At 36.5% G+C, this 141,148-nt stretch overlaps 13 protein-coding genes and 1 long non-coding RNA gene across 45 annotated transcripts; 6 read left to right on the top strand and 8 right to left on the bottom strand.

The window, feature by feature from the left end:
- Nucleotides 1–21,389: 21,389 nt before the first annotated feature.
- LOC112276812 (putative glutamate carboxypeptidase LAMP1) lies at nt 21,390–27,765 on the bottom strand. 7 transcript variants are annotated; one of them, XR_012216674.2, is made up of 14 exons: nt 27,118–27,765; nt 26,710–26,825; nt 26,096–26,405; nt 24,831–25,682; nt 24,495–24,562; nt 24,221–24,302; nt 23,930–24,022; nt 23,624–23,776; nt 23,260–23,334; nt 22,833–22,920; nt 22,614–22,697; nt 22,317–22,457; nt 21,948–22,097; nt 21,390–21,755 (listed from the first exon to the last, which is right to left on the bottom strand). XR_012216674.2 is itself a non-coding variant. In XM_024508532.3 (14 exons), exons 2-14 carry the CDS (start codon nt 26,736–26,738, stop codon nt 21,561–21,563), a joined length of 2,283 nt encoding a protein of 760 aa, XP_024364300.1. In that variant the 5' UTR covers nt 26,739–26,825; nt 27,118–27,754; the 3' UTR covers nt 21,390–21,560. The 7 variants fall into 7 exon arrangements, 6 of the variants coding, with proteins under 6 accessions (XP_024364300.1, XP_024364294.1, XP_024364295.1 ...); XM_024508532.3 differs by having other exon boundaries at nt 22,240–22,343; nt 27,118–27,754; XM_024508526.3 differs by having other exon boundaries at nt 22,240–22,457; nt 27,118–27,746.
- Nucleotides 27,766–29,940: 2,175 nt separating this feature from the next.
- Nucleotides 29,941–32,796, bottom strand: LOC141044896 (glycosyltransferase BC10-like). Of its 3 annotated transcripts, none has more exons than XM_090246903.1 (4): nt 32,641–32,796; nt 32,393–32,510; nt 30,937–31,958; nt 29,941–30,690 (listed from the first exon to the last, which is right to left on the bottom strand). In XM_090246903.1, the coding sequence occupies exons 3-4, from the start codon at nt 31,597–31,599 to the stop codon at nt 30,028–30,030; spliced, it is 1,326 nt and encodes a 441-aa protein (XP_090103029.1). In that variant the 5' UTR covers nt 31,600–31,958; nt 32,393–32,510; nt 32,641–32,796; the 3' UTR covers nt 29,941–30,027. The 3 variants fall into 3 exon arrangements, with proteins under 3 accessions (XP_090103029.1, XP_090103028.1, XP_073387136.1); XM_090246902.1 differs by having other exon boundaries at nt 32,393–32,524; nt 32,641–32,795; XM_073531035.2 differs by having other exon boundaries at nt 32,393–32,794.
- A 7,476-nt stretch (nt 32,797–40,272) lies between these two features.
- LOC112276677 (uncharacterized) lies at nt 40,273–50,962 on the top strand. 5 transcript variants are annotated; one of them, XM_073531057.2, is made up of 20 exons: nt 40,273–40,599; nt 40,974–41,129; nt 41,356–41,937; nt 42,739–42,818; nt 43,113–43,163; nt 43,537–44,043; nt 44,198–44,315; nt 44,557–44,714; nt 44,831–44,899; nt 45,099–45,281; nt 45,503–45,554; nt 45,801–46,133; nt 46,527–46,637; nt 46,940–47,131; nt 47,418–47,696; nt 48,027–48,707; nt 48,906–49,414; nt 49,613–49,742; nt 49,913–50,273; nt 50,445–50,962. In XM_073531057.2, exons 3-19 carry the CDS (start codon nt 41,656–41,658, stop codon nt 49,997–49,999), a joined length of 3,822 nt encoding a protein of 1,273 aa, XP_073387158.1. In that variant the 5' UTR covers nt 40,273–40,599; nt 40,974–41,129; nt 41,356–41,655; the 3' UTR covers nt 50,000–50,273; nt 50,445–50,962. The 5 variants fall into 5 exon arrangements, with proteins under 5 accessions (XP_073387158.1, XP_073387160.1, XP_024363983.1 ...); XM_073531059.2 differs by having other exon boundaries at nt 40,277–40,599; nt 40,974–41,028; XM_024508215.3 differs by having other exon boundaries at nt 40,379–40,669.
- A 4,618-nt stretch (nt 50,963–55,580) lies between these two features.
- Nucleotides 55,581–61,750, bottom strand: LOC112276464 (uncharacterized). Of its 5 annotated transcripts, none has more exons than XM_024507828.3 (6): nt 60,357–61,750; nt 59,498–59,618; nt 58,862–59,085; nt 57,497–57,639; nt 57,224–57,373; nt 55,581–55,984 (listed from the first exon to the last, which is right to left on the bottom strand). In XM_024507828.3, the coding sequence occupies exons 1-6, from the start codon at nt 61,090–61,092 to the stop codon at nt 55,838–55,840; spliced, it is 1,521 nt and encodes a 506-aa protein (XP_024363596.1). In that variant the 5' UTR covers nt 61,093–61,750; the 3' UTR covers nt 55,581–55,837. The 5 variants fall into 5 exon arrangements, 3 of the variants coding, with proteins under 3 accessions (XP_024363596.1, XP_024363597.1, XP_090103162.1); XM_024507829.3 differs by having other exon boundaries at nt 57,224–57,331; XR_002968045.3 differs by having other exon boundaries at nt 55,943–55,984; nt 57,224–57,387.
- A 1,253-nt stretch (nt 61,751–63,003) lies between these two features.
- Nucleotides 63,004–65,992, top strand: LOC112276465 (uncharacterized). Of its 9 annotated transcripts, none has more exons than XR_012216616.2 (4): nt 63,004–63,146; nt 63,701–63,815; nt 64,379–64,486; nt 65,396–65,992. XR_012216616.2 is itself a non-coding variant. In XM_073530844.2 (4 exons), the coding sequence occupies exons 1-3, from the start codon at nt 63,217–63,219 to the stop codon at nt 64,403–64,405; spliced, it is 417 nt and encodes a 138-aa protein (XP_073386945.1). In that variant the 3' UTR covers nt 64,406–64,486; nt 65,396–65,992. The 9 variants fall into 9 exon arrangements, 8 of the variants coding, with proteins under 8 accessions (XP_073386945.1, XP_073386944.1, XP_073386941.1 ...); XM_073530844.2 differs by lacking the exon at nt 63,004–63,146 and adding an exon at nt 63,217–63,496 and having other exon boundaries at nt 64,384–64,486; XM_073530843.2 differs by lacking the exon at nt 63,004–63,146 and adding an exon at nt 63,217–63,496.
- A 6,443-nt stretch (nt 65,993–72,435) lies between these two features.
- LOC112276582 (uncharacterized) lies at nt 72,436–76,236 on the top strand. Its single transcript, XM_024507997.3, has one exon. It carries the CDS (start codon nt 74,214–74,216, stop codon nt 75,630–75,632), a length of 1,419 nt encoding a protein of 472 aa, XP_024363765.1. The 5' UTR covers nt 72,436–74,213; the 3' UTR covers nt 75,633–76,236.
- Nucleotides 76,237–77,295: 1,059 nt separating this feature from the next.
- LOC112276584 (phytolongin Phyl1.2) lies at nt 77,296–78,714 on the bottom strand. Its single transcript, XM_073531140.1, has 3 exons — nt 78,142–78,714; nt 77,579–77,799; nt 77,296–77,374 (listed from the first exon to the last, which is right to left on the bottom strand). Exons 1-3 carry the CDS (start codon nt 78,712–78,714, stop codon nt 77,296–77,298), a joined length of 873 nt encoding a protein of 290 aa, XP_073387241.1.
- A 5-nt stretch (nt 78,715–78,719) lies between these two features.
- LOC112276581 (microtubule-associated protein TORTIFOLIA1-like) lies at nt 78,720–86,300 on the bottom strand. The gene is made up of 9 exons (XM_090247248.1): nt 85,087–86,300; nt 84,275–84,510; nt 83,952–84,051; nt 83,664–83,739; nt 82,958–83,506; nt 82,522–82,751; nt 81,472–82,290; nt 79,363–80,806; nt 78,720–79,129 (listed from the first exon to the last, which is right to left on the bottom strand). Exons 1-8 carry the CDS (start codon nt 85,738–85,740, stop codon nt 80,606–80,608), a joined length of 2,865 nt encoding a protein of 954 aa, XP_090103374.1. The 5' UTR covers nt 85,741–86,300; the 3' UTR covers nt 78,720–79,129; nt 79,363–80,605.
- An 8,821-nt stretch (nt 86,301–95,121) lies between these two features.
- LOC112276845 (uncharacterized) lies at nt 95,122–98,039 on the bottom strand. Of its 3 annotated transcripts, XR_016500617.1 has the most exons (5): nt 97,438–97,999; nt 96,708–96,853; nt 96,357–96,475; nt 95,914–96,242; nt 95,122–95,336 (listed from the first exon to the last, which is right to left on the bottom strand). XR_016500617.1 is itself a non-coding variant. In XM_024508601.3 (4 exons), the coding sequence occupies exons 1-4, from the start codon at nt 97,650–97,652 to the stop codon at nt 96,141–96,143; spliced, it is 582 nt and encodes a 193-aa protein (XP_024364369.1). In that variant the 5' UTR covers nt 97,653–98,039; the 3' UTR covers nt 95,757–96,140. The 3 variants fall into 3 exon arrangements, 2 of the variants coding, with proteins under 2 accessions (XP_024364369.1, XP_024364368.1); XM_024508601.3 differs by lacking the exon at nt 95,122–95,336 and having other exon boundaries at nt 95,757–96,242; nt 97,438–98,039; XM_024508600.3 differs by lacking the exon at nt 95,122–95,336 and having other exon boundaries at nt 95,757–96,242; nt 96,357–96,538; nt 97,438–97,879.
- Nucleotides 98,040–98,607: 568 nt separating this feature from the next.
- Nucleotides 98,608–104,071, bottom strand: LOC112276843 (protein ENHANCED DOWNY MILDEW 2). Of its 2 annotated transcripts, none has more exons than XR_012216701.2 (14): nt 103,780–104,071; nt 102,865–103,118; nt 102,494–102,634; nt 102,025–102,121; nt 101,748–101,804; nt 101,205–101,602; nt 100,954–101,050; nt 100,688–100,786; nt 100,345–100,589; nt 100,114–100,170; nt 99,745–99,814; nt 99,495–99,558; nt 99,097–99,172; nt 98,608–98,948 (listed from the first exon to the last, which is right to left on the bottom strand). XR_012216701.2 is itself a non-coding variant. In XM_073531091.2 (14 exons), the coding sequence occupies exons 2-13, from the start codon at nt 103,113–103,115 to the stop codon at nt 99,097–99,099; spliced, it is 1,620 nt and encodes a 539-aa protein (XP_073387192.1). In that variant the 5' UTR covers nt 103,116–103,118; nt 103,780–104,071; the 3' UTR covers nt 98,608–98,948. The 2 variants fall into 2 exon arrangements, 1 of the variants encoding a protein (XP_073387192.1); XM_073531091.2 differs by having other exon boundaries at nt 99,097–99,140.
- A 3,327-nt stretch (nt 104,072–107,398) lies between these two features.
- On the bottom strand, nt 107,399–108,725 carry LOC149986364 (uncharacterized). Its single transcript, XR_016500690.1, has 2 exons — nt 107,944–108,725; nt 107,399–107,820 (listed from the first exon to the last, which is right to left on the bottom strand). It is a non-coding gene; the product is annotated as an uncharacterized LOC149986364 (long non-coding RNA).
- A 77-nt stretch (nt 108,726–108,802) lies between these two features.
- On the top strand, nt 108,803–114,803 carry LOC112276383 (protein NARROW LEAF 1). 5 transcript variants are annotated; one of them, XM_024507659.3, is made up of 8 exons: nt 108,803–109,025; nt 109,174–109,248; nt 109,550–109,706; nt 110,897–111,344; nt 111,936–112,079; nt 112,776–113,016; nt 113,224–113,727; nt 114,022–114,803. In XM_024507659.3, the coding sequence occupies exons 3-8, from the start codon at nt 109,624–109,626 to the stop codon at nt 114,354–114,356; spliced, it is 1,755 nt and encodes a 584-aa protein (XP_024363427.1). In that variant the 5' UTR covers nt 108,803–109,025; nt 109,174–109,248; nt 109,550–109,623; the 3' UTR covers nt 114,357–114,803. The 5 variants fall into 5 exon arrangements, with proteins under 5 accessions (XP_024363427.1, XP_024363428.1, XP_090103277.1 ...); XM_024507660.3 differs by having other exon boundaries at nt 108,806–109,025; nt 109,174–109,706; nt 110,777–111,344; XM_090247151.1 differs by lacking the exon at nt 108,803–109,025 and having other exon boundaries at nt 109,197–109,385; nt 110,777–111,344.
- A 1,699-nt stretch (nt 114,804–116,502) lies between these two features.
- LOC112276384 (uncharacterized) lies at nt 116,503–117,879 on the top strand. Its single transcript, XM_024507661.3, has 2 exons — nt 116,503–117,067; nt 117,445–117,879. Exons 1-2 carry the CDS (start codon nt 116,776–116,778, stop codon nt 117,633–117,635), a joined length of 483 nt encoding a protein of 160 aa, XP_024363429.1. The 5' UTR covers nt 116,503–116,775; the 3' UTR covers nt 117,636–117,879.
- Nucleotides 117,880–137,366: 19,487 nt separating this feature from the next.
- LOC112276298 (uncharacterized) lies at nt 137,367–139,980 on the top strand. The gene is made up of 5 exons (XM_024507437.3): nt 137,367–137,848; nt 138,132–138,504; nt 138,804–138,924; nt 139,121–139,349; nt 139,473–139,980. The coding sequence occupies exons 1-5, from the start codon at nt 137,777–137,779 to the stop codon at nt 139,749–139,751; spliced, it is 1,074 nt and encodes a 357-aa protein (XP_024363205.1). The 5' UTR covers nt 137,367–137,776; the 3' UTR covers nt 139,752–139,980.
- The last annotated feature ends 1,168 nt before the right edge of the window (nt 139,981–141,148 follow it).

Raw genomic sequence — 141,148 nt, 5'->3', positions numbered from 1 at the left:
TCGTCGAATTGATTTAGGTTTATCAGGATGTCCTTGGTGAAACTCCTGTACCTTTTGTGGCGCATTCGCAAGATTTTCAGCTGGCTCCCACGTTCGCTCATTAATGTCATAGCCACACCAATGAACAAGATATTTTAACTTTTCCCACCTTCGCCGTGAATCCAATATCTTTTCAACCTCGTATTCTTCGTGGTTCTCGATTTCAATACTAGGTAGCGAACATTGCACTCTTTCAGGAAAAGATGACTCTCGATAAGGTTCCAACAGAGAAACATGAAAGACTGGATGTACCTTCATAGAGGCCGGTAATTCCAGCCGGTATGCCACTAGATTAATTTGCTTCTGGATGATAAATGGTCCCAATCTTCGATAGTCCAACTTATCACATGGTCGCTTGGTCTTGATATTTCGTCGAAGAAGCCAGGCTTTGTCTCCAACTTTGAAAGTAGGTGCTTGATTCCGAAATCTATCTGCAGACGTCTTATAGGATTCTTGAGCAGATTGTAATTGAAGCTTCAACATAGTTTGAAGCTCTGATAGTTGCTTCGCAAATCCTTCAACTGCTAGATTGTTATTTGTTGACGGACTCAATAAATCAAGCTTCGGATGATATCCATAGTTGGAAAAGAATGGTGTTTGTTGAGTCGACGCATGGAGGGTGTTGTTATATGCAAACTCGACTAGCGGTAGATATGCAGTCCAATCGTCTTGCTGATAGTTGATGCTGCATCGTAAGTACTGCTCCAAGACTTGGTTCACCCGTTCCGTTTGGCCATCAATTTGAGGATGAAAAGCTGAAGAAAGCTTAATATCCACCTTCAATATCCCAAAGAGAGATCTCCAAAACTTTGACACGAACTGGGTACCTCGATTTGATATGATGTCATGTGGTAGTCTATGATATCGATACACATTATCGAGAAAGAGTCTTGCTGTGACTTCACTGGACGATGTCTTCTTACAAGGAACAAAGTATGCCATCTTCGTAAGCTAATCTACCACGACAAAGATGCTGTCAAATGAGTTTGATGATGGCAAGTCCGTGATGAAGTCCATAGAAATTGAAGACCATGGTCGACGTGGAATTGGCAATGGCTGTAGAAGTCCATAAGGGCGATGCCGAGGATTCTTAGATCTTGAACAGATGTCACAAGAGAGGACAAAATCTTTCACATTCTTCTACATCTGGGGCCACCAAAAATCTCGAGAAATAAGCTCCAAGGTCTTGTTGAATCCAAAATGTCCCGCAGTTGGAAAATCATGGCGAGATTGAAGAACTCGGAGTCGTGCTGGTCCTTTTGGAATGTACAATCGCTCTTCAAAGTATAAAAGATCTCCCTCCGCCTTGAACTTGTCGTCATTGGTACGTTGCTTGATATCAATCGCTATTGAATCTTTAATGGTCATAGCACGTACCTGGTTTAGGAAGTCAGTATCAAATGATACAATAGTAGCACAAAGTTGAAATCTCTCTGGCTTCAATAACGTTGTACATTGTTGATCAAACGCTACTTCTCCAGCCTTTGGTGCAAGATACGATCTCCTTGATAAAGCATCGGATAGTCCTTGCTGCCTTCCAGGTCTGTAAGTGATAACAAAATCGAATCTAGATAGCGACATATTCCACCGAGCTTGACGCCGATTTAAAACTCGAGCCGTCATGAAATACTCCAAATTCTTGTGATCCGTATATATGGTTACTGGATGTACAGCTCCTTCAAGAAAGTGATGCCATTCTTCGAAAGAATCCACTATAGCAAGAAGTTCCTTATCGTGGATCTCATAATTGATTTCAGCAGCAGAGAACTTTCGAGAATAGAATGCAACTGGATGGAGCTTCTTATCTTCACTCATTTGTGAAAGCACAGCTCCCAAAGCAAAATCTAAAGCATCAGTTTCTAAATAGAAGGCCTTTGTAAAGTCTGGATGTACCAAAATTGGAGCTGTAGTAAATGCTGTCTTCAAATCTTGAAACGCCTTCTCCGCCAAAGGTCCCCATTCCAACTTATCCTTGCATGTTAATCGAGTGAGAGGAGCAGCAACTTGAGAATAATTCTTGATGAAGATCCGATAGAAGTTAGCAAAACCAAGAAAGCATTGTACGTCTCTAACCGTCTTCGGAACCTCCCAAGACATGATTGCTTCTACTTTCTTGGGGTCCATCTTCAAACCTTCTGTAGTCGCAATGAACCCGAAAAATTCCATCTCCGTCTGGTGAAATGAACACTTTTCTAATTTGGCATATAGTCCTCGCTTGCGTAGTTTCTCCAAGACCAAACGAACCTGCTCCTCATGCTCTCCCTTGTTTTTAGAGAATATTAGAATATCGTCCAAGTAGATGACAACAAAATCGTCGAGGTGTTCTCGAAAGATGTCATTCATCATATGTTGAAAAACCGCTGGAGCATTGGTAAGACCAAAAGGCATGACATTATATTCGAAATGACCATACCTTGTACGGAATGCTGTCTTCCACTCATCTCCTTCCTTGATTCGTACGAGATTATAAGCTCCCCTTAGATCAATTTTTGTAAAGATCTTCGTACGTCCAAGTTGTTCTAAGAGACTAGAAATCAAGGGTAATGGGTAACGATTTTTCTTTGTTACCTTGTTGAGGCCTCGATAGTCCACACACATCCGTAATGATCCATCTTTCTTCTTCACAAATAAGATGGGTGCTCCAGCTGATGATTTTGAATGATGAATGAAATTCTTGGCTAGATTCTCGTCGATGTACTTTCGCAACTCTGCCAACTCCGTTTGCGATAGATTGTAGATTGGGCCAAAAGGTGGTTGTGCTCCTTCTTGCAAGTATATGGCACAATCATATGGTCGGTGTTCCGGTAGTATGTTGGCGTTCTTTTTTTGAAACACGTCTTCAAAATCCTTATATTGCTCCGGTATACTTGCTGTTGAGATCTTCTCCTCGGTAGTTGGAGCCGCATAAATGACAAATGGAGTGCCTTCCTTAGATGATCTTATAAACGCTCTTGCTCCAATGAATAAGGATTTCTTTTTTCGAGGTTTTTTACCAGGTTTTTTCTTGGGTGGTTTTGTGGGAAAAGTCATCTTCCGCAACCTCCAATCTATCAATGGATTATGTTTTTCCAACCAAGAAAGACCAAGAATAATAGGATTTGATGGGGTTCTAATAATATTAAAAATAATATGACTACTATGGTCTTTAAACGTTACTTCTATAGGTTTTGATTCATGGGTGATGCTACCAGACAATAAAGGTCGCCCATCTATGACCTCAACATGAACAGGTTTTGATTTTTGTACTAAAGGGATCTTATGACGCTTTGTAAATTCTTCGTCTAAAAAATAAGCAGATGCTCCTGAGTCTAGTAGTGCTAAGGTTCTCAGTTTTTGAGGGCCGATAAATAGAGGGATTATAAAACAAAGTGCAGGTTGGGCAGAAAGAAAGGAACCTGATTGTTGTTGGGATATTTCATTGTCCAGCCGCACGGTTCCTACTGTGGCTGGGCATCCTTGTTTTCCGCATCAATTTGCATGTCTTCTACCTCTGAATGCGAATTCACACCGCTTGCCGACATAGTTGGAGCATGGCGAATTGTATGTCGTCTTGAGCATTGGTCTTGACAACGTTGGAATAGGTGATTATCGCACTTCACAGCTTGGCTAATGGCTTCATTGAGCGTTCGTGGATCAGGAAGAGTTAACAGCAAATCCTTCACATCATCTCTTAAATCCCAATAGAATTGACTCATCAATGCTTCTTCATCCCAATTGATGTCGCATACTAATTGCCTGAAATCCGAAGGATAGACTGATGTAGAACGCATCCTTTGTCGTAGCGACCGGATCTTTGTTGTAGCCCATCGAACCTTATCGTGTTCACCAAATGCTTCCGCAAATGCTTCCAAAAAGGTTTCGAAGTTGTTTAATATGGATGATCGTTTCTCAAACAAAGGAGCAAACCATGATAGAGCTTGTCCCATAAGTAAGGTTCCAACAAGCCCAACACGTGACTCCTCCGTTGGATATCGTTCGGGCTGTAAAACTGTTATCAACCTGATTTGATTGACGAATCCTCAAAACTTGGAACGTGTTCCATCAAACTTATCTGGAAGGCTAACTCGAGGCTCTTTATGTTGTAGAACTAGTGGTTCTTGTCGAACTTGAGGTAAAGTTATTTCTCCAAGTGCCGAAGTTTGAGGCTGGTGTAGTTTAGATTGTGCTATTTCAAATACTCCATCATTATGAAGCCTTGCCACCACTCCTTCAATCTCTGCAGTTCTTTGTGATAACGTAGCGAGGGCATTCATAATAGCATCTAACTTAGACTCCGAACTTTCTGTCATACTAATGTCTTGACCTCCGGCCATTCTAAAAGAAGGACAAAAATGACCCTATAAGAGGCAATATTGGTTTATAGGAGGGTAATCCACAACCTATAAAATGCCTTAAGAATTTCAAGAAGAGGGGTAATCTACTCTCTCCAAGAAGAATAAGACTCCAATATTATAACACAAGAAGTATCAGTTTAGAGGAGGGTAATCCGCAACCTCTAAAAATGCTAGTATACCTTCAAGAAGAGGGATAATCCACACTCTACTAAGAAAGAACTAGCTCTGATATCTCAAGTTAGTGCAGTCTCGACAAACTGTCATGGACACAAAATACAGACTTGAAAACTAACAAGAAGTTCAAGAAGAAGTGACAGAACTAGATTAAACAGATGAGTACAAGAACAACACCAGAAAGGTGAGCTAGAACTCCAAGAGATGTGTTGTCGAGACTGAAGAACTCTTCAGCCTCGATCCCTATATATACTCCTACTTAGGAAGCTTCTCGAGCTACTTCTATTAACTAGGAAGCTTCTAGAAAGTTCCAGAGGCTTCCTTTCTAGAAGCTTCTAGAAACTTCTCTTCTAGAAGGTTCCAGAGACTTCTTTTCTAGAAGCTTCTAGAAACTTCTCTCTAAAAGGTTCCAGAGGCTTCTCTTCTAGAAGGTTCCAGAGGCTTGTTTTCTAGAAGGTTCTAGAAACTTCTCTCTAGAAAGTTCTAAGGAATATGTCCCTAACAGATAGCCACATAACACCAATTGTAGTAGCTTCAAGAAGTCATACAATGGAAAGCAAAAAAAGCACTCTTCCACAATTGAGTTTATATCTCTTTTGCATTCAGACATGTATAATGCATCTTACACATGCATCTTTTTATAAAAGGTGTGAAAGGTTTTGATTCATTACACTAGATCTTTTACAATCTATACCTCACAACCTTCATTTATAATTGACATTGAAGGATAAAAAAACAACATTGCTATGAACGTTTGGTTGCTACAAGCTAATTATCCATATAATAGCTTTTCTTACACCTTCAGCTTCAAATTCCAAAAGATTAAAGGATTGATAGACCATGCTTCCACAATTTGTTCACATCAACAAAGGCTATAGAATAAGAAACTAAGTAAGAAAGAAAAATGATGCCAAGAAGGAGATTGTTGGCTTGTCATATAAGTAACAAGTAAGCTAATTGTTAAATCAAACTATTCAATATATAGTAGTCACAATCTTGTTTTTATTATAGTTTGCCTCTATAAATTTGATAGTCGCCAACTAGTAGCATTAATAAATTGGCACCAAATTTCATTATATATAAAGGAATAGAAACCATAGAAGAATAATTTTCTTGATGCCAAGAGGGTGTTTATGGATTTGTTGGCTAATATTGAGAAGATTGCCTACATAAGAAGAGATGAATAAAAAAAAAATGAGTAAGTTAGGAAGTAAAAAAAGGACTTGAGAGACTAGTGATTTTGATTGTGTGTATGATTGGTATGACATGAAAAACAAGGTTGTGAGGTTGGCATTAGAACCCACCAATATTGCAAAAAGAATACTATAATTCTTGTCCATCCAAACTTGTATATGTTTCAACATCACTTGATTTCTATCTTATATTTATTTTTTAGATGTAAAATTTATACACCAACCATTATATTTAATTAATGACTCCACTTTGGACCATGATTTGGTAAGCATCGGAAGTGGACTTATTCTTATTTCAATTATTAAGCTTCAAGTTCAACGTTGATAGGACTTGTTGTGCATGCATGGAGAGTAACCTTTAGAATAATGTAAGTACAAGAAATAGTGAGATATAAGTAGGATTTAGTACACAGATATTATTGTTCTAGTTGACAAAGTAGAGATTCAAATTTAGCCTTTTTTCTATATAATATTATTATTTTTATTAAATTTATCTTAAAACACATGCATTACCTTTTAATAAATGTGTAACCTCAACCAAATTCTCCATCTAACTTAGCCAAATAGATACATATGGAGAGTATAATTGATAGCTCACTACCATATGATGTCAAGGACATAAATCTCAAGGAAAGGAAATCCTTAATACACTCTTGTATCATTGAAAGGAACTAGGAAGTTACTCAAAGATGATATAATATTGAACTAAAATAACTATTGCTAAAAATAAAAAAATAAAAAATCTTTGAATAAGACTAAGAACTAAAAAGGCATTAAAAAGAGTGAAAAAAGGCTTCATTTTTGCCTCCATATATACTCTCTAACCAAAAGCTATGTGGCGATATTTTATAGGACCTTTAACATAAGTTGACTTTGTTAGCTATATGTCTTAAGTTGCAAAGTAAGTTATCTATGTATAAGCCACATAATTACCTTGTTCTATAAGCTACCAATAGAAGATTAACTTGTTGGTCAAGTTTCTAACCTACAACACATCTAAAGTCAAAACCATGTCTACGAAGCTTCTAGAAAGCTTTACTAGAAGACTTTATGAAATTAATCTATATTTACCTACTTCTATGTAATCATATAAGTAACTATTGGAATAAATGTATATGTCCATGATATTACCTTTCCTTGTAAGGACAAGTTCCACAAGGAGCGATCATTATCTTTCATGGATCTTGTAATTCTTCATCTTGATTTTCATAGATGTCATCAATTAAAAGCTTCAACTCTCTTTGCTGCATTTTCAAGATTCTTTACTGGCTCCTATGTGCATTCACTAATATCATATCCATACCAATGAATAAGATATTCCAACCTATTTTGGTATCGCCTTGAATCTAAGATTTTTTTCACGTCAAATTCTTGATTATTATCCACTTCTATAGAAGAAGGTGGCATTTGTCTTCTTTTTGAGGTATTCACTATCTTATATGGCTCAAGAAAAAACATGTAAAATATAGGGTGGATCTTTATAGACTTTGATAGATATAATTAATAAACAATAGAATTGACTTATTCACTAATAGGAAAAGGTCAAAGCCTATGATAGTTCAACTTGTCACAAAGATGAGTAGTCTTAATATTGCGACAAAGTAGCAATACCTTGTCACCATCATGGAATTCTAGTTGTTACTTGCAATAGGCATGTACATTATTTTTTTGTCATTTTTGAGCTCCTAATAATTGTTTGTTTATTGATGTATGTTACACTAACAAACAATTTACAAAATCTTCCCCAACAGGATTATCAACTTTTGAAAAGTCAAAAATACCAAGTTGTAGATAATAACCATAGTTGGCAAAGAAAAGTGTTTCTTGAGTAGAAGAATGCACTGAATTATTGTACATAAATTCTACCAATGGTAAAAGAGTTGTCCAATCATCATGATGATAGTTGATAGTACACCTCAAGTATTGCTCCAAAACTTGATTCACCCATTCTGTTTATCCATCAATTTGTATCAAAAAAAAAAAAAAAAAAAAAAAAAAAACTAAACAGAGCTTTATATCTACCTTTAATATCTTGAGGGATTCTCCAAAATCTTGATATAAATTGAGTCCCACTATCTCATATAATATCTTTAAATAATTTATAATAGCAATAGATGTTGTTAAGAAAAAGCTTAGGCATTTCTTCACATGTGATAGATTTTATATATGATACAAAATGTGCCATCTTGGTAAAATAATCTACTACCAAAAATAAAGAAACATATAAATCCAAGACTATAAGATTGGTAATAAAATCTATAGAAATAGAAGACCACGATTGTTTTAAAATAGGTAAAGACTGAAAAAGTCCATTAGGTTTATGGCAAGGAATTTTTGATCTTGAATAAATATCACATGATTGTACAAAGTCTTTGATTGCCTTCTACATTTAATGCCACCAAAAATCTCTCGATATATGGTCTAATATCTTATTGTATCTAAAATATTTGACTACTGAAAAATCATGATGACTTTGAAGAACGTATAATCATGCTCTACCTTTTTGAATATATAATCGTTCTTTGAAATAAAATAGGTTCTTCTTAAAATCAAACTTGAAAATGTCATAAGACTTAAAAGAATTATTCTTGATATTATGGAAAAGAAGATCAAAGGACATACTTGATTGAATTTATTTGACAAAGGTGAAATCAATAGTCAATGTTGATTTCATTGCTCGAAGATCAAAATACTTTGGTTTCAAAAAGATTGTTCTTTCTTGATCAAAAGATATTTCTCCTTCTTTTGGTGTAAGATAAGAGTATCTAAAAAGAAAATCTAATAAATCTTATTATTTTTTAGATCGATATGTCATCATGAAATTAAATCTTAATAAAGATATGCTCCAATACATTGTCAAGGACACAAATAGGAAGAAGATGCATAAACTCATGGAATTTGTATTAAAAAGGAAGTGAAAAAATAAAAGAAAGTATGTATATTCAAAGAAGAACTAAAATGACTATTGCCAAAGACTAGAAAATATAAGACTCTTAAAACTAAACTAAAAGCAAGAAAGGAATTGACAAGAGTAAAGAAGGCCTCACTCTTGCCTCTATATATACTACTTAACTAAGAAATATGTGGTGACATGCTATAGGACTTCTAATATGTGTCCAACTTGTAAGACACATGTCTAATTTGCAAGGCAATTTTCCTAGGTATATGTCATATGTCCAACTTGTACTACAAGTGATCAACATGTCGACACGTGGCCTTTTTGTTGGCCAAGTTTTCAACCTACCAATTACCTATAGATACGTATAAAGATAAAGCAACATCTATAAAGCTTCTAGGAAGCTTTCCACAAGATATTTTCATATTTATCTACTTTGACTTATTTCTACTTATTTTTATTATCTAGATAATTATTAAGATAAATATGTATGTCCATGACATTACCTCCCTTTGTCTTCTAGGAACGAGTTCCATGAGGAGCGGTGATTACATATTGATGAAGTCCAAGATACATCAAATTGTATTTGCCATGTACTCTGATCTTTATTTCCTTTGAAGGTAGTTGATAGGTCCCTTCAACCATCAATAATGTCTCATACTAGGGCAAAAAGACCACCCTGATATTTGATCATTATTGAGGCCTTCATAACTTTGTTCAAACAAAACATTAATAATACCATCAGAAGTGGTTCCTACCTCTAAAAGAATCACTAAACACCAAAAGTCCCTTCCAAAGTTGTAGTATCAAATGCATTGTATCTTTCCATTTATTCGAGAAAGAACATATCATTCTTAATGGTCTTCATCTTCATTTTGCTGTCTCAAAGGTTATGATAGTGACAATGTCTCATCTATTAGCTTAGCAAATAATAGCTCTTGAGTTGAATTTGTTGGTTGTTGGTTCTCCATCTCTTAAGCACTAAAAAATCTAAAGAATCAATAATACAAGATAGAATGAAATCTTCATTGGACTTAGTTTGCTTTATAGCAAAGAATTTCTTGAGTCTTCATCTTAGTTTCAATAGATGTTATTGATGAAACGCTTTAACTTTGGTTGATTTATTTGCTAGATTCTTGCATGGCTCCCACATGCATTCATTAATGTCATATCCACAGTGATGTATCAAATATTTTAACCTATTTTGGCATCGCTTTAAATCTAAGACTTCTTCTACCACAAATTCTTCATTATTGTCCACTTCTATAGGAGGTGGTGGAATTTGTGTCCTTCTTTATATATTCATTGTCTTGTATGGCTCAAGTAAAGACACATGAAATAGAAGATGGATTTTCATAGACTTTGATAGGTATAATCGATAAGCAATTCAATTGATTTATTTACAAATAAAAAATGGTAGAAGCTTACAATAATCCAGCTTATTGCAAGGACAAATAGTTTTAATATTATGACAAAGTAACCATACCTTGTCCTCCATATAGAATTGAGGTTGTTCCTTGGATTGCCAATTAAAGGAGTTTTTAGAATGTCTACATCTACATTGGTTTTTTGTCATTCTTGAAACTCCTTTAATTATGCCTTTATTATTGCATGTAGCTTTGACAATCAATTTGCCACATCTTGAGCTATAGGATTATGAACTTTTAAAAAGTCAAAAGTGTCAAATCATGGATGATAACCGTAATTGGCAAAGAAACGTGTTTGTTGAGTAGAAAAATGTACCAAATTATTGTAAGCAAACTTTGCCAATGGCAAAAGAATTGTCCAATCATCTTATTGATAGTTGATGGTACATCTCAAATATTGCTCTAAAACTTCATTTATCCATTCTATTTATCCATCAATTTGAGGATAGAAAGCTAAAGATAGTTTTATATCCACTTTCAATATCTTGAAAAGAGTTCTTCAAAATCTTGATAAAAATTATATTTCTTTATCTAATATAATATCCCTTGATAATCCATAATAGCGATAGATGTTGTCAAGGAAGAGTTTAGTTGTTCCTTCACTTACGATAGATTTTGTACATAGTATAAAATGTGCCATCTTAGTGAAACGATCTACAATTATGAATATAGAATTATATAAACTTGAAATTGGAAGATCCATGATAAAATCCATAGAGACAAAAGACCATGGTTGTTCTAGTATAGGTAATGGTTGGAAGAATCTATAAGGTTGATGATGAGGAATTTTTGATCTTGAACAAACATCATATGTCTACACAAATTCTTTCACAATTTTCTAAATTTGAGGCCACCAAAAATCTTTAGATATAAGCTCTAAAATCTTATTATATCCAAAATATCTTATTGTAAGGAAATTATGACGAGCTTCAAAAGCACATAATCATGCTTCTCCTTCTAGAATATCTAAGCATCCTTTGAAATAGAGCAGGTCCTCCTTAAATTCAAACTTGGAAGTATCTTGAGACTAAAAAGAATTATTTTTAATATTGTAAACAAGAAGGTCTAAGGACATACTTGCTTGGATATGCTTGAGAAAAGTCAAATCAACAGTTAATGTTGATTTCATTGCTTGGAGATGGAATTATTTTGGCTTCAATAAAATTATCTTTTATTGATTAAAAGTTGCTTTTCTTTCTTTTGGTGTAAGATAAGAACAATCAAAAAGGGCATCACAAAAATCTTGTTGTTTTTCTAGCCGATAAGTGATATTGAACTCAAATCTTCATAAAAACATGCTCGAACAAGCTTGGCGATAATTCAAAATACGTGTTGATATGAAATATTTAAGGCTCTTGTTATCCATAAACATAATGACTAGAATTGAAGCACCTTCTAAATAATGATGCCATTCTTGAAAAGAATCCATAATTCCAAGAAATTCCTTATCATGGATCTCATAATTAATCTCAGCTATTGAAAATTTTCTTGAATAAAAAGCTGTTAGATGAAGTTTATCATTTTCTTCTATTAATGATAAGATTACACCTAAAGCAAAGTTAAATGCATCTGTCTCCATAAAAAATGCTTTGAAGAAGTTGATGCGATGCAAGATTGGTATAGAAGTAAAAGCTTTCTTCTAAGCTTCAAATGATACTTCTACTTCTTTACTCTATTCAAGCTTGTTTTTACAAGTTAAGTATGTAAGTGGTACTACAACTTGAGAAAAGTTCTTAATGAAGATCCGATAGTAATTGGCAAATCCCAAAAAGCATTGTACATCTTTTATTGTTTTTGAAATCTTCCAATCCATGCTTGTATGAACTTTTTTAGAATCCATTTTTAGACCATTGTTTGAAATGATGTATCCTAAGAAGTCAACTTGAGTAGTGTGGAATACACACTTTTCCATCTTGGCATACAATTCTCCATCTCTAAGATTCTGTAATACACAACAAACATGAATTTCATATTCTTTTGTATTTTTAGAGTAGATTAAAATATCATTTAAGTAACAAATAATAAAATCATTTAAAAACTCATGAAAAACATCATTCATAAGATATTGAAAAGCAGTTGGTGCATTTGTGAGTCCAAAAGGCATGACATTCTATTCAAAGTGATCATATCTTGTTCAAAATGAAGTCTTTTATTCATCTCTTTTTTTTTAATGTAGAGTAGATTCTACGCTCCTCATAGATCTATTTTTGTATAGATCTTAGCTTGATTTAATTGATCAAGAAGTCCAGATATCAAAGGTAGAGGATATCTATTCTAGATGATAATCTTGTTGAGTCCTCGATAATCCACATACATTTGTAATGATCCATCTTTTTTCTTTACAAATAGAATAGGAGCTCATGTAAGAGATTTTGAATGGTATATGAAATTCTTGGCTAAGTTCTCATCAATGTATTTTTTGAGCTCAACCAACTCATTTTGTGATAAACTATAGATTGGACCAAACAGCGACTGAGTTCCTTCTTTAAGATCAATTGAACAATCACATGGATATGCTGCGAGAAAATATCTACATTCTTCTTCTCAAAAATATCTTGAAAATCTTAATATTGAGTTGGAATTTCACTTGAAATCTTTCCACTATTTAAAATGGATGTGGCATAAATATCAAAAGATGATCTTGCTTTTGCAGCATGTAAAAAAGCTTTTATATCTATAAATACAGGTTTGACTATACTAGATTCATGGCTTTCTACTGGATTAGAAAAATTCTTAGTAATATTTGAAGAAAATTCAAGTTTATAAGAAATCTAATCTATTATAAGATTATACTTTTCTAGCCATGTTAAACCTTAAATGACTAAATTAGAAGGAGATTTAATTATATTAAAAATTACATAATTATTATGACTATTTATTACTACATCTATAGGAAGTGTTTTATGAGTAACATCTCCAGAAGATAACGGACGACTCTCTATGACTTCTATATGTACGGATTTAGTTTTTTGTATTAACTGTATATTATGACTTTTAACAAAACTTCATATAAAAAACAAGCTAAGGCTCTTAAATCTATTAAGGCAGAGGTTTTGTGATTATTAGATCCTAAATGTACATCTATTATATAAAAAAGAGAAGGTTTTGAGGAGACAACATGACCTTCATTAGAAATTGTACAAGATTCCAACTGCACGATCTCTATGGTAGCTAGACAAATTTGTTTTTTGACATGTTTTCATCTTTGACAATAGTACTCCTCATTTTGTAATTGCATTATTTTTATGGACAATATTGAGTAATGTACTTAGCTTCTCCACAATATGAACATAGTCCTTCTCGAAGACAATAAGTCTTTTCTTATTTGATAAGAGGTTTAAAACGTACTGCATCAATTTGCATGTCTTCTACCTACAAATGTTTAAATTGAAAAATTATTGGTATTATCATTGAATTGTAATAACATGGATCCTCTTGTGTGATTCTCAAATCAAAACTCAAAAAGCTAATTATCATATTTTATAGCAAAGTCAATTTTTTGACTTAATATCTGAGGATCAAGTAAATTGAAAATCAATTTCTTTTACTTCATATTGTAATTCATAGAGAAATTGGCTAATGAGTGTTGTATCATTTCACTTGATATTTTTTGCTAATTGTCAAAATTGTGAAATATATAATATTAATGATTGATTTTCTTGTCGCAAGATACAAATCTTGTTGGTTGCAACATAGATTGCATCATATTCTTCATAAATTGATTGAAACTCCACTAAGAATGCTTCCAAATTATCAAATATTAGATCATATTTTTCAAGAAATGATGAAAACCATGATAAAGTAGAATCTGAAAGTAGTATTCCAATAAAACTGACTTGTGATCCTTAAGTTGGATAACTTTGGGATTGCAATTCAATCACCAGTTGTACTTAATTAATGAATCCTCAAAACTTAAATCTTATGCCATCAAACTTCTCAAGCAATCTAATTTTTGATTCCTTAAAATTTGAACAATGTTTCATTGTAAGAACAGTAGTATGGCTTAGTGTGGATGTTGAAGCAACTCCAATCATCTCTATATCTTCATTGCATGATAATCTTGTTGTTTCTTGTGGTGGTAGAGTGAATTGATGCATTACAAGCATTAAGTCTCTCATTTTTTCTTACATTTGAGCCATTGCAATCTTTATTTCAGGAAGCTTTGCTATACTAGCACAATAAAAAAAAAGATGTCTATTCTTACATAATACAATATTCAAGAATCAAGAAAAAAAAATTCTAGAAATATTATCGATTTAAAAGAGGATAATCCGCAACTGCTAATATACTTATGTCTAATCAAAAGAAAGAGATAATCCATTCTTAATCAAGAGATGATAAAGCTTTGATATTGTATGTGCACTCTTGTCAATCTATCAAGGATAAAAATTGGAAGAAGATGCATAAACTCGTGGAATTTGTATAAAAAAAAAAGTGACAAAATAGAAGAAAGTATGTATATTCAAAGAAGAACTAGAATGACTATTACCAAAGACTAGAAAATATAAGACTCTTGAAACTAAACTAAAAGCAAGAAAGGAATTGACAAGAGTAAAGAAGGCCTCACTCTTGCCTCTATATATACTACTTAACTAAGAAATATGTGGCCACATGCTATAAGACTTCTAATATGCATCCAACTTTTAGGACACATGTCTAATTTGCAAGGCAATTTTCTTAGGTGTATGCTATATGTCCAACTTGTACTACAAGTGGTCAACATATCGACATGTGGCCTCCTTATTGGCAAAGTTTTCAACCTACCAATTACCTATAGATACGTATAAAGATAAAGCAACATCTATAAAGCTTCTAGGAAGCTTTCCACAAGATATTCTCATATTTATCTACTTTGACTTACTTCTACCTATTTTTATTATGTAGATAATTATTAAGATAAATATGTATGTCTGTGACATAGGCTTGGCAGTAATTCAAAACATATGTCGATATAAAATACTCGAGGTTCTTATGATCTCTTTATATTGTAAGTGGACTTAAAGTGCCTCCTAAATAATGATCCTATTTTTTAAATAAATCCACAATTATAAAAAGTTCTTTGTCATGGATTTCATAATTAATCTCGATTGCTAAAAAAAATTTAGAATAGAAAGCTATTGGATGGAGTTTGTTATTTGTTTCTATATGTGACAATACTACACTTAAAGCAAAGTCTAATACATTTGTTTCTATAAAAAATATCTTAAAAAAATCGATCCAATATAAAGTTGGTGTACAAGTAAATTCCTTCTTCAAAGCAACAAATGATGCTTCAACTTCTTTATTCCACTTAAGTTTGCCTTTACAAGTCAAATATGTAAGTGGAGCTGCAACTTGAAAAAATTTCTTGATAAAGATTCAGTAATAATTAGAAAAGTCCAAAAAGCATTGCATGTCTCTTATTGTTCTTGAAATCTTTCAATCTATGATAGTTTGGACCTTCTTTGAATCTATCATAAGGCCTTTATAGGAAATGATATATCCCAAAAAGTCAACTTGAGTAGTGTGGAATATATACTTTTCCATCTTCACATTTAATCCTACATCTTATAGTTTTTGTAATACATGATGAACATGAACCTCATGATCTTTTGTGTTCTTAGAATAGATTAAAATTTTGTTCAAATAACAGACAATAAAATCATCAAGAAACTTACAAAAGACATCATTCATTAGATATTAAAAAGCAGTTGGTGTATTCATGAGTCCAAAAGGCATGACATTATATTTAAAATATCCATATTTTATTTGAAAAAGAGTCTTCCATTCATCTTCTTCTTTCATGTAGACTAAGTTATATGCTCATCGTAGATCCTTTTTTTATATAAATATTTATTTGATTTAATTGATCAAGAAGTATTGAAATCAAAGGTAAAGACCTATTTTTGATGGTGATCTTGTTAAGTCTTCAATAGTCTACATACATCTACAAAGATCTATCTTTTTTCTTTACAAATAAGATAGGAGCTCTGATTGGAGATTTACAATAGCTTATAAAGTTCTTAACCAAGTTCTCATCAATATACTCTTTGAGTACAATCAATTCATTTTGTGATAGGCTATAGATTGATCTAAATGATGATTGAATTTTTTCTTAAAGATCAATAGAACAATCATAAGCATGATATTGTGGAAGAATATCTATATTTTTTATTTCAAAAATGTTTTGGAAATCATGATATTGGCTAGGAGTACCACTTAATATCTTTTCACCATTAGCAATAGACATGGCATATATAGTAAAAGATGGCCCTTCATTTGTGACATGCATGAAAGCTCTCGCACCTATCAATAATGGTTTGGATGTATTAAACTTTTAGACTTCTACTTGCTTAGTAGGACCTTGAGCTAAACTATGAAAAAAAATGAAGATTGCAAGTAATCTAATCTATCTTAGGATTATATCTTTCTAACAATGATAATCCTAAAATAATTAGATTAAAAAGAAATTTAATCATATTATATATTATTAAATTATTATAACCACTGATTGCTACTTCTACAAGAATAGTTTTATATGTAATATCTTCAAAAGACAATGAATGTCCATCTATTAATTCTACTTGCACAAATTTGATTTTTTTAATTAAAAATATATCTTATTTTTTGACAAATTCTTCATCTATAAAAACATGCTGAGGCTCTTGAAATTAATAAGGCTAAGACTTTGTGATTTTTTGGTCCTAAATAGATTTCTATTGTAAAATAAAGTAAGGGATCTAAGGAGAGAATATGACCTTTGCTAGATGTTGCATATGATTCCAGCCTCACGGTCCCTATTATAACTAGAGCAACTCGTTTTTTGACACATTGTCTTCTTTGGCAATCATACTTCTCATTTTATAATTGCATTATTTTTTTGGATAATATTGAGTAGTGTGCCTAGCTTCTCTACAATATGAGTAAAGTCCATCTTAACAACGTCAAGTTTTTTTTTACTCTATGAGGAGTTTAAAATATACCATATCAATTTTTATTAGTTTTGGCCATCATAACTAAGTTTCAAAAAACTTAGGAGTTGCCATCATTACTTGATTTTTTTCTCTTCAATCAAGTCTTTGTTCTTGATGTCTTTCAAATAATCTATTGTTGCATGCAATGGCTTGAGCAATAAATTTTTCTAAAGATTTTCCGTTTAGTATTGACAATAACAAATCTTTGACGTTGTCGTTCAACCTATACCAAAATTGATTGATAAAGGCTTTATCATTACAATCCATATCACAAGCAAGGTTTTGGAATTTAGCAACATATATAGTAGCTGACCATGATCTTTATTGTAAAGATAAGAGCTTGATCTTTGCTACTCTTTTTCAATCACTTTCTCCAAATATGGCCATAAATACTTCTAGAAATTAATTCAAATCATAAAGAAGTTATGAATCTTTTTCTACCAAAGTTACAAACCAAGAAAGAGTACTTCCAAATAAAATTGTGCCTAAAAATCCAATTTAGATAAATCCATCAGGATATTCGAAGGGATATAACCTTAAATAGAGCTTAACTTCTTGCAAAAATCCTCAAAATTTCGATCTTGTTCCATCAAACTTCTTGGGCATACTAATCTTGATTATTGTCATACTTATAGAAACAAAACTTCCTGGATTTGGTTGTGAAGTTGATCTACTTGCTTCCTTCAACTGTACAACTTCTTGATATAGATTTTAAACTTCTTTCATAGGCATAGAAATTATACCTCCGTGATTCACATTGGAAATACGTAAAATTTCTACTCTTACAATATTGATAAGCTTGTAAAGATCTGCAATAGTTGTAAATCTATTCTCACTACTATTGAGAGTAGTATCAATAAACTTTTCTTCCATAGATAATTCAAAAAAATTCAAAAAGTTTATTTGGAGTAAAGTAATCTCCAACATCTAATATCAAATAAAAATTTACATGAAGAGGGATAATCCACTCTCTTTTAAGGAAAAAATCAATAATAGAAAATAAAATTCTTTCTTTAAAAATAACTAGCCCGTAACCTTCAAAATACAATAATACAAGTGAGATAATCCACTTACTTCTAAAACAAGATAAAAATAATAATTTAGCACTCTTGTCAAATTGTCAAGGATATGAATCTTAAAAAAAGAAAATCCTTAATACATTCTTATATCATTGAAAAGAACTAAAAAGTCACTCAAAGATGATATAATATTGAACTAAAATAGCTATTGTCAAAAATAAGAAGACTAGAAAGTCTTTAAACAAGACTAAGGACTAAAAAGGCACTGATAAGAGTGAAGAAGGCTTTGTTCTTGCTTCCATATATACTCTCTAATTAAGAGCTATGTGGCAATATTCTATAAGACCTCCAATATGTGTTGACTTTGCTAGCCACATATCTTAAGTTAGAAAGTAAGTTATCTATGTATGTGCCACATACTTAGCTTATTCCACAAGCTACTATACAAAGTTAATTTGTTGGCTAAGTTTCTAACTTACAAATACATCTAAAATCAAAACGTCATCTATAAAGATTTTAGGAAGCTTTGCAAAAAGACTTTATGAAATTAATCTATATTTACCTAATTCTACTCAATCATATAAGTAACTATTGGAATAAATGTATATGTCTATGACACATGCATAGAAAAGACAAGGAACAAGGATCAAGAGCATGACAAAGAGATTGGAATAGAGAATTAAGGACCTATCTATTTTGATGATGGGTGGATCAAAATAACAATTAGTGGGATCAATTTAATATTTTTCTAATTATATTTATATGTTGAATATTATATATATTTTAATCTTTAAATAATCTTTTATATAATGATATAAATAATTTATCAATAATACCTTGTGAACTAATTTAATATAGCACAAAGAATAAAATCTATTATATATATATATATATATATATATATATATATATAGAAGTCAATTTATTAAAAAAAATTGATACCTAAACTATTTTTATTTATAATAATAAAAAAATTTATTCAATCTAATTTTGAATATAAAATATTGATTTTAAATATATAAATTTTTAGATTTTAATAAAAAATAGGATTAATATTTTTATATATATATATATATATATATTTCAAAATTAATTTTTTTATATATCATGTGTCAAATATAAAAACATAATAATCTTTTAGTTATTATCTAATATTTTAAATTTAAATTTAAATTAATATTAATGAGATATTTTTTATAATTTTATTTAATAATATTATAATATTATTTATCATATAAAGAATTTAAATATTAAGTTTACATTTAAAAATAAAAAATTAGTATCAAGTATATTACAAAAATAATTATGTATTTTTATTTTATTTTTTGATCTGATTGATAGTAGATTTGAATTCTATTAGATACGATTAAAGCTCTATTATTTATGTAATTTTTATATTTAATATTTTCTAATTCATATTTCTAATTAGTTTGATTTTATTTTAGAATATTTGATTTTTTCTAATAGTTTTAAATAATATTAATAAGTCAAACAACACTTCAAAAGTGTATATGTAAATATTGAACTAAAATATAAATAAATAAATAAATAAATAAAAAGAAAAATATAGAACTTAGAAATTATTAACCTCAAAAAATTATTTCTAATTAAAAAATAAAAATAACTTGACTCTTTAAAATTCAAAATTAATAGAAGGGCCTAAATTTTTAGTTTTTATAGCTTTAAAACTAAAAAGTAATGTAATAATATATATACATGAAGTGAATGATTAAAGAACGGTAGCTTATAGTATTTGAAACTATAAATCTATCATATATAATATTGTATAAGTTTTGAAAAAACTTATATATTAACATATTATAAGAATATAAATATACTTTAGAAATTTCTTAATATTTTACAATAGAAGAATAATATAGACTTCAAAAACAAATTAATAAATAATACATAAACCATAATATCTTATTTCTTCTCATATAACTAACTATGAAATGTCTAAAAGTTATGCTATAATATGCCAATGTTAAAGTTTTGTTATAAATAACTTTCACATATTATAACTTGGTGCAATGATTATATTCATTTTTCTTATTTGTTGAGTATTTCTAAGAACATGATAAAGTTTTTAAAATCCAAATATTTTATATTAGCTAAATGTGTTTTTAGAAATAATTATTTATATTAAATAATTATAATATTTTCTTAAATTTTATATATTCTTTTAATGCTATTTATCAATTAATATTATAAAATATTCAAAATTAAATTTTTCTATTGAAAATAGTATGGTATCAAATAATACACATGAGGTATAATTTTTATGTTCAAAAATAAGTTGTAATATTAACAAGTTATAATTCTATATGTTTATTTCAATAAAATCTATATTTAGTAGTAATGCTCTTGTCATCTATAAAAATTATTACTATTTACATTAATACAAATTTCTAATATTGATCTACACATCTTTCTTATAATTAATTTTAATCAAAGCATTTTCAAAATCACATCTTAAACTTTATTTTACCTTCTAATATTTAGTATCTTTTATGCTTTTTTAAGTCTTTTTTATTCATTTTTATATTTGAATTTTGGTGTTTTTAAGTTCAATTGACATTAGATCTAGAGCCAATATTAATTCATGATATAAAGTTGAATTTTAGAGGCACTTTATATTTAAAAGCCCACTTTAAAAGGCCAAAGTTCAAAAGCCTTATTAAGATCCCTTGATTGATAAAAATAAAATAAAAATAAAAATAAAATAAACTCTTGAAAAAGCCTTCACTCATGGATGGATATAATAGAAAGTGAAAAAATCCATAAAATAGATCAAATCATTATTTTGTTACAAGTTTAAGTATATCAACTCATATCTTCATTCAAACAATTATATGAGAAGTTTAAAAAAACTAGATTTTTTTCTTTTTAATTTTATTTAATTTTAAAGATATTACTAGGTAGATATACACCCTTGCATACACATAATAAAAATCTTATTTATACTAAAAAATCTCAAGATAAATTTGTAATAAAAGATTTGTGTATAATGGCTTAGAAAAAAAAACATTTTTTATTATTTATTTATCTTAAAAATTGAACAAAATTTCATATGACATTGCATGTAATTATTTCATTCACTTAAAAAAAACATTAATTTTATTTAAAGAATATTTTAGTAAAAATAATAATTTTTATGAATGATTGTAAGAATATATGGTACAAGAGGGGTGTCTCTATAGTAGTAGTAGAAGAGAGGTGTCTACTTATCAATTCAATTTTTTTCTAATGATTATTTTTAATGTATTTTTAGCATAGCTTCTCAAATTTTCTAACAAACACTTGTTTGAGATGAATACAATAAGTTTTTTAGAAACAAACACCATTCATGCTATGTAGGAAAAAAATAAATTCCACCACATTTTATTTTTTTTACTTATTTAGACTTGTTTTTTGAAATATAAAGCAAACTCAAGAAAGCTTCTTAATTTCAACCAATCAAAACATTTAAAAGTTAAGACCTCCATTGTGCACACTATGCCTAAAAACAGGTTTTGGACACCGTAATCATGTAAGCTTGCCTCGTAGTACAAGTGATGCCCTCCTTGTGACCCGTGCACTGCGATACACTTCATGCTGCACTGCCGCCCATTTCGTTGCGTTCAAAGCACTGTTGCCATTACCTGTGGCCTCGTGAATAGTACCCCAGATAGCTGGGAATGAAAGTGATCCGTAGTTGTCGTTTGGAACAGGTCCATAAACCTAAATTCAAAAAACACGACCTGTAAGATGCAAACTTCACGTGGAAAATCCAATTGGAAACTAATGCTTTAATGGATTTTTTGGGTAGATATCTTATTGCCTACATAAAGAGTTGTGAAATATTTCAATGTAAGTGTTTCAAGCACTCCGTTCAAATTAAAATTAACTTGGGTTCCAAGTAAGAAGTATCACCAGATGTTTGTACCAAGACGCTCCAGGTATTCCGTCACTGTCGAGAAATGCACGCTCTGCCCGAAGCAAACGATCGTTGAGTTCACGTCGGCTGTACAAAAGATCCGAAGACAATTCCGACAGCTTTTCCAGCCCTTCTTGCTCCAAGATCTACAGAGAGTAATATTATAAGTTGAGAACAAAAATGGGTACCAATCGTTACAACTATTCTAATCAAACTTTACAACCTTAATAAATCATTCATCACAGCATACTGTTGGATCTCAAAATTAATGCACAAATGAAACATTACGTTCAGTTCATCTGTCAGTTGATAAGTCGAAAGATGCAGGTCCTTGATAGCCGAGAAAAGAGGGGCAACAGTGATACTTTTAGGAGCCTCCGATGATGATAGCCCTGAATTTATTGCAAGGGCATATGAATAAAGTTCGCTTGCATATTTTTCATACTTCATAGGCAGGACTTTGTCATCCGCAAGCCTCAAGGCTAATAAGCCCCACACACTGGTCACTGTACAATGAAAATAGCAAGCCAGGTTTCAAACCTTAGCTTCGTAAACCCTTCAGTAAAGGTGAATCAATGAGCATAATGTTAGCAGATATTGTATCAAACGAGTTCCTGATAATCTTGTATACATACCAAATGTATTATAGAGAAAGCTCTTACCAGAAACATGACGACGAAACAAAGGATCGCCAAACTTGGCCATCCAATTATAGTTATCAAAGGTACTATGGTACACAGAATAATCTGCACATTTATTCGACACGGATTAAGGACCATAGATACCAAGAAGGTAAGATTACACTGCAACTTGGCACTCATGATCATTCAAAATACATTGAGATATGTCATAAAACTACGATTCAAACTCAGGCTACTAACCGGCACCAAAGGAGATATCCATCGATGGCACGCCTGCATGTTGTAGAAAGGCGGCATAGTCTGATCCCCCCCCACCTAACCTATCAATCTGAACCACACATCTTCTTGTTAGTCTTTAGATTAGGAAGAGGAATCTAACAGCAATATTTCTAAACGCAAGCTATCAGAGCAAACTGCTTTGATTCTGCGCAAGCTCCTAACTATGGAAAGTAACAAAGAAGGAAACTAGAGCAAAAGGGCCCTAAGACAGTAGTAGTGGACATCGGAAGTTCTCAAGCTGGTAGTAAAATCGTAATTTTTTCTTGTTCCGCACAACATACATTTCAACACCACCACAACAACCATATATCAAAATTTACAGAAAGTGAACTAGGAAAACTAAATCATTTCTAGGAAACTAGAACAGGGTCGGTCCAAATTGACGTACAGTAGGCGTTGTTTTATTGCTTGAGGCCACCCATGACGTGTACAAGCTCTGTTTGACGTCATCTGGGTCTGTTACCTGGTAAACCCACACATGATGTGTTGATAAATCTGGGGGAGTTTAGATATTAAACATATTGAGGTATACCATGTTGACATACTGGCTTTCTAGCCAATTTGAACACTGGACTTACTGCCTTTTCGAGTAGCAAGAAAACATACTATAACAAGCCAAGTCATCTAACAACAATGATTATTGAACTCTTGATTGAGTGCTATCCACCAATGCAAGCTATTCGATTCCCCACCCAGAGCTGAGCTCTGCAAACAGACATGTGTTTAAATGATCATAAAACCTTTGAGCGAACCTGCTTGGTAATTTCTATTAGGAGTTCATCAAGTTGCGGAGAGGCTGCTGCATTAAAACCAGGTCCAGCTACTCCGAAGTCAACATTCAAGTATGCTACCGCGCTCGCACCGAGAATATCAATGTTTTGCTCCACCCATTCAGTTGATCCTATCTGTCAACATCTTTTAATCATGGTCAGGACTCGATTCACTTCCAATCTCTCCTTTCATCAACGTTGAATACCAGTTCAAATTAGTAGCAAAACGGCAATTGATTTACATAGACGGGACAGAGCAGTATCCAGTAAGAGTAGGATTATGCAGACCAGGGCATATTCTTCAGCATCCCAGCTGCACAACACAATGCTCCTGTGAGGACGCCAACCTTCCTCCATAAGTTTCCCAATTACTCGAGCCAGCTGCACACATGTTACATTCCTGGTAAACCAAAACTGCTTTGTCCTGGTTTGCAATGCAAGGACTATCAACCTATACCCGTGTATAGGTGTACATTCCAAAGGATGAAATTCAAGCCTCTTTGAATCGAATGTGCAATCGTGACATCTCACGACTAGGTACATCAAAGCTGCGGCAGATTAAAGGATTTGATCCAATACCTCTAAAAGTGCTGCTGTGCCGCTGTTAGGGTCCACAGCTCCAAATGTCCATGCGTCGCGGTGATTACCAAGCAATACCAACCTGGACAAGCAGAAATACCTTCAACATGATTGGAAAACCCTAAAATCACTGCAAAATCTTTGCAGCTTAGCCAGACTCCGTAAAAGCCGATATAAAGGATCAAGGAAAAACCAAGTCAACATTAATAGCCCAGCTCATATATGTGTACTCGAAGTATCATAAGATAGGATGCGAGCTATGCACATTCAGGACCTGTCAGGCTCCTTTGATCCTTTAATCGTGGCAAAAACATTTCGAATGGAAGTAACCGTCTGATTAGCCTGCACGCAACAGCCGTCCCGATGGAACCACCCATATTCAATAACGGCATGCCGATTGCAAAATGCGAAAAGAAGGGTGAAGATTTCAAGCAAAGAAATTGTTCGCATTAAGTGCCATACGTTCGATAGTAGATGCAGAATTTAGGTGAAGAAGAGCGTTAATTGCAAAAAACGTTCTCGTTAGTCTCTTATTAATTGTCCTGTCGTAAAGTCAAAACAGTCGTCAAAACAACCTGTTCGGTGTTAACCCAATACGCGTTTACTTTACCACGTATGAGATGTCAAGTCTCCCAGGGCCCCGTCCCAACTTGTATTCAGATAAGTTAAGCGCTCCTTGCCACTCACTTGGAGCTACCGGACCCTCCAAGGATCTTAAAATTGGAAGAGCATCTTCAGCAGAGATTGGCAACGACGGGATTCGAGGCATCTGAGCGCTAGGGTCATCCACGGATAGTCTTTCAGCATCTGTTTCGCTTGCCCACCCAGGCGTCAAGGGATCACCAATTCCTCTAAATACAGATCCCCGTTGTACACCGCTTGGGGGTAACCATTGCGAATCAGGATAATAGCCCTCAGTGCCGTTATTTCCATAGTCCAAAGGATCAGAGTAAATCACAACTGCAACAGCTCCTGCTTGTGCCGCATTCTCAACAATATCCCCGCGATATATCATACCATATTTCGCAATAACGATCGCCCCTTCAACCTTGACACCGAGCTGGGCTAGTTTTTGAAAATCCTCCAGTGCCCCATAGTTTGCATATATGACCTCAGCTGACGCATTTCCTGACGGAGCATATGCATGGAAGGTTGGGATAATATTTGAATTGTTGCTATATGGATCACCAGCCACAGCTTCCTCGTTCAACAAAAGTTTAATCGGCTCGTGATTCGGCTGTGTAAGTACCACTGATCGATGCAATGGATAGGTCAATAGCACATTGTAGTCCTTGTGATGCGCATTCAGACCATAGGTCTTGAAATTAGACTCTACATAATCAGCTGTCTTGAAATTCTCTGAGGTTCCTGCCACATGAGGCTCCTTCGTGATTTGTTTCAAATGGTTACTGATGCTATTGTTGTCAATAGACTCAACAAAAATTTGTTGCCAATTCTTCTTCTGTAATAAACACATTGCAAATTTCAGAGTAAGCACTCAACAATCCAACTCATCACCTACAAACTTTCAACGATAGTTTCCTCGTACTACAGCTTCTGTTAAATAAATAAATAAAAACGAAATACAGTACTTTCCCCGACGCGCTCACAATTATACTATTTTGGCTAATTTTTAATGGTATATATTTATGATTTACGGAAACAAAAACCCGCGAGAAGTCGCATATTGAAAGAAGATGTTATCCACATGGAAGATTACTTCAATTTTCTGATGACTGATGTTAGTGTGTCATGCCTCTCGGCATGAAAGCACTTCCTGTTCTCATCGCTTACGTATGACGAGCTTGACAACACATCTACCTGCACTTTCACGTATGATCCGCGAAGAACAAAGTCACGTGGTAAAGGTCTTACATGTGAGGAGGCTGGCCAGGAATCCAGGCATGAATGCATAAGCAGAACGATAATCACAGTCATTGCCAGGGTGCCCGCCGAGCAGAAGTTTCCGCTCCAGCAGGATTTGAATGTACCACCCGCGGGGAGCGGTAGACTATTCGGTCGCAGAGGCATCGCCTCTTCTCTGTCATCTACACCTGATCCTGATACTTGAATAATCCGGTACCCTTCACGCCGCAGAAGCGACCCAGGCAGTGTCCGGAGAACCAAGCATTGCATCCACCAGCTGAGCTTCTGCATTGTGGTGACCAATTCAAAGAAACTATCTCTGTGTATCTCAATACGCAAGGATATTCACACGGGGAGAAGCTAATATGAGAAACAAACAAATTGTTCAGAATTATGGAGCCCCTTGAGTATGTACACACTTCTGCGCAGAATGTAATAAGCAGGAAAAATCTGAAGCGGATTGAACACATTCTGAAAAAGAGCATCACAGAGGGGGTATTCTCAAATCCGATTGTCGATAGCATTCAAACCTAGGGATCAGACTTGTCTCTTCTATTGGCACCTTCTACAACGACACACATCACGTAAGGTGAAATTTCAAAACAGTAACGAAGGAATCGAACCTCTTTGGAGTAAAAAGCTTGCAGATCATCCTCTCACAGCGGAATAAGGCGGCACTGAAGTAAGTAAAGACCCCTTGACCGCGAGAAGTCCTTGAATCAAGTATTGAGGAATTGCCCTATCCATGAAAAAGGTTCAAGCTGCTGTCACCTTCCTTGTACGCAATGAAAAAGAGACAACTATTCTGGCAGTTCCGCACTCTACTTTCCGACTACGAACAACTTTGCAAATGAATACGACCGAAGCTGATTTGGGTGACCACCCTGATCGAAGGAAACTACCGACAGCTTCACTAGCACGCAGCTACAGTGGAATTCAACGCCGAATTGCAGTCAACTAGTTAGAACTTCAGAAACCTAAACACCGTCTTAAGAATCCTCTTAAACAACTTCCAGACAAAAGATTCACACCTGCAAAACAGAGTCGAACAGCACTGCCCGCACACCATCCACAACGCGAACAGCTACGACGCCAATACCCGTATCGCTCTCGATGAAATCCGAGAGTGTGAAACAATCCGAAAAATATGGCCTCAGAAATTCCCGACTCCCTTTCCAAGATCACCAAATTAACTTTCGAATAAATTCTCCTGCTTTGACTCCAAGGGTGAAGCACGTGATCCCCCAGCGCATGATTGAATTGCGCTTCTTTTCTCTGTCCACCGGGACCACAGGTTGACGAATCCGCGATTCACACTGGTTTCCATTTTAAATATCCCCCCCTGAATTTAGAGAAAGAGAAACACGCACTGTAAAAATCACCTATCCCGTTCTGTTCTCCCAATCCTCAAGCCCTTCCAAACCCCCGTAAAACTCTCGAAAGTTCAGTAAATTTCTGCGATGGCGGTGACATACCATGCTTTGCTAGCTAATGTAAGGGTCCCACACGCGAACGAGTTGTGAGAAAATGCTAATAAATCCCTGGGCCGCACGAGGGACTGTTCAAAAGGCAAGGATAGGGAGAATCAAGAAGGATGTTGCTCCAGTGCCTTCGGTTCCGGGGCGATGCCTCGAGTTTGAGATTATTAGCACCAAAGCTAACATTCCACGAGGATCATCCAAACCCTCGCGTACAAGACTAAAATCTGGTTGAATTCGACAGAAAAGAGGAAGGAAAAAAAAAAAAAAAAAAAAAAAGAAAAAAAAAAGTCCACAACCTTTAGCTCTAAAACAGTCAATCAATTACAAGAGAATGCGTAAGCAAAAATTGTAGAGCTTAGAGGTTGTTTCCAAATTGCAATTGAATGATCTAATACAAGATTACAAAGAAGTTATTTAGATCGATTCAAAAAAAAAAAAACTTCTGTTTAATTATGGCTCAAGTGCGGAAATGGTAGTGAACACGAGGCGGGCTTTAACGAGTGAACGAAGGCGATGGATGGTCACCGCCGCGGGGCGTAACTCAAGTTTAGTGACGACGTAACTTGACGTGAATGATTGCTTAGATTGTCGAAGCTCATGATTCAGAGTCTACTGTCAGCCGTCACGAGGAAGACATGACCGCTATTTCTTACCTCCGTCGCGAAAAACATCTTCACTGCCCTTGGGTATTGTAGTTAGTAATTTCTTCCGTTGGAACCAGCCATGGCGTGTCAGCCATCCGCAATCTCGAAGGCCGACGGACAGTGGTCATTGGAAGCCGGGTATTGCTGTTGAATTTCTGGATGGAAGGTACTTTCGTTTTTTCGAAGTGAGTTTTTAGGTTGTAGAGTGTTGCAGTCTGGGGTGAAGTGGTATTCATTTTGCTTTGAGGAATGCTGAGGAAATGAGAGACAAGAACCCTCGGAAATTGTGCCAAGCAACCCTGGAGTGGTTTTAAGTCCAGGTTGCTTGTGGTCACTGCCAGATTTTATCAAATGGTATGTGGAGCTTGGATTTCTCGCAGCTGTAGGGGCTTGTATAGAGGTCGGTGATGTAATTGTTTTGAACTCAACACTAGTGCTGGGAATCTGGCTACTTTTATCTGCAACGTTTGTGATTTCACGCTGTAAGTTATTGCATACACATTCGACCAGGAATGCCGACCTGTTTTTGACAGATGATAGAGTTCTTGAGCGTCTAATCTTTCTTCCAACTTTTCACTTGTGTAACTCTACAGTAAAGAACATTTGGCGAGCAGGTAGGTGGTGGCGTGTTGTGGTTGCTTACTTTCCACAGTAATAAACCTCATTTTCAGTGTTCTGTTGCTCGTCATTGGTACACGTCCCTGAAACCTTAGGCGTCTAGTAAGGCTGTCGGCTGCTTTTGAGGTACAATGCAAAGGTAAGTGCAGCTATGTATGTGTAGTCGCGGGCTGTTTTAGGCAAGAAATCAAATATGTCTTGCTATCACGACAGAGAAGCAGCCAGACAAGTTGTCAGAATGCAGAAGAATAGGATCCTTTTCTTTTTTCATTCCAGTAACCTTTCATCTTGTCACTCTCGAACACTCAATTGATTCACTAGAAGTTGCACGCCATGGACACCTGAATTTTGTTTTGTCAGACAAGGTCCGCAATGGCCTTAAGTAACCTAAGGGTGGTAACTTGGTACCGAGAGATTGGTGGTTTTAATCCGAGATGTAAAATCCCTAAACTTGTCTATCTCGGATGTAACGACCAACATTGATGTTTCAAAACTAAATTAATAAATAAATGAACAATGGATAACTAATGTTCAGGTACGTTACTTCATATGGTGCATCCACATTGTGACGAATCCAGTTGTCTGGCGTTCTCATGACAAATATCTTAGAAGTCATTAACTCAGAATGAGAAAGAATTCTTTCAAAAGTAAAAAAAGGATCCATTGGCTGTGCTGCTGCTCAGGCTACAATACGGTTAAATGAACATCACCGAAGTAAGACAAGATAGTTCTAACCAAACTACGGGGAACTCTAGACGTTTCTGCGAATGTTGTGGTTTGTGACTTCGAGGAATACCTTCTTGGTTTCTAAATTATGATTTACAACCTCCACGCATATCACATGATTCTTTATGGTGTGGCGAATGTATCTCAATCTTGTTGGATTCCTGTGCAGAGGCCAATGTGTAGATCTGTGCTGCTTATGTTGACCATTGAAATCACACACACGTTCCCGCCGTGAAGGTATCCAGCTCCAGATACCTGTAGCAAAGCAGGCGATTGGGACAGGAATGTGGGGCTGTAAAATTGTGAGCCTGATGATTCGTTTTCTCACTCAATTGCGGCTCCAACTCTGGAAATTTGACAATTCTCTCATCTGAGCTTACAAATATTTACCATAAAAGTAAATTGCCTCTTCAAGGTTAGACGGGTTCTGAAATTAACCTTAATCATGAGTAACAGTTTCTGGAATTTAGAATCATGGAATACCCATGATGTCATGGGCAAGCTCAAGCAAATTTGGCAAGGCGTTCAGATCAAACTTCCTTGCGAACATGTAACACCTATTTGTCGGTAGGCCATTGTAGCTACAACTATGACCTTCTCTGATCCACTTAATCAGCCCAGCGTTTGTATTAGTTTTGTCCCATTTTGTTGGGTGTGGTCCATGGTGTGGAAACTCAAAATACGTGAGTGTCCTGAAAGCGAGAGTCTCTGATCGCGAGCTAAAGAATAGTGTTGGTAAGTAATGCTCATCTATGTAGCAGACAGGGTGGGGTTGGCAAAAATAATTTACGAACTTGTTGTAGAACATCGTGTCGTTAGGCACCAGAAGTGCTAGATCCCTGTTGATCTGGAACCATTGACTGCCTTTTCGGAAGTTGTCCACCACTACCTCTGGTGCCATCTGCTTGTGTTTCCCTCTGTAAAGCCGAGTTTTGTGCAAAATCGTTGACTCTTGGAATGCCATGATAAAGTTTTGCTGAGATTCCGTGATGTGCCTGTATGAATTTGGAAAGTTTTCTACAGGAATGCATGATTCCGACAAGAGGACGAACCAGCTGTTGGTTTCATCAAGGATTGCATTGAATAGCAGCCGATTCTCTGCTTCTTGCAGCGAAACTTTGCCCCATTCGGCCTCCTAAATTCACACAAGTGATCCTTTCGTAAGTTGTAAATTTATAAACCAGCCACAATTTCATTCACGTCTTTTTCAGAGATGAAATATCATTGTTTGAACCGAAGATTCCAAATGTGCTGACAATCGAAATAAGATGCAGATTACTGACGAAAGCTTTGCAAACACAGGGGCCTTGTTTCAACCAATAATTTATAATGACTCTTATTATACAGGACCATGACGATAATAAATTGTGAGTGTCCAAACCTGGCTGGGGATAAACCGGCCGAAGAAGGGCGATGCAGGGTTGAGTGATGGGACATAGTCTGGATGAGCGTGTAAAAAAATTGAATATTGATTCTCGTGGCCACAGAAATAACGTTCCCACATAGAAGCGAAAGGCATGGGACCCTTGGTAATGAACATGAAAGCAATTTTTGATCCTCTAGACTGGAGAGGGGCCTCGGACGCCTTCTGTCGAAGCTGCTCGTCACTCAGTTGATGCCATGTTACTGACATGTTTTGATAGCACACAGGATCTTTCAATAGTAGCTGTCCAGGTGGGGCAGATGCATTGACATCAATGATGACGGCCTTCTGAATTTGTGCACTGATGTCCATTCCTCCTGCTGCATTAGCATTGCCTGAAACGTCACGCTTTGAGGTCTTTGAGTAAGATGGAATGTCACCAGTAGGTGACACCGAAAGACCTTGGATCCGACTATTCATGTAATTTGGACCGAGACTACTCATGACCACAAAGCAGACTGAACCGACGAAGAGAATACTCGCCAACAATGCATACATGTGGGTCTTCTTAGATGGACAATAATCACTGTGTATCAAGCCCCTCCATAAACGAACCCGCTGCGAATCTCTCTTGCTCGATGAAGTCGACTCCCTGTCTTGAATCATCGCCTCTCCAGGCATTGTGGAGCTTGTGGGTTGCGAAGCACAAGAGATATTGCATTCCTCACCGACATATGAGTGAACAAGTTACTCAGTTGTTGGGTGAATTCCACCACGGTACGCTGTTTAGAGTGATGAAACTCTCATTGGACTGTTGTGATGGGATCCTTGGGACTCGGACTAGATACCATATCCTTTCTTAAGTCTTGTTCCTTCTGCTATGTCTGTGGGAATTCCTTTGAGAACATTTTTTGCTGAGGAAAAAATCGTATCCTGCTGCAGGACTGTTGAAACTGTAAGATTGATGCGGGGGCCTTTCTATGAAGGTTCAAGAGAATCGTTCTTGTATGTTTCATAAATGTCCTCGCCGGGAGGTGTGCCTGCAAATCTTGGTAAGCGAGTCAGCTCCATTTTAATCTAGAATCCAAAACACTAGGTCCCTCCAGAATAATTTATCAATACATGATAGGAACTTAGAATACAAATGCACTGCAAAAAATCTGGAACTCGTCTTCGACACCTTCAATGCTAGAGTCGGGAACAAATTCCTCTACCAGATTTTGCAAACCTCCACAGAATCACAAACATGAAAAAACCCAAATGAGCTGAAGATAAAGTTGTGAGGTCATGCTGCTTTGAGGTACAGGTAAAATTAGATTCTAGTGTAAAAAATTAGGTTGCTATACTTAAGTCCGGTTTTATCATCGACAAGGAACAAACCGTGTTTTGACAAGTTTGAAGTTAAGTCTAATAGGCCAACACGTTCCATTAAACTTCAGTCAAGCAGGTATGAGTTTTTTTCTTTTTTGCTTACAGTCGAGCAGTGATCTCCACCAGCAAATGAAATAGTAAGATCCTCGGTGCCAAAATTAGAGGGGCATTGTGAAGACCATCCAAGTATCCGCCGCTTCCGAAGAGAGTAAGTTTACATCCTGCACATAGATGACTGCTCCGCTGCATGAGTAGATCGATTGTAAATCTAAAGGGGACATTTGAGGACTTCAGGACATTGCCTGTAGAACAGATCCTGTTGGAAATTACAATCAGCTTAACCTATAGTACCTCTATCTACGCAAGATCACTGCAAGAGAATTCGTGTGCTGAGGGGGGATCGTGAAAATAATAGGCAAAAGCAAGCACCAACTGCTTATAGCCAAGCTTCCAGGCTTGAATAAAATCATGAATTTCGACCGTTTCCAGCCTACACATGAGAAAAGTGATGGAAAATCTGGATCTCGACTTATAAGCCGGGCAGTACCAAAAAACGGCAATCTGCATGCCGTGGCGAGACTAGGTGAGCCGTTTTGCAAATCTTCAGCCGGGTTGAAGGCCTATACTCAGGATTAATGGCCAGAAAGTGTTGTATTGATCAGGGTTACCATGTTAAGTTCTTGATGCTGTTCGTGTGCTCACAGCTGTGAAGACTTAGCTTGTTACAAAAGGGTGAGTTGAAGTGTTGGACTTCCAGAATCACATGTTTTTAGCATGTCAAAACTTGCAGATCACATCATTGATGAACACCGTAGCCAGTGTGTTAGGCAACTGTTCAAAGTTATGTAACATGCTGTTCATGAGTTCATGTACTTACAGCTCCGAATCTGTTGTGTGTTTCTAGGTACATGATTAAATTGTACATGATTGATTCTGTTGAGGTTCACTGGAAGTGTGCAGTCCTAGGATAGTGTGCAGGTTCGGCTATTCTGCCGAAGAACGTCTACAACTCATTTAACTTTATTCCTCTGAAACTAATGGATAATCCTTCTGATAATTGCGAGAGATTAGTGTTACGTGATACACACAACGTGGTTGTTAGATACTTACGTAACACCTTTGTTTCACGTAAAGTTGAAGAAAATATAAAACGGTTTATATGTGATGTAGGTCATCGTTTACGTGCATTTTTTAGCTTGCTCTTCAGATGGTCATGTACAATTTAATCATGTACAATTTAATTGATTAAATTGTACATGATACGATTACCTTGCTCTTCAGATGGTCGGAGAAACCTGACATGCAGCTCGGTGACCGGCTGGACGGCTTACAGGGACGATGCACCGGGGATTTAGCACATATTATGGGTTTTTTAGACTTGAGTAATGAGGGCCACTCTAGAAAGCTTCCAAAACTCTAGACCTGCAGAGCAGGTAAAAAGATGGATTCTGCTATGGCGAATGATCTTCACCGCAGTGGGAAGCGAGGGTGTTCTTCATCGGTGAGTAGAACGACGATTCAACCCTGTGCCTCTCATAAATTTCGATGTCTTTACAACACTTGGCACAAGTTTCAACTATTGAAGTTTTAAGATACAAACTGCAATTATGTATAAATACACTTCGAAGATTTGAGACCAGTTGAATCAGAAGGATATCTCAAAAGTTCATCACCTCCCAGTCTTTTACCAGACAACTGGTGATAAGGGTTCGTGTTGTCTGGTTTATCAAACTCACCAAACGATAAGAATTCAAGTCCCAAACAAATGATGCTATGTTCCAAAGTATCGGAGGGTACCAGCCTACTTGCTTTTGTCGAAACAAACTTCCAAGAGAATCCTGGATTCGAGGCTACACCATCCCTTACATCAAGCTATGAGTTATCGATTGTTCACCTTTTAACCCTGTCAGGTACAACCATTTACTTCGAAGCGCAAGACTTGTCCAAGTGGGAAGCAATCCTCGTACAAGTGAGATTCACAATATGCATTCTTTAAATTATTACCAACTACCGAGGCTAGTAAAGAAGACTAGATTTTAGTTTCCTACTTGAAGGTGAAGAGGTCCCGTCGCTGTGTAGAATTGGATCCATTTCACCACAGTCCTCTCGCTACTGTGCAACATTCTCGGAACACGTCAACTTCGATGGAAATGAAAGAGGAGACGACGCTTCACGGTGGGAATCCCTGTCCTTTGGATGTTGCCTTGTGTTATATATTTCAACACAAATAATGCAGGAGAATCGAAATCTTAAAGTCGGATCTAGACATGAATTACAAGATTGCGAATACCCACTCGCTTATCATTGACAAGGAGATCCAGAACTTCCGGAGTCGGCAGACGGCAACTGCAGTATTAATTTTTTTTTACCAGTTAAGAAGGACAAAAGCCTTGGTGACTAATGTGAGAACAGAGTTGCATGTTGCTAAAGGAACCATAACTCTTCCAATGGAAATGTTTAAGCTTTAGGGTTTAGCTGATCAGGATAGTGAAACCCTACCGAAGACACCTTGATAAAACTTCACTCTGCACATGGTTTTTGGGTTTTCACTAAAATTGGAATAATGCACATTTTTTTCCCTTACGGATGTGAATTGGGTAGTACACTAAGTGAAAAAAGACTACTTTGCATGATCCTCCGAGATAGACAACCAAATCAGAAACAATTTAGGGTTAGACATACAAAAATAACCCAGGCTAGATTTATAAACATTTTGTGTGAGATCCATAAGATGAATGCTAGAGCATTAACAGATTGTGATTGCTTCTACTCTATCAAGACAACAATTGATTTGAATCATTAGCTATTTACATGAAAACTCATGGTGTGCAACAATGGGTTTCAATAAAAACATCATTTTTAATAAGCAAAAAGTATGTATCTATAATGCTTACATGAGATAATAGTATGAAATAAAGGTCATTTCTGTATCCTATCTGACCTCATCATCTTTGATACAATCACCATTATCTCATTTTTCTTCAGATTAAGCCCAATGACTTGAAGGTAGCCACTTAATATGGACAACAAAAGATTAAATAATACTCAAAATTAATCCTAGTTAGATTATTTAATTTCTTTTTTTAAAGAATTTAGAAAAAAAATTAAAGATTGAACTAGCCATGAAATTTTACTTGATGGTATTCTGTTCATGGATTATATCATACTAAATAAGATAAATGGTGCCTATATAGAGTCTTAAATATTTACAAATATTAGAAAAGTCCAATATATATATATATATATATATTTTGGTCTTTCATATTGTAATAATCCATGCTATTAATATATTATGTTACTTATGAAACACTTGTAAGATGAATAAATGATATGTAAAATTATTTGTTTTAAATACAGAATTGATGAAAGTATTTAACCTATCATTATAGTTTAAACATCTTAGATTTAAAAAAACTCCTACAATTTTATTGATTTGCAATCTACATAATAAGATATTTTATTAAATTTTATTGCAAGAAATTTGCAATAGAAAGATTACACAAATAAATACACTAAAATCTACCCACAAGAACATCAAACACTATTCACAACAACTAATTTAGCCATAAGAGAATACTAATAAAATAGTCTTAGTTGCATCATAAAAAGATTTGCATAATTTAGTACAAAATAATATTTCTACAAAAACAAATTAATAAATCATATTGGTAGAAGTTTACAATATTATGGCCAAAAAATATTCAAATTTGGATAAACAAAGTTTTATAGCTGAAATAAAACATAGTAACAAACATAAGAAATAATAAGTTAAGTACAAATAAAAAAATGTTTATTATATATATGTATATAAAAACTAACTATCAAATCAAGCACAATATTGCACCATAAGTATAAACAAATAAAATGTGAGTATACTATGGAAAAAAATAAAAGATGGAGAAGATATGAAAAAGTGAAGGTATAGAATATAGAGTCAAAACAAAGATGAAAGCATAAATTGCAAAAAAAAGGAACAAAGTGCCAAAACTTATGATATTTTAAATACGAAAATTTCAATAAAAAGTAAAAAAATACAAAAATATTTTAATTGGTTATACTAATCCAAGTAAATATGAATAACAACAATTGGAACAGGCACAAACAAACTTTGGTAGAGGTATCACCATACAAATTTATAGTCAATTACAGAAGTAAAGTCAATTACAATATAGTAAATTAACAATATATTTTTAATTTTTAAATTTTCACCAAAAAAAAACATAAAAGTATGAAGCAATCAAAAAACACTATTTTTTTAATATTGGAGTTGTAATTAAATAACAAAATAGAATTTTATAAATAACAACATATTTAAACAAAAAATTATTTGGCAGAATAGGTGCTTTCAAAATCTCTAAAATCAAAAATAATAGGAAAAAATAACATTCTTGATTTATGATTTTGGTTAAATTCATTGATACTACACAATTCTAAGTGAATTAAATCTAGTGAATCACTAGGTGGACACCCCCCTCTTATTCTATAAACACTTCTTGTACCAAAAATTAACTAGTTTTGATTTTATATGAGATTTTTTATTTTTATTTGACATTGATGTATAAAAATAGTAATATAATTCTAATCTTATATTTTATTTATTATTCAAAAAATTAATTTTTCAAAGATTTGCAAAAACAAAAGAATTGAAGGTTGAAATAAAATAGAGCTATAGATTATACATGAATAAGGATATTTCAAAACTTAGTATTTATGTAATTAATGTAGCAAAATTTATGATTTAAAATCAATAATATTTACTTTTTGGCATGGAGAATGCTAATACAATAAAAAAAAAATGTCCACTTAACAATTTTCTAAAATTGATGTTCATTCATAATCTTAAGTTTATTCAAAATATATCAAAATATATTGTATGTTTTACACACACACACACACATATATATATATATATATATATATGTGTGTGTGTGTAGTTATCTTCAATTTGTAGTTTGAAAAATAAAAATAAAAATAAACTATCTAATCTTTTAAAAAATAAAGTTTTAATAAATTTATTTATTGATTTTTTTAAACAATTAAAATTTTTGTAAATTTTACCTTAATTAAAGTTCTAAAGAGTATTAAATATAATAAAAAATATATAGAGAGATATATATGTTTTATAATTTTATATGATATAATATATTATATATATAATTTTAAAATAAAAAACAAAAACTATAATTAAAATATATTTATTATATTAGATCTAATTTAAATAGAACAAATTTATGAAAAACAAAACAAACAAGATTCATAGTCAAATTAACAAAAGTAACAATGGCCTTAGTTTTCATTTGAATAATTTACTCATAATGCTAAGAGATCGTTTAAAATTATAGTAATTTCATTACATAATTTATCAAAAAGTTTTGAACTTTTAATTATAAAGTAATTAAGCTTGAAGCCATAGATATAATAAAAAAAACTAGGCTCACGCTACAAGCACACTCCAAGTTACTATATGCACACCTATTATGTTTATACCACACACCCTAGGCTTTTGATTGGCTCATCTAGATCTCTTTTTTCTTGTCTTGGTATGGGTTTCAATTCTCTTCCTTTTTTTCTTTTTTCCAATGTAGGTCTTATTGCCTTTTTTTCTTTTTTTGGTGTAAGTCTTGGTCCCCTTTATTTTCTTCTTTGTCTTGATGTGGGTCTTGGTAGGCATGCCACACTAGAGATGAATATAACATTCTATATGTAAATTTTCTTGAATTTTGAAGTTTGGAGGTTTGGACAATGTTTGTATCTTTTACTTCAACATCTTCAAGGAATTTTTCATTAAGGTGTTGTCTAAACTTTTCAAAAATAGTTTCTATTAATCATTCTTACTTTTACCACTTAACATATCTTTGTTGGTGTCTTCAAGTTTAAAGTCCTCTTATTTTATTCTTTGATAAGTAATTTGAGAATTGAAATTAAGTTGCTACCATTTTCTACAATTGCAATTCTTTTTTGATTTTGTAGAACATGAGATAAGAAAAACTTTTATTTCAAAATTCTTAGAGTTGATGTTAATTTCAAGCTTTTAATTATAGGCATTTGTTTTCGTTTCTTTTTAGGTACAAATTGAATGAAGCATCACAACCTCAATTTACAAAGAGCTCTTGAATGGAAGAAAGGCGAACATGATGAAGAATCTTGGCACATGTGTTGCTTTTGATATTGAAATCTCAAAATGTATCATCTCCAATTTTCTAGTGCCCAAGTGGCTATTATAGCTTTTAGTGGCAAGGATCAAAGAAGAAAGGAAGGGAAGTGGGGACTACTCTTGTCTTGAGGTGAATCAATCAAAAGCCTTAGATGTGTACATAGACATAATGGGTGTGCGTATAACAACTTGGGATGTGCTTATAGCTTAAGCCTAAAAAATAATCACCAAGATTTTAAATATTTTATATGTTGGATTAGATTTTATTTTTTTAAATACGAAATCAAATATGAAATTTTGTATGTAAATGTTTTTAGGTGTAAACAATCTTGATATATCATAATCAATTAAAATTTTCTACATGTAAACAATTGCTTAAATGTTGTTGGATGTAAATAATTCAAATGCATCATTAAATCCAATATCTTATGATTTTTGTGGAATGTATTTTTTCTTAATTTCTATTTATTTGTCAAAAAATAAAAATAAATTTATACACCAAAATAAAATCACCATCTTTTGTATTCTAAATTCATTAAGATAAAAAATATCATAAAAATATATCTATATCTATTACACTTATTACATTAAAAATTCCATAATATGTTTCAAAACATAAACATTCAATCCTTCATCAAAATTCATTAGTGAATTGTATATTTAAAAGCAAAGATAATTAACATCAATATATAGATAAATTGTTACATAAAAGGTTATCAAAAAAAAATTATTAAATTTTTTTGTTTAAAATTTTTAAATTATAATAGTATCATTTCTTAGATCTTGGAGAATCAAATAAGAAAATGTATGAAAATTTCTTTAATTTCTTGTATTTGTATGATGCTTTTAAAAGTTATTATTTTTTTATAAATTTAAACATGTAAGAAGTACAATGGATAAACCAAATAATTATACTATTGAAAAAAATTAAATTTAAATATTACACACACGTTTTCACATAAATCTAGGATATTATTTATTTCACTAATACATAAGTTCATCCTAACTACACTAATTTAGTACCTCATTTATCATTAACCACATTTTTTTTAATTGTGTAAAAATGTAATCATCTTTAATTTTTAGGATTTTATTGGAATGATGTAAATTTATATTAAAATTTCAATTTATATATTTTTAATCTTTCTAGAAACATCAAAAAGTTTGTGAAACTTTATAAATCACTTTGTACATGTTTGTCTAAGAATCATAAAATAATTCAGCAAACTAATTTGTTTTTGGAGCCTACTTAACATTGTTTTACAATTCCTAGAAGTTTTCAATAATTAAAGTCTTTGCACATTTTTTTTAAAACTTATCCTGTGAATATCTGGATAAATAAGTTAAAACACAGTAATTCACTTTCAAAATCTACAAATCTACAAAAGAAAAAGAAAAAGAAAACTTTACAAAGGCTAAATACAAGAAACATATAATCGAATTTACTAAGACATAGTCATAGCAAAACTAAAGTAAATCTGAACTAAAAAAAGAAAAATCTTACGGATTATCCCCCAATTAGTACACTTGAAGTATTCTATTAATAATACCATGCGATCTCTAGAATGGCAGGGAAAGGACGGCAGCATCTCTCTGAAGATACCAACGAATGATACACCCGACGGAGGCGAACGTCGGAACTTCCATATATTCACCCATCCATCCATTTCACCCGTCCAAAGAGGGAACCGGGGGGGCCACGTCGGAAGGGAGAGGAGGGGTCCACGTAGGATGGGGCCATTGTCCACCTGGACTCATTGCTCCCCCTTGCTGCTTACTACAAACTACCACTGCAACTTCTTATTCGTCTTCTTCATCATCTCCTCTTCTTTTTTCCCCTCTTTCTTTCTTCCCTTTCCTTGCCGCCAACATCTCTCTCCCGCACCATCATCACCCACCCCCTCTTTTTCTCGCCTTTGTCTTCTCCTTCTCTCTTCTTCCGGCTCGTAATTAGGGTTTCCCATGTAGGGTTTTCTATTGCGTTTTTGTGCTCTTCTTCTCTTTCTGTTCCGTTGTGTTAGTGCACCTCAAGGGAGGGGAGAGGGGAGGGAAGGTCATCTCCTTGGTTTGGTTCCGTGAGGGAGGAGCGGGGATTTGTGGCAGGGCGCTTGCGGGTGTTAGCGATTTCTCGGCTTGGTTAAATTGCGCTTCCCGAGGCGAGTTGATTGCCTTTTCGATGAAAATTTGGAGTTGCGAGGTTTGGGACGCGTTGGTGATTGCACAGGTGTGAGTGAGAAGGAAAAGTTGGGGAACCAAACGACTTTTCGTGTGCTGGTTTGGTGTGTGTGGGAGGGGGGGGGATTAGGTCTTGGGGTCGGGAGATAGACTGAGAGAGAGAGAGAAAGAGAGAGAGGGAGTGTGAGAGATTTGCGATGTGGTAATGTGGCGCTACGAGGTGATGGTCTCTCTTTGGAAGCGAGAGTGTCGCGGTTGTTGAATGAGAGGGAGTGGCAGATGGAGAGGATTGGAGAACGATGTGACAGAACGGGCTAGGGATGTGTGAGCTGATTTTTTTTAATTGTGTTTTCAGGGCTTTGGGAGGTGAATCTTTAAGAATCGTTGGGGTGGAGCGAGACTTATTTCATGTACGGAATGTATGAAAATGGTCAATGACAAACTGTGACAAAGTCAAAGTGAGGGTTAGCTCACTTTGGTTTGGTTTCCAAGCTGGTCGTTTTTAGTTGAGGTAGATCGTGGAATTCTATACACCGCACGCACAGATAGCTTGAATTTTTGTTGGATTTAATTGTCGATAAATCGAAGATGGAGACATTTACATTGGATTCTTCGTAACTGAAGTATCACCCTTAAATTTGAAGAGATATGGTTTTGCTTGGACACGGTGTGTTAAAAAAAGTTGCGCAGCCCCAAGGTTGGTCATCAGTGATAAGTTAGGGCTGTCGTTGGTGCAGGAAGCATTCGAAACTGAGATCGTTCTACGACGATCTGGCGTCAAATCGCTGTGTTTCGTCTGGCGCCTGTTGCAAATGGAGGGAGATTTCTTGTAACGCGCGTCTCATTGAAGGGTATCCAGCAGCTGCAGAAAGCATCTGAATGTCGAGAGTGGCGGATTCTGGGAGTAATTAGTGATCAAATGTTAATTTCCTGGAAATGCGGACGAGAGGAGCTACAGGTTTGGTGAAAATGATAGGAAAGTAACAGGAGAAGACCTCTACAAGAGGCTTTTTGGGTCTCTTTAGAAACTGGCAGGGATGTCGTTAGCAGAGCAGGAATCCTCGCTGAGGCGCGAGAGGTCAATGAGTGGCCGAGCAAATGTACTCGCAGAAAATGCCTCTGCCTCCTCTAACATTTCTCGGGCACCTAGTCAACGTGATGGTCTGGGTCTGGGTGGTGGAGGCGGGCGTGTGCCTGGGGGCAGCCAGCGACCACGCCAGCAGGTCAAGAAGCATCCTGAGCCTCTTAGGCGGGCTGTAGCAGATTGCCTATCGTCCTCCCACCATGTTTTTCCGACTGAAGCTCTCCGCACTGTGCAGGTATCATTTTGACTGCGACCTTGATGTATATACTACATGAGTTTCACACATGCTTTCAAGGCATGTATTGTGAGATTGGTGCTTACTGAACACAGAAACATTATCCTAGTATGGTACTATAGCCTTGTTGACTAGTTAGTGGTCCGTAATCAGTTTAAGGTTTAATTTTAATGTAATTGTTTGTCTTAAGTTAATCATGTATCAAAGTGCATAAGTTAATTCGGCTTCGGTTGTGGTTTCCTCGTAATTAATGAAGGAATCTTAATTAAAAGAAGGTGGCGATCTTAGACTTACATTATGGTGTACCGGGCGTTGTGAAGCATTCTCATTCAATTTCCTGAACTTGGATACCGGGAGGGTTGATTAATTATTAATTTTCAGACTATTTCTTGTTCGAAAACATGATTAGATGTACGATTGCATAGTTCCGCGAACGAATCCAATCTTTGTCACGTTCTTTTGATGTCTGGCATGCACGCCTTAATCCTCTCTAAAGTTCCTATAGTGAAATTACAATTTAACATAGAATTTCTATAAAACGATGGAGATCCTATTTGTTTCGATTAGTGGTCCATTCACGGTAGGAAGGTTTAGTTTATACCTGTCATTCTAGGTGTGGCGTACATGTCGCGTTGAGCAAATTCGAGTTTTACTCATCCACTCAGTAGGTGATGATTGTAGAGTGATTTTCAAACACAAGATTGTTAAGGATTTTTTTTTTTTTTTTTTTTTTTTTTTTTTTTTTTTTTTTCTTCCACACTATTTCCATCCCTACATTAAGACGATCTTGGGATATGGCAGGACTATCTTGCAAATTCAATGACGGTTGACTCAGCGTACAGCGTGCTCATTGATCATGCTCTTGCTGAGAGAGGTCGCAGGTTTGTTTGACTCTTAATTGTTCCATTCTTATAGATTTTCTGAAAATTGCGTCTCTGTTGCTTATAGATCATGGGTTGCTGCTGAAGGTGCAAAGAAACAAGAAAGTTTTGGCAAATTCTTTAACAGGACTTTAGTATCTCAAGTATTGCGATTGTGGTCCACATCTTCTTTCCTTAGAGAAGTAATTTTTGTGGTTTGGTTTTCACGTGCAAGAGGTTGATACTCTGGTCACTTGACATACTGATTACTTCTCTGTTCTAATTTGCAATCTTTGTTGTGTGTTGTATACACAGCCCACCTGTGATTACCAAATGTGTTTCGCTTCTCAAGAAGTACCTTTTTAGGTGCGCTTGCTATCCAAGCATGATCGTCTATTGTATGCGCTGTTTGAGTGCTTTTTGTGATGATTTCTGTTTATATAAGTTTGGAAGACTTAATAAGCTCATTTTTATCATTCTCATGAGCTCATGATTATTCTGAATCCTATTGACTGCGGGAATAAACCACGCTTTATGATTTCAGAAATATCACTCTCACTCCAGCTCTTCCTTGTCGTGATAATAATGAATGTAACGCACAGGTAGTAGGTGTTGTGAATGTAAATAGCGACATGTTGATGGTGTGGCCGAAATGGTGCGCGAAGAATATTTTCCTCAACGAACATGAATTTTTGGTATGAAATTTGTGTGGGCCTGACAAACTGCCTGATGCTACCAGATATTATCCGCGAGCTTCTACTCTTCGACAGATTGATGCATTTTGTGTGAGTATCATTGCTGAATGCAATGCTTATTCAGAACCTGCCAGTAAGAGATCGTACCCTTGGGTGCAACCTGTCAGTGACATGTCCAACTTCCGCGTTACTGGCATGTCACCAGGTATCACAACCTCCACATTTGCCTCAGCTGCTCTAGTCAAATCACTGAATTTTGTCCGTGCCCTAGTTTTGAAGCACTTGCCAAACCATGGCTATGGTGGGGCTAGTTCTCCTAGCCTTTCTAAACCCCTTACACCGGCAACGATGGGCTCACCACGTCCTGGGAGTTTGAAGCGCGGAATGCTACAGGACCGGGACCGGTCCAAAGTGGCGGTAAACGGTATGGATGGACTCGAGGAAGTTGAGCACGAAGATTTACTTTATGTTGCTGTGGATGTGCTAAAATGGCGGTGGGCAGGCAGTTCAGGCCAGCTTCCATGGGCACCTTCTCCGGTCATGTTGGATAGGTAGTATTGATTTTGAAGTTTTTTTTTTTTTTTTTTTTTTTTTTTTTTTTTTTTTTTTTTTTTTCTGTTGCAAGTTTTACGGCGTTGCATGTTCTGGAAATGTCATACTTCTATGAGTTGAACTTAGTTCTTAGAATGTGCACTTGTATGACAGTGGGGGCATTGCAAGACCTCATGTGGAGCGTTTGCCTCATCTTGGAGAGCAAGGAGCTGCTGCTCTTTTACTCAGAGGGATAGATCGCAAGGACATGGGGTCTGCTAGTAAGAAACAGGTTATGTTCAAACCTGTACTTAGAGAAGCGTTTCGAAGTCTATGTTCCATGAACTATTTTTGCTTTTCTCTGGAGATCCCAGGTTCAATTGAATAATCGCTTGGATAAACAGATAAGGTACACATGTTGTAACGTTTTTAATGTAGAACAGATCTTTGATTGATGTATCTATGCATGTCGGACAAGATCAGTCTAGAAGTTTTTGTTTAGGTCTTTGATTGTCGTCTATCATGTATTGCAGGTTGAAAGAAATAAGATCACAAGTCTTGAAGGAGGTATTCTTACAGAGCAGGTGCTGCGACCATCTTCTCTGACTTCTGTATCAGACCATGGTGCTGCGAGATCTCATCTTCGAGCCATTGCTGCTGCTAAGAGGAAAAATCAACCATCTCCGCGATGGTAAGTGGCACTTCTGTCTAATGCTTGTGTTGAAACTCTTGTTTTTTGAACACTAAAGTAGTTGCTTTTGTTTGTCCAAGGTGTGCGCTTTTCGTTGCTGATGTTGGAATCTTCAGGGATGGAGAAACTGCTGCAGGCACTGCACGTAGGAGAGCACGGCCGTTGTTTCAGTATCGCTACTACAGGTAAGTTCTTTTAGAGCACATCTACTGATTAGGTTGTCAGATTTTGTAGAGCTGCTGCAAATGTTGAGTTTTGCGTAGTAAAGTGCGTCTGTTCAATATTTGCTCGAAAAAGTAGCCACCGTTCTATTTTAGGGAAAGAACTACATTGTGTCTTATTTTTAGTTTCCCTGTTTGGCTTCTTGTTGAAATGTGAGAGCAGTGAGCAGCAACCTTTAAAATTAAGCGAGGCAGAGATGGAAGAAGTTGTATCAGCTGTTTGCGCTGAGGCGATTACAGCTGGCAGCACTGCTTCTACTCCGGCCCATGGCACCCAGGCTGGCAAAGTGGCTGTGGAAGCTGCTGATGTTGCTGCAAGTGTTCTTATCAAGCTTCTTATTGACATGTACGTGTCAGGTTTCAGTATTTGGTTATCAAGTACAGAGTTGTGTGTGATAATTTGAAACAGTTATGGCAAACCTGTGGTAACATTCTTTTGTTATAAGATTTTGCATGCAGCAGAAGAGCTTTTGAAAGTTGGTTCAAGCACGTTTTCGTTATGCTATAATTTCCTGTAATTTATACAATATTTTAGTGTGTGCGAACTTATTTGGATCCTATTTTCAGGTACATGGCCGATTCCCGAGCTGCAGCTCCTCTCACTTTGTCTCTACTACAGGTATTGGCTACGTCCTCTCCTTTTTTTCAAACTGAACCATAGTTAAGTGTCTCAGGTTCAAGGATGTTGTGCTATTTTTATTAACAGCTTAAGAAGTGCTAGAACAGCTTTAGGTAGTGCATGGTGTTGATCTTCTAAAACATTTGCGACATCACCCTAGTGCAAATCTGTTTCTCTACTTTACTTTTTAATATCCATCTTTCCTTCCTGTTTGATTCAAAGTAATTGCATATTTTTACTTGACAGGGAATGCTGAGTTCTCCCCAAGCAGCTGTCAGAGTTCGTGCCTTTGATTTAGCTCTCAACCTCGGCGTTCATGCCCACCTTTTGGAGCCAATGCAAAGTGATGATCAATCTTTTGTTGAAGAACCTAGTCAGCCGTCTGGTTTGACGGGTGGTTCATTTTCATCAGTTTTGTCGGCAGGAGATTTGGCTGTTAATGAGAAAGATAAGATTGCTCAAGAGAATGGAGGGGTCAAAGGAATTGAGAAACCGGAAAAAGGAACGCCTGCAGCAGTTGGAGTCTTTGAAGCGTGGTTGCTGGATATTGTGTGTGAAATGCTCCTCTATCTTGTTCAGGTACGAGCTTTATACCTGTACTCTGTATGCTCTGTTTTTCTAATACGCACACCTCATTCATCACTCAAACACGTGACAAACTGCCTTTTAAATGTGAAAATAATTTAGGTGTTTTTGTTCACGGCAAATACTATTTCATTTAGTGTGGTGGCTCCATTCTTGAGGTGGTACTTTGGAGAGGGTTTGGACTAAGGCATTCTAGTTATGCTTGCTTAGGAGAGTAGACCTGCGATTTTGGTGGATACGCCCATTAGTTTATATGAACATATGAAAGAAACCTGTCTTCAGAAGTGTTCAAAGTATTGTATGGATGAAGTTGTGGATTGCTCAGTAGCTGTAGGTTTCTAAGACCTTTTCACATCTGAGGTGCGGATTTTCCTTCATTCCTGGCAGGCCGAGGAGACAGAGGAGGGAGTGTGGTCTGCTGCATTGAGCTGCTTCTTGTACTTGGTTTGTGATCGTGGACGCATTTGTAGGAAAAGACTTGCTGGACTTGATATTAGGGTATTTCCTCTTGTCCTTAGTGATATCTCCAGAACGTTTTGTGGATTTTTCGTTCGTTTCCCTTTGTTATGTTGTTCGCTTGGAGTGTATTTTTTTGTTGATGTCTCATGTCGAGCAAGAATGAGATGTTTTTGTTCGTGTCTGGCATTAAGGTGCCAGGCTGAATAACGTTTCGAAAGTCAGAATATTACAAGTAGGTGTCTGACATTATGACTAGTTGTTTCAAGTTATTGTAAGACAACGGAAAGTAGATATTGTTTTGTAATGTTTCTATATAGGCATACTAAGAGCCTATGGGACAGGTACTGAGTTCACTATTGGAGGTAAGCTGGATGCACGCCTGGGCTGACGAAGTACACTGCCGTCTCATACGAATGGCATGCAATCTTTTGTATCGCCAGCCTGAGGTAGCAGCAGGAGAAATTCTTAGCAGGCCATCACTTGACCTGGATCAGCTGTATCTCATGGGCGGCGTTGAAGTCATCTGTAATGAGGTATTTCTTTGATCATCAAGTTGCATTAGCATCGGCAGCTTAGCTTCAGTATTCCACTCTGTAAAATTGCACACTTATGAAAGTCTCGTTTAGTGGTCTGCATGGGGATTGAAATTTTGTAGGTTGGACCCTGGTCATTAATCGGTTGAATCCTATACATTGAGCAGGGGTTCATAAATTCTACAGCAGTATTTCCTGACCTCAAGTGGTTGTTGTTTATGCATTTTCTTTCATGATTATGTGCTGCTCATTAACCTAGTGGCTACTTTTGCCTATTTTGGTGCAGTATGCTAGGGCTAGAACTGCGGAATCAAAACAAAATCTGTTCGCCGTACTATTAGACTTTGTCCTTCATGATTTACAGCAAGCAGCAACAATTTGTGAAAAAGAACCACCAAGTATCGAAGAAGTGCAAGCTGTTGTTTCGGCACTGTGCTTAGCAGATGCACCTGAGTCCTTCGCTCTAGCATTTAAGCAGGGTCTACAGGGTGTAGGCGACAACATCGCCAAGTCGATAGGTACCGCTATGTCTCGGGATGTGACTAATGGACGTCTGAATGCCCAGGTACATGTTTTGGATATATCACATTGGTTGCTGCCTTTTGCTTGGCACTATGTTTAGTTACCTTCCTACACTGCACTCAGTTTCTAAGCAATAACCATTCAGTGTGCTTGAATAACTGCAAATTTTAGATAAGAAAGGCCTTCGGTTGATTGTCAAAGCGCTGCTGTATCTCTTGAGATTAGTATGTCTGTTTCGTTCTCAAAATGGCTCTGTTTCATTGGCTCGTGAAAATCAGAGCACGTCTTGTATGTGCAATTATCAAAACGTTTCGAAGATTTGTTCACTTAGTTCTGTTGGGAGCTGACTTTTGTTGTGTTGTTCTTTGAGCAGTTGCTGGATGACATCACGGCATCATTAGATGCGCTTGCTACTGCACATGTGCACCCTGATTCAAGTTTTGAGCATCTGATTAAGGCGACTATGATGAGTGAGGGACTTACCAATGCTGACGCTGGTGGCGGTAGTCCTATTTCCCGGGAAAAAGCTCTTGATTCAGCTGTAGTAACCAAGGCTTGGGCGACACTCAGAACCCTTCTTCACTCACCACATTCTATTTGTCGTTCAAATGGTTATGCATGGCTACTAGAGCTTCTTTGTGCAGAAATGGCTCGTGGAGGTTCCAAACAGTCGAGTAAATTGAACACTCATGCTTTGCAGAGACAGCTGTCTCTGCTGGGAAGTTTAGAACGTGCTACTGAAGCAGGCACTCCTCAAAAGACAAGCGAGACGCCAACTATTTCATCAGCTGCTCGGCTGTTGTGCGGTTTATTGAAAGCAAAGCAGCCTGTGGTACGGCGGGGTTTTGTTCTTATACTTGAAAAGCTCTTGTTACACTGTCAGAGACCAGGATTGGAAATAGAGACTCCAATTTTTGCTGGAGAAGGGGAAACCAAGGATGGTTCTAGAAGTTCAGGAGCTCAAGACCGTGCACTCGCAATGTTGGGACTTATGAATGGTGCTTTGTGGCAAGTTATCTCTGCTAATGATACAAACCGCATCAATATCTTGCAGGTGCACAAATTTTATGCCGGTTCCTTTTCAGTCGCTCTTATACCGACCTTTAATTTGTACTTCGTTGTAGTGCTTAGAATGAATGACTCGTTTGGAGAACACGTTTACTTCTTCGGGGATGTTTTATGTTCTTTGTTGTGAGGAAAGAGTATAGTGAGTTGGATCACCTGTATTGATGTCTTTCATATCTGTACGCAGATGTGCAATATGATGTTTTCTCAGCTGTGTGTGAAATGGCCTCCGGCTGAAGAGACTCCAACATGTAGCAAAGAAACATCCAGTGGGACGCCAGAGACAGTTACCAGACGAGATCATGAAAAGAGTTTAGATATCTCTACACCTGAAAGGACTGCTACAAATGATAATATGATCAACAACAATCTCACCAATGTTAACGGAGATCTTACCAACTCGGCGAACTATGGGCAAGTCAGTTCGATGGCTACAATGTTACTAAATGGACAAGCTGCATCTTCGAAGTCTTTAGTTGCTAACATGCCTACAGCGTTACTCTATTGGCCACTGATGCAGCTTGCAAGTTCCGCCAACGAAGATGTGGCTCTTGGGGTTGCAGTTGGAAGTAGAGGAGGAGGAATTGTAGAGGGTGGAGCATGTGACGTTCGTGCAGCACTTCTGTTGCTTCTTATTGGAAAGTGTAGTACGTATCAAGCCGCCTTGGAAGAGGTTGGTGGTGAAGAGTTTTTCAGGTACCTGAAGAATACATTTCAACTGGGACCTGAACTGCCGTGTATATTAAACATCTTTCGCGTGCTTGCACATGCACAAGAATCATGCAATATTGTCCTCAATGCTGTCTCTCAGTGTCCTTACGATTTTGTTTAGACTCTTCATTGCCCGCCAAGTGTATAAGCTCGTAATCATCACAATTGTACATTTTTTTCCAGGGGGCTTTTGGATGATTCAGATGCGCGTATTGCATATTACACATCTGCATTTTTACTGAAGAGGATGATGAGAGAAGAGCCCGAGGCGTATCAGCACATGCTTCATAACCTAGTCTTTAAGGCTCAACAGGCAAGTAGTTGCATTAAGATTTTTATCCTTGCTTCATAACGTACTCTTAAAAGCTCAGCAGGTAAGTAGTTTTAATACGAATTATATTTGGGTTTCACCGAATAAATGTAATTCTAATTACTTGATTTGATTCAAAACCTAACTACATTTTGGTTTGTTGGCCTGAGCAGAGCAACAACGAAAAACTACTGGAGAACCCTTACCTTCAAATGCATGGTATCCTACAGCTGTCAAGTGAAATGGGGAACACTCTTTGATGATCTGTTTCGAGGATAGCTTGTGCTGTGCTGTGAACATTCGAAGTATGCAAGCTGACCAATACATATGATGAAATCGGCTGTCATATTGTTCGATACTACAGAGTAGTTAGCAGTCAGCGGTTCTGCAAGTACTGGAGGTGATTGCTTTTGCTAGCGTTATGTGAAGATTTTCCATGGAAATGCATTACTGGGATAAGTGATCCCCTTTTCAATCTCGTTGACGGCGTGACTTGATTCACCTGCAATAACACCCCCCCAACTCTACAACCTGGTATGAAAGGTTTGCCAAAGAGGAAACGTTTTTTGTCCGCAATTATAGTAAGAGCTGCTCCTGTGAACTTCTGCGCGAAACAGAAAAAATATCAGTTATGATGGCATCTTGTTTTACTTTTAGGGTTGTAATGTCAAACGTTAAGCTCTCAAATGGTTGTCAATGTGGCAGATTAAGCAGGGAAGAGCAGCCCTATCCTATTGAGATGTAATTTATTATGCATTACTGAATTGAAGACCATCTAGACTTCCTTGGATCTTCCCGTATGGTCCACAAAGCTCCATTTCAGAAGGGCCATATGTGCAATAAAGCGCCAAGTGCTTCGCTGCAAGGAGGCATGGTCTGCAAGCATTGTTTTTGGATCAAACTACTCCAATTTTGAAAGGAATCGGTATAGCTTATTTGGAACTGTCACTTAAAGGTATGTTTTCAGAGTAGCAGTTTTATCTTTTACTTGGGTATATGTATTGATTGTGACTGTAAATTAATCTGGATATCAGGTATAGAGGGTGGTCCTTGATCAGTACCTTACATTGCAAGGAATATTCCTCTTACGTATAAGTAGATGGATTGATCGTCTCTGATTGCTTAAAGAGTAACCGAGGCTGTAAATTATGTGGTATTATGCTTTGAAGGCGGAATAAAAGTCTCGTACGGATCACTGTGCAACGGGCTGTTGATTCTCCTCCTATTTTATGCCGGAACTCGTTTCTCTCAAGGTTTTGATCAAAATAAATTTTTAAGTGCATGAGGGTAGGCAGCAATCTGAAGTTTCGATGACGTGCTTCTACAGCAAATTGGTAGACATTTAATGTGAATTGCTTCTCTGTATATCAAGCTGATACATGTGAACAATATCTCATCTAATTTCTTGGAAATTGGCCTTGTATTTTGTTCAAATAGGTCAGTGAATGAATTTGGGTGCTAGAGGATTATTTGTTAGGTAATATCCTAATTGTACATGTTTGGTGCTCTGGTAGTTTAAAATCCTTAAGTGGTGGATACTTTCTAAGTGCCTGGCCTCTACGCATCTGCCACATACGGAAACAAGGTCTGTTGTGCAGCAAGAATCATGCAATATTATTAGAACAGCCCTAGAAACCATCTGATTTGATATACCCTCGTCATGACAAAATAAATCAATACAACATACGTCGTTTATAGCAACATCCACGAAAATGTTTTGACAAATATAGAATACGTCGTTTTTAGCATTCGAGTAACACATACAACTTAAGGATTTGGCATACGAATTATTTTATGGAAACATCATTTCAAGGAAATATTATCATATTTATATATGTTAATTTTATGGAATTTTAAGTGTTTCTGTTCTTGTAGATAAATATATTTTGATTTGCAGAAAGTATTTTGTTCATGCTTGTGTGTTTGGTCGGATATAAAAGAATACTCATATTTTTTTCTACAATAATTAATCAAAAGGTGAAATTATAGGAGATTTATTGTGGAGGATATAAATTCAAAATATTTGTTGATAGACTACAACCTTATGTGCAACTATAAAAACAAAACTCCTAAATGAGATAATTTATTACATATGAGTATAAAAAACAATTCTTGTTTGACAAAAATAATTTATAAAATTTTGAATGAACTCTAGGTATAAAAAAAGTGTTGACAAGACAAATGATGGTTATAATCTTACTTCTAAGATTGTCATATAGATGCTTTCTGAAAATCACAAGACTTGGTGCCAAGTGTAAAAGTTTTAGGATGCTTTAATAGTGACTTTTTAGATGTGAAAAACTTGTAGAAGAAGTTTAAATAGCCACATGGCAATCCTAAAGATACTAATAGATTTTTTATGCTTTTAATAATGCATCTTAAGATTTACAATAAATTACAACAAGTAATATATTATAAAAAATTGTATAAAGAAATTGGCCAATAGGTTTTGTTATTATTTTTGGATATTTTATTTGTATACTTTATTAGATTTTTAAAATTTTAAAATTTTAATTAATTAATTAATTAATTAATTAATATTTATTGTTGTAGCTTTTGTTTATGTCATTTAAAGCTTGTTAAATTTTAAGAGTATTTTGCATGTTTTATTTGTAGGTTGTATTAATAAACTTGAAAATTAATAGATTTTGTTGAATTTTTTGTATTTTAAATCTATATTTATTATTATTATTATTATTATTATTAATTATGGATTTTTTTGATTTTTTTAAAAATAACTAATAATAAAATACATATATGTAATAAATATTAGACCAATAGGATTGTACTATCTTCTTTATGAAAATTATCATACTAACAATAATGTTAAATTGCTTCATAGAGCATGGAAGGTATAGATAAGCAATTTTACAAAAAGTTCACAAGAATAAAAAAATACTTGGTTGTTGTAGCAATTAATAATTTTTAATACTACTTGTTATAAATGCATGTATGGTTATATTTTAAAAGAAGAATGTAGAAGCAATTTGTTTAAGTAAATTTCTCAAAAACTCAATGCTAGCAAATTATTAGCAAGAATTTAGTAGTTCAAATTCTAACAATGATAGTTTTTATCTTGATTGATAGATACCAGCAAGTGGATGTTAGTTCCTTGATTCTCTAAATAAAAAGTGTAGTATACACACACACACACACACACACATATATATATATATATATATATACATATATCTATGTCAATATTGTATAAACATATAGACTTAATTTAAAGAATTTGGCATTATAAATTGCATAATGCAATATAGTAGTTTTGTCATACATGAAAAAATTTTATATTCAAATCATATCCTAATATCCAACTATATTGGATAGAAATATTACTTAATATTAAAATTTACATAAATTTTTGTTTAGAGATTTTTTTATATTCATATTTTAAAATAAAAATAAAAAATTCTGCATACTTAAATAATCTATCAATTGAAATTTGTGTCTATGATGAATAATAATAACTAGTCAAAGCAGAGATTCACATATTATATCATATTTAATTTTTTATCTAGTCTTGCTTATCAACAATGCCTCTACACTTTAAAATCTCAATTGTTCAATTTTACTAAATGTAATAAATTCATATAATAGATTCTATATCTTTTGCAATATATATATTTTTATGAAACTTAGAATTAGTATGCTTGCAATCATTATTTGTTGAAATCACTATTAAAATTGTAATTAATTAAAAAAATCTAATGATTAACAATCATATATACTTTATGTATTATGATAGTTTTTAAATTTGAATACTATAGTAAATAAAATTGACATTATTTTGAAATTTTAAATAAATAAGATCCATATAGTGACAAATATTCATTTAATTTTTAAAGAATTGAAATATATAAATTTTTATATAATTGAAGAATCATTATAAATTTTGAACAAAGCAAGAGGACATAAGTGCTTCAAATAGGTACATATACATAAAAGTTATTGTTATTATACCTTGTGTTTTATACAATTTATAAATATATTTATAAATATATAGCATAATGAGCTTGGTTGTTCTTTAGAACTCAAATAGAACAATTCAAAGTATTAGAAACTATTTTTTTAGGCTTTCTTTTGTAGAGAAATTAGAGACAATATTTATACAAAACAAGGTATTCACTATATATAATAAATAGTTAGAATCTTTATAAAATCTAATAGCTCTATTACAAAGCATGAAAAAAATATAATCATAATGTATTTAATTAGATTTTAGTAAAATAATTCTAGAATCATTGATATCTAACTAATTAGATTTTTAAAATTAGATAATTTTTAAACTAATATTACTTAGTTGCTAAGATAAAGAATTAAGTATAATCAGTGAATAGAAAATTTAAATTTAAGAGTTTTTTTAGTCTTAATGACGATAATCTATAAGAAAAATATTGTGTCAAGGACATGAATCATAACAAAACTCTAAAGAAGTAATACACTCGTATAACACTCAAAAAGAGAAAATAGATAAGTCAAAGACAAATATAATACATAAATTAGAATGACTATTGCTAAATACAAAGTGACTAGAGATTCTTAAGCTAAGACAAAAACACAAGAAAGGCGTTGCCTATATATATATACTAAGAAACTACATGGCAATGTGGAAAACTTATCTTGCAAGTTAGATATGTGTATTGCAAGTTTTCATCTAACATGTGTCTAACTTGCAGTACACGTGTTTAACTTGCAAAATAAGTTTCCCACATATGTATTACATAACCAACTTGTTGGCCAAGTTTGCAACCTATCAATTACCTACAAACACTTCTAAAGTCAAATCCACATCTATAAAGCTTCCAAAAAGCTTTTCTTTAAGATATTATTCAATTTACTTACTTTTACTTTTAGCTAACTTCTATTATCATTTTAATTACTGATGCCAATATTAATATTTTTAACATATTGTCTCAACAAAATTACAGAGCTTGTGTCAAAGATAAACTTTAAAATAAGCATGCATGTATTTATATAATATCTAATTTTTGGAAAAAAAATTCTTCTTTATTTAGATGCTTGAGGCAATTCTTTTAGTATTTTCAATTGCTTAAATGTATATTATTGTGGTAATTATAATACTATATATTTAAAAAAAATCAAGCATAACATTCTAAAACAAAACACATGGATATTAAATATATTTAAAATGTTATAAATGATAGTTAGGTCTACTTGGAGAAGTTAGACAAAAAAACAAATGTAGGAGATATATTTACAAAACTAATACCAATTAAGAATTTCAAAACACAACTAAACTTGTTTAATATAAATTGTACATGAAAAAAGAATATTTATTGTGGTGTAGTTAAAAAGTGCATAATAGTTAGTTTTATTTAGATAAATAGAATTTTATTTTTCAAGCATTGTTTCCACCATACAATATGTGTTCTATTCTACAAACAATTAGAATATCATGTAGATAGTCTTTAAGAGGTTTAACAGCTCCAATACATAATTTTAGATTGTAATTATATGCATTATTAATCAAATCTTAATAAAAAAGATTTTATTATATAAATATTTTTTTGTTTTTTGAATGTGTTTATTTTTGTAGTTGATTACATAAAATACAGAAATAAAATTTCTGCAAAATGTTAAAGTTGCAAAGATGTTAAATAAATCTATCTAACTAGAAATTGAGCCTAAATTTTTTTTCACTTGTACAAAAATAAATAGATATACATCAATCCAAAGTTTCCTTCAAACACAAGTTTAATATTTCCACTCCTCAGGTTAACAAAAATGACCAGTAACAAAATCTGATTATCTTTGGACAAGCTTAATACCAAATACTTTTTGACTGAGAGTCTCTTTGTTTCAAAATTAAAACTCTTTGGTAGCAAACGTGTTCATTGATACTTTTATTGGAACATACAATTGAATTGGGAAAGAAAACCAAGCACCGATTTTACAGAATTAGGAAGTTGGATCTGTTTCACTTTCGACAGTCATCCTACTTGAGCAGTGTAGACTACACGAAAACAGAAAAAAAACAAAAATAAATAAAAATAAAAATAAAAAATCTAGGTCTATATTTGAAGTTGGTTGACTCTGTAGAAAAAAACAAAACAAAACAAAACAAAAAATTGTCATATATCGCCCGAAAATCCAGCACAAAGTTGTGCGCGTTCGTTTCGCAGCATGGCAATCTCCAGGCGAATGCCTTCGTCACCTTGTCCAGAACCCTCTGCTATCGTCTGCTCCAATGTTGCAATTATGCGCTCTATGCTTTTGATCTGCCCAAGAGCCAACCTTGTTATCAGATCTGACCAGTTCTTCACATGCAAGATAAGTTGTGTCTATAACAATAACAACTCTAGTCACAGCTCTTGTAGTTACTCTGGCACGTAACCGCCCATCATCAACTGGAATCTAGTCTTCTCAAGTCATTCAATCCAACTTAGTGTGGTTGAATCACAGAAGAAGGGATAACGTTTTAAGGTGGGACAAAGAAATTGTAATTACAATATACTACGAACCCTGATCAAAATAGATAAGTCTATCTTTAGGCCTTGGTGATTTTAGTTGAATCCAGAACTATGCGATAAGGGTATAAAACTATCAAAAAAGATAAACGTCCTATGTGTAGAAGAACACATTGTAAGAATTCACTGCATGGCGTTCTTGGCTACAAAAAGCAGAAGAAGAAAAAATAAAAGATACGAAAAATTTGAACTTAAAACCTCAAAGGGTCGTTGCTCACTTGAGGCAGTAGGCACTATTAATTATCTACTACCTGAGATTTGGCTACTCAGGATGACCTCATCAATACATCAATACAGAGAGACTAATGACGTCAAGGAAAAACGGTAACTCTAAATCATAAATGGTAACATGACCACTTAAACTCACGGGTCTTCAATTGCTAATAGTCAGCATATGTGCAACAATCAACTGATCTCCCCATAAAAATCTTCAAGACCAAAGTCATGGCGTTGCAACCATGTGGTTAATATCCATCTGATAATGATTTGAGCATTCAAATATTCCTACATTATCAGTTAGTTATCCTTCCTATCTAATTATTCTGCAAGCAACAGAACTGTTGGACTCATCATGAACCTCAAATACAGCAAGTTCTTCAACTGTATAAGAAGACTGAAACCTAGTCATTACCATGATAGATTGCAAAAAAAAGTTCACACTTCATTTTCACACTAGGCCAGACGTGATCCTATCCTGTATTTTATTACATATTAGGCATTTCAAATTTGACTTTACCTGGTTTATTTTCAGACTTAACTGAGAAATCACTGGGAATTCCATGAAAGCCCCACTACTTAGATAACTACAACCAGGAGAAAACAAAGCGTGTGTTTTAACTGGGAAACTAAGACAAATTTTATGTTTCTATTGGTATACTCGCAACTACCACCACCTAAATTTACTAGCACTTAGTTCTTAAGAGCTGCTACACAGAATAAGCAAGTCACAATATGAAAACTTGAATACTTCATGTTAAAAAGAACTCCAACCTTGCGATGAGGCCATCGACGCATGCCATTACGCCTACATATCTTCTTGAGAACTGTAGGACAAATTCCCAATTCTTTGGCCGCGGCATTGATTGGCAGGTGAAAATGCTGCGCCAAATCTATCATTTTAAGTTTTCCTGTTCTCTCTCTCTGCAATATAAGAACTGTTTATACACAAACATGGCATATATTATTTTTTCAAGATGCAATAAATCCATCAAAATTTTCTGCAATGCATCACTACTTTCATAGAATTCCAGTTCCACAAAGTACCTGTGCTGCAGCATTGCTCTTTTGTGGTTTGACCAGTCCAACTGAGGCATCAGCATTGTCTGAGCTGTCAATACTTCCGCTGCCATGAAACTTGTCCTGCTTGAGTCCAGCTTTACCATATGTACATCCGCTACTCGAATAGGCTAAACACAAACCAATTGATCAGAAACCTGTATATTGTTCAAATCAATAGCTAATCGGTAACTGTTGCCCTTGAAAGAAACCTTTTTGAACTTGATTTTCAGTAAGCTCAACTGTAACCATGGTCATCAAGCAAACCTCATACTAATCGCAACCCTGCAAGATAGCTACTAGAATATTGAGCTTCTCAACTTTCTTTCTTTCCAAAACTTTTCAGTTATGGACAAATAATGTGAATATTAAGATGAGTTCAACTTGATGTACCTTACCAATTGTCAAGACGAGTAGTTGCCAACACGTGCTAAAATTTAGAGAAATGTCTATGCAAAAAACTTGCTGTCAACTTCACACAGCGCATGGAATCGAAGATAATTTTCTGCTTGAGGAAACGTATGTTTGTCTTAAAAGACAAGTATGGCATCAATATGCCAACGATCAAGAACAACAATATCGAACCAAAACATGAAAGGGACAAAGAAGGAGGATTACAGAGACAAGGATAAATAAATCGAAGAAGCATATGGACTAATTGACCATGTGCATCTACTTTAACGTTTTGTTGAATCCACTTGCTATACAAGTTCATAGTAACTACATGCACATGGTCAATTAGTCCATATGCTTCTTCGATTTATTTATCCTTGTCTCTGTAATCCTCCTTCTTTGTCCCTTTCATGTTTTGGTTCGATATTGTTGTTCTTGATCGTTGGCATATTGATGCCATACTTGTATATGATAGGTTTTTCCTCACCTAGCACTAGTACATAATGATCAAACCTTGTTTTATACGAATTAAGCAAATATCACTGCAAGACATACTAGTAGAGGACACGGCAGTTGAGCACCACTGCAACTAGATTCATTAAAGCTCCGTATGATTATGCGGCATTTGAATAGATTGAAACTGTTAGGCTGTTAGTCGTCCAAGCTCATCCGGAAAAGACAACGTATCATTGCATGAGAGGGCTTATTTTTGCACTTTTCGTCGAAGGTTAATGCCCTAAAGCGCATTAACAACACTACGGATTGATCAATGACTTTCCACCTATTCTTGTTTCAAATATCAAACTTCAATAACAAGATGAGGAAGCAACATTCTCCGGCTAGAAAACGTGTTAAAAACTGTAGTCACATGATGCCTTCACCTCGACTATCTCTTGAAGTAAAAGATCAATTATCATAATGCGAAGAATACAGAACTAGTTAGGAGGAAAAAGGAATTACCAGAGGAATTACACAGAACTTCCGGAGGAGCAATGTGCCCTATTTGCTTAGAGATACATCGACCATTTGCACCCATCACCCGCTCTGAGGACATACCCATGCCAACACCACCACTTCCATGTGAAGCCAAAGAATCATGTTGAAGTACAAATCCTTCTTTTCTACGCAAGAGACTGTACTGAAGTAGGAAATGCTTCACATACTCGGCGTTTGCGACAAGAAACCTGCCGTAACATCCAAAAGTCAGTCGAAACCAGCAGATTGTTCAATAACTTGACCATGTGGAGACTTTCAAATAGCACTAAATGAAAGCTGCAGTCAGAAGACGTCATAGTTTCTCCAACACTTAAGATGGTCACACAACACGATTATGAAGACAGAGTTCTACATTTACTTTACAAAACCATGTAGAAGGTTTGCAAAAAACCTGTAGCGATACAGATAGTGCATCATACGCATGACACCACTAATTCAAATGCTACCTCTGCATCAAGGGTTCTAAGGAGACGGATTAACTAGTGCAGTGACAGGACAATTGGCGAGCAATGAGAGAAGTTAGTCACGTTGATTCTGAAAATATGAGTAAGAAAACAGAGGTCCATATGAAAATTCACAAATCAGCAACTGACAACTCACTCAACCATCTGTTGCTCAAAAGATGCAGGAAAGCCATCGTCGATACAGAATCGAGTTTGTAGTACAGCGTGATAGCTTTGGCCATCACAACCATGAATCTCAAGCTTTGTGTCTTGAATTCCTGACCCACACACCGTGTAAAGAATTGATCGGTCAGTATAATTGGAAGTTATTTTTAAATCATCCTTAAATAGAAAGACAGAACGAAAACACTACTGAATGTTGAAACTTCAACTACAAATACAGAATACATGAAACTTACTCATACAACAAGCTACTCCAACTAGTCGAAGCACCAGTTGAAGGATATCAAAAGCAGCAATATCTAACAGTGTAGACTCGACAATCTCATCGTGATCGGTCAACCTAACATTCGCCATACTCGGTACAACGTAAAATCCACCTAGGATTTGCATAGATAAGAAGTTTTGCTTATTATGTGCAGAATATTAACGATGAACCTAGTGACAATACAGTTCAATTGATACTGCAATGTCCCTTGTGCTAAACGATGAATTCATCAAGTGTTCCTTCGCTGAAAAGTTGGTGATGTTATAGACATGAGACACAAAAAATTCCAGATCAAACACTATTAGGATTCTGTTTCACCCTCCAGCACATTTATCTTCATTGAAGTTCGGAAATGTAGTAAGTCGTTTCTCCTAGCACCGTAGATGGCAACTGTATGGTAACTTTGAGATCCTCACATACATTACTTGGACTGGGTCAGAAAGATTTTAAGATTCTAACAGCTCAACTTGCAGCCACAACCAGTATATACCGAAGAATAGTTGCCAAGAACGATTCGCTAATGTGTATATATAAATATACTCACACACTTCAAGGAGTGAGTTCGCACCATTTGAGTGGACAATGCGGCGAAGTATCTGACATGAAGCGCACTGAAATTGCTGGTTCTGCGACTTTCCAGCGTTCGGCTGGATAGAGCCCTCTCGAACCATGTCCCAATTTAGTGGAGTACCGCTAAAATTCATAGAGTGAGCCCCGCCGGAGGTAGAGGCTCCATACTCCACACTCACGAAAGCTCGATCTTCCATGTCCACAAGACCACCTGTATCTCCTACCATGTAAAATCCTGTCGTGCAAATCGTCGAAGGGCAGGTCATAGAAGGAACCACCCTTTCCAGCGAACACACAGGAGTTGGCACTTCTAGACTCACTGGTGAAATGGGAGGATTGTTTATGTAGCTGTCAAGTGAGACGTTGAAATGAGCGAATGGATCTTTCGCAATGTCGGTAGCAGTTTCGTCAAAAGCAATCAACTCTTCATTCAATGTGTCCTCAGCATAAGCAGCATCTCCATCAACCTCTTTGCCGTCAAAAAACAAGGCGTTACAGTCAGGCTCTGGGCCCCCATCGCTCCTCCCGGATCTCCTAATATTTAAGGGTGGAAGAGGTGTTAGCATGTTGCCTGTGGGTGCTGGAATATTGAATGCCGAAAAATTAAAAAACTGCTCGTCAGTATTAAAATCTTTTGGCGGCTTCAAAAACTCATTGATGTCGAAACGTGGGCTGTTCGATGCATCAAGGACTACTTCTTCACAAGTAGAAGATTCTAATAGCCCACTAGCCATTCTCGCATTAGCCTTGGGCAATGCTCAAATGATGCAGTTTCCGGACCACAGGGAATCCAAGACTAGATCGTCATCACTGCAAGGTATTAATTCTTTACCCCGCGATATGGAAACTAAAGGAGAGGAAGACAACGACAACTGAGGTAAGTAACCTTGACATAGACAATCGTCACTTCCGGCACTTCAGAAGACAGCATACCCGATCACATGAATACGGAAGTTTATTCGAAATACCAAATCTAATGTCATTGCACTCGCGAAGTTGGGTTATAGAAGGAAGAGAGTTCACATGTACGGATTCAATAGACAGTTGATGACTGCAAGGTAAAAGATAGAGACCGGAAGCCCTGGACAAGATCGAGGTGCAAGCGACAAATTTTTATTCTCAGTTGAGAGACATCCAGAAAATTCTGATTAAGCAGCTTCCGAATTCCATGAAGAAAAATACATGCACCGAGGAAAAACCCGAAGAAATCTAGATATATAACTAGTGTCGAATATTTATAAATTTTTATTCCCCCAAAAAACTCGCAAATTCCGTTCTGATCACTTGATGTGCTATTCCTCAGTTTATGTTACTCTCTGGTAATTGATCACAGATATCAGACAAATTTCTCAAAGACAATACATTGCTCGAGATGAGTTCAACGAAAAAGATTCTAGAAAAAGAAGAAGAAGAAGAAGAAAGATCCAAATCACACATCCAGTTCCAACACCAGGTTGCGGAATTGGACTTTGCAAACTATATGCACATTTGTCAGACTGTCTGTTCATATAGAATAAACCGACCTTGACCCTTCCTTGCAGTAGTGAATTACTAAAGTAGTGTCCACTTCTCTGGCGACGGTTCCCAGTGAATGAGTTTCAAATCTCCTCTTTTCCACAAGACAAACTTCATCAAAATCTATTTTTTGAGGGTAAGGCGATGGCTGGGCGGACTACCATCGCCAAACTCCTATAATGAGCACATTAGTCTCAATAAAAGACACAAAAAGACGCTAAAATACGTGTGAATGATAAAACGTGAAGAACGCCCTGACACTCTAAGGCAGATTGTCATTCAATTTCAGTAAAAGAACTAGGAATATTGCAAGAAGCAAAATTCAATTCTCAAGAATTCTGTGAATGGAAGATGAGAGAGAGAAAGACAGAGTGGCACTGAACAGCGTATGGCACCGAGAGGTAACGAAGAATGAAAAGGCACGTAAGTGTGAGTGATCATTAAAAACACATGAGGAAAGGGAAGGTATAGTAATGCACCTGATCTTTCGCACTCAGATATCTTCAGCATTCACGCACTTGCCCTTGGTCAGTGCTTGAGCATTCCCTTGGCAGCAAACGGTGCTTGCAAACCTCATCTCCCTCTGTATCTCTCTCACTGATTCTGTTCACTTGCCAGCCACCTTCACACTGACTCCCACCTTCGGCGGGGGCACCCCCTCCTTACAATCCCCCTTCCTCCTCTTCCTCCTCTTCCTCCTAGACCCAATTCCTCTTCAGCCTCTACCTAACCATATACTCCACAACTTCCTCATCTTTTCACACGATTCTACCGACGGTTGCAGTTCATCCCGACTCCAGTCAACATGCTGAACCCGAAAATCATCATAAGCGCGCAACAATCCCGCATACAAAGATCCTTGATATCATATTGTTCTCCAAGAAACCCATGTCATTCGATTGCTAAAACCCTGCCCTGTGATCCCAAAAGGCTGCATCGCCTTTTTTCTTTAATCATGCGATTCGGATTGTTCAGGGGCTTACGATAAGAATTGCCCAAACCTAAACCTCCTCCGGATGTGAAAAACTTTGGGGCCATATACAGCAAACCTCCACCTCAACCGTCAATGTGCAAAATTCTTCCTCTGTGTTCTCTCCACTGCAGGCAAACTTCAATTCTCATGAATGGTGACCCCACCCAGCAACATGCTCCCACTTTTTGCAATGCAGCAGAAAGCCACAAGCACCGCATGAAACAACGTGAAATCTGAAGTTTCAGGGAACTAAGCCATCGCAACCAACAGGCCATTTCAGCACGTTATCACATCCGAAAGGCATCAACCCTAAACCCTGACTCTCCAACTGCCTCTCGTCGTAGTGTGCTCGGTATCGTGGTTCGCAGGCATGACAGGCAACTTACTTACGTCCATCCATAATCAGGAGATGCACAAGAGACAGGCACAACGTTCTGTGGCAAAAATCAGGACATCCCCATCTGTTATGATACGCTCTTTTTTCTTCCCCTTCCTATCCCAGTGCACTCCAGTTTCGCTTCATTTCCGTTTGTTCTTGCGGATCTCCACATCCGTTAAGCATTCACTTGTGCTTTCACACTCTCCATGGGATTTTGTGTTCCCGGTTAAAGTCAATGTACAAGATCCAAAAATCAGGGCCGGCTCTGTGGGTGAGTCCGGATTATTTAAGTTCTTTGAGGAGTTACAGCTCTTTTCCAAAGTACGATGGCTGTGTCATGACTATTGTGGTGACATCATTTCCGTAGATGTGGGTATCCGGACGTCTCTCTACATATTTTTAGTTGTGCTCAAGTCAATTAAAGTTGTGACTGTAGCGTCGCTTGCTTGTTTCATGTCGTTAAATGCTTCAAAAGCCTTTCTGAAGTCGGTGGTGAAAACTGCATCTTCACTAAGCGAGAGGTGTACGTTGGCCAACTACGCGGGTCGGACAAGGAAGGATCCAGGGGAATGTTTCGGCAATTATGGAAGGTAAGTTGATTGCAAATTATTCCCAGAGCGTCTTGTCTATCTTCTAAGCTTCATGAATGCATTCTAACTTACTGTAGTCACTTGTTGATGTCGACTGGAAACTTATCTTAGGTTTACAGTTGAAAGCTGCACCAAAACATTGCGATGAAAATTTGAGCATGGTGATTAGTCTCTAATTTTCTGATTTATTTGGGTTTTAGGATACAATTTGGAAAATGTTTCAAGTAGATATGAGTCCGAGTTCCGTTGATCTTTCCTTTAAGATTACTTGTGAACGTGACGTGCATGACCTTCATAATACATCACAGACTGTCGCAGAATCGTTGCGAACTGCATCAAGGTCTAGGTTATTAAGTTGCTTCTCCATAAAATGCTATCATCTGCTCGAACGAGGTGTAGAACGTTTGCTGTCAACAACTATGGACCCTTATCTGTCCTGTTACCTGCTATATGTTAGTATGAAGGTGCAGTGAGAAATTCAGTGCAGCTGTCTTCATTCATGGCATCGTTCTCTCATGTTATCAACGTTACTGCGCTAACTATCCCGCACTTGCATTTTACAGCACAGGTCGCTGCGCGCAGGCGCTTAAATGTCAAGCCTGTTATTAAGGAAAACAATATCATGTGGATACGCCACAACTGCACGGACTTTCGGACTCAATCCTCCACTGGTCTCGGTTTCTAAACTGAACCTAATTCCATCATCCCACCGTGGCAGGTCACATGAGAGAGTATAGTGCATGACTGATCTCCTCAATGAGCGCTAACAGGCTCGGTTCCGTCTTCCAGTTAGTAATTGATCTCTCTCAGAAACTAGGCCTTGTCCCAGCTCAAGTTCGGCAACATTTTTGAAGACGAGACGAAAAGCTCAGATTATTTAGTAAGCAGGAACCAGCTCGAGAATAGAATACTGCGATGTTTTCATGACAGAAAGGCATTGTTTCCTTGTCAGCCTTCAGATAGAATGCTCATCTGGATTTATGTTCAGCAACCGTTGTTATGGAAAGTCGACCACTATTTCCAGTCTGGGTTAGAATAAAGATCAACCCCTGCCGCAATTTATTGTCGAATCTGTCCACATAGCCAATTCAACGTCAATGGCTAATTCCTACTCAAACCTTTCTGAACTTGAGAGAACAGGAACTGAACATGCGAGAGGTTAGGGACCGAGCAGAATTGCAGAGATAAGTCATGTAGTTTCTCATCTCCGTGCTGCTTGTGATTCATTCCTGTGTTGATAAATGCATTGATAATGTGTTGATAAATGCATAAGTCATTGTTTGTTCATTCTGTTCTCTTCGCTGTAATCATTCTCGAAGAGGGTTCGTCACCAAGCTCTCTGACATTGTTGATTTCTGTACCATGATCCTTTCCTCCTCCTTCGATTGTGGGCATCTGAGACCACTGCACAGTCATGCAACACATGTACTTCGGAGGGGGACAAAGTGATGGTCATATTAGCACAAGTTACAGCTTGCATTACAAATACTGTTATAAAAAAATGTGTGAATAGCATTGCAATCAACGTTTCATTTGCTTGGCAAATAAAAAACTGACGTTGACTCGCACTGGTTGTGCAGGGAGCACCTTTCAGCTCAACAAACTTCGTTAAAGACAATTGAAAAACACCATCTGATGCAGAGACCGTACACAAGACATCTTGCATGAAGTGGTAGGATTTCTTCTACAATTGATTTACATATATAACTACATTACAACTTCTCTTGCAGGCAATCAGCAACTGTTTGAAACACTACGATTGTTCAAACTTCTAGTCAGTTTTATTACATGTGTAGTGCCATGATGTTTTCATGCAAACAACACAATAACGTCTTTCAAGCTTGTGCATAATCAAGTTGAGTATGATAATAGTTCAGAGTTAGTTACACGACATAGCTGATTACTAACCCATTTTCAATAAACAACAATTTGAAACATATACTCTTTAACAAAATGCAATCCCAGGTTGGACTTTCAGGTACTTAAAATTTTCAGTTTCTCTTCTGTAATTAACAAGTTTTTGGACTAAACTCATCATTTGTGACCTAACAACAATCATGATTAGCATATATACATGGAAATGACTTGTGTTGATAGATGTGACTACAATTTATTGTGGTGTGAATTAATTACCAATTAGTATAATTCATTTAAAATAATAAAAAATAAAAAATAAACCAGGTTGTTTTTTAGAATTACTTATAGTTCTACAAATAACCAAAATGATTGAAATTTATAGCCTCATTTCTCAGTCAAAATTTGTATAATATCTTTGTGATGATGTATTGATACAATCATGTCAAGTTCTAATCAATTCTTTTCAATTAGACTTTATTTTTAGAATTCATTTTCTTTGTTAGTAAATATTTCATATTAGTCAACATTATATAGATAATCTTACTACAAAAAAATCGATTTTGTTCTTTTAATAAGAATAAATAATATGAGAATGATGTTTGTTTATTCAATTAATATTCTTACATGACCTTTGATCAGATACTTTTAAAATCTAATAAATATCATTTGAAAAATTATCTATACATTAGCTACAAGTTGGTTGTTATCAAATATTTATTTTTAAGTTCTTAAAAAACAGCCTGTTAACTTAATTCTAACTAACTTGCTTGAATCTAAAAATTGATGTAATATTTGTTGAAGATCATGCATCAACTTTTTCAAATTGAAATTCAATTACCTTAAAAATAATATAAATAAATAAATCTTCCTTTCACCAAGGTATCAATGCCATTATGTACAACCCTCTTATATCAAATTTCAAATCCTGGAAAATTTTGAAACATTTAAATAGAAATTAACCAATTTCATCTAAGTATTCTCAAAACACACTTCTAAAATATTTTTATAAGTATCTTAAAGACATATTAGAAAATCTTAGGACATCCTAAGTCACCATACAAGCGTTTACAAGAAATGTGATATTATCACTTACTATCAAACAATATGCATTATTTCAATGGTTCCTCTGAGGACATAATTAGGGTACAAGGCAACTTTATAATATTCTTGAATGTACATTTTTTTTAATGTTTTTCTTGGCAAGATCTACCTATCAAACTAAATATTTATAAGCACTAATCAAGACTTGTAATATTGTAAGACAATTGCAATACAAGGCTAAATTACTTCAAGATTTTTGGCATATTTTCCTTGACACAATAAATATTGAAAAGGGAAAAAAAACCTCATGACAATGATAGAATACATATAGATATAGATATATATATATATATATATATTTTTTTTTATGTTTATGATTTTCTAAATTTGATGGATTTTTCATAGAAAATATTAAAAACTTTCAAATAAATCTTACATTGACTCAGCTCTTGTCATTTTAAATTTTACTTGAATCGATTTAACTTTCACTTTTTTATTTTTTATTCCATAATATACGAGAACAATTCTTGAATGTTGAATAGCTTTGAAAGACTTCTTAACCCATTTTCAAAAGTATTTGACTGTTTGACTGTTTTTTATTTAATTTCCATTTGTTATCATTTTGAGCCACAATTAAAGTTTGTCCTAGACTTTTATTGGACTTAGCAATTTTCTTTAAAAATAATTCTATCATGGTCATTTATTCAGTGACATTGCTGGATATATATATATATATATATATATATATACATACATATACATACATACATATGCATATTACAGAAAGTAATGCTGATTAAACATAATAATAATGCACACTATATGTTGGACCTGGGCCAAAATTTTATTTTATTTGAAACTTTATTCTTCGAGATATGTAGCTAGTTTGATGAAATCATTTTTTAATAGTAAACAGCATTTTAATTATTAATCTGAAGTCCATGTTGTACCTTCAAACTTTACACAAATGACTCCATTAAAGACTAGAAGGTACAAAAGGAATTGTTGGATAACAATAACATAGAACTAGATTTAAAACTTTAAAGATAAATAAAGTAAATAAATAAAATAAACAAAAAGGAGTCCTACATTGTCTTTTGGGAATTAGGGTTGGGTTGGGTTTGGTGAGATTGACCTTTCCCAAGGAGGGCCCCAAAGGGCAGGGGATGGACCCAGTAACAACAAACAGTGACACCCAGATAAGCACCCCACCAACCCTAGATTTGCAAGGTAGAGGGGATCATTCATTCCATGCCCCTTAACTGTGAAACATACACTTGCGAGATAATAATAATAATAATAATAATAGTGATAATATCTAGTTCTATGGGATTCTTTGGCTTGAAATGAATCAAACTCTGTTTTCAATGATTTTTTGCCCTTTCTGATTGGTTTTGTTCAGACATGGTTCACTACCCACACTTAGCCATTTGTAACACTCTCATGTGACAAAACTGTTATGACATGTGCTTGTGAGATGTAAATGTTTTTCAACATCATTTTTTAAGAATATCATTGGTTTTAGTACTTTTTTTTAATGAAAATCAAATAAAATAAAAGAGAAAAAAAAGTTTGGTGCTGACAAATGAAACCTTATTGGCGTTCGTGTTGAATGTATGGTGCATGTTAGATATTGTTTGTGAATGAAACAAAGTCCTCTGTTATGATTTCATTTGCAGTATAATCCATCATTTGATATACTTGAATATGCACATGTACAATTTTAGTGGCATAGGGATAAATTTGTATTTATTAAATAATTGTCATTAGATCATTATTTGTGACAATTCATGACTAGACTTTTATATATATATATATATATATATATATAAATGAACCATAGTATTGCATGAAATTCTACTAGAATAAAAACCATAGTTCTCAAAATCACAGAATGCCATTCAGCACATAACACACAACATCATGTATTAAAATCCAAAACCCACACTATAAAAACAAAATTTGAGGCCAACAACAAAGTCATGCATGCAGCCCATGTATTTCCACAATCATTCACATTCATATCTGTTGTTTTTTTATCCAATAGCTATCATTCAAAGCTAATCAAAAAAACCACCTACATGCCTGTCCTTCACAACAAACAAACACCAATGAGTATTTCGTATACGTATACATTCAGTATTTTTATATGATATCAACACGTTAGACAAAGACAATCATGCATGGAGAGCAGACATGAACACTCCTTTCCCCTTCCCTCAAGTGCTATTGAGCTAATGTCCACGTTACCATCTGACATGGCAAGGTGACGTCAGCCAAACCAAGCCAAGCCCAGGACAGCACCCAGTAGACGTAGATCTGTCTTTCTGTTCCCCACAATCCCATCAGATCCCCTCCTCCTCAAGTATAAATAATAATGTATATACATATTTATAGAATTTAATAAATAGGGGGTGTAGCAGGGCGATCACAAAAAGGAGGAGGGACATCATAGTGAAGGGTTGTTGGGCACTCAATGGCTTGCTTGCTTAGCCTTCATGGCCCTCCTAAATACCTTACATGTATTTACCTTATCGTATAATTGTACTCGGATACCGCAGTAGACTGTCACGTAGGACATAGACTGTGTGTCTCTCTCTACCTCGCACAATTATATCCTACCTGGCACCCGAGCGCCCACCTGGCATCGGCTCTGACCCAGCTGCCATGTCGGTGTTTGTGGTTTGGATCCGAGCTGGCAAGATGGCGTTCTATTGGTCTGACCCGCTTCACATCGTGTTTAGGGCTGATCCTAGTCACGTATGGAACCAGACAGCTTTATGATTGCCTATTGATCCAGAGGGCCGGGCCGGGCCGGGCCGGGCCGGGTTGTGGGGGTGATGATGGATGTTTTCAGAGGTGGAGGCTCCTGTAATTGGAGAAATTGTTCCCCATGGTTCCCATGAAATAGAGCCATAGGAAACGTGATTTTTTAAGGGAATTTTGTGCGATGTCTTGTTCCCTATGACACATGCTATCGGAGGTTACAGTTTAGGTTGTCGTGATTGGATTTCTCTGGTGTGAAAAAAATAATAATAATAATAATAAATAAAAAATGATGAAGATTTATACATTATTGTTATTATTTTATTATTATTATTTACAATTGAAATATATATTTTTAAAAATGAAAAACAAAAAGTAATTGTTTGCAATAGTGTAAATGTTATAGTTATTACTGTTGAAAAAAAAGTACATTAAATTTTATTTGTTAACCTCAAATGATTTAAAATGTAATGAAGCCCAATAAAAACATGATGAATAGTTTCATTTATTTTTATTTGAAGATGTGATAATGCATGAAAATTTCTAATATTACATGAGGTAGCATATTAGAATGTAATATGAAAATTTAGGTCTAAAGGAATGAACATGATAGCTGTTGTAAGATATTTCAAAGGTTAGTATTTGAAGATATATATTTCACAAGCACTCCATTTGAATCAAATCAATCATTTGATTAACATTTACAGAAACAATAACATTTTCTAAGCAAATTACAAGTATGACTTCAATCATGTTCAATATTCTTTACCTCATAGATGGTTGACATTTTTAAAATTACACTTTCAGCATTATAAATCACGTACAAATCAGGGTATTTAATATATATATATATATATATATATATATATTGGGCACTTGATTAACTTTAGTATGTTTCATCTTCTATTTTCCTGAAATTACTTTTATTTATTTATTTATTTAAAACGAAATATCTGACCTTCAAATTGATTACAAAAATGCAAGTCATGTATAGATGAGAGCTGATTGTGCATAGTTCATAATTGTTGAAACATAATTGCATTGCCAAATACTCATATTCTATCAGTTAAAGTCCTTGTGAGAATCCACTCTATGTTTGCTCTTGCTTTGAAGTCCACGTATGAAAAGAACCTAATATGAATGTAATGGGGGGAAAATGATAGCAACATCTTGTCACATTAAGTGTGTTTGATTATGATGTTCAATCAACAGCTTGAAGGAATTTTACATATGCATGCTATACAAAATACTCTATAGAATAAATGAATGAACAAATATAAGTATCTACATATCAATAACTCTTTTCTTTTGATATTTTGATGTTATTTTGCTTGTTTCTATGCAAACTTGACAAAAGCAGAGGTTTCACTTCTTTTTAAATCACAAATGCACTAAGTATTACAACACAAAAATTAACATGAATGGATCACCTTAACCATCTCAATGGCTGTTTACTTTTGCTAAAATCTAACTAAGGATGATTTTTAATTTATAGTTTATATATATATTTTTACATATTTCACTCTATTTTTGCCAAGGCACTTGGTACTTACCAATGGAGGCATGAAACAAGGTGGCAGAGCCTGTCACCTTTGAGTGGCCTGTTGTTGAGTATTAAAACCAAACACCATGATTCCTTCCCATGTATCATCATAGGGTAGGTGTCCGAGACTAAAATTATATTTCATTTTTATCTACAAAAAATAATAACGAGTAAATATTGCCTGCATATAGAGGGGAATAGAGAGAGAGAGTAAACATGTTGAAAAGATTAATTTTAAAAAATAAAAAATAAAAAATAAGTCATCCAGCAAAGATTCAAATGACATTAGCCCAAGAGCAACCTCTTCTGTGAAACCCATTCTCATGCTGCCATAGACTTCCAAACCATCCAACCTCAAATTTGCCAATTGATTCAATTAATTGTTTAACTAATTTTACTTCTAACAAGCCATGAGAAGCAGAATCTAAGGTTCATAAAAGTTCCAAATTTGAATTATTTACAACAACTACAACAACTACTCTTGGGCAATTTGCAACCCAATGCATGAAACAGACCCTTTTCTCATGTTTCATATACTATTATATTGAATATATATATATATATATATATATATAAAGTATGTTGAAAAAAGTTAGACCCACATTTATGGTGCTTGAGAAACATGAGGGCAAAAGAGCACATGGAGCACAGGGGCACCAAATAATTCTCCCCCCAGCTCATGTATTTTATGTACTCTCCAAGTAAACAAGTACGGCAAAAAACAGAACTCAAGCTGTCCAGAAGCTTAACATCAGTTTTGACATGATAACTTATCCCAATAATCCATTCCATCCATCCACTCAGTCATCCGTTCATTCATCCATCCATCCATGTCAAAATACACTCACTCACCCCCCATCCTGAGCCAGGGCCAGACAGGTGTACCAGCCATATTTTTCACATTTACGACTGAATCTTCATTTACTGGGTTTGATTGTTTACAGCAAGTGCCAGAATTTATGAAAGGTGGGTGAGTGGGAGGAGAGGGGGCAGGGCTCTCAATTGGGTTTCTCCCAAAGGGCACAGGATTTAAAAATACAAACACTGCCCTACTAATATGCACACAACACTATTGTGAAAAATGAAACACAATGAATTAGGCTCGCCACAACTACTACAACAACAACCACAACAAAAACAACAACAAGAGGAAGGTCCTCAGCCTGGAAACATCAAAATGCTACATCAGTTTTTTTTTTTTTTTCCTCCTCCCCCCTTCTTCAAACTCATGCTTGTGGGGCCACCCTTGCAATAATGATGAATGAAATAAGATAAAATCAATGGAATTTGAATTTGTGTACTCAGGCATGTGGTGTGTGTTCACACACACACACACACATCCTCATGGTGCTCTATGGAACCATGGTAACATAAGCTCAAAGGAACATAGTACCCCACTAAAAACTATGTCAAAGTCAGCATTGGGAGTAAGAGTATGAGAACATGTTGCTGTGTATTTGTATGTTCATATCACAGTGGGAATCCATTTGCACTAATCTCAGAAATTGATTCGTATATATATACACATTTTTGACAGTGCATTGACGTCCGACAGGTGCATTAAACTTGCACACAAACGCTTCAGACATGTGCTAGATCGACCCAAGCTACGTATTAATCGTTCACGCTGTGAACGATGACAGTCTCGACTTAAGCTAGCAAACCAGTCATCGATCTGCTTGAAAAACTTGTTTTCTGTGCCATACTCAGCGACAGTTCGGTGATTGCGACACGGCGACAAAGGCAACAGATGTTGTTGCAGAGAGGGAGACTAGGAAAGCGGTGGTGGAGGTGGAAGTGAGGCAGAGAGAAGTTGATGTTGTGGTGATCCCCAGCCAGGTTTCGATTTCACAATATAGGGACGCTCAGATCCCCACGCCAACAGACGCTGGAGATTTGCGACGTGGGTGCCGGGTAACGGTTTTCCCTCCATGTCGCCGCGCCGCCACTCTTTGAGCTACGCGTAGATTAGCCACCTTAAGTGGGTTTGTTTTGCACATACTAAGCAAACCTGGGAGTGCTGGGCTCCACAGATGTCACAGTTGTAGGATTGGGAGAGAGGTACTTCGAAGGCTCGGATTTCTTCTTCTTCTTCTGCTGCTCACAGAGAGCCTGGCCTGTCGTCAATCCCTCCCTCTCTTTTCAGCTTCTGCACTGGTTTGGCGATTGTCTTTGAGGCATAAGAGCCTGTTGCTGTGGCCATGCGTGCGATTCTGTGAGAGCCATGTGCAGACCGCAGCGACCTGAGAGTCGGACGTAAATGCTTCATCAGGTGTGAGACAGGCGGTGCACTTCGTGGTATGGACCCCGATCAGTTTTAGGAGAGAACGCGGGTGAGGAGTTCTGCGGAGGATACTCTTATCACGGCTTGGTAGCAGTGTTCGTTTGTGGGGTTCGAGAGTAGTTCTGCTCTTCTGAATGAGCGGAAACGGAGTGTGAGAGGAACGCGGAGCATGCAGGTGTCGGTGCGTGGACGTCATGATCTTCTTCAGCTGATGATGCAACGGTGCATATGTTGGCGGGACTGCGTGGTCGAGGTGTCATGAGTTGCTGACATACAATCGCTGGCGGAGCACAGGTTTAATCTTGAGAGATGAAGAAAGACCAATTTCGGTGTACAATTGTGAGGTACAAATTTCTGGCATTATAGATTGTGGTTCGTGGCCCGTTCGAGACTGGCAAGTCCCAGACATACATTATATACTATGATTAGTATCGCAGATGAGTTATCTGCGTTCTCACACACTCTTGATTCGACGAGTCAGAGGTGAGAGCGAGAGAGAGAGAGAGAGAGAAAAGAGATAGAGCGAGAAAACTCAGGTGCCGAGAGCTGGTTGCTTCTAGATATTTTGCTCTTAGGTACATCGGTAGGACACAGCACCCGTTCTCACACTGAATTTCATGGTTTCTGCCGGACGCTTCTCTGATCTCTATCAACACCACAGCTGTATGTATCCGTTCTTGGTCCCCGAAAATTCCGACTACCTTGACTTCTAGATTTGCCATTCCTTCTTTCACAGTTACAGTGTCAACCAGCTTGTCGTTCCAATTTTTGAGCACTCGCTCAAGATTGCTTATAGCACAATGTAGAGAACCTGTGACAAAGTGCAGCGATACTTCTGTGGGCTCGGGTGATCTTGTATTACGTCGACCATTGCTTCCGGAGCTCTCTTGCAGAGGCTCTCAACTACATGAAAGCGACTGCTGGGAGGAAAAACTCATCGGGCAGTAGTTCAGATCTCGACCTCATGGACATGCGCTTCGTTCGCGTCTTGGCCCTGGCAAGCATGTTGAGGATGGTGGCGTCACAAGCAACAAATTCAGTCGACTTGCAAGTCCTTCACGAGATGATGTACTCCATAAACTTTGAATACAATTGGGACAGCTACTATCCGGACCCCTGCATCTCCGGTCCCCAGGGCATTGTCTGCGAGGCCGACCCTGTGACGAATCTCTACTACGTCACACAGATGCAGTTCGGCTACATTTCCCCCATCGCCAACCTCATCCCCTGCAGCTGGAACGCCACAATCCCCGCATCTATTGCTAATCTCACCCGCCTGGACACTCTCTCCTTCTACAACTGCTTCTCGATCTCGACCGTCTCTATACCCGAAGATATCTCCTCCCTTGGTCCTACTCTTCGGCGGCTGTCCTTCAGTGGTAATCCAGGGCTAACCGGCGCCATCCCCTCAGGTCTAGGGAAGCTCACGGGGCTTCAACGACTAGTCCTCTCGCAAAATGGGCTTCAAGGGAGGATTCCAGAGGAGCTGGGCAATCTGCAGTGCCTCATCCAGCTGGATTTCAGCCACAACAACCTCTCCGGTTCTGTTCCTGAAACTTTCGGTGCAATGAACAGCCTCGTGAACTTGGACCTTAGGTACAACCACCTAGATGGTACGCTTCCCCCTTCCCTCACCCAGGGCCTGCCTCAGCTCCAGCGGCTTGCCTTGAGCCACAACCATCTCTCAGGCAGCTTGCCAGACACTTTCACCGGGCTCAACTCCCTCACCTTCCTCGACTTGAGCCACAACGAGCTGACGGGCCTGTTGCCGCCATCGCTGGGGCACTTGACAAATCTCGAAGACCTCTTCCTGAATTCAAATTCCCTCGTTGGAAACATCCCAGCCCCTATCGGCATGTTGAAGAGCCTCGTGAGGCTGGACCTGTCCTCCTGCTCGTTCGGCAACAAGATTCCCGATTCTTTGAAAAACCTGGAGAATCTCAGGTTTCTCTCCATAAGCAACAACAAGCTCTCGGGGCCAATTCCTGCCTCCTTGGCTTCTTTGCCGCAGATATTCACTCTGAACCTGGACGGAAACCAACTCACTGGACCTGTGCCATTCCCTGCTTCATTTGTGAAGAAGATGGGTCGCAACATGCGGTTGGGAGACAACCCTGGGCTTTGCTTCAACTCGCAGCTTGTCAGCGTCAAGATCCCTGATCTGGGCTTAAACCACTGTGCCGATCCGCCAACCATGCCTGCCAACGCGCCGAGATCTCCTCTAGCAACACTGTATCCAAATGCTACCATCAGACAAACCTCGTTGTCTCTCTTCCAGTGGAGTTTTTGGACATCGACATTGGCTCTTCTTTTTCTCGAAGTGTAAAAAAAACGATTGCTCGCTGAATTTTGCAACGCACAGCATTCATTCTGTGATTTGGTGGAAGGTGGAGAAGAAAAAGTCGATGCAGATGTTCTAACAGAACCGTCATTCCACGATCCGCATGTCCAATTCCCTGATAAATAGGACTGATACTGGAAACTTTGTGAAGGTGTGTTGTAGATGCATAAATTGGGTTTCTACCCTGCTCTAGATCCGTGGTCTTTGTGAAGAGGTAGGTTTCGAGGGCAATGCTAATATGGTCAACTTCAGCTCTTAGTAGATCCGACACCCTCGCCAGGATTTTTTCCTGTTTTTCAGTTGCCAAATGAATTTGTAGTGGATTTTTTTTTTTTTTTTTTTTTTTTTTTTAGCAAGCTTTGGACTTGCTGGCAAGAGAAGAGGATGGGCAAGTAATTTGCTACACTACTATTCACTTTCTCAACACTTGCAGGCAGCTACAGTTTTAGGTTTTGCTCATTGTTGGTCCTCTGTTCTGAGCAACTTTATTGCCAGAGGTTGGCAATTGAAACTGTAACAAAGCCCATCGATTCCGTTCGGAAGCTTCTTGTAGATTTTTAATGCTTAAACTAGCTACTTTTCGTTGCAATCTGGTTATGCTTGCCTACGTTTTCTTACGAATGTGTACAGAATTTGAAATTGAGGCTCATGCTCTTATACTTCCTACGCTGGTTGTTACACTTTCTTGCTTCAAGCTTTTAACAGCGTACACTAGGTTGTTAGTCATGTGCAGCAAGTCCAGGTGAGCTTTAACTGATCCAAAAGTAACACTTAGACAAGTGGGATATCGTTTAAAAATCCATCTCCAATATGCCGTACTCTGCAAGCTCAAACTAGACAATTGCGAGTCAAAATACATGTTACATTGAAATTCGTCGACCTAGTGGAAGCTATTCCAGTTCATAAATATCTAATGTTCAGTATAGAAATATATCTCGCTGTTGTCTTGAATCTCTTGGAAATCAACGTTCATTGAATTCATATGTACCTGTTTTATTTACGCCCCAAAGGACAGGAACTAAGGCCACAGATTAGTCACGAATTCCACACCTGAGTCATGACATTATCAACAATGTAAGGTGAAAGGAAATGCTGGACATCCGAGGACACCCTCAGTCGGGAAATTCTTGAGTGGCGTTAACGCTCGTGCAACTAAAATAAGCCGCAATAGTGACAACAACAGTGTCACACAAGCATAAGATTCTGAAGTTGAATTCATTGAAAAGATGGATAACAGCTTTACATTCTAAGTTAATTAAGATTAGCGTGTCAAATAAGTCTACTCTTAGATACAAATAAAAATTAATTCCATTGTGACCGTTTCTAAGCCCACGATACATGAAAGCATTGTACTCATTACATCCAAATATACAGTCAGTACAATTATCCAAGTTGAGACTCGTCTTCAGATGAACGATGAAATACTGTTTCAGAGCAGCAACCTCAAAATACTACTACTTGTGCAAACTGGAGTGTTAAATTGGTAAAGATTTACTGCAAAGTACGCTTGGAACAAAAAGAATGAAAAAACTAGACAACTAACCTAAAGCTGAAATTCAGGTGGATTCATTCAAAGTGGAAACTGAAGAACTGGTTTATGATCTGCGTCACCCGAGCTTGAGTCATCTCTATACACACTCACTTCTGTCTATTTCTCCTCTCGAGAGGCTATTACTGCCAGTAAATTCTCGAGAGACAAGAGATTGAAACAGGAAGGCTTCAAAAGCCTGCCACCATTAATTTCAACCCCATACCCCAAACACAAATTTTGCAACATCGTGACTACAACACAGCAGGTAGCTAAGTGAACGTATTTCAGTGCAAGTCTAGGCTTGAAGAGACCTACATCACACAGAACAAGCTATTGAAAAATTGCAGAAAAACCCCCAAATTAAAAATGTAACTACAGAAGACCTTCCCTCCTGGTTCACTTTACACAGCTGAATCCACCACAGATGCCGAGCCAGATGGCAAACAGCACAAAACACACGACGAGGTCCAGAATTAGTACAAGCTTCACATTCTTCCACCACATTTGCGACGCTATTTGTCGATTCCTCAGCTTTTTCAAGCCAGGATCCATCTCGGAGGCGTTGCATGTTTCGAGCGCCTTACCACTGTTTGTCATCATGATTTCCTTCACCTGAATGACCTGGGTAGCACACCCTTGAGCCATTAGCGTTTCTCACTCCCATCAAAAAAACCTCTGTACACTCTAATATAACATCTTCAATGCTGAAAGCTAACTAAAGCCTATACAACTAAATCAGTTCCTTAAACAAATTGAAAAACAACGGTATGAAGCAAATGAGTTCTATTGGGAAATCAATATAACATGATTTCCTTCAATTGCTTAGTACTTTAAAACTTCAAATTGAACGATTACTATAATCAAATTGCTTACGTTCGATTTCACAGATTGGCAAAGCGTAGCTAATGAGTAATTAAAAGAAAGCACGATATGTAATTTTAGAAGGTAAAACCGCACAGGCACCTGCTGATCTTTACTGGGCTTTTTGCCAGCGTTGAAATCTCGATGACCAATCGCGGTAAGAGGGGACGGACCACCATTTGCCCCTGGGTGAGAATGTTCGGCCCGGGCTGAATTAGACGGACTCAAGCAAGTATCGTCTTTCGAATCAGAGAGATTGTCATCATTTAAATCGAACTCCTTCTGAGGTATGCCCACAAGCGGCTTCACTAAATGCTTAAAAACACCAGCGAAGTCACTGCTCATAGCATTGTAGTCCAGCCGCATGGGATCCAGTCCACGAGATCGAATCAATATCTTGAATTCATCCCTGACCCGCTCCAGAAACCCAAATGTTTTCCCCTTACCCAACGCCTCATCCACAATCGCACAGTATATGAATGGGCTGTCTATCAAAAAGATGAACATGCGTTGCTTAATGGTATATGAGAACTGGAGGTGGTAGGGTGGAACTTTCTCGAGACATTCCACGCCCACATCTGCTGCTAGGTCTTCCTTGGGATTCCTATGCTCCACAAGCACAGTACTCTCCCTCGACACCGATGCATAATATACAAGATTAGTTACAGAACTCATGGCTCTTTTGGTTATCCGCACGTGCTTCTGTACACCATATCAATCTTAACCTCTGCAAAACTACTACCCTACCCTACTTATCCAACCAACGCTCTACAGCTAATGCTCCTCCGCAGTCCTGGGGATCCTTTTTCCTCGAATCAAGCGACCCAAAAACCCTTCGCTCAAAAAGTCGGTAAATCACCACAAACCCAAGGCCCCAGAGCTCCACCAAGATCCACCTCCATCCAAACACAGCTTCACCCAACCCATGTCGACAAACACAGGCCAATCCAAACTACCCTAACATACGAAATAACCCATCCGAGTTCACGATCAGATCAGCAAGTCAAACCATGGGTACCACTATTGAGCCCTCGGCGCCTCCTCCAAAACCCACAACACAACACTGAACTACTATCTCTTGCTCAACAACCTGGCAAGAGACACACACACACACACTTCTTACATCAAATAACAATCAACGCATCAAATCGGACGATTCAGCTTCAACTTTCCCCTCAAAACCGAAAACGGCAACCCAGCCACCCTAACCTCACAAACGGCTTAGAAAACAATCTCCCTCAGTCAGCACCCATGCCGCTCGTGCATCCTACTCCGTCCAAGCTACGCTACGCATGAGGAAGCCCCAAAGTACTCCACACTCACCTTCAATCCGCGTTGTCGGACGAGACTACAGGGGAAAACAGTGACGCCAACGGGGAGAAGGGCAGGAAAGGCGAAGTGCAAGCTATAAGTTGCGGGCCATGACTTGGGCTGGACTCGACTCCCCCCACCCCACTCCTCCCTCCCTTCCCGTGTGGAAGAAACCTACTCCTCGGCAGATTAAAAAAGGTGTGCTGGAGATGCTAAAACCAGGGCTGTCCAGAGACGCCGATCAAGCGGGCGATTGTTATCACAGATTCGGGTTCTGTCCAAGCTTCTCTTCAACGATGCAGCAGGGTTGCGATGGGTAGTGACGTGGGTGTGACATGCAGGCCGACATCGGATCCGGCGGGGCACATGGTGAGGCAACCTTAGCTTCCTTTGAAGCTGCAACTAGACGCCCGCTGTCGCGCTTCTGGCTCTCGATTCCTTTAAAGCTGATATAAAGGTCTTTAAAGCTGATGGGCAGGTAGAGGTTCTGCCCAGAATGAGGGGATGGAATCCATACCAGGTGGATGGCAACGAGGGCGACTAAGGGGCACATCCGTCCAGCGTCAGTGAATGAGCTGTCTCGGGGCTCTGATTTTTCCTAGTTGACATTTCTCCTACTTTCGCTGGCTCCATCACTGATTCAAATTACATTGTTAATCTGGTGCGTAGTGGCCAGTGCCGGGAATGGTGCGTCTGATCCAGTATGGCAACGATTGTACCCTCAGGGAAGGCTAATTTGAATCGATGCTTAGATTCGGATGTTCAGAATAATACATGAAATTTCACTACTGGGGTGTTGTTTGGAGTAACGATATTAACCTGTACTTTTCGCGTTGGACAGTGAGACGTATTCCACGGAGACACTAACGCGTGTGAGTGAAAAAAACACTGCCACTCATGACCCCTGGAAACATCCAGCTTCCAACTGTCTGTACTGAGATCAGCTTTACATTTTCAATCTCTGGTAGGTCGTCCGTTGTTTGAGCCTTGGCATGCACACCAAATCCATGTAGTGTGGAATGGACTACATGGACATTACATAACCGATTTCTCGCTACGAAGGAGACATGAGTTTTTCATGTGGTTTGGATGGTGCTTTCATATTTCAAAGAGCAGTGGCTGATGGTGTGACAGGACAGGATCTTCTCTACAATGAATTTGCAAAACGGCGAGGTTTAAGATTGGTGAAGTTTTGAAATGCTTTGTGGTAGGAAACAATCGCTATAACTAACAACGGTAAAAGTTGCAACTTACATCAGTTATCCACAATGTCAATGCTCCAACTTGATGACCAGGCATTCCTCAGATGTTGGGCAAGTTGGGCAATTTTGGCCCTCATCCACCTCTGGGCGTATTCCGAACTCGTGGCCTCCTGCAGACTGAAAACAAGATCCTTCTTCGCATTTCTTGTCAGTCCAAGAGAATTGGGACCATTACTGGAGACTATATCTGACACCTGCGGAGATCATAATCACATCATGAACGAAATAAAATATCTGAGTAACACTGAGCGCCAGACGATGGTGATGGAGGGTAAGACATGATTCAAGTTTGATGAGCAAATTATGCACAGAAAATTTCGATAAACTGCTCTACTACCTGGAAATATGGGACGACGGTAGGCGGAAAGATCAACAAGTTTGTGGAATGAGGTGCGCTTCAAGAGAAACAGGGAACTCTCGGAGAGACCAGCGTCACCATGAACCCCCATCCAAACGGCAAATTGAATTATACTGGAGACTTGAAGATAACCCAGATTCTCCTAGAAGACACTAGGAACCATGCTTGGAATAAGGGCAGAACATGACAGCTTTTGCGTGAGTCTGACCAAAATTACCCAACTAATTTTAAGAAGTCTTCAAAACTTGGGCAGTCCCCTTGTTTGGGTAATATTTTCCGGTTTGGGCAGTCTCATTGAGGCATTATTAGCACTTGTGAAATGCCGCAAAAAGATAAGGGGCATTTAACAAATACTTAAACTGCGAAGATACTGTCCTTGAATAATCCTTCAGAACAGATTCAAAAGTTATCAGGTATGAACTCATAACTATCTGAGAGCAGACTTACCAAACCTGAAAACCAGAACCCAGGATTCTTCCAGGAATAGCAGCGTGCACGTACCTGCTGAAGCCAAGGAATTATACAATTCAAAAAGCTCTGCTGATCAAGAAATCGTTTGATACAGCCCACAAGCTGAAACACAGTAGCAGCATTGAGTTGGTCCAAGACAGGGCCAGTGCAGCCCATCAACCGCACTAATAAAAGCTCATCACTGCTACCTAGGATCTCTGAGTAAGCCAAATCTAGATCGCCCCCCCGAACACTATCCATTGCTCGACTCCACAATATCCAAAATGGAGCGCCCGCAGCTCTGTTTGGCTTCTTATCAACATTGAAATCCCGACTAGCATGCTTTTGAACGGACTTCCTTTGTAAAGCAGAACCACAAACGCCCGCTGTGATTTTAGCTTTGGATGCATGCCAAACGGCTCCGGTAGATGGATCTTCCTCTCGAGGGAGAACACCTGCCCTTCTCGGTCCCTTCCCCATCCCTCCATCATTTCCATTGCCCCCATGCAGAGGACTACAATCCAGGAAATTGGGCCGCCTCAAAGTTTCTGCTGCTGATGGTATTTGGTGACTAGAAGACGAAGTTAATTCATCTGAATGCTCTGTCTTCTCCACCAAGGAATCCTGACTCCGCGCACTGCCAAGCACTGAAGTATCCTCGTCATCTTTTTCATTCTTGAAGTTAATAAAGCCACCACCGGAAAGGTATTGGCTGAGTGGATGACCACCTTGACATCTGGGTGATTCAGAAGCTGGGGAACTCCCATCTGTAGTACCAAAATTTTGAGATACATCCTCCAAGATCTGCTCCAGCCCTGCTACCCGCCCTTCTAGATCATGCATGCTGTCGTGTGCACACACCATAAAATCCTGCTCCATCAGGTATCCAAGTGGAAGCACGAACTCGTGAGTTGTGAGGATCTCGTGATTACCATACTCTACTCTTATGTAAATCAACAGTCTTCCTTAAGCCTCGTGCAAGTCCATAATAGGACCCAAAGATGGGTTAAAGACAGCAAATTAAGCTCAGTCATAAATCAGTAGAAAACAAAATATATTTAAAAATAAAAGGACTTCTATTCAAAGAGCACAGAAATTAACCTGCAGCATCTCCATCATAGAAAGCTGTTGACGTTCCAAGCTATGAAGGTGGCGGTGAATAGTTCTCATGTCCATGATTGTCCTGTCACCGTCGTTCCTTAAAGAGCCATCAACCCATGGTGATTCATACTCACAACTCTGATGCTTAATTACTTGTGGGTGTCCCCAGCTCTCAGGATTATCCGATGTGTCCCGATGCACTGCAGAATGGGGATCTTGATAACTATTACCTGCAATTCATCAATTAAGACACCAAGAGCAGCAGTGGCGATGATTACCACTTTCGAAGTCACTACATTAATCTGTTTCGGTATTATTTCACAATTCAGGAGTACATCCACTCCATCATAACAATATTTGCCAAATCACAACTTAAAAATCGTGTAATCTTATTGAAATGAAGGCAGGTGTAAATTGCTGAAGGACTAATTCTTACTTGAAATTGCCCCGTTCGCTGCTGGTTTTTTTAATTCCCCGTCCCCTTCCTGATCATAATTTAGATCCACTCCATTACCCTCCTCAAGAGTGAATGAATCACTCGCACCACATGCACGGGACGGAGTATCACATCGTTGTGCAGTCTCCACACAATTTCCGTGATAAACCAGATGCCCGCTGCTTGCAGCTTCAGCTGTCAAGCTCTCCTCCTGAGGTGAGTGACGTGGACAATCAACAAATGTTTGCCATTCGATTGAATCTCTCGCATCTTGCAGCTTCCGGAAAAAATCAGGATTGGGCTTTTTATCGCTGGAAATTGGTGTTCGCTTTCGAGGAGGAACTGCTCGTCCATTAGACATAGACCTGTTCCTTCCACATGTATCTGAAATTGAGGTAGGTAGGCCCCGCATATTATTTCTCCGATCAGATATGGAAGCGGTGGCATCTACTTCAAAACAACGAGATGGGGAGGCTGAACCACTGCTTCCAGATGTAGCAACTGCAGATTCCCCCCACATTTGCAGTGCAACTATCAGCTGTTGGTAATCTCAGATGCCTCTCCTTTAACTATTATAGTATTGACAGATCCATAGGAAGACCTTCTTTCCCATGATTACCCACCGCGACTTCTAAACAGCTACGCATATTCAGAACCTATTTTAAATTATAAAGTTTCAAAGCAGCATCTGAAAACTGGGACTAACTTGGAGGTGCATTGGGGTCATAGACAGTTTTCCATAGCTGCAATGCTTCAGTAACACTATCTCGAACAGGCTTCACCTATATCACACCAACAACGCTATCCGACACATCAACATACTCAGAACGCTTGTTTGCTGTATGAAATAAACAGCCTCGGCATTAGAGCATCACCACCTTCTGTATTTCTATCGTTTTGGAAAGACCACCGTTCCTGTGTCGCTACACGGTTAAACTAAAAATTGGGCTAAATGCAAAAAAATACAAGCATCTCTGGCCCAGGAGGATCCCACCCGTTGCATGTATCTGCAAAACAGGTTCAGCAATCCAGGAGCTGGGACTGCAATCGATTTTTCTAGCCTATTTCGGGCACAAAGAGAGGAATGCCTATGACTACATGCGTTTAACCACAAGTCCACGATTTTCACCTTATTTCTTTAGTTTCTAGATACGGATACTGCCAACTAGTGGTGACGCTCTGAAGGAGAGACTATTATTTAAAATTTTAATAGCCATAATTGAATAAAAAATAATTCCTCTTTCCGTATATTCAATCAGAAACTTGCACAGAGAATGTGTGCAACGAAGATAGTAAAAGACACGCGAGAGTACATACCTCTGCAAGTTTAGAGAAGCCGAGAAGGAAGCAATATTCACCTTATCAAACCGGTTGTTCTCTAAAGTAGCCAGTACACTTCCCCTGTAGGACCCCAAAACGCCTCCAACTGCCGTGGCCATGTTGGATAAGGTCTCAGCTGCTGCTTTCTTCACTGTCCACTCGCTGTTATCAAGCTCCTCTTGGACAGAGCCAAGCAACGAGGGTAATTGAGACATAGAAACCACTCCGGGAACCTGCACCACTGCCAATATCAAGAGAGGAAAAGAAATAGCACTAACCATGGAGAACACTAGTTCACGCAAAGTATTAAAAAGTGACGAATAAAGACGTTGAGAATGTCACGAGGCAAACGGGGCTCATCGAACTTGCAAAGTCCTGACATGTAAACAACCGGGAATCACTCTAAGTCGCCAGATGCTTAATAATTGTATCACGCAACAAAACAGGTAGACAGTCTGCACGGCTTGAGATCATCTACTACTGCAACTCTGGTTTCACAGATCCACCGCTGAATCGATCCCTAGCAACTGGACCAACACCTAAAAACCCGTGACTTGTGAATTTGATCACAGACTTCTCATCATGAAATAAAGATGTCCTCTCAAGCAAGACGATTCATAGTTAACAATGAACCAACAAATGGCGCGTGTAAGAGCATGAGTAGGTCATTGAAGGAAGAGACGAGAAAAACATAACAATAATCTGTAAACAAATCGCAACATGCCAACAATATTGTTTGACACATATTCCGGTTTAGGTGGTGAATAGATTGCAGAAGAAAACGCCAAATACATGAGAGCATAGACTACCTGGACCATGACTCCGACAACATTGAGTAGGGACGCCTTCGCCAGAAAGTTAGGGCTGCCCAGCATTTTCACAATTCGTGGACAGAGGCGGTGTAGAATATGAGGGTCCGGATCCCTTGCAGATTCTATGACTCGCGCCAAACACAGAGACGCTCCGGTCTGCAAGACTTTGTGCTGCTCCGCCAAAGCCTCCAACAAAGGTTTCACAAAGACATTGATGGTAGAGAGACCATCAAATCCGCTGACTTGCGAGGCCATAATTCCAATAGTTTCAACACAGGCGTCACGAATGTTGGAATCTGGATCCTTCAACCTCCTAACAATATTTCCCACCATCTTCGGCAGGTGGCAGGCCATCAAGTCTTTATGTAGACTGGCGAGCTTCCCGACCAGCCTGAGGCAGTCCCGTCGCACCACACTCTTCTGCTGCCCGTCCGTGTCAAACAAGCAGGCAAGAAAGAGAGCGATCCCCTCCGGAGTCAAATTGTGGGCAATTAGCTCTAGCTCTTCCATCGCCAGCTGCTCGGTATCCCGGTCAGACAGCTTGTGCAATGACACCAGAATGCGATTCTTAAGCTCTATAAACAACACACCTTTCCCTGGAATTGGCCCTCCCCCTTTCCTCCCCCACCTCGCACCCCCGCACGTCGCCATACCACAAAATCAACCAAACGAAAATTCTCTCCTCCACAATATCAATCTAAATGCCTAATCCGACCCATGCAACACAGTCCTGCTGCATCCCCACGCCATCGCTGCAATCTCCACCCAATCGAAAAACATCGATTGAATAACACATTATGAAACTCCTGACATTGTAAAATCCCTACATACATTTACTTCTCCAACAATCACCAAATCATCAACAAAAAATAAATAAAAAACAACCCGAAAGAAAAACTGAAATTAATTTTCTTATCAAACTTTTAAAAAATCAAAATTCTATACGACGTTCAACCCCTCTGATCAACTACCAAAACAGACTCAATCCGCATCACGAAATCTCATAAACGTCAACAAATGAGCCCCCGTGGCAATTACAGCCTCAGCGACGACGAGCTTAAATCAATACACAGCACACCAGTTTGAAATTCTCGGACACTCACCCGCCATTCGACGATGCAGACCGAGTAAATTGAAATAGGGGGAAACAAACACATAAACAAACAGATAATAAAAAAACAAACAAACAAACAGGCGCGGTGTGAGCAGAGCAACAAACTGGTCTGAATCAAAGCCACGCGAATGTCAGGTGGCCAGTTCAAATGGAATATTCGGCGCCACGCTCTCTTTCAAATTGACAATGGCGACCTAAGGCGGAGAACACCCACAAAGGGCGTCAATTTGTGACGATGCTCAAAGAATTGTGTATATATGTAATATAATAGTATAATACATAGTACCATGTACATAATGTATGATATGTATATATATATATATATATATATATAAAAGGAATTATTAAACCAACACCTCCATGTTATTAATGCAACATCTCCTTTTGGTTTATATATTAATTCAATCTATTCTCAAACAACCTCATTCCACCTCATGAGTTGTGTTCATGAATGTAGCTTGATGCAACATAGTTGGATCATTATGCCCCGAAATGTTGTAAAATTGATCTTATAAGAGTGGCCACAACTTGCATTGTTATTGCAATTTGGAATTGTTATTATCATTGTCATTATCATGACATGTTGCAAAAGCCTCATTGATTTTGATGCCCTCTCTCTTTCTATTTCTCTCTTTTTCTTACAAGAGAGGCGTTGCTCCTCTTGAAGCTACAACCTTTGTTGCTCATTTGATTAATCAAGCCTTTCTTTTTTTAAGATGTTCGTAGCTTAATGCACATATATTTGTTGAAATGGAGTTGTATAGCTCAAATTTGTTACCATTGTGTTAGAATTATTGTGATGTAATAAGGTAGGGTTTCATAGTTGTATAAGTAGGGTTGTGGAAGAGCCTTTAAAGGTGTAGAAAAGTTGTTTGTGCACTTGGAAGAGTAGGATTTTTATTATGTGATGAATTATTAAAAAGAATGCAGTTTACAAACATCTTGTACAAGTTTTTGCATTTAATCAGTAAGAAAGATGTAAGTATTAGTGTGGCATATATTTTGAAGTCAATATTTTGAAAAGTTACAAAGTTGCACTATGCAAGCTCGACAAGATTGCTTTCACTTTGAGTGAGGATTTAAGTGTTAGATAGTGCATTGCAAGGTGTATTTGGATTGCATTCAATTCCATCTATCATTGTTGCTATTACCAATAATAATACAACAATCAATTGCACAAGATGTTTTAAGAAGGTTGTAAATAATATGATATTTAAAACTAAGTGAAATCATTATATTAAGTAGTAAGTGATAAAATATGGTGGCAAAATATTTTATTTTTTCATTTTCTATAAACCCATCAACATTTGTTGCATATTATTTTTTCAACATGTACAAAATTTCTTTAGACATTGTGACATAAGAAATATTGTACATATCATTCCAAAAATTATCAAAAAAATTTATATATGAATTATATTTAAAAAGATTTTGGTAACTAAGACATTATATATATTATCCAAAAATGAAAGAAACTTGTTCCAATTAGTAGTTGCTATCTTTTACAACATCATATAAATTAATTTTTTTTATTATTAAAAAAATTATTTATAAAAGATTGAACTTTGTATATATAATATTTAAATTTACTTATAAATTTATATTTAAATAATATATTTTACAATAAATTTGAAATATTATATGTTTATTAATAAAATAATAAAACTATAAAAAAATAGAATATATTATATATTTATGAATAAAAAACTTCTATAATAGAAATATAAACAAAACAAATATTTAGCCATCTGAATATTATGTATAATTTAATAAAGAAATTTTTTTTTTGTCTATTGTTAAAATCTATTATTAGTATAGAATAAAAATACTAAATTATTAAATGGTAAAATATACAAGTCCAAATCTATATCTTATTCTAACTAATCATAATTTGCATTCTAATGCCATTTGTAGAATTAGGTAATTTAGATTCAAAAAGTTCAATTGCAGAGACTATCTAATTGTTACAAACATATATATATATATATATATATATATATTTACTATAATAGTTATCTATATAATATAAATAATTAGAAGTAGGTAAAATTAAATTAATTTTATAATATCTTTTAGAGAAGCTTCTTAGAAGCGTTATAGATGTAATTTCATCTTTTTACATATCTATAGGTGATTGGAAGATTAGAAATGTGGCCAATAAGTTAGCCACATGTTATACTTATAAGTAGCTTGTGATATAAGCTAACAATGTGGTGCACAAATAGAAAACTTGACTTTCAAGTAAAGACATGTATTTCACAAATTTGATATGTATTGAAGGTCTTATAGAATGTTGCTATGTAATTCTTAGATAGATAGTATATATAGAGGCAAGAGTAAAATCTGCTTTGCTCTTTTCAATGTTTTTTTGCTTCTACTTTAATTTGAAGGATCTCTAGTTTTTTTTAACTCTTGGAAATAACCATTATAGTTTCTTTTTAATGTATATATTTTTTTATTTATATTTTATCATCTTTTTTTGAAAATTCTCACTTGTTAATTTGTCTTCATCAAGTTTTTATCTTTAACAAATTAACAAGAATACACTTAAAATATTAGAGTTTTCTCTTTTTTTGATTAAAAAAAGATTGTCTTTTTTTCTTAATAGGACATAAGTATATTAAAGGTTTTGGATTATCCACTTCTAAATTGATATTATTTTTAGAATCTCTTTAGTTTTCTAATCTTTTCTTCTACTTATCTTAAAACATATTAGATTTTTTTTCAATTATATAATTATAGCAAAGCTTGTTGAAATAAAGAATGTAATAATACAAATGTAAGTGCAATTGAGGAAGTTAATCCTTGTTATGCATCAACTTAATTTACCACTACAAGAAGTAATAAGATTTGTAGGTAGTAATGATATAGATATGATTGGAGCTACTTCAATATCTATATCAAATCATCCTACTCCTCTTATGGTAGAACATTATTTAATTATTAGAAAACCAAGAATTGCCTTGTTCAAGAAGTTTAATGGTATAAAACTAAAATTTCAAAGAATCATCAATCAAATACAACTAGCAATTGAACTTCAATTCCAAAGCTATCCAATTCTAAGATTACAAGTCAAGTTTATTGATACATTTCTTTCAAATTTTGTATTATTATGGTTTTCAACTTTTTTTAAATGATGCAATCTAATATTAGATAATTTAGAGGTTTTTTTAGCAAAGTATTAATCTATATATTGAAAACATGATATAATTCATATTGCAATAAAGAAGATTCATATTTTGGCACAAAATAATTGATTTGTAATATTATATGCTTCATAATTTTAATAAATTATAATTAATTTTAAATAAAATGATGCTATATTTATTAGTCATTTTTTTTAAAATTATAATTAATTTTAAATAAAATGATGCTACATTTATTAGTCATTTTTTTTAAAATTATAATATGATGTAAAGAAATTGATGAATAATTTATTTGATCCATAAATATTAAGTCAAGCAATCAGCTTTGCTGAGAAGTGTAATAACTGACTTTTTGAATTTTTATCCAAAAGTCGTATAAGTGGGCCTCAATGTTATTTCAATTTAATAGCAACATCAACATCTCATTCAAAGAAGTGATGCAACCACAAAATAATGAATATAATTATAAAAAAAGAGAGTATATTAGAAAATTAATTTATCTAGTTATAATAGGAATTGTGCAACTCGAATCTTATGCAATACCTAATGAAGGTCCTATTTTATCTTCATAATATTTTCTTTATTTTACAATAGATGTTAGTTTAAGACCTAAATACTATAAAGCCTTTGTCTTTTTAGATTTAAGAATTTTAGCTTGTTTCTTAAATAAAGAATTTGTTAAAAGACAAATCATTTATTTAGTGAAGAAAACTAAATCTATTCATGTAGAAATTATAGATGGTTGTCTATTGTCTTTTAAAAATGTTATTCATGAAATCTTTTCTATAGAAGTAATAATTAATAGTCATAGCAGCTTTGTAATATTTAATATGATTAGATCTCTCTTTAATCTAATATTTTTAGATTTATTGTGGATAAAAAAGTATAATTTTTAAATAGATTGAATTTCTTGTAGTCTTGAATTTTTTAAAAAATATAACTAGGAGTATTATTAACCAAGTAGAAAGTCATAAGTCTAATGCAACCAAATCCGTATTAATAGGTGTAAGAGATTTCTTGTATGTTGTAAAGAAAATATCACCTTATGTTATTATACCACACCTATTTCTAATAGTAGAAAGACTTCAAATGGCATTCTAAGTCAATATGAAGATTTTCAAGATATTTTTAAAAAGAAGAATGCAAACAGTCTTTTAAAATATTATTCCTATGATTGCTTAATTGACCTTCAAGAAGTAGCTCAATTGGCATATTGACCAATTTACAATTTATTACAAAATAAATTGGCTAAATTTAAGGATTATATTAAAAAAAATATGGCCAAGAATTTGATATACCACTTCAAATCTCTAGTGGGAGGTCCAATCTTATTTATAAAGAAAAAAGATGGATCATTGTTGATGTATATTGATTATTAAGGACTCAACAAGTTTACCATGAAGAATAGGTGTCCTCTATCTTTAATATCTGGAATTTTTATTCAATTCAATCAAGCTAAGATCTATACAAAAATAGATCTATAACAAGCCTACAATTTGGTACATATCAAAGAAAGAGAGGAATGAAAGATTGTGTTTTGAATTAGGTATAGACATTTTGAATACGATATCATACCTTTTGGACTTACAAATGAACTAAAAGCTTTTCAATATCTAAATGAATTATGTCTTTTGATTGTTTTTAGATAATTTTATTATATATTATCTAGTGAACATCTTAAACTATTCTAAGAATATAAAAAAAATATGAACTTCATATTTATTGTATATTACAAAAACTAAAAGATGTAAGATTTTATGCCAAGATAAAAAATAAAAAATAAAAATAATAATAAATATATATATATATATATATATATATATATATATATATATATTATACTATTCAAGTTGACTTCTTAAGATACATCATTTCAAATGATGAATTCATGATAGATCCTAAAAAAATTCAAATAATTATAAGTTGAAAGATTCCAAAAATAATAAAAAAATGTAATTTTTTTTTTAAGATTTTTCAATTACTATCAAATCTTCATCAAGAATTTCACTCAAATTGAAGCTATATTTATATATTTGATTTGTAAAGACAAACTTAACTAGCATAAAGAAGAGAAAGCAAGATTTGGACCTTTGAAGACAACCTTTGTTTTTGTATTAATTTTATATTGCATTAACTTTTCTAAGCTATTCTTTATAAAAACAAACACATTAAACTTTACTTTGGATGTTGTATTGTCACAAATAGGAACAAATGATAAACTTCATTCAATAGCTTTTCATTCAAGAAAATTTTCAATAGCCGAGATTAATTACGAGATATATAACAAAGAGCATTTTTCAATTATAGATTCAGTTCACAAATGGCGCTATTATCTAGAAGATAATTCTAATGTAGTCATTACGTACATTTATTACAAAAATCTCAAGGATTTTATGTCAAAAAGTATTTTGAATCATTACCAAGCTTGTTGGAGCATGCTTTTATTAAGATTTGAATTCATAATCACTTATCCACTAACAAAATTATAAGATTTGTCAAATACTCTTTGTAAACAATCTTATCTTGCACCAAAAGAAAAAAATAGATTTTTTGATTAGCAATTAATAATTTTCTTAAAACCAAAGTAATTTTATCTTTGAATAATGAAATTAATATTAAATATTAATTTAATTTTTCTTCAATAAGTTCAATCAAGTTTGTCTTCTAATTTTTTTGTGATATTAAAAAAAAAATCTTTAAAATCTCATGATACTTCTAAGTTTGAATTTAAGAATAATCTACTTTATTTCAAAGGTCACTTATATGCTCCAAAAGGTGAAGCACAATTACATGTCTTTTAAATTCATCACAACTTCTTTACAGCAAGATATTTTGAATATAACATGAATTTGAAATTAATATCTAGAAATTTTTAGTAGCCTCAAATGTGAAATCATGTGATATTTGTAAGATCAATAACTCTTCATCATTGATTTTATAGACCTCTTTAGCCATTACTTATTCCAAAACAACCACAATCTTCTATTTCTATAAATTTTATTATAAGTTTTTTAATCTCAAGTTCATATAATTTTATATTTGTAGTAGAAGATGATTGGACAATTTTTTTTTCAATAGCAAAGTTTGCCTATTATAACATGATATTTTCTTCTACTCAACAAATATATTTTTTATTAATTATGATTATCATCTACAATTTGATACTTTTGACTTTTTAAAAGTTGACAATCTTATTAAAAAAGATTTCATAAATTATTTATTTGAATTGTATACAATAATAGAAGTAAGTCTAAAAAAAGCTCAAGAACAAAAAAGATCAATATAGATGCCTATTATAAGAAAAAACTTCAATTCTATGTTGGCAATAAGGTATGATTACTTTGTCATAACATTAAGACTATTTGTCTTTGTAATAAGTTGAGTCACTATAGACTTGGACTATGTTCTATATGTGAATAAGTCAATCTAATTGCTTATTAATTACATCTATTGGAGTCTATAAAGATCCATCATGTATTTTACATGTCTTTTCTAGAGTCATATAAGATAGTGAATATATTGAAAATAAAATAAATGCCACTACCTCCTATAAAAATAAATAATAAATAAGAATTCAACGTAGAAGGAGTCTTAAACTTAAGGTGGCACCAAAATAGATTGGAATATCTTGTTTATTGGCACAATTATAATATTAGTAAATACACATAGAAGGTAGCAAAGAAACTTGAAAATGCAGTAGAAAAGATTAAAACTTTTCATCAATGACATCTATCAAAAATAAAATAGATAGTCAAGTAAATTCCTACTATAAAACAAAGGATGTTTGATGAAAATTGCATTCTATCTTCCATCCTTCATTATGAGTTTTTTGTATTTTTTGACTTTTACGAGATGGAATATCTACAACTAGCAGATTTAACTCAAGAGCCATCATTTCTTGATTAATCGAATGATACATAAAATTGTCATAGTCTTCAAGACGACATAATTGAGATAGGTCAAATATCTTTTTTTAATATCTACTTATATTGCAACTACACATACAATCCACACCACCACCACCATCATACCTTCTTTATTATCTATTTCAATTGGAAATGCTTTACCTAAAATTAATCTCATGCACCAACTTGAAACTTATCCTTGCAATTGCTACCCATGCTTGTTTTGCTTCTACATTTGTCTTTTCCTCCAACTCAAATACTAACCTCCATGCATTTCTCAACTTTACACCACTCTATACTCTTTTAGCCTTTGAACCACTTATTACACCATTTTCATTGTTTTTTGGCTTCTAACACTTTAATGCTTTTAAAATGAAATCAATAGATATATATTCTAAACTTACAACAAATCAAACTCAGCACTACAACTTCAACCACCATCCACCCACTTTTCATTAAGATCTTGTATATTGAGTAAATACAAAAGTTTATACAAGATATTTATAAATAATATTATATTTAATATTTTGTTGAATAATAAAAAATTCACTTTGCCAATTGCACAAACCTCCTTTCTACAGTTCTTGAGGCTCTTCCATAAATCCTACTCACAAAACTTCTAAATTCTATCTCATCAAATTCCAACAATTCTAATACATTGGTATCATATTTGAGCTACATGGCTCCACTTCAACAAACACAAGCTTCAAAGCAAGAGGCAATAAGTTTTGAGCATTTGAAAAAAAAAAAAAAAAAAAAAAAAAAAAAAAATAGTTTAGTTGAACAAATACACAATGGAGTTGTAGATACAAGAAGAGCAACATTACTTTGGAGAAAGAGAAAAAGAAAGAGAAAAAAGGCAATAGAATCAGCAAGGCTTTTGTAATAGGTCAAGACAATGATAATGATGATTTCAAATTGCAATAATGGTGCAAGTTATAACAACTCTTATAAGGTCAAACTCATAACATTTTGACGCATAATGATCCAACTACAATGTATCAAGTTACATTCATGATTACAACGTATGTGGTAGAATGAAGTTGTTTGAAAACACACTAAATTAATCATAAGAATCTAAAGAAGGTGTTACATTTAACATGGAATTGTTGCTTTAGAGACTTTAATTATATATATATATATATATATATATATATATATATAATATTGTTTTTGTATAAAATATATGGACATTAATGGTTGTGCTTTGATGTAGGAAATTATTGATAAAGCCAATTATCAATAGAAGTTTATTTCAAAAGATAAATTAAAAAATTTGTCATGATATCATATTATAAGAAATGTAAAACTTAAACTTTAGCTAATAGTATTATTTTTTTATATTTTTAATTATTATTTTTTTGTAAGGATTGTTTTAATATATACTATGAAAGAATCATTGTCTCTTCTATTGAAGGATGATTGTCTTTCTTTGCAAAATTTCAATTTGTCTTTGAAGAATCTATGTTTTTATTAACAAACATGCATGATGAATATTATTTCTTGATTCTTTAGTTTGCCTTTTGTATATCTTAGTATTTCTTTATTTATTTATGCCCATTTATTTCTCTAACTCAAAGATATATAAATTTTCTCTAAAGATAAAATGAGTATTTAATGTTTTGAACCCAGGTATAACAAACACATAACATTTTTTCAAAGCACATTGCAATGCTGGTTTTTATTGTTCTGCAGATTTCATCAAAAATCCAAATTTCATTACTATTTTATTAACGGATTATGACAATACGATTGTTATAATCCGTTAAGAAAATAGTATTATGATTGTTATATCCCGTTATGAATACACTATCCTACACGTTCATTTATACATACATATATACATGCACACAAACACACATAAGACTACTGTAGAATTTAATCATATTATACATGTTTTCGAATATGTACGTATATATATATATATATATATATATCAGTTTTCATGCCGAAGTTATTCTCCTGCACCAGTTGAGGAATAAAACCTTGTGATTTGACCAACCCACGTCACCTTCGATTATGCTTCGAGTCCCTTTGATCAAACTTCAATGATGTTCGGCACAAACTACCAACATATCATATCTGTGAGACAAGGATCAAGTTCACAAGCATCACATATAAGCATGTTGATTCTCTGGTCCGGAGCAATGAATTACTTTCAACTCTGATAGGAAGTCTGCTTCATCTGCAAGGTGAAGTCTACTCTGCAGGCTTCCAATCACCTCACAAGCCCATCTCAAGCTAAGAAGTTCTGTGTACAAACAGGTCCAGCTGAACATTAAAAAACACTACACAATTGACAAAAAACTACAGGGTTGTGAACTAGAAGGTTTTAAAGCATTTGGGTTAAGATCAGTGTTGCACTGGTGTCAAGAGGTTCTGTTTACCATCGTCGACGCTGACGTTGGTGTCCATGTTAGTGTTCATTGTCATGATAACTGCAGCAACATGTCTAAGTAGAGAACGTGATTTCAACAGTCTCTTGCTACGTGTCACATAAGATTCTAGCAATGGTTAAGACCTTGTGGCTGAAAAGCCAGCCTTTCTGTTGCAGAAGAGAATCCGCCCTGTCATCGACGTACAAATTGACACCTCAAGGAGACGGCTGAACAATGACGAACAAAAGGTTCCTGGTTTGATCGTTTTGTGTTTAGCGTACCTTTTTTATTCCATATCCATCCACAGGACTAACTTCATATGAGACAGTTTCACTATAATTATTTCTCTAGGGTAAAGTAATCCAGCCGTGGAAGTGATCTCTTTTTAGAGAGGATTGATCTCCACAGCTGAAGAGGGACGGATGTGGTTGCGGTAGTCAGCTAAAGACTCATACTTCCAAAAGATGTAGCAAGGGTTGCAAGCTCCCGGATGTTTCATGTAATCAGTTTAGTAGAAGCGAATTGTGTAAATAAGTCTTCTCCTGTGATGCTTTTCAAACCGAGAGATGATGGCATCAATTTCGTCCTCCCAAGCATCTGCTTGTTCTAGCTGCACAGCACCAAGAAAACCTTTCACTGATTGAGACTGGGACGTTTTAACAGATATAAATTACTCTCAAGATTATGTGCCTTCAACAACCCTTCGTAGGAGAAAAGTCCTTACCCTTAGGCAAAAGTCAAGAGCAAGTTTGCCGCCAATAGCAGCCTCTTCGTGATTGTCTTTAACGTCCATATTGATTATCAATGCTAACTTCAGCAAATTTGTCTCTCTATTCCCAAGGTCTGTAGTGGAATAGGAAATTACGTCACAATCAGTGTGTACCTCTGGAACAGATGCAACAGCAACTGTTCCCAGACGCAAGCGTCTTGCAACACACATACAGATCCTGTTAGATGACAGAACTAGAAACTAGGATCCAACAATTCATTCGCTGACAGAATCTAATGTATGTCTTAATGGGCAGCGGGTGAGTGGAGTGTGAACGGTTTCAGAATTTTTAAAAATAGGACGTACCGTCGATCACCATGTCAAAAACTCTCTCTTCAAATGTGAACACCACATCAAAAGCGCCGTCTGCTGCGTTGTCTTGCCACCGCTGAGGTGCCTCTTTCACGCCTAAGTTACGTTTTAACATTTGCAGTAAACCATTTCGCTTGTATCTGATCATGAAGGTCAAGGGAAAGTCCCAATAACAACAAAAACTAATTTACACAAAATTTATACCATTACTCCTTGATTCAACTTATGCATCTTTTGCTGATTTATCAATACTGTACGCCAGAAACGACAGAAAACAAATGGAACACCTACTAGGTTGCCAGAATACTCCCCAAAAACAACTATCCAGCCCCAGTGGGTTTCACTCCCAAGATCATCAACTGGGTTCGTCAATGTCCACTGGAAATCATTGGATGCCAATTCAACACTCGACTGAATTTTTCAAATTTTGAAGTTCGATGGCTAGGTCCTGCACAGCACGCTTCTAAACCCTAGACTCAGACAGCGCACAGTGCGAAGTGAATTCGATCGAAACTTCAAATTTCACCTCAGCTCCGCGGATTAGAGAATAAAACCCTGAATGGCACTACCCGCGACGCCCATTTTCAAACAGGACCATCAGAACCACAGGACATTCACTTGAGTAGATTCAAAAGCCAGGGCTTTTCTGACACCCTTCGTAATAACATCCTCGACTTCAACGAACGAAGCCCACCAAACCCAAATGCAAACGAGTAGAGGATACAATTCAGGGTCTTTCTTTATCAAATCTTCAAGCATAGTTCGATACGGTGTGCCAAACGAATACACATTCGGCTCTCTCGCCGAAGGACCGGGCAATTTCACGTGAGACCCAGTTCCGTAGGAGCTCACATCCAGCCCCTGCCTCTGCAGCAGAGCATGCGCCTCCATGCTGCGGTTCTGGTTGCTGGCGCACACCATAGCATGGCGCAGCTTCATCAGCCACTGACGCCAATCTGCCCACCGAATCTAACTGCCCACTTCCTCCTCCCCCTCTCACTCTCAATCGCTTTAAGAAAAACTCACTCCTCTCACTTCACGCACAGCACGCCAGAACAAAAATTTCTTCCCCCTCCACAGCCTCCTCCTCCTCCTCCTCCTGCATCAAATCTCCACCCACTACATACCTTCCCACCAAATTTAAACTGAAATTTGCTGCTACTGAAACTGAATGTCAGACACTCACAACAAGATGATTGCCAAAGTCATATTTATTTTTCCTTGAAGAAAAAGACGAAAAATGGAAGCTATGCAGGAAGAGAGATGATTTAGCTGGAGTGAACTTCGAATCCGTAGGTGGAACAAAAACCAGCAGGAGGGGGAAGCATTTATTAAACTGGGAGCTGCTTCCAAGGCGGGGACAAAAAGCTAACACTAGGGTGGGGGGGGGGGTGTGAACCAACGCCTGGGGTTGATTCATTCAAAACTTTGGCTTGTATTCAGAAGGAAGATGAATGGAATCCTGAAGACAACGTTAGTTGTTGGAACATGATTATATAGAGACACAAATAATAAAAACTAATATGTTTTTTTTCGGGGGGTTTCAGGTTTCGTGCAGAAATTTCGTGTGATTAAGTAAACAAAGCTTTTATTTGAGAAACTATTCAATTTTGGATTTTATTGGTATTTGAGATGATTCAAAATTTTGTTGATATTTAAAATGTCACTTTGTTGGCTTATTAGACTTACAGCCTCCGTTGAATTATCTCCCTTTTTTTTTTCTGAAAATGTGATTACATTTTCCCACAATTTTGTGTTATTTGTTATATACTTTATGAAGTGCGAACATTTATGTAGTTTCAAAAAGAGATATTGTTTATGTGTATATATATATATATATATATATATAGATATACGCACACACATTCGTTTATACAAAATTTTGAACACGGTATTTTCCGAATGTAACAGTGAAAAGGTCGAAAACTTGAATGGATGTTACAGAGCAGGGTTATAGTCTTTGATTGTAAGTTTTGAGTCGGAGTTGCACTAGGACGATTTTTGAAGTTGGACAGCGTTTCCAATGTACAAATAATTCGGTGGGATTCTCTTGGCTTCTAAATGGAAACTTATCTTACTATGTTTCTCTACTTCTATACAAAAATTAACAAAATTGATGTTGAAACCATTCCTCAATTGAAAAATATTCTTCTCCAAATCTAAGGTTGGGGAACGTTCCAGGCACACTGTACACATCAGCAGCAGTGGGTTCTATTGTGCACTTGCAATCCATTCCTGCATAATCGGTTTCAATACAACAAAAATTCAGAAAAGGAAATCTACATACTATTTCATGTGTTTATCCTCAAATGATGTAGAAGATTTGAGATGAGCATATAATTGAAGATTCGTGGGGATGATGTTCATGTTGGGAGCCACTTACCTACGCACTAAATTCAGTGAAGAAAGCGTCACTTTTCTGCTCAACTGGTTCACAAGTCAAGATTGTGAAACTCTCTCTAACGCCACCAACATTACAAAGTCATTGTTCAGCAAGTACACCAAATCTTTAACAAATCCAATTTAATATGCATATCTGTAAAAACCATCCAAAAATTGAACTAGAACACTAGTAACACCTGAGATCTGGTGCGACAAATTGTCATTCTCAATTGGGATTTGCTCTGTGACGGAGTTGATACCCGAGAGAAAAAGTTTAAACTATTAATCATCATCCTCACAGGAAACAGAATAACTACACCGAATTATCGCCAGATTGGATACATCAATAGCTAAGCTATGTGATCGGAACATATTTTTTAGCGAAAATTCATCACTAACCTGAAGCTGTAGCTTTGTATGATAGCAAAGATCCAGAATAGTTGGAGCCATTTGGAACGCCTCCCTGAATAAGAACCGAAATAAAACAAGGTGAGGAAATCAGACACGAGTTATGTTGTATTCGCAAAAGCAGAATCAATCAACATACTGGAAAATTGTAGTGGGATTATTGCAGGTACTTCGACATGCCCTTTGCTTTTGTAAGCTTTCTACTTTTTTTTGATGTGGGGGTCATTAGGGTAGAACTCACCTTTTCTAATTCTGGAAATGTAATATGGTTACGCTCCGGAGTCAACAGCTCTGGATCGAGTCTGTGTTTTCTGCTCATTCACGTAAAGGAATTACAATTTAGTTAGTTATTCCAAGAGCAAGAATTTGGAATATTTGCGACAACAAAATACGTCGTGAAGGCAGATTATTAGAAGCTCAAAGGGGAAAATAAAATAAAATAAAATCTACTTACAAATGTATTGTAGTAATCGAACAAGCGACGAATTAGCATGAATATTTTGCTTTGCATTTAAGATATGAGGTGCTCTAGTGAAGTATCATTCAGAAAATTGTCCTCAAAACAATAGAATGTGAACCCAAAGTTAAGGAAATGAGACAAAATACTAACCCACAATACATAACACATTTGCCGTCTTCAAGTGGCCACATTTGACTGCGACATGCTCTGAAAATTCACAGAAACCCGACATGTGTAACGCAAAGTCAGTGCATTGAACTTGTAATTATGTATGGAGATCACCTTTACATATACTGAGCCTTTGCTCTCGAGGTAATCCCTTATCAGTCTGTAAAAATAAAATGCCACATACTGACATAAGATGGTTGGAAAGAAGCATACTGTGGCAAGCATCTCTCATGCCATGCTGCAGGGCAGCGCCTGCACTTGATCAGGCACAGAGTGGGGTCTGCCTTGTCTTCATCCAAGTTGCAGTTAGCACATTTGTGAAGGGGACAAGTGAAGGTCTCAAACTTCAGCTGGATTCGACAAGCCAAATTGTTTAATGCAACGTCTGGAACTAGGAGCTTGGCCACACAAGCAGGATGATAAAATCGCTTACATTGCCTATGCTCACATTTAAAGACCTGCATGGAGGTGCTACCACAGAGTTAGCTTTGACATGAAGGAATATTCTAGAGAGTGATTAAAAAATCATGCAAATAATAGAATCACTTGAGATTACCTGCTGGTGATCAGCTGACCCAGTGGATTTCCCAAGCTTTCCGCAGACAAAGCATTGATGCTGCCCAACTTCACAATTCGGGCAGATCCAAATCTCAACCTGCATGGAAACATGTGAACACAATACAGATATAAACGGAGTACATGCACAACTAATAAGCAATGTTCATCCATGCAAAGAAGAGTTTGGTTAGGTCCATTTTGTATGACAAAATCACGTCCATAACATAACTATGCATAAGTGCGTCAGAGAGCGAATGAGCGTACACTAACAGCGGCTCTAGTAAGGCGAAGAGTTGGACACTTGTTTTGCCACCCAGAGTCTATTGTTGGATGAAAGGATCGCATGCATGGACCATCACAGCTGCACAATCACAGAGCTGGAGGTTGTGACACACATGAACATGCGTTCGGCCTTCAAAAGATAACAATGATACAAAACTTATTCCCTCAACCGTGCAGAATTAAAAGTCTTCTTGTATAAAGAGCAGACACTCTTCGCGATAAAGAGATCGTACCAAAGGAGTCGCTCACTTCCTTCCACACCATCGTCACAGAATGCACACACATCAGGCTCGTCAACGCAATCGTCATCACTTTCGAATTTCGTACATCGCTTTGCTTTTCCGAGGTTGTGTCGAAGTGCTGTTCGTCCTGATTTTCTCTTCTTCCGCACTGGGGTAAGCCTTTTTGAAAGGGGAAGATCAGCCTCTATTGCAAATTCAGCAAGGCTGCGCATCCTCCGCATGTATTGCGAACTTGGTTCTCCTTTCAAATCATCGTGGACATGTGAAGGGAAGTCGACTTCATTTCTGGAAGTGTTCTTCCCACTGCTTAAACCTTTACGTGTAAGGGGCTCTGAAACTGATGAATAGTCCCTATTCACGTGCGAGTGTGTCTTATCTGCATTAGAGCCCTGAGTTTAACAACAAGCCTTATGTAATTCAGTAGTTAATGTCATCAAGTATAGAATACTTCCTGGTAAAGAAAATGTGCTGTGCTAAAAACGCGACAGGAAAGAAGAAAACCAAAGATGCTCAGAGTTGTCTCTATTCACGCACCTTGGCAATTTGGGATCCCCGGTTCTTAGAAAGATTTGGAAAGAACTGCGGTATGATCTGGGGACAACCAAAGTACGGAGCGAATGAGGTACGGTTAAGGCAACTTCCAGAAGGAATCCCAACACCCGTTTCATTACAATCCCTTTGCAACGGGATTAACTCATTTAAAGATGAAAAACCTATCAGCCTCTAAATCAAGGAAGACACTATTGGCGTTCAAGGATGAAGGGAAGTTTATTTTCGAAATTAACCAAACGTAATGGGAGTTATTACTCACCAAAGACTCCTGTAATTTCGGATCATTCGTCACTATTGACCTGAGCAAAAGAAAAGCTTGTGCTAGGTCTTTCTGATTTGGCTTTGCTTGAAATTCACTGCATTTACAATGCTATATCAAAATCAGCTTCTACACTAAAGGGAATAATTGTGCATCTGAAACTTATTACTACAGGCGCAATGAACATCCAAGTCCTTAGCAAAAGCCATGACTTGAAATGGAATCCCTGAAACGAAAACTAAGCCTTGCTGTCAGGCTGCCTAGGAACGAGGAGTCGATGAAGTATAATTTTGGTTTGAGTCTTTTGGTTACTCTCCTACTGCCAAAGATCAAATCATAAGTTGTTTATTGTAATGAGGGTAAAACTCTGGTTAGGATAGTAACAGGTCCAGACAAAGTATAGGCAGCACACTTAACGAATTGATTTCATAAGGAAGAAATCAATCTTCACACCCTGAGCATGGCTTACCTACACTCTTTGCGGACGTATCGCCAGACATCTCCTTTCGTAGAATTTGATTTCTGCTTGGCAAATATCAAGAAATAAGCCGCCACTACCACGACTTTCGTGGTCTCTAAGTAAAAGTCTCGCGGTTTACGCAGCTCGATCCTGATAACAGACGAATTCATACCAGGGGTCACACGAATTGTTCACATCTAGCTGTATCGCTTCGAAACTATTTGTGTCGTCACTGTAAATCCCATTCCACAGGTATTGAAATCCCCAAGTAAATTGACATTGACAAATAAATCTTCAAGAGACACAAATTCTACACCAAGCTTCAGCATGCAAGGAATGATATTCTTTTGAAATTGACTGTTTAGACTGTTGACACTAACCATGCACCAGTCACTTGATGAACCAAGATTTTAGGCTTGCCTTCCAGTGGAAGCTCTAAATTCCACACGTCGACTTCAACGGATACTTCTTGAAGCCCGTTAATCTTGCCCTGCAAGTAAAATTTCTGTCCTTGTGGTCGCTCCCATTGATAGTCATGAATGGCTAACGGCAGTTCTATGAGGGAAGGATGCTTGGAGCCAGAGCTGAGGAAGAAATCTTCCATAACCTCCACGACCGGCATCGTCCTCATCCCCTGAAAACAATAAAATTGGCTTGTGAAAAGGACGACTTGTTTGCAATTAAGAAAATTTACACAGAAATCATGAACTTATGTGCCATAGAACACGAAGGGAAATGTGAACGCGTCTTTTCAAATAAAAGGAACAGTGATCAAAGCATTTTTTCCGGATGAGGGGAAGAAATTTGCCAAACCCCAGAAATTCCACAAGCTCCTTTACATCATCACGCAATGTCATCTCATCCCTCTATCAAATCCTCTAAAGCAGACCATACGAGTTAAACAGGTTATGAATATCTTTGAGCACCAAAATGTTGAGTTGTGTAGAGATGTTCGTGCAAGGTAGCGGTCAACGAAGATGAGGTTGTAAACATGGACTGTGTAGCGACTAACACGTGTCTTACTATATATTTTTGCGATAATTCTTCAAGCCATGTATTGCACAAGACAAGAGAAGTCTGCGCCTCAAATAAGACTCAGACACCAAAACTCAACTTCCAAACCAACAGAGCACTAAGCATGGTTCTCCGAACACGAAAAAGACCATTCATGAACCAAATCAACTAGTGAACTAAACCAACCAACGTTTCGAAGGAACGCCAACAAAGATCTCCACAAAAACCAAAAAAATATGAACAAATGTAATGCTACACTTCAAGATCATGTGTGCACTCACTCGATGAACTCAACCCCAATGGTGCACCAGGACGTAAAATTTCCGACCACACGCGATTCCTCCTCTGCTCAGTTCAACTTCCGATTCAATTCACAAATATCCAAACTCCTGCATCTAAATTTAAAGTGTGTCGAGAAAAATCCGAATCCAGCTTCACAGTCCACACCCTCAAAATGTTCTCAATCCATTCAAACCCTCCCCGAACGCGTCTGGACGAAATAAAAAACACGCACACACGTCCCTGCAGCAGCAGCATAACAAATTCTATGAATAAACCGAATCAACTGGACGCACTCGCATCTATGGCAGCATTAATACCCGAAATCCTTAATTTAGAATTGCCTCGACCATGCGCGATGAGTTCACGACGATGCACAGAGACGAATGTGATCATTCATCACTGATTGATGTCGGTGTCATTTCATTCATCCAATGTTCGTCCGTTATTCATCCAACTTCTTGCCAACTTTCCTTGTGAGGAATTTATGTATTTTCTTACTTTTGCATGTTGAAAAATAAATGATTTTATTATTATTTGTGGCTGGCACCCACACTTCTTTGGTACCCACAATTCTCTGATTTCCATGGAGAAAATATATTTTCCGTAAATTTGTAGGAAAATGTGACATTTGCCGTTTAAGTGAGAATTTTTTATGTGATTTCAAATATGTGTTTCTACATTTATAATTCACTTTTTTCACTTTTTTTTTCATATTTCAGGCTTTGATTGTATTCAAATTGAATTTCGATGCAGTTCATGATCTAATAAGCACGTTTATTGCACTTGATTAACCCAAACCTGTTAGAAATTATCTAATAAAATAATACAGACCATGTTTTAGTATCCAAGCTTTTAAAATGAATTGTAGCATTAGTTCATTTTAAATATTGAAAAATTCGAGGAAAATATGATATTTCTGATTGCCATTAACACAAAATTTATTATGTACATATCGTTATTGAACTACTTTAAAAGAAAATTGTAAAACGCTTCAAAATACATTCAATGTTAAAGTCCTTGCATTAGTGGGTAAAAGTAAATAAATTAAAGTTTTTTTAAGAAAATATCTATCAATCATTCAAATGAGAAGTGATGTGCGATCACACAAAATATGTTCAGTAAATGATACAGATTACAGTTCAGATTAGACATTACCGAGCAAAAACCTACACAAGAAACTCATGCAATTATGAACTCTAGTTTTTTATTTCTATTTCTTGTAAATTTGACAAAAACAAATACAGTAATGAGAGACATATGATAATGAAGCTTGAGTTTGAGAAGTAATTTCTTCAAAAGTATAATTCTCATCCTTGCACTGTCTTTGTATGTGTGTGGTTTATTTATTTATTTATTTTTTAATTAAGATTTAATTGACTTTTCTCATGTTGGTCCTTTTTTCCACATATATACTTAGTCTATTGAAACTTTGAATCAATAAAACAAAGAAAATCATGAAGAAAAAGTTAAAATACGAAATCAATTACAAATGTGTAATTACTTTGGACTTTGAAGTTGAGCCATAAAATGTCCTACTAAATAAAACATGTGAATACAAAAAAATTAAAAAATATCTTAGAATATATCAATTTCACAAAAAACTAAATAGTTGAAATGAACCATGAAGTTTAATTACAATGAAAATCACGAGTTTAATATTAGTTTCAATAGTTTGTTTTTTTACCTCATGATTTTCATTGTAATTGCAATTTATTTTCCTGGATTTTAAATATAAAGCATATAATATAACCCAAAACTCATAAAAAGTCTATTGACTTAATGAAAATAATTAAAATATTAACACATTTCTCACATTAAGATTTTTTCCAAAAGCACCAATATTTCATATACACTATTGTAGAAAATGATTTATTAAAAAATATATGTCAGTTTTAGGATAATTAATACATCAAATTAAAATTCTGAGAATATGTTCTGATGTATGAAATTATTAGTATTTAGTAGTTTTAATTTTTGAATCGTAAATGGTTGTAATCTATCTAATGCTCATTCTATACAAAGTGTGTATAAAGCTTATCTATAGCAACATGTGATAATATGCACGTATTTCCAAAATTCAGGTGTTTAAATTGGGATTTTTCTGTTTTTTTCTTATTATGTCAATTGGAATTATTAAATTGTAAGTAGATTTTGTCCATACAATACATAAATTTCATTGCAAACTTTTTATAGATGATTTATAACAATTGAATGTTTTTACATGTAAACTTTTGGAAGAGTTATATATATATATATATATATATATATATAATCATAACATTTTCTCAATAAAAATGTAGATATATATATATATATATATATATATATATTCTAATTTCAATTATCTCACATGAGAATCTTCAAGCATCACAATTATAAAATTTGTATCTCTCAACATATACCATTAATCAATGAGAATAAGGTTAAAGCATTGCATTTGCATGTTAAAGGAGTAATTTCAAAACCTATGTATTTTGTATACATAACATTGAATCACAAAAGATTTTATGTAGGCAAAATTCTGATTCAAGGTTATAACAGTAAAAATTTGAATGGCATTTAATACATTGTTTTTCAATCTTGGACATAGATAAAAAAGATTATTTGAGTGATTTTTTTTTTTTAAGGAAAAAAAAAATGTGGATTGAAGAACAAACCATTTTTAGTTAATAAAAAATAGTGTTGTAATAATATGATTATAGTGTGTATATAAATTATTAATTATGTCAGTGTATAGTACTTATCTATTTTCAAGTATTGTTGTATTTTTGAACCATGCTAGTCCTTTACAAATTAATTAGTGTTTCTGTTCATCAGTGCTAAATCTGACTAATGTGTTGTGTGTAACATTTGAATTTGTTGATCTTTTTTGCAAAAATAAGCTTGCATGTTTATTAGAACACACATGCACAAATATAATATTGTATTTATTTATAATTTATAATAAAAATAAAAATAATACAATACAAATAACACAATACAAGCATGAACCAAACTACACACATATATATATATATATATATATATATTACTTCAATGTAAATATTGAAAATGCATAGTAGAGCTTTGTGCAATATAAATAATATAATACATAAATTACGTGTTTTTAATTTTATGTCACTAAATATATTACATCATAAATAAGTCTTTACATGAGGTATAAGATTTCATTAAAAAAAATGACAATTTACAACACTAGCTCTTTGCATGAAAATTTTAAATTATACATTTATTTTGAAATGTATTATAGTCAATTTTATTTCTTCAAAAAAAAAATACATATATATATATATATATATAGAGAGAGAGAGAGAGAGAGAGAAGAATATTAAATCGATACACCTAAATCTTAAATAAAGGTTTTCTAAGCTAAGTGACATATTCATCAATTCAAGCAAATGACTTAAAACATCCTTTTGTTGGTGGGATACCAATACTTGGTATGCAATTTTCACTATGATTAAGAAGAGCCTTAGATGTTTGAACCTTCAAGTGTTTGTGGTGCCATTGTGGTAGATCAATTTAAGATTTAGATGAGGTAATTTAATAGAAATTTGATAATAATTTATCTCCAATAAATAAATAAATATATATATATATATATGTTCACACACACACTTGTTCTCCAATCAACTTGTTTTTTTTATGTCACTTAGCAACCACATCTAACATCTGTTCACATATATCACCGTTCACACCTCGGGCAACAAACAAACAAATAACGCGTCGGTGGTGTTGTTTGAGGTGGTCCGTAAGAATGTGTGTCGTCGTTGCGAATGTCTTCAATTTGAGGAGTGCAAGCTCCATGGCAAACGTCACCAAGTCTCCGCTCGTTGAAGTGTTCGTTAGGCTGGGCTCGAAGGTCTTCCAGGGACTTGAGTTGACTGGCTTCTTTGCAGGCCGCGGCGATCGTGTCCTTTTGCTCTGCTAACTTGGTGGTGCCCCAAATTTTGCAAAATATCTTAACATCTGCTCCCTTCCCACACTCATCATGCAGATGTCGCTGCGTTGCACGGCTTGCAAATAGAGTTGGAGACATCCTAAAGGCGATAAAAACATGTAGATGGATAAGAAAGATTAAAAAAGTGTGCAGCCAAGTTGAGGACTCTCGTATGTCAGAAAGTAAGTACGGCTGGAAAATGGCAGAGGTTTGGTGTTGCTACCTGTTTTAACTTATTGCAATGGCCTTGTTTCTGAAATTCTTTTTGACACCGTGGCCGAGCGGAGATGATACTGAAGTATTCTCATTGTTAAGGATTCATTCAAACGTAGTGTCAGCATTGGAATTCCTCAGTGCAGGTCCACCGATGCAGTCTAGCAAACAGTAAAGTAGCTACAGCTAGCCTTTCGCATACAATGTCAAGCAACATAATATGCTGGGCAGATGAAAATTTCCCACTGGGTATCGGCACCAGCATGGGCTTTCTCCACTTTTCCCGAAGGACAACCTGTCACCCTGACCTGTTACACACACGGATTCATGCCCCGTCTTGTTGCGGTGTTTGCAACCTCCATGTCGACGTATGTTAATGACGATATCCCCAAGCAAGAGGCAACACTGTACACATTCCAGTGGAAAAGATACTTCTGGAAACTTCTCTGCGATTTGGAGACAGAATAGCTTGTACCTGCAACTCACCTGATACTGTAAAGTTCTCGATGCACATTAATTGTGAAGAGTAGTAGGACCAGCCATTCACATGGCGAGTTTACATTGTGCTTCATAAAGGCCTTGTGGTGGTAGTTTTGAACCAGTCAGGGAACATGCAAACGAAACAAAAGCGAAAACCCTTACATAGCCCAACCAAAGAAATCCTAAATCGAATCAGGTACACCCGATAGAAAAAACAACAAGCAGATTTTCCGAATCCGGATTGAAGACATGCACCACACAGTGCTGCAAACGGCATCAACGCAAATCACAGTCGTGTGCCTAATACATACGCCGCATGGTTTGCCAAAAGTGAAGTCAGCAATCATTATTAGGGTTTGATATCCAGGTAGAAGAAGCATTACTACCCTTTAGTACTCAATTTAGCTTGCTGGTGGAGGTGTCTTCTGGTTCAGCTCTGCATGAAATATACCAATGATGCATGATGCCAGCACAAGCTTGTAAACAAAGATTTGTACAGCCTACAGATCTCTGCATAGACTTTCAGTTGTCGCTTCAGACATAGTATTGTCTCATGGCAATGGATCTCCAAGTGTGAAACCCGCCTCTGAGCTCCAGGAGCACGGCATAGTGGTAAAAAATATCTGGCTGTCTGGATATCTTTTCAGCGTTATGGTCATGTTACTTCCTTGATTATTTTTTTTTGAATTTTGATTATTATTATTATTGTTATTATTAAATTTTAAATAAATTCTGATGAATCTGATGAATTTGGGAGCAGATTTTCTGGATGAGACAGACTACTAGAAAGAAGAGAGCTATCAAGAGGTCGGGAACGGATCGGTCCAGCCGAGGGGTGTGCGCCTTTGAAATGACCTATATTCTTTTCAGTTTGCTTCTCAGATCTTGAGTTGTTGTAGGATGCCGGATCGTGGGGCATAGATGATGGACATGGCGCTCTTGGCTACCGGGGAATGCTTCTGACGACAGCAGGTTTCGAATGAGCCGTTTCATGGGGAATTTTGCCCAAATTTGATGGTTCTAGGTGATTGTTTGGAGGGTTTGCACTTGGTTGGAGAACTTGGCCCGCGCACCTTTTGGCTGGTAGTGTCTGTAGCGGAAAGATGAGTTGGTGGTCTGGTTGTGCGGTCGTGTAGGGTTCTAAATCGTAGAAGCAGGGCTGTGGTGGAATCGCCAGTGGTATTTAGTTGGAGCCACGGAGGTATTGGACATGGGCGACGATTGTCTGGCAGTCAATGGGAGCTCCTCACAGAACGAATCGGTCTGTGTTGGGTTGCAATGCTCAGAATCTCGGTAAGATCTCGCGGTGAATTCAATGTGATTGGGATTATGTTTTTTGTTTGTCAGGATATGCATATCAATTTTTATAGAGCTTGAGATCCATGATGAAGAAGCACCGCACGTTTCTAGAAATCGTCATCTGTGTGCGTTAGCTTATAATTTAGAAACTTAGACAGAGTGTTCGAAATCCATGTTTGGGGCGCTCTTCATTCTTCATTATTGGTGTGTGGGCATCCGTAGTCTATTGGGACAGGTCGACCCCGGCTCGCATCGTGTTATGCTCCTGCTGCGCACTGGACAATTTGTTCCGTGTAATTTGAAAGGGAGCTGTTCTAGACGACGGAGTCTTGTTTACGTTATACGTACAATTTACATTTTCCGGTTTCTTCTTTAGTTTGATCTCATCCTTGATTTGTCTTTACAGAAGTTTCACAGGAGTGGAATCTTCAGAATGAAACTCTTCTCCATTTTGTTGACGAACATGTCGTTCCTTTGGTTATCATAATTCTCAATTTTATTATATAAGAATGTCGAGATAGTGTTCTTGTTTGCATTTTCATCTAGCAAATTAAGTATATTCGAACCACCCGATTTGTCAGTTCCGATTCTCACGCTCAGCTTTTACAGTCAATGCTATTCCACATCTCTCTCTCTCTCTCTCTCTCTCTCTCTCTCTCTTCCTCTCTCTCATGACAATTTGCTCATGCGTTGTGGGATCAACTGTAAGAAGTAATCTCCTCTTCAAATTGTGACGCTTGCTGTGTGGTCGAGTAGCTTCAGTAGATTCGAATAGGGTTTTGAGCGACACCAAGCATAGTCACTCGCTATTTCCTGTAAATCCAGTATGGTCGTGCTTGTATTGCGACTTATGTGTGTTTAAATACCGTCTTGCGTATCAAGGGATAGTACAGTAGTGCATACCATTGAACTAATTCAGTACAACGTACTATGGTATCTCTTGTTCTCACACGCTGTATTTCACTGACTCAGCGGTGACTTTGAGTTCAAATGTTCTGTGTATGTAAAGTGTGATCAGTTTTTGCGGATATTGATGCGTTTATAATAACCACCTGTTTATGCAGCTGTTATAAATTTTCCTTCCTTGCATTTTTCTGTTCGGTTCGGCTCTTTTTGGAGAGATAAGATATGCGCTTTTAAGAATCTTCAACTGCTCTCATTCACGTGTGTTTTTCGGGAATTAGACCATACCCTTACTCAGTGCGGAAGGCGGGAGGTTGCCCTCGTACTGATTTGAACCCAAAAACTTTCGAGAGTCCTACTACTCCTGGATTTGTCGCTGAAGCACAAAATAGCAGAAACCCGGCTTACTTGCTGTGGCCTGGCAGCGATCAGCTGCTTGGCTCATCAGACGAGAGAGCTGCCTGCTTCATTGGCCTTGAGAAATCTGGTGGAGTCATGTACAACGATGGAGTGACACCTCGTGGTCAGCAAGCGAGCACTTTACTTGAACTTATGACCATAAGAGCCTATCACAGCAAGTCGCTGAGACAATGTGGTCTAGGTACTGCATTAGGATTCAGGACCAGACGCGGGGAGCTTACATCCATTCCTGCAATCATTGTATTTGTGGCCCGCAAGGTGCATACACAATGGCTTCACGAATTGCAAGTTTTGCCATCTTCTGTGGAGGTACCCACGCTTGACCTTACACGATGTTGATCACATCTTACAATGTGTTTTGTTTGTTTCAAGGAACTTCATATACGTCAACTTTCTATTTCTCTTCATATACTATCCATCTGTATACATTTTCATCAAGGTGTATGGATTTTGGTTTTAGTTTCTGGACTGCAGTTTGCCTTGATCTTGCATCGATTTTGTCGTTGCCTATCCGAGTGAAGAGTACGCTAGCGATCATTCAGAGTAACTTCCTTCAATGATATTTCTGAATATCAATTCGTATATTTATCTGTGTTGCGTAATCCTCGGAAGCAAGTATCTTTTGTGATCCAGCTTATCGAAAGACAGGGCTGATACCTTATGAAATAGTCGTGCTAAAAGGAGCTAGTCCCATCCTCATCCTCTTTTTCATTTTTGTATACTTTCTCTTTGTAGTTCAGAAGCTAGCTTTTATTTTCATGTTGCAAGCAAGCACTTTGCCTGAGCTTCGGTATGTCTGAAAGATTCTTATCCTGAACCGACATGTTTGACGTGAATTCCTCTAGTTACTTTTGTTTCCAAGCTTAATTCCCTCGTAATTGCTTCATGTCATCTGTGAAGGGTCCTGGGGGCTTATGGTGTGATGTCGATGTCGTGGAATTTTCTTACTTCGGGGTTCCTACGATGGTGCCGAAGAAGCAATTGTCCTCGGAGATTCTAGACGGATTACGAGGAATGGATGCGACCATTGGATCAGGGACGCAGGTAATGTCAGTTTTCTTATTTTGGCTTTTGGAAGCGTGATGTATATTTAACTGATGCTGCTGGTCGATATGGTCCTTGATTGGGTGTAGGAGGTCTGCTGAATGTAGTCTGGATGAACCTATGATTCATATATTTTTGGGGATAAAATTAGGTTGTGAACAAAATATATCTCATTTGAGTATAAACTTCAATGCTTTCTGTCTCTTATTCTTTTTTCATTTTTGGATCAAAATATTAGATATCTTCTATGGCATGCGGCTTTTCGATTTGTTTTCGAACAAAAATCAAATTATTTATCACACCAAAGAATTAGGGACTCAATGAGTTCTTTAGGTTAGTAGGAGACTGAGGAACACTTTTTGAATAACTTATTTATAGCCTATATTGTTCAGTCCTTTCAATCTTGGCAATCCAAATGCCTAACGAGGAAGCCATGGTTGGGGATGACGCTACAGAACTTTATGTGTGTGGTATAGTGGTGTGGTTGATGTTTAACAACGCTTACGTCATGCCTCATCCATTCATGGTGTTGTTTTTCTCTAGTATCAATCTCACAACTCATCCAGTCTTCTCAAACGTTGGATTTTAATTGGTAAGAAGTTGCTAAGCTCATTATGTGCCAGCTTTCACGGTGGAGGATCCATTTTCATCAACTTGGTAGATATCTTTTACTAAGTTTTTGCTCCTCTTCTGTAGGTGGCAAGTCAGGAGACCTATGGCACTCTTGGAGCTTTAGTACAAAGTCAAACTGGTTTACGTCAGCTTGGTTTCATCACCAATCGTCACGTTGCTGTAGATCTGGACTACCCTTGTCAGAAGATGTTCCACCCTTTGCCTCCTAATCTTGGTCCAGGGGTGTACTTGGGTGCTGTAAAGAGAGCAACCTCTTTTGTGAAAGATGATCTTTGGTATGGCATTTTTGCTGGCATGAACCCAGGTATAAGTCCTACATTTCGTTAAGGCTCTAAATTTATGTTGTTCACTTTGATTATGTGTGTTTTCCTATGTCATTGCATATTTGAGGATTTGAGCTTGCGCATTTTTAACATACTATTCAAAATTCTTGCAGTCATAGTTTTTATTTTTATTTTTATTTTATTTTTATTTTCTCCACGCTAATCCTTTAGCATTATTTCTGAATCAGAAACATTCGTGAGAGCAGACGGGGCATTTATCCCATTCTCTGAAACTTTTGACATCTCTAAGGTGACTACCTCAATCAAAGGAATTGGATCAATGGGCGATGTTTATCGAGTCGACTTGCAATCACAAATAAGCAGTATAGTTGGCAGAAAAGTGGTGAAAGTGGGACGCAGCTCTGGAGTTACCAAGGGTGTTATCATGGGTTATGCTGTGGAATACAACGATGAGAACGGTATCTGTTTTCTAACGGACTTTCTCATCGTGGGTGAGAAAAAAAAAAATTTTGATCTGGAAGGTGACAGCGGCAGCTTGATCTTACTCTCTTCCGAGAACGAAACAGAGAAGGCGCAACCAGTAGGCTTGATCTGGGGTGGCACTGCCAATCGCGGTCGCCTCAAACTTCGGAATGAACATGGACCTGAGAACTGGACAAGTGGGGTGGATCTTGGTCGTTTGCTGGACATTCTTCAGCTGGATATCATAACAACAGATCAAAACTTACGAGGCAAGTTTCATCTGAATGTTATGCTAGCAACACAACTGTAGCTTCCGTTGTAGTTTTATCTCGATGAATGAAGATTTCCACACGTGTGCGGTGTCTTTTTTAAATTAGGTGATTCGAGTACATTATATGGTCGAGTTCCTGTAGTCTTTGTTTCTTTTTCTAGTCTGGAGTGTTGCATATTTGCAAAAGTTATCATGATGAAGTAACCTATTGTGTAAGGTTGTGAAGCACACTTTTCTTCCATTCGAGCATGTGGATAGATATTGATAGCTGAACGAAAGTTTGTTTATGCAGATGCCGTTCTGCTGCAGGAGCTAGTCGCGGCAAAAACTAGGATCGGTCCTTGTAACTGGATGGGAGCACATCCAGAAAAGGAACCAACCCCTGAACCGATTCTGAGCCCACCGTATGAAGATCTCCATCAAGTACCAGATGAAGAGGCAGAAGAACCAGAAACGTGCTCACCAGCAGCTAAAGATCTCATTAGTTATTCGTGCATAGGAAACTTCCCACTTCAGAGAGAAGACACCAGACCACCTCTCCAGCTTGCAGACGAGGATCTCAGCATGCGGCTTTCAGGACCTTCATCGAGCACTGCACATCAACATCTTTTAAACCCAAAATCTTAAAAGCGCAAAATTCCAGCTCTGATACCTTGTTTCTGGATGTACTTCCACCTTCGGGTAGTGTGAACAGAGCTTCATACCCTAGAGAAAACTTCTAGGACGTGCATGAATCATGCAGTTGGGACATCAAACCTCACAAGCTGGAATGTTGATTGTCTGCTGGTCAGATCCACTTCAAAGAAATATGTCTCGTGTAATGTGTACGCTAGAACTGGTCCTTTTCTCTTCTCTTGGGCCCCCTCATTTCCTGTTCAAAGCTCAAATGAAGACTTTGAGATATATCTTGGAAGACGAGACGAAGAACTAGGGCTGTAATGTAGGGAGCTGCATCTATTCACCGGGTTGAATTACCGCTCTCCGTCGTTTTTCTCCTCTTCTGGTTGAAATCTGATTCACATGTACCTTAATTTCCTTATATTCCGACAGGGAATCCAGATTCATTCTTTGCTATTTCGCCTCTCTGTCAGCCCCAGTTGCAGTCTATCCTTGCAACGAGTGGAGGGACCCGGTAATCAGCTCATTACCAGTTCAAACAAACCCTCAAGTCACGGGGTCTAAATCACATGAGGGTCAAAAATACACGCATACACAATCTCATTGTTTGTTTACGATTCCAAATATGCTGTATATTACAAGCCATGAAACAGCAAACTGTCTGTTGAGAATGGATAGTACAATGCAAGAACCGTTTATTGGCTAATTTCCATCCATCATTCAGAGGGAGCGTCGGATCCCCTGCAGCTTCAACTTCTTTGCGCCCTTCGCAGAAGACCAGTCGTTTGCAGGGATATAAGTTCCACACCCTTGGGGGTAGAATCAGTTTCGAGGCTGATTCAATGAAGTACACCCTATCTCGTCATCAAAACCGACTTCGTTGCTACAATCCCGAGGCGGGCAATACCGAAGAGAAAAATTGATGGATGACTGGCAAAGACCCCCCTCAATTAAACCGTCCTGTCCAGGTTCGTGCCCCTTCAATAGTTCCATTAACGACTTTACGTGCGTTTCGTTGGCGTTGAGTCGGGAAAATTACGTGGATTCTGCGGTAAATTGCTCTCACCGCATCAGTTCCACGCGGGGAACTCAATCTCTCCATGACTCTCCATGAATTTGAAAGCCCGAGATCGTCGACTGCAAATATATAGGTTTGCCTATAAGATTCACCGTGGGGGAGGGATTGGCGGATGAAAAAAACTTCATCCGTTCTTCGCATCTGACCACGCAGTGGCGCCTGTTGGCTCGCGAAGCCTGTCCTGACCGCCTCATCGAGTCCGCTGCTGGCAAGGACGATTACCCCTTAATTCTTTCCTTATGATCTAGAAACCAAATAGCAGAATTGCCTTTTCTTTCTCAATGGGGTCAAATTGAATCCCTGCGTCATGTGATACCTTTCAGGAAAAGAAAACTCATCCATTCTTTGGCCACGATGAACGAATGTCATCCGACAGCGTCAGCTTGTCCTCAACCTTTGGAACAAGCAGACTGCCTCAGTTACTTTAAAGTTGAGACCAACAGCATCCCTCCTTTTCCGAACAGAATCTTATCATCCATCCAGGGATCGTTTTCCATTGCCTTTTGTTTTTTTGGATGAGCACTGGCAGGGAAAGTATGACGTGGCACTGTGTGCTTATCCATTCACGATGGGAGTAGTTGCTAATTTTAAAGCGCCGACTCGTCACACAACCAAGCAGCTGATCCACATTCTTTGGATGCATGTAATACTGTATCTCATTCATCGGGCCCTATCTTACATCCTCAACAAGGGATTGTCTCTGGACCGCACGATGGGGACCGATCTGACTGTGTTCGTGAGCTACATCAATATGGAGGCCCACGTTCTATCTTTATATACGTCTTCACATTTTTAATTTCATTTTAACTTTTTAATTTTTTTTCAAAAAGTGCTTTCAGACCTGCCCGAACCCCTGGAAGTGGATGAATTTTCACTATGAAAGCGCCTCCATGATACATCCATCCTAGGTTGGAGTTGGTGCTGTCGTACTCTATTACTGGATGGTCGATTTCTAATCAGAGTAGTGGTGATTGAGTAGCTTAGTTTCCGCGGAAAGGAAATGACGGGGTTACGATGCCATGTTAGACTCCCTCATAAAAAGGCGAAGGCATCCCTAAACCTCTTGTCTGCACTCTTGCGCTATCGTCTGCTTAGTTGCGCCCGTCTAGATCGATCGTCACCGCGTCATTGCGTGTCTGTATGGTAGAATTTGGAAGGCTAATCGTGTTTAACTGAACGCGTTTCTAACTGCCCTTGGGGCGGATCGTTTTAGAACTTTGTCGGAGCTCGAATTGCGGTTTTCTTGAAGAGTATAGGTGGTTAGTGAGGATTTAGTGGTCGAGGTAGAGTTGTGGCGGTTAGCATATTGATCAGCATCAGTACACTGCGAAAGTGGAACGTCTTGGAGCCATGGCGACGGAACTACACCCCGTTTCGACTCTGAACCCCAATGCGCCCCTATTCGTACCAGCAGCGTTTCGTATAGTGGAAGACTTCTCTAACGAGTGGTGGAGCCTGGTTCAGACGTGCCCTGACTTCCGGGAGCAGTGGGTGAGAGAGCGCTTGCCTGCATTGGAAGAACAACAAAGGTTTGAAGCAGACTTGGAGGAGATCGCCGATCTTGACAACTTCCTCGAGTTGCAGGAGGAAATGGAAGAACAGGCGGCTGCGGCAGAGTCACTGTACTTTGACGACCACGATCGTAAGTTCGCGCTCTTAATCATTGTATTACAGGTGGTTTCATCTTGTAGACGTATTTTCACTTCTGTCTTGAGCATACTTATGTCGCCCGTGCAGACCCTGCTATCGTGCCTGTGTGCATTGAGAGTTGTGTTGAGCGCCCATCGCTCGAGTTCTGTTTGAACGTGTACTGTTTCTCCGCTTAGATGTCTGTAGTCGCAACTTCTCTCAGTGCTGTGACCTTTAGTGGTTAGTGGTCGCCATGCTACCTTTGAAGCGTTGATTGAAATGTATATGTAATAGTTATCTTGGGAGGTTGTATTCCAGTTTTGTTAGATGCTTGGTGACGGCCGCGAGCACACTGTTTACTTCTGTGTGTGTGGCATGATGGTTACGTAGGTTTGCTCGAGGATGACCTGAGCGTAATAAATGTCGTCCAGATCATGGACGTGAAGGTGAACCATAAGCAGCAAGCGCCATGGAATAGGGGTTTGAAAAATCATGACAAGTTTTCATACAAGGTGCCGAACTCCGCCAAGAAAGGAGCCACATATCGTATCCAGCAGCCACGTGCAGCATCTGTAATGTAGAGGATTCAAATCGAAGAGCTGGATGTTGTAGGTCTGTTAGTTGTATAGTTTCAGGATGCAAAATCGGTGGAGTGGCTTGTACATTGAGACTTGCAAAGCCGGTCCCGTATCGATCGTTTGACGCAGTTTGTACAAATTGTATCCTCGCCCCTGCTGGAACTCGTTCGACGATGCTTTCTGGCACTGAGCAGAATTTTTTACACTAAAAAGGAAAATATATTGAATTTTTGTCATTTTCCTGCAACTATTTTGAGTAAAGCTAGCTGTAGAGAAGCATCTTTGCACTGTTTGGAGCATGCCCTCGGTTGAATAACTGCACCTCATTGGATAATTTCGATGTAACAACTATGGTTAGGATGAGTATTAGTGTCATGTGTGTGTTGATCACTTTTACTTTCTTAAGTTTTCTAACCTTCAATAGGAGCAGATTTTGTTGGTTTAGTTGGTCTTTCGTTTCTCTTAAAGAGAAGCGAGTATTAGGAGTGTTACAAAAGACCGATTAATGCACCCGATGTATCTTTTCAATCTTAGTGTACTTGCTTTAGTTGCACATTTTACATCCGCAGGCACTGCTGTACACAGGCCTGCAAGAAATATCGGAGATTCTGGCAGTCCTGTTTTCCGAATCTGGGTTTTGTGCACCCTGAAAAAAGCTGCTCACGCAGCGTGAGGTAATGATAGTGCTCCCACTTGTCGTTGTACGCACCTGATCTGATAAGGTCGAGTCAGAATGTGGGACTGTGTCAGTAAACTCACCAGTGATATTTCTCCAAGGTGGCATTCCCTTCAGCAGTTTATTTCATGTTAGCTGCCGAGATCACTTTCCTTCACATTTTACAGTATCTTGGCAAGTAATAGATATGCGTCCTCAGGACAGATTTCAGGCTAGCATTAGCATCGACCGCACTAGTTCTTTATGATCGTTGTTTCATTGTCCTGTTGTGGAAAGAAATTTCCATGAAGCTGCAGTGAGCTTTTTGAACAGTTCTCACACTGCATTCCGTGTGAGGAATGCTGGTCAACTGGTGCTTTCAGAGTGGCTTGATTATTCTGGGTGTTGCACAAGTTTTACGGATGGATGGATCATATAGGTGGATGATTTACAGGATGATATTTACTGCGGTTGCATAGGAGATTGTTGGAATTTTTTTGTCCTTTATTGTCCGCGGAGTCTTGGAATGTTTGTGTCGTCATTTGCAGTACTCCGTGTATGTTGTAAGCAAAGTGCTGTTCACTTTGCCAAATGGTCCTACTCTGCAAATTGATTTTTATCTTCTATATCCTTTTTTAAAAAAAAAAAATAGATTGATCAATGTTAATCAGGGAGCATAAATGTGAGTAAAGTACCCGTTCACATAAAAAGCGAGATCAAACTGAATAAAATTCACGTGTGACGACTTTATTTTTGTATTGTTGTGTGTAGGAGCAACATTCTAAAGAGGATGATTCTTTTGCTGCTTAAAACTGATATTACAATTTCAGAACTCGAATTTGTGGAAAACCATATGAATGGACAATTCTACATTTACGGTCTTATTAGAGTGCTCACTCAATGTTCAAACAAATTTCTACCATCTAGAGCTTGTCAACTCTGTCCAGAATCTACATAACTCATGCCTGGTTCCACTACATAAATTGTCTATATCTCGGTTATTTTCACTCGATCAAATCTGATTGGCACCTACAGGGTTCCTATTAAACATCTCTTCAACACGGAATCACACCACATGCCGGATTTCAGCTGCCACGCAGCATATCAAGTATGTTTATTAAAACTATGGCAAGTTGCTGGGAAGATCAAGTCTGAGGGTGCAGTATCAAGAGAAAGCACAGGTGGAGACTATCATTAACTCGCAAGAGACCCAATGACCCACTCTGTGATGATCTGCTATCACCAATCAATGCGATCAAAAGAAAGTTAAATTCAAAGAGCCTAGCTATAGGCGAATTTAGCTGAGATTACCACCTGGTATTTTCTGTCGCCCTGACGTCAAATATATTCGAAAGCAAAAATGCATAACCTTCGTTTCAGCTTAATACTTCAACTGTGCTGTACTTTGTTGAAATAATTCGAGACGAGTTTTAATCTGGAGAAGAATGACCCAACTTCACGTTCCGATCTCCCTTGGAACAATCAGTACGATTAAATTGTTTCATCTTCTTCACGTGAAGCTCATTCGTGAAGAGTGAAACCTGTAATAAAGAATGAGCACGAATGATCAGTACGAGCGTCGTTGTTACTCGCTGAAAAATCTGAGGAACTCTGCACAAGAGACGGAAGCGATACTTGAAAATGATCTGAAAATTGGATCCAGAATTTACTTCTACGTCATTTGTGCAGATCGTAACTGATACAGACGTATTGATTTGAGCATTCGAGAAATGCGTTCCAAGGGATTTTAAAAAATTACATAATTACCACTTCTTTGTTGCAATAACTGTCAACATTGCTCAGAATCTCTCAGAATTGGTTGGCTGGAGGTTATTAAAAAGCATTGATGTCGCGACAGTCGTCCGAAATCTCCTGTTGAACCACAAAGTCGTCTAGATTGTGAAGCATCTCACATTTATAAAACCTACTCAACAACGGGCCGATCTCGAATGAAAACCCGATATTGAGACTTTTGACACAATGAAGCTCAGGAAACTCTACCGCGTAGCAAGTAGGTAATACGAGGGTAGTTGCACGAAGCAAACATTAAGTCCATCAGCAGTAAATGTTCAATCACAGGAGTAGTGGTAGAGATTACAAACTCGCCTAATCCTCGAGCTCGCGGTCACCGCGGGAGAGGAACCACTGTGGTGGAACTGTCAAGCAGATTAGGATTTAATCAAGGGTTAGCCACTAATCCTCCGACTGGTACTCTGAGCAACCAGGAAGTTAGGTTTGATCATGGCGTCGCACGCGGATGTACTAAGGACAAGATTGGCACATGCGCTGGTCGACCCCACCGCATCTGAAGGTGCCCGCACAGTAGAACAATCATGAAGAGGCGGCACGGTGGAACCCGAGCTGATTGCGCCTACTGCCAACCTTGGTAAATTTGCGGCCATTCACCCAACTTGAGCCAGTCCAGGTGAGAAACTCCCCGATGGGTTTAGTAGTTGTAAGGCGTTTTCGCTAAATACGAAAGCCGTCGGGGTGCAGCTATACGAGGAAAATATTAAGAAGGAGATGGATTATTTACACCTGTGCGTGGTATTTAGCACAGGAGGCAAAGCAGCACCGAAACTGCTACAGTGTAGGCCATTTGAAAGCAAAAGTGTAAGAGGTACTCCAATTATGGTGCGACCTAGGTCATGGTTTGAAATGTCTCGTGTCAATTTGCATAGGTCTTGATAAATAAGTTTCTACAAACTTAGAAGTTATTGCCATAATTTGATTTATATCTCTTCAACCAAACCTTTGTTCTTGGTGTCTTTTAAAGAATCAATTGTTACATGTAATGGCTTCAACAATAAATTGCTCCAATGAGTCTATTCTCACCATTATTAACAATAGATCTTTGACATTGTCTTTCAATCCGTATCAAAATTAATTGATAAGAGTTTTGTTATTCCAATCCATGTTACAAGCAAGGTTTTAGAATTTTGTAGCATATATGGTGGCTGAACATGATTTATATTGTAAAAATAGGAGTTTGGTTTCTATTACCGTTTCTAATCATTTTCTTCAAAAGTAGCCATTAAGACTTCTAAAAATAAATATAGATCATAAAAGAATTAAGAATCTTTTTCTATCAAATATACAAATCAAGAAAGAGCACTTTCAAATAGAAATATATATATAAATTCAACTTGAGTAAATCCATGAGGGAATTGGAAAGGATACAACCTTAGAAAGAACTTTATTTATTGTAGAAATCCTCAAAACTTTAATCTTGTTTTATCAAAAAAAATTGGCATACTTATCTTTTTTTTCCTCATGTCTTGATAACTCACATTAAATATATCAAGGTATAGATAAGCTAATTTTATAAATGATTAGAACCATGGAAGTTTCTAGAATTTGGAGTTATGTTAGTGGACCAAGTAGGATCCACCATGGAACATTCCAAAAAGAATTTAAGGCAGTTATTTAGATGGGACCTACCATAGAACCTTCTAGAAAAGACTTAGGATGATTATCCAGGTGGAATCTGCTACCAAAGAATATTTTAGAAAGTCTAGGGTGGTAAGATAAGGTATAAATAGGATTGGCTAAGATCTTTTGGGCATCTTGTCAGATATGGCTTCGGTCCCTTTTTCTTAGTAAAATTTGGTTTTGTATCTTTTTATTTAATTTTATTTTGTCCTATTTCCATTTGCTCATTTTGTCTTTCATATTCTATTCAATTTATTTTTGTTCAATTTTGTTCTGATTTATTTTGTTCTATTTTGTGATGAGGCTTTATATTATTGTAGTGTAAAAGGAACTTGGACTTTTGAGATAATATGGTCATGTTTTATTCATATCAAAGCGAGTGATAGACTGTTTACTTTTGATAGCATGTCAATAGTCATCATCTAATTTAAAGTCACTTGTTGAGGTGACACTGGATATTGTATTGAGATTACTACAAGCTACTCTTGAAAAGTCAATTGGGAGGTGAAAATGCATTTTAATAGTAGAGTCCAATGGAGAAACTTTAGTATGGAAGATATGGCTGAGCAATCCTAGATAGAGGCTTAAATACAACACCTCTTAAGCCAAATAGCTACTTTATAAGGGCCAATAAAAGCCTTGAGGACAAGAAAGTTGACATCTACTAGGTTAAAATTGAGTAAGCCTACTACATATTCAAGGACTTCAAGACAAGAAGATGTATGTTAAAGGCTCTTCAACATGCAACAATACATCCAACTATCTCAAGCAAATATCACTAAAGAAATTATATATGCAACTGTCAAAGACAAAAACTTAATAAAAATAAATAAGTAAGTGAGATTTTTCTCAAAGAAAGATGATAAAATAGAAATAAATAAATATGTATATTAAGAAAGAAACTGGAATGGCTATTGCCAAAAGATAAGAAAACTAGAGATCCTTGAAACTAGACTAGAAGCAAGAAAGGAATTGACAAGAATAAAGAAGGCTTCATTCTTGCCTCTATATATACTATCTACCTAAGAGCTACGTGGCGACGTTCTATAGGACCTCCAAAAACGTGTTAACTTTGCACAATACGTATCTTAACTTGCAAGGTAAGTTTATTATGTGGGCGCCACATAATTAGCTTGTTCTACAAGCTACCAACATATATGGCACGTGGTTAATTTATTGACCAAGTTTCTAACCTATCAATCAAATATAAACACATGTAAAATCAAAGCAGTATTTATGAAGCTTCTAGGAAGTTTCTCTAGAAGATATTATGAAATTAATCTACTTTTACCTACTTCTACCTATTTATATCACCTAAGTAACAATTACAGTAAATATATGTCCGTGACATTATCTCCTCTTCTAGAGATGAGTTCAATAAGGAGCGGTGATCACATGTTGAAAAAGTCTAAGTTGTGGCAAATTGTATTTGCCACATACTCTGATCTTTGTTTTCTTCAAAGATGATTGATAGGGCCTCTCAACCATTGATAGTGTCCCATACCAAGGCGAGAAGACCACCCACTTATTTGATCATTGTTGATGCCTTCATAACTTCCTTCAAATAAAATATTTGGAACATTGTCAAGAATTCTTTCTACTTTTAGTAAAATTACCAAACATTGGGAGTTCCTTCCAATGTCGTGATACCAAATGTGTTATATCTTGGCATCTATTCGAGGAAGAACATGTCGTTCTTGAGGATCTTCATCTCAATTGCATTGTATTGAAGGTTGTGACAATCGTAGTGTCTCCTCCGACAGGTCAGCAAATGAGGCTCTTGAGTCCAATCCACTGGTTGTTGGTTCTCCATTTCTTCAATGTCACAACTACAAAGAAGCTACAAACAAAGATTGAAAGTAGAATGTTATCTTACTTAGATCTTGTTTCTTTTATAAGGAAGGTTTTTATCTTGATTTTCATGGATATTGTCGATGAAAAGCCTCCACTGCCTTTTTTACATTTGTGAGATTCTTTACTAGCTTCCATGTACATTCATTAATATCATATCCATCCTAATAGACAAGATATTCGAATTTATTTTTGCACCCCCTTGAATCTAGGACTTCTTCTACTTCAAACTCTTTATTATTGTCCACTTCTATATGAGAAGGTGGAACTTGTCTTCTTCTTGATATGTCCACTGTCTTATATGGTTCAAGAAGAGACATGTGGAATACTAGATGGATTTTTATCGACTCCGATATGTATAAACGATATGTAATTGGATTGATTTGTGTAAAAATAGAAAATGGTCCGAGCCTTTGATAGTTCAACTTGTCATAAGAATGAGTGGTCTTGATATTGCGATGAAATAATCATACCTTGTCACCCATGTGGAATAGTGGTTATTTCTTTCGATAGACATCCACATTAAACTTTTGTTGTTCTTGACCTTCTTTTAACTACGCCTTCATTGTTGCATGTAACTCTAACAAATGATTTACCAAATCTTTCACCACAAGGTTATCAGCTTTTGAAAAGTCAAAAGTATCAAGTCATGGATGATAACCATAATTGGCAAAGAAAGGTGTTTGTTTTGTAGAAGAATGTACCGAGTTATTATGAGCAAACTTTACCAATGGCAAAAGAGTTGTCCCATCATCTTGTTGGTAGTTGATGGTACATCTTAAATATTGCTCTAAAACTAAATTAACACACTATGTTTGTCCATCAATTTGAGAATGAAATGCCGAAGATCATTTTATATCCACTTTAGAATCTTCAAAAGAATCCGCCAAAATCTTGATACAAACTCAATTTCCCTATTTGATATAATATCCTTAGATAATCGATGATAGTGATAGATATTATAAAAAAAGAGCTTAGCTATTTCTTCACCTGTGATAAATTTTGTAAAAAATACAAAATGTGCCATCTTGGTAAAATAATCTAATATCACGAATATAGAGTCATAAGAACTTGAGATTGAAAGATTTGTGATGAAATCCATAGAAACACAAGACCATGGTTATTCTGGAATGGGTAATGGCTGAAGAAGTCCATAAGAATGATGACGAGGAGTTTTTGATCTTGAGCAAACATCAAGGGATAATACAAAATCTTTGATTGTCTTCCACATTAGGGGCCACCAAAAGTCCTTGGATATTACTTCCAAAGTTTTATTGTACCCAAAATGTCTTGCTGCTGGAAAGTCATGATGAGCTTGAAGAATGCATAATTGAGCTTCATCTTCTGGAACATATAGGCTTCTCTCAAAATATAATAGATTGTTCTTGAATTCAAACTTGGAAGTATCAAGAGACTTTGAAGGGTTTTTTTTAATATCACAAATAAGATGATCAAAAGACATACTTGACTGAACTTGCTTAATGAAAGTTGAATCAACAATTAATATTGATTTCATTACTTGAAGATGAAGATGCTCTAGCTTCAAGAAAATTATCCATTGCTAATAAAAAGCAGTATCTCCTTCCTTTGGAGCATGGGTAAGATCGACTAGAGAGTACATCTGACAAATCTTGTTGTTTTTCTAGTCAATAAGTGATTTTGAATTTGAAACTTGGCAAAGACATATTTCAACAGGCTTAGCAACGATTCAAAATATGTGTTGACATAAAATATTTAAGGTTCTTGTGATACGTATACACAGTGACTAGTCTAAAAGCACCTTCTAGAAAATGGCGCCATTCTTAAAACAAATCCACAATTACAAGAAGTTCTTTATCCTGGATCTCATAGTTGATCTTGGGTGCTGAAATTTTTTTGGAATAAAAAGCTATTAGATGGAGTTTATTATTTGTTCCCATTTGTGACAATATCACCTAAAGCAAAGTCTAATGCGTCTGTTTGCATAAAAAATGGCTTAAAAAAATTGACACAATATAAGATTGGTGTATAAAGAAAGGCTGTCTTCAAAGCTTCAAATGCTACTTCTGCTTCTTAATTCTATTGAAGTTTGTTTTTATAAGTCAAACGTATAGGTGGAGTTGCAACTTGAGAGAAGTCTTTGATGAAGATATGATAGTATTTGAAAAATTCCAAAAAATATTAGACATCTCTTAACGTTTTTGGGATCTTCCAATCCATAATAGCTTGAACTTTCTTAGGATCCATCATAAGTCTATCATTTGAAATGATATATCTTAAGTGGTCAACTTGAATAGTGTGAAGTACACACTTCTCTATCTTGGCATAGAGTCCCACATCTCTTAGTTTTTATAATACATGACAAACATGAAGTTCATGTTCTTCTATGTTTTTAGAATAGATTAAGATGTTGTCTAGGTAACAAACAATAAAATCATCTAAAAATTCCCAAAAGACATCAATCATTAGATGTTGGAATGCTGGTGGTAAATTTGTAAGTCCAAAAAGCATGATGTTGTATTTGAAATGTCCATACCTTCTTCAAATCGCAGTCTTCCATTTATCTCATTCTTTGATATGTACCAGATTGTATGCTCCTTGTAGATCTATTTTTTTATAGATCTTAGCTTGATTCAATTCATTAAGGAATCCAGATATCAAAAGTAGTGGGTACCTATTCTTGATGGTGATTTTGTTGATTCCTCGATAATCGACACACATCCGTAATAATCCATCTTTTTTCTTCCTAAATAAAATTGGAGCTCCTATTGGAGATTTGGAATGGCATATGAAGTTCTTGGCCAGATTCTCTTTAATATATTCCTTAAGTGCAGCCAACTCATTTTGAAATAAATTGTAGATTGGTCCAAATAGCGGTTGTGCTCCTTCTTGAAGTTCAATTGAGTAGTCATAGGAACAATGTTTCGGAAGAGTATGCACATTTTTCTTCTCAAATATATCTTGAAAATCTTGATATTGGCTTAGAATGTCACTTGAAGTCTTTCCAATAGTAGAAACAAGAGTGGCATAAATGACACAAGAAGAATCGTTCTTTTGCAACATGCAAGAAAGCTCTTACACCTACAAATATAAATTTAATTTTACTAGACTTATGACTTTCTACTTGATTAATAATGCTCTTAGTTATACTTTCAGAAAAGTCAAGACTACGAGAAGTTCAATCTATTTTAGGGTTATATTTTTCTAGCCATGATAAACCTAAAATGACTAGGTTAGAGGGAGATTTAATGATATTAAATATCAAAAAGCTACTATGATCATTAGTTGTTACTTCTATAAGAAGGATTTTATGAGTAACATCTCTTGAAGACAACGAACGACCATCTATGACCTCTACATGAACAAGTTTAGTCGTCTTTACTAAAAGTATGCTGTAGGTCCTATTTTCACCTTAGAACCCTCTACTTGTTTTACGATAAATATTATTTTAGGACCTAAACATCACAAAGCCTTTGCCTTATTATAAGGGTTCTAAGGAGAAAATAGGACCTACTGGTTACAAGGTCCCAGCCACACAGTCCCTATTGTAGTTGGATAAACTCGTTTTCCAACATTCTATCTTCTTTGATAGCCGTACTCCTTATTTTGTAGTTGTGTCGCTTCTTTGGGCAATGTCCAGCAGTGTGCTTAGGTTCTCCATAATATTAGTACAATCTTTCATAATGACGACGAGTCTTTTCTTGCTCAATAAGAGGTCTGAAATGTACTGCATCAATTTGCATATCCTCTACTTCTGAATGTATGTGTTGAAGAGATGTTGGTGTTGCCATTGAATAATAGTAACACTGAGGTCTACTTATACGGTTCTCAGATTGAAATTCAAAAAGATGATTGTTATTTTTACAGCAAAGTGAATTGTTTGACTTAATATTTGAGGATCAGGTAACTTAAGAATTAATTTTTTTACCTCAAATTATAATCCGTAGAAAAATTGGCTAACAAGTGCATCATCATTCCACTTGATATCAGTTACAAGTTGTCGAAATTATGAAACATACAACATTACTAATCAATTGCCTTGTCGCAAAATACAGATCTTATTGGTTGCAATACGAATTGCATCATTTTCTCCATACATGGATCGAAACTCCACTGAAAAAACCTCTAGATTATCCAATATTAGATCTTGTTGTTCAAGAAAAGATAAAAACCATCATAATCCTGAATCTGAAAGAAGCGTATCAATGAATCTAACTTACAATCTTAGAATTGGATAGCTTTGGGTTTGAAGTTAAATCTTAAGTTGTACTTGATTGATAAATCTTCCAAACTTTGGTCTGGTGCCATCAAACTTCTTGGATAGGACAATTCTTGGTTCTCTAACATTGGAAGGGTGTTTCATCATAAGAAAAGGGACATGTTTTGGTGTAGATGTTGAAGCAACTCCAATCATTTCTATATCTTTACTTCCTGCCAATCTTGTTGCTCCTTGTGGTGGTAAATTAAGTTGATGCATTGAAAGCATTAACTCCTTCAATTGCTCTTGCATTTGTGCCATCGCACTCTTCATTTCAGCAAGTTCTGCCATGATAACACTTAAAAAAGAGAAGATGTCTAATATTGCTCAAGACAAATAGAAGAGATGACTTGAAAACAAAAAAAATACTAAGAACAATATCAATTTAAAAGGGGGTAATCTGCAACTTCTAATATACTTATGTCTTATCAAGAAAAAGGAGTAATTCACTCTTAATCAAGATTAGACAAAGCTCTGATATTGTAAGTACACTCTTGTTAATTATTCAAAGACAAGAACTTGATAAAAACAAATAAAAAAGTGAGACTTTTTTCAAAGAAAGATGATAAAATAGAAATAATTAAATATATATATTAAGAAAGAAACTAAAATGGCTATTGCCAAAAGACAAAAAAACTAGAGACCCTTGAAACTAGACTAAAAGCAAGAAAGTAGTTGACAAGAGTGTAGAAGGCTTCACTCTTGCCTCTATGTATACTATCTACCTAGGTGCTACGTGGCAACATTCTATAAGACCTCTAAAAACGTGTTGAATTTATACAACACGTATCTTAACTTATAAGGAAAGTTTTTTATGTAGGTACCACATAATTAGCTTATTCTGCAAGCTATGAACATGTGTGGCACATGGTTAACTTGTTAACCAAGTTTTTAACCTACCAATCAAGTATAAATACATGTAAAATCAAAGCAACGTCTATGAAGCTCTTAAGAAGCTTTTTTAAAAGATATTATGAAATTAATCTACTTTCATTTACTTCTATCTATTCATATCACCTAGGTAACAATTACAATAAATATATGTCCATGACAGCAGCTAGCTATTTGAGATATGTAAGAGCCATTTGGTGGCAATATTGAGTTCAAAGCTATAAAACTCAAGGTAGATTTTGTGACTAGGAGGAGTTTGAAACTGAGTTTAGAAATCAATTTTGGCCCATCAATGCAAAGAAGATAGCACGTAATCAGTTGGCAAATCTTAAAGAAGTTAGGTTGATGGAAGATTATATCTCTTGATTCAAGTCCCTATATCTCCAAATTGGCAATGTATCAGAGGCAGAGATGATGGATCAATTTCTACAAGGTTTGAAACTTAGAATCCAGCAAGAGATGGAGCTAAGGGATCCACAAACATTTCAAGAAATAATTTGGATTACAAAGAAGGTTAATGCTATAGATTTCAAAAATTGTAGAGCACGACCTATAATACAAAGTCCTATGTCACTATGTAATACTATAGCACAACAACCAATGCTAATGGAGATTGATGCCTGATCAAGATCATTAACACCACAAAAGTAATAAATATTGATATAAAAGTGATTGTGTTTCTATTGTTGGGAGGCAAGCCATTAAATAAGAGGTTGTTGAAAACGTCAAAATTCAAGCACTATCAAGACAAGACAAATTCACAATCTCGAAACTCACTAACTCGATAATAAATTAGAGCAAGAAAATGGGACTCTCTAGTAAAGGTGCTAAAGGCTAATACAAGGAATAACTATTGTTTCTCAGAGATAAATAATATGGCCTCAAATAACTCTTAAAAGAGTCAATTGGTGCATCTAACCAAACTACTAAGAGGACAACTTTGTCGAGTGCTTATAGATTATGGCTCTGCAGAAAATTGCATCTCAACTAAAATTGCCGTCAGACTTAGAATTAAAACTAAGGCAATCAAGGGAGGAAGTATACACCTTGTAGATGATCAAGAAAATGTATTGAGTGAGATGTGTGAAAAAGAAACCTTGAAATTGACTCACATCTACAACTTAATATAGAGATTCAAGGTGACAAAGCTAAGATATGATGTTATGTTTGGTATACCATGGCTAAAGATGGAAAATAAGTAAATCAATTGCATAGCAAGAACAATTTCTTTTAAAGATGGAGGACATAAGGTGACTCTTCGTACTTCCGCATCAAATAAAGAAGAAAGACAATCTACAATCAAAGACTTACTTATAGAGACGACCTTTATGAAGAAGCAAATACAACATGAGTAACCAGTATATATGATGGTTCTAAATCTTGCGTCAGTGGTAGAAAAGACAACTGAAGGAATAGAATAGGTAGAGCAATTCACACGGAAATATCAGGGTGTCTTTCCAAATGACCTACCTAGTCGCATACCTCTTGATCGAAGTACCCTCTTTCAAATAAAATTATTGCTTGGAGCTAAATCAATAAGTTGACCAATTTATTACCTAGCACCAAAAGAACTTGAAGAATTGCAAAAGACATTGGACAAACTCTTGGAGAAAGACCTCATTTGAGAAAGCACATCACTATGGAAAGCACATATACTCTTTGCACCCAAAAAAGATGATGGACTTTGCTTTTGCATCAATTATCGAGTCCTTAATAAGCATACTATTAAAAATACATATCCACTTCTACACATGGATGATCTTCTTAACCAACTTTAAAATACGACCATCTTTAATAAATTGGATCTTTAAAGTGACTATTGACAAACACCTATTGTAAGAGAAGATGTAGAAAAGACAACATTTTGTACATGCTATAGACATTTCGAATGGTTGGTTTTACCTTTTGGCCTTACGAATGCTCCAACTTCTTTCATGGATCAAATGAATAGATTGTTTTGAGACCTTTTGGATAAGTATGTAATTATCTTCATTGATGGTATCCTTGTATATAATAAAACCTTTGAAGAGCATGAGAAATACCTATAAAAAGTAATGCATTGGCTACAAGATAGTTGCTTCTATTACAAATAATCAAAATATAAACTTTACAAGTCAAAAGTCACTTATTTGGGGCATGTTGTATCCTTTGAAGGCGTGTGTATGGAACAAGATAAGGTGAAAGCAGTGAAGGATTGGCCAACTTCTAAGGATGCTTTTGAAGTTCAATCATTTTTAGGCCTTATTGAATACTATTGCCATTTTTTTTTGGCAATTTGCTCACATTATTGCCTCATTGACAAACCTATTAGAGAAGGGTGCTACATTTGAATAGAAATTAGAACAGAAAAATGCCTTAGATAAGTTGAAGGAAGCATTCATTACTACTCCAATATTACAATTGTATGATCATAATCTTCTTTGTACACTTGACATTGATGCTTCTGACTTTGCTATTGGAGGAGTTCTTCAATAAGACTTTGGTAGGGGCCTTCAACCTGTGGTGTATGAATCATGTAAGCTTAGAAAGGCAAAGTGTAATTACTTTGCATGTAATTGAGAACAATTAACAATTATACATGCTACAAAGAAGTGACAACATTATCTGTTAGGGAAGCTAGTGGTTGTTCGGATTGACCATCAACACTTGCTACATAATTTGCATCTAGAAAATATAAAATTACGACATCATCACTAGAAAGAATAGTTGCACCTTTTTGATATCTAGCTTGAGTACAACCAAGGGTGACAACATACTATAGTAGATAGCTTATTATAGAGATCAGACTTCAAGGATAAATTGGGAGACAAGACAAAAGTTGCTACCATTAGTAGTATCACTTCAGCTCTAACTAGAGAGGCAAAATGAAAGAAAGCTATGTATCAGGATATTTTTTTTAAGATGATTAGCGATCGATTGAAAGTGGATAATATATAATATTAGGATTACACTTTTAATGATGACTTACTCTATTTTAGGAAGTAAATTTATGTACTCAATAATGCTAAATTCTAAATGCGAATATTTCAAGAAGGACATGACAATCCAATATCTAGACATCTGGGATGAGAGAAGATTCTAGAACAAATCTCAAGGTCATGAATTTGAGCAAATTTGAATTGTGATGTTTGAGCCTTTGTACACTATTGCGAGTCATGTCAATGTAATAAAGCATGCAATACAACATCTTCTAGATAATTGCAATCAATTTCGCTATCTACAACATGTTAGAAGCAAGTGACTATGGATCTCATTACATGTTTGGTATAGATGCGTCATAATCATATCGTAGTTGCCACCTTTGTGAATTGACTCTTGAAGCAACTTCACTTGGCTACAATGTCCTCGAATATTAATGTTCCAATGTTTTTACGAATCTTCTTTGATATTATCTTTTGTAACCATGGGTTACCTCATTTCATCGTTTTAGATCAGGATCCACGTTTCACGAAAAGTTTTTAGCAAGCCTTGTTCAAGCTACTAGGCATACGACTTGTCATGTCTATAACCTTCTATCTTCAAATAGATGGGCATACAAAGCATGCAAATCAAACCTTGGAGGATATGTTGCATGCATTTGTAGTAGTTCATCATAAAGATTGGGATGAAAACTTGTCGCCTTTGAAATTTGCTTACAATGATAGTGTTCAAGCAAGTATTGATCATTCACCATTTTTTCTTAATACTGGTCAACATCCAATTATACCAGCAACTCTCCATTGTCCCATCAATATTAAAAACCTAACAATAGAGGAATTTATACAATGGCTTATAATGACATTACAAGAGGCACGACATTACCTTTTTATTACACAAAATTAATAAAAGCAATATGCGAATAATCATCAGCAATACAAGACCTTTTGAAAAGGTGATCAAGTATTTTTTTCCAATGCCAACTTGCCACTTGCTATATCAATCCAAATCTATAAATTAGCACCTCAGTGGCTTGAACCTTTCTACATTTCTACAATGATTTTTGATGTCGCATACCTCTTTGAGCTTTTGTCATATATTCGAGTCTATCTAGTCTTCTATGTCTCGCAACTAAAGGAATTTCATATCGAGCCAAAGCACTTTTCGGATCTACATCAATCACTACTACCACCACTAGTTGTAATTAATGACCAACAAGAATATAAAGTAGATAGCATTTTCAAGCATCGCTACCTTCATCGAGGCAGTGGATGTCGACAATTTCAATATGAAGTTCTTTGAAAAGGTTATCCCATTTATGATACAATATAGGAATGTGCACAAAACCTCATCTATTGCCAAGAGACAATTTGGAGATACCATCGAGAGCAAAACGAGGATGTTTTGTGTTAGTTGAGGGGGATTAATTATAAAAGAGTATAGATAAGATAATTGTATAAATATTTAGAACCATAGAAGTTTCTAGAATTAGAGATTTGGTTAATGGACCAAGTAGAATTCACCGTGGAATATTTTAGAAAGAATTTAGGACAATTATTTAGATAGATCCGACTATAGAACCTTCTAGAAAAGGCTTAGGGCGATTTATCTAGGTAGAATCCACCACCTAGGAACATTTTAGAACACTGAAGGTGATAGGACAAAAAAAGAAGAAGTTAACACTGTTGTCAAGTTAACACTGTTGTCAAACAAAAAAAGAAGAAGTTAACACTGTTGTCAAATTATCAAGGGCATAAATTTCAAAGAACTAAAAGATCAATAAATTCTTGGGTCACTAAAATAGACTAAAAAATCACTCAAATATGATATAATATTAAACTAAAATAGTTATTATCAAAGTCAAGAAGATTAGAAAGTCTTAAAATAAGACTAAAAATTAAAAAGATGTTGTAAGAATTAATAAGATTATATTCTTGCCTCCATATATAGTATCTAATTAGAAATTATATGACGATGTTCTATAGGACCTCCAATACATGTTCATTTGTGAGACATATGTCTTAACTTATAAAGCAAGTTTTCTATATACACGCCACATTGTTAGCTTCTATTGCAAGCTATTAACATATATGACACGTTGCTAACTTGTTGGCTAAGTTTCTAACCTACCAATCAACTACAAATACAAATAAAGTCAAATATGCCTCTATAAAGCTTTTAAGAAGCTTTTCCATCAAATAATATCAAATCTATGAAGTTAGACAACAAGTTAGTCACATGTTGTATATATTAGTAGCTTGTAGAATAAGCTAATTATATGGCATATATACATGAAACTTTTCTTATAAGTTAGATATATATCTTGCAAGTTAGACACACGTCGGAGGTCCTATAGAATGTTGCCATGAAACTCCTATTTAGATAATATATATAGAAGCAAGATTGAAGCCTTCTTCACTCTTATCAATGCCTTTCTAATCATTATTCTTATTTCAAAACTTTTTAATTTTTTTTTCTTTAACATTAGTCATTTTAATTTAATATAATACCATCTTTGAGTGATTTTTTAATCTTTTTGAGTGACACAAAATTATATTGATTTTTTAGGTCTTTGAAATTCATATCCTTGATACTTTTCTAAGCCTAAACATCAAAGCAAGAAGGGATCTTTGATATGGAATAAGGTCATTATGGCATGGAAGACTCTCTTCACACATATAATAAACCTTTTTCCAACATATCGGGATGGGAGACTTAAGTGTAGTGTGTGGCATCATCCGGATATTACTACCATTGGACTAAGGTTCTCTAAAAGCAAGAGCAATAGAACTACATAACTTAGGAATACAAAAATACTAAGACGTATGGAAAAGTAGTGCCTTTTTATCATTCACTCACTGAAGCACAATTAAAATTCAAACTAACAGCAAATGAGCTGTGGGAGTTGTTAGTAGCTAATTTCAGTTAACATTGGCTTCAGATTATTACAGCCTCGGAACACAAACTGAAAGCCATGGAGTTGGGTGTTTCGAAGCGAGGACCTATTGCCGACGGTGGTATGGCAGAGCTCACCAGACCACCATGTCGAGTTGAGCTCCAGAGAAGTCCAGATCCCATTAAACGTCAAGGTATACACTCTGAATCACAAGTTGAATACCCTGATTGAAATGCCCCAAGCCTGTCGTGCACGACAAAATCAAAGGTCGGGGATTACAGAGCAGAACGCAACATATGCTTTTGGGCTGGTTATAGTCAGGGTGATATCAACAGTAAAAGAGAGGGGTAAGAATGCCTCGCTGCTGTGGTGCAGAAGAGTTAGACTAGTCTGGGATCCGGGAAGATGGGCAAATCTCTCGGACAGAGAATGCGTCCGTAAAGAAGTGGGACTGTTATGGGCAACCTTGCACAAAGCCGTGGCGGTGAATGCTTGGAGGGCCGAGTAAGTGTTGCCATAGACAAGTGCTGTCCCGTGTGCCTTAAAGGAATACAAGAATCAATCTTGCATAGATTCTGAGAATGTGAGTCTGCGAGGAAGGCTTGGGAATGGGGGGTGCACATACTCCAGCGACTTGTATTACAAACCGATCAAAGGAGCGAACTCAGTCAAGCAAGGGGAGGTTTTACCAGGCCTAACAACAGTCAGGAGGGGCAACAAAGTAATCCGATCAACACAGCGGGGGTAACGAATCAGGAATGCCGCTCGCAAATTTCCATCCATCCTGGAAACACTGCATCTACGCTTATCATATCCCACGTCGTTTTAAAAAAGTAAGTCGCATGCGGATGCTACTGCGAGGGGTGGTTCTGTAGATACTATGGATCCATTGATACATGGACGGGAGGAATTCGGCCTCAGTCCCGCATTCAGAATTCTGTGCCGCATGTGCTGCTGAGCATGAAAAAAAATATTAGTTTTAGTCCATGGTCTAATAGTCTCATGGACAAAAACTGAACGTAAGTTTAAAAGTAAGTCCACAGCCACTCTGGATGAGACGCGAATTCGCCCCCGAAAGATTCAAATTCAAAGCGACAAAAGGGGCTTACAGTACCTAAACTTCTCAGATCAGTGTAATTTTGACAGTATGCACGATGCACTTGCCTTCTGCTGTATCCGCACTTTGAATATAGTGTTGATACTACAAGAAAATTTCCTTGGAACATATGAAATCTTATTCCCGCATCAAGACACAATCTTCCCCAACAAAAAACCATATCATTTAATTTTAATCAGAAGTTCGAGCTACCTTCATTGGGCATTGTTATAAGAAGCATAGCCAGCTCAACTCATTATACATTTTAAATTATGTTCGTATCCTGTTTGAAGGTTAATGCACGTGCTCCTTGACCTCGACAAAGCCACTATTTACGTACTGTCGATGGAGCTTGATTCCATTAAAGGTCAGCCGCCGTTTTACGCTGCATAACCTAAAGTCTTCAAAATTCAGTAAAAATTGAACACTATTGGTGGAATGCATTTGGCCGTCATTGAGATTTATGATAACAGGGTTACACAAAGAAAGAGAAGATTCGTTGGAAAACTTGGGAACCTCAACTACAACATACAGCAATACTTCGGAGTTTGATCCTGGAGCTACATAAACATGCATCAGAATTAAGACATGTCAAGTTGTATTCTGAGTGCATTACTAATTACTCGTTTTAATTGATTATTACCAGTGCAGTCCAATTACGATAATGATATTGTGCAAAAAATCACAATCAGAAGGCAATTTTTTTTGGTTTTTTGTTTTTTAAAATATAAAGTGTCACCAATCATATGCAAATCGAAGATTTATTTACAATTCAAAATTTCCTCAGATTTTTTTAATACTATATATATTTTTCAAAATTATGGTATTTGTAAATGTGAGGAAATTTTGAAATGGATGAAATTGCACAAAGTTTAGTAAAAATTCGGAGTATGTTGTGTAATGTGATATGGTGTAGACCAGTGAAGTATACTATTGAGCAATAATAAGTGGAGTAAAGTATTGTAATATTTAATATTTTAATAATATTTTAGTGTAATATCATCATTGAGAAACTTGATGGAGAGTTTGAAACAAAGTTTAGAAATATGGTATAGTTTGCAAAATCGGTAACTTTTTAGATTTACAATTGAGCAGAGAAGTTTTTGATTCTAAAAATCAATAAACCAAAAGATGTACACTCAAGTGAATTTTTGTGTTATTGAATGTTAAGCTTTGAAGTGAAAAAATGTATATTTAATTTTAAAATAAAAGAAAATAAAATAAAACGATCTAGTTTTAAAAGATGGATTTAATAAAATAACAGATCAAAATTTAAGCATGTTTTATAATGTGATAATTGACTAGAACCTGTACAATGGAAATATTTAAAAATAAACATAAATCAACTTGAAATTATATCACTTAAAATGAAAATGAAAAAAATATATTTGTAAAACAATAAAATTTATTATAGTTATCTCGTCCTATTTTTTTTAAATATATACATATATATATATATATATATATACGTATTAAAATGCATTATAATTTTATCTTTACTAGGAAAATATTATTTAAAATCAAGGTTTATACCAACAACCTTACGAATAACATTTGAAACTACAAATTTAACAAATTGTTCAGAAACATAAGCATTTGATATCTATGCCCTTATAATACTTTGTATACCAAAAGAGAAAAGTAGCATACCAGTAAAAGACTGGCTGGGGCCTGACAATAAAGCTGCAGGCAGCTCAATATAGTATGTCGAGTACTTTAAATATATTCGTTTCGTGCGTGCTTTTAAAGTGTCCTCCACTTTCAGCGCTGGTTTGGCCTGCCTTTCTAAGTGCAGCAACTCGTCCCGTGGCGATGGCTTTCCGTCCAGCAGCTTCTTGTGGTGCTCACCGACAGCAGATTGTGGATGGTCCGGTTGCCGATATTGTGGCAGGATTGAGTTGAACGGACCGGATTGAGTGTGTTTCTGGAGCAATCTACGAGTATGTAGAAGTCGCACGGGCTGTCGCGAGCTGTGTCCGCGTTTGTCCGTGATGCCCATGTGTGGAGGAAGATTGAGGAAACGAGGAGGAGGACGGTGACTTGTGTGGCAGCCGTGTGACCCAGCCATGGCGAGCAGGTTGTCTCAGTAAGCACTGCAATTCTAGCGATTTTCTGTTTTATGATCGGTTTGGAGCTCTGGGGCTTTGTTGGGTGAGGTGGGGCGACCAGCATGGACGAACAACTCAATGACGAGGTGCCGAAGATTCGGCTGCGGGGTAAAGCTGCAATAAGAGCTATTCGAGTAAGTCGATTGGATGATGTGCCGGGAAGAGGGGGGAGAGTGGTTGTCTGCTTTTCATTCTTATTTGGGTCATGCATTAGTTGCGAGAATTGATGGTTTTGGTTGTATGGTTGGCATTTGAATGTTTCCCTTGGAGAAATAATTGAATGGTTACTTTGAGTGGTGCCACAGTGCGTCGAGGGAAGGACGAGCAAGGTTATAGGGCAAGGATATTTCACCGAAGGGCATGTTGATTTGGATTAGGGCGGTGATGTGCTGATGGGCGTCTCAAATGGTTTTGCAGGTGGAACATGATGATGGTTTACTGGTGCGACTCTACAATTTCTACATCTACACGCTGCGCTTACCCCTAACAGTCTTCTTTCTCATCATGTTCTCAACCCCTTTAATTTTGAGCGTTATCTTTACGGCATTCTATTTGTTGGACGTGGATGGTTTAGTTATCCCCGAAGACCAAGATTGGGGTCGACAGTACTGGTGGAGCTACCTCTACAAATTTTCCGGTGAAAAACAGTTCAAGGTTTTCATCTTTAGTCTTTCCTTGTGCACAACTTTTGGAGGGACGGGCGTGGAAGCGCGCTCGCCTTACAATCTCCTTCTGGCGAACTTGAACACCCTCACGGCTCAGCTTACTTTTGTCTTTCTCAGTGGAGCAGGTGTGCCCTCGATTTTTTCTCGTGCCTGAAATTTGCCAAGTTTTGTGATCGGTTTTAGCAGCAAGTTTAAACATGGTTGTACTCTCGATTTTGAGATATCATGTAATGATTACCTGCCTAAAGAAGAACGGAAGGTGGGTCCTGTTTAAGGTTGCATGCTTCGATTGACGATTTTCTGTATCCTAACCTGTAGCCTGAGAACAGGTCTATGGATATCGAGAGCAATGGTTCAGTACGACTTGAAGGAGAATTTGTATTAACTGGTGATTTCAATTAAACGAAGTCATTGCATTTTGCAGTATTCCATAGGTTATCTCAGCCAGCTGTACCAGTTCGGTGGGCCAAAACGGCGCTCATCACCAACGACAAATTCACAGAGCATGCCAGCAAACTATCTCCAACTGGAGAGAGGCCACACAAGTAAGCCTCATCAAGTTCGTGATCGATTCATGACTTGGTTTGAGATTGTATCTTTTACCTACTCGAAAGTTTTACTGACATTTTGTTATTACGCGGTTAATTCGTCTGCTATAAACGGCATCGTCGGAAAATGCAGCCCGTAAATGCTAACTGTTAACCCTATGCCATCTGGTTTTTTAACGCCTCTGGTTTACAGGTCCTTCATCGTTCGAGTAAACCTAGCAGATCCCGCCAAGATGGTGCTCATAGAATGCAAATTTGAGATCATCTATCGTTGCATACTGACCCCGGCTGGCGAAGCCTCGCCGTTCATCCACCAAGTGTCCCTCCAGCTGGTTCGCCCAGAAGTTTCATACCTCAGATTTGGCCTCATCATCAGGCACGTCATCGATGAGTCCAGTCCACTGTATGGAATGGATTTTGAGGTACATGGCTAATCTCCTCATGTGTTACCTTGTATTTGAGGAATCATTTACTCTATGCTCACGAGGTTTGATTGATGAAGGAAAAATAATCTTTGGGTGTGGGTGGGGGTGCTCCTTTACAAGACGTTCAAAATGAGAGACGCCTCGTTCACCGTCACCGTGACAGGGACGGAGCGATCGTCCATGCAACCCGTATTCAGCGAGAATTTGTATGCCGTTGCTGATGGAGACGTGATTTGGGACCGGCAATATGAGGATCAAATTTTGACGAATAAGCAGGGGCGCATCGTTTTCTCTGCTGATGTGCTGAACCAGTTGAAGCCTGTGGAGATTGATTGTGGTGAGAGCGACATGGGAAGAGATCACAACACACCTGATAAGGATGCAGTCGGTAGCGAATAGCGAGATCACATTTTGATTCCAGCTGGAGCCTTCTATAGTGTAGGCGTTAGGACATGTAAATAATTGTCTCCTGCCATGCCTGTGATTTCATATCAGAACATTCTGCAGAACCAATTTTGTCAGCTGCATAAAAAGGTCAATCTGTGCAGATCACGTACCGCAAGAGAATGTTAGGTGATACATGAAGGACTACTTTCAGCATCAAACTAAATAAATCGAACCTTTCACACGCTTTTAGCCTTTGGGATTAAATCACCGACAGTTCAGGATTACTAAGGAAATTGAAGAGCAGCTTCATCTCTTGTCACGAGAAAATTTTGAATTTTTGCGATGGTTCACAAACTACTATACCCATATAATTCAATTTACCTTGTCACACTACAATTGTTACAGAGAATTTCAGGGTTAGAAAATTCAAGCTTGTGAGGGATATGTTATGTTTGTCACAGTTGAACAGCCTTGAGCTTTTGAGTTCGTTACTGTTGAGAATGTTTAGAAAGACACAAGAGTAATAGTAAGTCATACACACAAGAGGGTTTCTAAGGAGAGAGAGCTTCACACACACAAAAATCTATTGATCTGGTTGTGTCTCATACACAAGAAGAGAGGAGATAAGAGGATGAACAGTACTTCTCCACTAGACTCTAAATATTGTAGCAACAGTAATTACTGTAGTCTACAGTAAATATTATGGAGAGTGTCGGCTACATTTAATGATCTCAACACTCCTCCTTGCTCATCATAATATTTACATAATATAAAATTTATATAGATTTATGATCTATACTTTTCTGTGATCTTGTAAGATCAAGAATTGTTGCCTCATTAAAAACTTATCTAGGAAAACCTTATTTTATTTAAGGACAAAACCATAGATGAAGGAAAAAGAGTACAACATCATTTTCTTTAATTATTTAAAGAGCTCACTAACTTTCTTATTCAAGAAAAGGAAGTCGCCGCATACCAATGCCATAAGTAAGTCGACGATGATTGCTTAATGGGAGAGCTTTGGTGAAGAGATCAACAAGGTTATTTGTAGATTCAATTTTCTTAATTATAAGTGCTTGATCAATAATCAAGTCATGAGTATAACTAAAATACTTTGGATCAATATGGTTTGTCCTGTCGCCTTTAATGAAACCAACTTGCATTTGTGCAATACAAGCACTATTATCTTCATGCAAGATAGTTGGAGAATCATCATATGAAAATCCACAGGTTGTTTGAATGAATTTATCAATTGATCGCAACCAAATACATTCTCGAGATGCTTCATGTAAGGCAATAATTTCTGCATGGATGGATGAAGTTGTAGTTATTGTTTGTTTCATTGATTTCCATGATATTGCAGCTCCATGTCTTAAAAATACATATCATGTTTGAGATTTAGCTGTTGC

This window comes from Physcomitrium patens, chromosome 24 (assembly GCF_059467195.1).
Source record: "Physcomitrium patens ecotype Gransden chromosome 24, ASM5946719v1, whole genome shotgun sequence".
Taxonomy (NCBI): Eukaryota; Viridiplantae; Streptophyta; class Bryopsida; order Funariales; family Funariaceae; genus Physcomitrium; species Physcomitrium patens.
Note: the sequence above shows the minus strand (reverse complement) of the source record. Positions and strands in the feature narration are given on the sequence as shown.

Excerpts from the sequence above, each read along its gene's own strand:
- LOC112276582 (XM_024507997.3), top strand. The coding sequence starts at position 74,214 with ATGAAAGCGACTGCTGGGAGGAAAAACTCATCGGGCAGTAGTTCAGAT.
- LOC112276383 (XM_024507659.3), top strand. The coding sequence starts at position 109,624 with ATGGGCGACGATTGTCTGGCAGTCAATGGGAGCTCCTCACAGAACGAA. Across the intron at positions 111,345-111,935 it reads TTTTGCCATCTTCTGTGGAG|GGTCCTGGGGGCTTATGGTG; the intron begins GTACCCACGCTT and ends TCATCTGTGAAG. Across the intron at positions 112,080-112,775 it reads CCATTGGATCAGGGACGCAG|GTGGCAAGTCAGGAGACCTA; the intron begins GTAATGTCAGTT and ends CCTCTTCTGTAG.
- LOC141044896 (XM_090246903.1), bottom strand. The coding sequence starts at position 31,599 with ATGCCTGGAGAGGCGATGATTCAAGACAGGGAGTCGACTTCATCGAGC. Across the intron at positions 30,691-30,936 it reads GCCGGTTTATCCCCAGCCAG|GAGGCCGAATGGGGCAAAGT; the intron begins GTTTGGACACTC and ends GTGTGAATTTAG.
- LOC112276464 (XM_024507828.3), bottom strand. The coding sequence starts at position 61,092 with ATGGCTAGTGGGCTATTAGAATCTTCTACTTGTGAAGAAGTAGTCCTT. Across the intron at positions 57,374-57,496 it reads AGAGCAATGCTGCAGCACAG|AGAGAGAGAACAGGAAAACT; the intron begins GTACTTTGTGGA and ends CTTATATTGCAG. Across the intron at positions 55,985-57,223 it reads GTCGATGGCCTCATCGCAAG|ATCAAAAGCATAGAGCGCAT; the intron begins GTTGGAGTTCTT and ends GCTCTTGGGCAG.
- LOC112276384 (XM_024507661.3), top strand. The coding sequence starts at position 116,776 with ATGGCGACGGAACTACACCCCGTTTCGACTCTGAACCCCAATGCGCCC. Across the intron at positions 117,068-117,444 it reads GTACTTTGACGACCACGATC|GTTTGCTCGAGGATGACCTG; the intron begins GTAAGTTCGCGC and ends ATGGTTACGTAG.
- LOC112276812 (XM_024508526.3), bottom strand. The coding sequence starts at position 26,738 with ATGATCTGCAAGCTTTTTACTCCAAAGAG. Across the intron at positions 24,023-24,220 it reads GCACAGCAGCACTTTTAGAG|CTGGCTCGAGTAATTGGGAA; the intron begins GTATTGGATCAA and ends ACATGTGTGCAG. Across the intron at positions 22,698-22,832 it reads GGATATCTCCTTTGGTGCCG|ATTATTCTGTGTACCATAGT; the intron begins GTTAGTAGCCTG and ends ATAAATGTGCAG.
- LOC112276843 (XM_073531091.2), bottom strand. The coding sequence starts at position 103,115 with ATGAGGACGATGCCGGTCGTGGAGGTTATGGAAGATTTCTTCCTCAGC. Across the intron at positions 101,603-101,747 it reads GGGGATCCCAAATTGCCAAG|GGCTCTAATGCAGATAAGAC; the intron begins GTGCGTGAATAG and ends TGTTAAACTCAG. Across the intron at positions 100,171-100,344 it reads CATGAGAGATGCTTGCCACA|AGCATGTCGCAGTCAAATGT; the intron begins GTATGCTTCTTT and ends GTGAATTTTCAG.
- LOC112276584 (XM_073531140.1), bottom strand. The coding sequence starts at position 78,714 with ATGAGTTCTGTAACTAATCTTGTATATTATGCATCGGTGTCGAGGGAG. Across the intron at positions 77,800-78,141 it reads AGCCCAGTAAAGATCAGCAG|GTCATTCAGGTGAAGGAAAT; the intron begins GTGCCTGTGCGG and ends TGTGCTACCCAG. Across the intron at positions 77,375-77,578 it reads GGTGGATTCAGCTGTGTAAA|GCTTTTGAAGCCTTCCTGTT; the intron begins GTGAACCAGGAG and ends TAATGGTGGCAG.
- LOC112276677 (XM_073531057.2), top strand. The coding sequence starts at position 41,656 with ATGTCGTTAGCAGAGCAGGAATCCTCGCTGAGGCGCGAGAGGTCAATG. Across the intron at positions 44,044-44,197 it reads TCTCCGGTCATGTTGGATAG|TGGGGGCATTGCAAGACCTC; the intron begins GTAGTATTGATT and ends CTTGTATGACAG. Across the intron at positions 44,900-45,098 it reads TTTCAGTATCGCTACTACAG|TGAGCAGCAACCTTTAAAAT; the intron begins GTAAGTTCTTTT and ends ATGTGAGAGCAG.
- LOC112276845 (XM_024508600.3), bottom strand. The coding sequence starts at position 97,652 with ATGAAGCTGCGCCATGCTATGGTGTGCGCCAGCAACCAGAACCGCAGC. Across the intron at positions 96,539-96,707 it reads TTTTGACATGGTGATCGACG|TTGCTGTTGCATCTGTTCCA; the intron begins GTACGTCCTATT and ends GTCTGGGAACAG. Across the intron at positions 96,243-96,356 it reads CTCTTGACTTTTGCCTAAGG|CTAGAACAAGCAGATGCTTG; the intron begins GTAAGGACTTTT and ends GGTGCTGTGCAG.
- LOC112276298 (XM_024507437.3), top strand. The coding sequence starts at position 137,777 with ATGGACGAACAACTCAATGACGAGGTGCCGAAGATTCGGCTGCGGGGT. Across the intron at positions 138,925-139,120 it reads ACTGGAGAGAGGCCACACAA|GTCCTTCATCGTTCGAGTAA; the intron begins GTAAGCCTCATC and ends TCTGGTTTACAG. Across the intron at positions 139,350-139,472 it reads TGTATGGAATGGATTTTGAG|ACGTTCAAAATGAGAGACGC; the intron begins GTACATGGCTAA and ends CTCCTTTACAAG.
- LOC112276465 (XM_073530838.2), top strand. The coding sequence starts at position 63,217 with ATGACAGGCAACTTACTTACGTCCATCCATAATCAGGAGATGCACAAG. Across the intron at positions 63,816-64,378 it reads TGTTTCGGCAATTATGGAAG|CACAGGTCGCTGCGCGCAGG; the intron begins GTAAGTTGATTG and ends TGCATTTTACAG.
- LOC112276581 (XM_090247248.1), bottom strand. The coding sequence starts at position 85,740 with ATGGCGACGTGCGGGGGTGCGAGGTGGGGGAGGAAAGGGGGAGGGCCA. Across the intron at positions 84,511-85,086 it reads TTGTCGGAGTCATGGTCCAG|GTTCCCGGAGTGGTTTCTAT; the intron begins GTAGTCTATGCT and ends GCAGTGGTGCAG. Across the intron at positions 83,507-83,663 it reads TGACCCCAATGCACCTCCAA|ATTACCAACAGCTGATAGTT; the intron begins GTTAGTCCCAGT and ends GAGGCATCTGAG.